Source organism: Chelonia mydas, chromosome 1 (genome assembly GCF_015237465.2).
Source record: "Chelonia mydas isolate rCheMyd1 chromosome 1, rCheMyd1.pri.v2, whole genome shotgun sequence".
Lineage (NCBI taxonomy): Eukaryota > Metazoa > Chordata > Testudines > Cheloniidae > Chelonia > Chelonia mydas.
This window is the reverse complement of record NC_057849.1, coordinates 81,771,817-81,915,995: the sequence shown is the minus strand read 5'-3', so window position 1 is coordinate 81,915,995 and position 144,179 is coordinate 81,771,817. Positions and strand designations below refer to the sequence as shown.

Genomic DNA, 144,179 nt, shown 5'->3' with positions numbered 1-144,179 from the left:
CACAAGACAAGTGCCAATCTTGATGTCTGCAGTGCTCCATAAATGGTCCCCACTGTGGTTCAGGAGATGGAGAACGGGAGGAGGAAGATTCCAACCTCGATGCTGAGGAGCATAGGGCTTTTGGGAATAAAGGCAGAGCTAGTCCTGAGGGAGCGAGTAACTTGTCTGACTCATCTGTTACCCAGAACAAGGCAGGGACCAGCCCTGATGATGGAAGCAATACCACCAGCATTGAGTATACTCATGCCAGAAGTGGTGTCGACTCCGAAGTCAACAGTGGTACCGAAGCAGCTGATGGTGCCAAAGTGGAAGGCATTGAGAGCGGCCATGGTAACAATGACGGTGCCAAAGGCAATGGTGCTGAGGAGTTTCCTGGTTCCAAGGAGGTCTCTTGCTTCCACAGTCTAGGAAAGGGGAACATCAGGGTTTGGTGCCAACAAATTTAAGGGTTCAGTGGCCTGTCCAGCCAACGGGGCTATCAATGACACAGCCCTGGACCAAGGGCGAGGTTGGGACAGAAAGGCAAATTAGTTTTGTAGCCACCTAGTATGCTGCCAGAGTGGAAACAGTCAGTGCTGGCACCTCCCTCATCAGCACTGGACGGAACAGACACCCGAGAGCCAGAACCGGAGTTGATGGTACAGGGTCTCTAACCTCGATGGGAAACGGCTCCTCCATCTCTTCAGAAAGACACCGACTCCAGAGTGCAAAGTGGCAGCGCTCTCAGAACCCAAAGGACCTCCAATCCGATGAGGGCCTGGGTGCCAAAGCAGGCCACAGGGCCTGTTCAAGCAGATGCTGCGTTAGGCAAAGGTCCCAAGGCACCTGAGTCCACTTTGTGAACAAACACTGCTCCTTGACATGGGCCTCACCAAAGCACAGCAAGCACTACATGTGGGGATCGTAGTTGGGGATTGCTCCCCCCACCCCCTGCTGACACTGGTGAGGGCATCACAGGGGAATACTTAGCTAAATATAACTAACACTAATCTAACACTAGGGGTACTACTAACTACATAAAATTAGAGAAAAAGACACTAAAATAGTGAGAAGTTATGAGGTTAAGACCACACAGAGCTCTGACTCCAAACACAGGTGGTAAGAAGGAGCGGATCAGGGTTGGGACAGCGCTGCCTCATGTAGCCAGGGGAGGGGCTATTGCCACGAGGCACAAGCACTGCCCCGCTCCAAGTACTGCTAGGCAAAATTCTGTGGCTCTGGTGTGCTGAGCATGCACACACCTAAGTGGAACACACATCTGCATCTACTCAAAGAACAGGAGGGACCAAGGCGCACCAATGTCCAAGACCCCTGCAATGGCAGAGAAATGACTAAGTGAGATATACCCAGATGGTCCTGGCAAGCAACCTGCATATCACATTGCAAAGGAAGGTGAAACCTCCCTAAGGTCACTGCCTATCTGATCATGGGGAAAATTTCTTCCACATAAGGCAATCAATTTGGTCCTGAGCATGTGAGCCAGACCCAGCCAGCCAAGCACCTGAGAGTGAGATTGCTCAGTACTACCTCAGAGCACCAGCCCACCCTGCCTGAGGTCCTATCTCTAGCCATAGCCATTCCTGATGCTTCTGAGCAAGAGAGGGGCAGGGGAGAGAAGCAGCTACCACAAACCATCCAGAATTCACTGGGGAGTGTAACAGATCTCTGACTTACTGGTGCAGCACCTCCTGCTGGTCATCTGGGAATTAGCTCAACTCCAGAGCGCCCTCTCCTGGCCAGTGTCCCTCCTAGACTCCAGTGGCCACTCATCATTGGCAAGGGGATTGGACCAGCTGCCTCTACCTAACCCTGGGCTACACCTCTGCAGTCCCCGTACCCCTTTAGGCCTTAACCCAGGCCTCAGCCTGGTTAAGCTCCTCCTGCCCTTTTCCCCAGCATTGCTCTGCTTCAGGTACCTCGCAGGCAGCTAGCCCTTCCTACTCCAGGGCTAGAGTGAGACTTCTCTGTCTCCTGGCCTTACAGCCCTTTTATCCAGGCCAGCTGTGGCCTGATTAAGCCAGCCACACCTGGGACCAGTTACCTCGCCAGCCTCCCTCAGCTGCTCTTAATCCATTTTACCTTGGAGTGGGGCACCTGCCCCACTACAGGGAGAAAAAAACATCCCTTCCTGACTCCTGCTGGTGACCAACTATGTAATTAAGGAACTAGCCAAAGCAACCTCTGAACCATTAGCAATTATCTTTGAGAACTCATGGAGGATGGGTGAGGTCTCAATGGACTGGAGAAGGGCAATGATAGTATCTAGCTTTAAAAGAAAAAGGTCGGGGGGGGGAGGAATTGTAGATCAGTCAGCCTAACTTCAATATCCAGAAAAATACCAGAACAAATTATTAAACAATCAGTCTGCAAATACCAAGAGGATAATAAGGTGATAAGAAATAGCAAAAGTGGATTTGTCAAGAATAAATCATGCGAAACCGACCTAATTTTCTTCTTTGATAGGGTAACTGACCTAGTGGATGGGGAGAAGTGGTAGATGTGATATAGCTTGACTTTAGCAAGGCTTTTGACACAGTGTCACATGAGATTCTCATTAGCAAACTGGAGAAATATGGTCTAGATGAAATTACTATGAGGTGGGTGCACAATTGTTTGCAAAACCATACTTAAAGAGTAGTTACCAATGACTGTCTGTCAAACTGGGAGGATGTACCTAGTGGGGTCCTGAAGGGGTCTGTCCTGGGTGTGGTACTATTTAATATTTTCATTAATGACTTAATTGACAGAGCAGAGTACACTTATAAAATTTGCAGACACCAAGGTAGGAGGGTTTGCAAGCACTTTGGAGGACAAGATTGGAATTCAAAATGTTCTTGGTAAACTGGATAATTGGTCTGAAATCAACAAGATGAAACTGAATAAAGACAAATGCAAAATATTTCACTTAGGCAGGAAAAAATCAAATGCACAGTATAAAATGGGAAATAACTGATTAATCATTAGTACTGCTAAAAATGGATCTAGAAGTTACAGTGGATCTCAGACTGAATATGAGTCAACATTATAATGCTGTTGCGAAAAAGGAAAATGTCCTTCAGGGACGTATTAGTAGGAGTGGTATATGTAAGATACGGGAGATAATTGTTCCACTCTACTTAGCATTGATGAGGCCTCAGCTGTAGTTCTGTGTTCAGTTTTGGTCGCCACGCTTTAAGAAAGATTTGGAAAAATTGGAGGGAATCCAGAGCAGAGCAACAAAAATGATAAGAGGGTTAGAAAACAGGACGGATGAGGAAAGGTTGAAAGAATTGGGCATGTTTAGTCTAGAAAAGAGAAGACTGAGGGGGATCATAACAGTCTTCAAATATGTTCAGAGCTGTTATAAAGAGGGTGGTGAGCAATTGTTTTCCATAACCATTAACTATAAGGATAGTTAAGCACTGAAACAGGTTACTTATAAAGATTGTGGAAACTCCATCACTGAAGGATTTTAAGATCAGGCAAACATCTGTCAGGGTTGGTTGAGGTATACTTAATTCTGCCTCAGCATGTGGGACTGGACTAGATAACCTCGTAAGGTCCTTTCCATCTCTACATTTCTATGATTCTCTGATATACAGAACTTTAAAATATTTGAGCAAACACTGTTTTATGTGTAAATATCAGAGGGTAAAGTCAGCATGCCTTTCATTCTTAAAAGGATTTTACCAATGTTAAGACTGATATGTTAATCAAAGTAGTAGATTTTCAGATGAGAGAAACATGAGCATTACTTCTTTCTCAGAGCAAAGATTTTAAAAGAAATGGAAAAATTTCTCAGAAAAAGGTCTTGGAATGATGAAGTATGTCAGAAATAATAAGACAAAAATTATGTTACACAGTTTAATGTAAAAAGGCCTTTTTACCTGTTCTGACCTTTCCAACAGAGGTGTTTAAATACTGTCAGTCAAGGAGCATTTAGAGTGGAAAACTATAGCTCATTAACATGCAAGCAAAGTGTGCAAGACAAATACAAATACCTGACCACGCCAAATTCTCCACTCATTTGCACCAGCACAAGTGCAGTGATGTATTTTGGTTTATTTTGGGAAACATTTAGGCACCTCAGCGCTCCCTACTCTGCTGTGAAGAGCATATATTGGCTTCATACCTAAAAACAATCCCTTTGATGGAGCATCTGGAGAATAAAAATGTCTGCCAGGCACTAGATGGTGCAGTAAATCTGTCCTGAATCTTTAGAAAGCTAGATTCAAGTCCTGTTTAGGCCATAATTAACAGTGAATTTGTCTACAACATAAAATCAGGGCATAACTGGGAAGAAATAGCTATCTCTGTTCAAGAGAGGCACTAGCCTGCACTAGCAGTGGTGATTCATGTCAGGAATGAATGGCAATTTAAAGAGTTGTGCGTGAGGAAGCTCACATTCTGAAAATGGGCCAATATATTTGAGTCTACCATACCCATACTTCTCCTCGCTTACAGCTGAACAAAGAGAAATGGAGGTGAAAGCAGGAGCAAAGAAATACCCAGCACAAAGATTATTTTTTTCACACCGAGATTTCCAGCTAAAATAAATAAGAGTTCATGGTTCACAAGCAATGCAGAAGCCATCAGATTGAAATGCGGGAGACGGGGAAGAGGTGCATGGCTTTTAATAGGCAATGCACTTCCTTTGGAGAACTAAAGCCTGGCACGTTAGTGGATCACGTTGCTTGAATCATCCTTTTACATCCCATTTACTTAGGGCTTGTCTACACTGGCAAGTTTCTGCGCAGTAAAGCAGCTTTTTGCGCTCAAACTGCAGTCGCATACACACTGCCAAGCCGCTTTGTGCGCAGAAACTCCTCAGTTGCAGCACTGCAAAAAAAACCACCTCGCCGAGAGTCGTAAGGCTTTTTGCACAGAGGCTCCAGCGCTCTATTGCCAGTGTAGACACTTGATCGCTTTCTGCACTGTAATTGGCCTCCAGAGCTGTCCCATAATGCCTCGAGTGACCCCTCTGCTCATTGTTTTCAACTCAGCTGCCCTGAAGACATATTCCCCTCCCCTTTCAAAGCTCCGTTTCTGACAGCCGTTGGGTGCTGTGCTGATCTGCTCTGGGACACAAAGCAAACCATTAATGTGGAATGCTTGTGCTGTTGAACACAGAGGCAGGTGTCTCTGTATATGTGTGTGTGAGAGAGAGAGATTGCTGTGCAGAGAGCCCAGGAAGGGATGCGGGGGCTGATGTTGGGGTTTCCCTCTCCCCTGCCTCAGGACTGGTTGCTTCCTGCCACCGTGTGAACTTACAAGACAGCATGCTGACATACTCTCTGTCCCCCACAACACACTGTCTCTCTCCCCCAATCCATACACACACACACACTCCCTGTCATACACTCCCCCCCCACACACACACTTCAGTTGAAAAGTAGCTGGCAATGTAGTAGGATGCCCATGGAACAATGGGTTTGGGAAACCTGCATCATGTGACACTGTGCCTGCCCCATGGGGCACTGCAAACCCTTCCCAAAGCACCCTGCAGCCAGTTGCACAGTGGGACAGCTACCACAATGCATTGCTGTCTTTGCCGTTGCAAGAGCTGCTAATGTGGATGTGCTCCAGTGTCACAAGGAGCAGCGTGGACGCGCAACAGCGGTTTAGTTGCAGCGTTTTAATAAAAGTGGTATAACTTGTGGCACAGAAACTTGCCAGTGTAGACATACCCTTAGAATTATTAAGAATGCTGAAGCGACCTAGCCAGCATAATGTTCACTAAAGGCCCAATCCGAATGCCCATTGAAATCAAAGAAAAGACTACCATTGATTTCACCGGACATAGGCTCAGGCCACAAAGTACCAATAATTTAGGAAGTATTCTATTAACCAGACAACTCCCCTGGATTCCCCTACAATAACATTTTAGAGTATTACACTAAGATGTGATACTTGATATCTTTCATGATAATAAAAAACACACCCAGAGATTCTTAGTGCTTAATTCTTACTTTGAGATACACGCTCATTTTCAAGTGAATTTAAAATGTGTTAGCCTGAAGTATCTGTGTGCAAAACACAGACTTTAAAGTATAATTTTCTAGGGATTTGGGTGAGATTAATCACTATACATTGATTTGGTCTCTGAAGAAATGTTTTTCCCCTCTCCACTACTATCTTTATCATCACACCTTGGAGCTTGTTCCTCTGTGAAACCCTCTGGCAATATTGTTCTTTCATTTCCATGACAACAGCTCCATGTCAACTTCTGAGGAAACCTGCATGTATTGTAAACAACCCTCTCTTGGCAATGGCCTGCTTTCTTATTTTATCTCCTGTTCCATCAGCTCAAAGGCTTCTCTTCAAAGGGAATTAGGTTGCAGGTGTGTACGCTTTATTTTTTTTTCACCCCTCTCCTTCACTGCTGACAAAGGTCAAGCCCCGAGATTAAAAAAATCTCTCAGCTACTGAGTGAACACATCAGTCTCCTAGAGCAAGGACCAAGTACTAAGCAAGGACTACCTGCATCTTCATTTCTGTGCATATGTTCATTTGTGGAACCACACGCTACATTTGTATATCGTATTGCAGTTAGCAGTGTGGATATGGGTTTTCTTGTTTACTTCAATGGGAGCAGGATTGGGCACAAATCACAATCAGCTCACTGTCTTGATGGGCTTTTAGATGCTACTATACAAATATAAAAAATATGATAACTCATAAAACATTTTATATTTTCAAAGCAGATAATTTCATCTCATTCCTTAGAAAATGTCAAACTCATTTCTTTGGCTTAGCTTTCCTACAGTCCTTTTCATTGTTTGAAACAAAAAGTTGCAACCAAACCAATGAATTACTTTTAACAAAAAGGAGAAAGGAGGAACACAGAAAGATATTGATATTTTATTTGTCCTAATAGGCATTTAATTCTACAGAGATGAGCAAAGTATAAAAACCCAGCTAGACAAGCAAATAGATCTTTACAAATATTAAATAAATAATCAGAGTCCAAAGTCAAAGGCACAACGCTAGGATACAACCAATCATTTCCAGCACCAGGGTTTCCATCAACTTTTATTTTAAAATTTACCTGCCGGCAAAATCTGACCGTTTTACTCTTTCATGTAACCCCACTGAAATCAATGGGACTACTTGTGTTAACAAATTGACTAGGATGTGGTTCTAATTTTTTCCTCATTAGGCCTCTGCTGTTTTGAAAACCAACAGAGACATTTAAAAATTATTATTAATGCATTAGAGAAACACAGTTTTGTAGGAGAAATACTATGAGAAGGTTTTGAATAATTACAGATAAACTCTACTTATACAAATGTATCAGGAGACATCCAAAACCTTCCAGTAACTGGAGCTTCAGCTAAATTAATTTCAGTGCTTATATGATTTTGGATTTGGAGGCAGCAAATTAATTTTAGCTAGACCAACATTTGGATAATTGGGGCTCAGATAAGAGGAAGTCACCTGTATAATCATGTTTGATCTCACACAAGTTATATTTGGGAGTCACTGTAATTTTCCCAAAGTATAGAGTCCTCAAAATGTCTCATCTTTAGCTGTGTATAGAAGTCTAGTGATTGTACCTCAATTGTAATATAGGTATGTTGGAATGTCTGTCTGATATGTGCTTCTTACTGATTGATGCAATTACATTTCTTCACCCTTAAAAAGAGACAAAGTAGGTGTTACAGCAGACTCTTTGAGAAGTTTGGGCCTCAGCTGCCCCTGTGCCAGAGCCAGCCCATCTCTACAGGTGCATCTTCACTTGCGAACGGTTTCATGTTCATTGTGCCATAGCCCCCCTATTGTTCACATATGAAGCCCTAAAGCTCATTCCTAAAGGACAGCCTAGTGCACAAAAGCTAGCACTCATGAGGGGTGTGGGTATGTTCACATCTCTGCTATGGCACGGCTCTGTTCCCGTTCTATAGTGCGGTTTGGATGGGGGCAAGGGGTGTGTACCAGGTCACAGGTATAGATAGTCCTCCAGGGCCAGTCCTACAAAGCATTAACATCTTTGCTGTCTGACCTTCACCCAAAAGGTATAACGGTCCCTGACTTCTGTCCCCCCACCTTGCCAGCAGTAATAGCCACCTGTACTGAGCACTTCAGTACAGTTTTCTGCTGAAATCTATTGCTCGGTACAGGTGATAATGGTCCAAAAGCAGCCACCCAGCCACCTGGTTGCTGGAGCTCACCCGGGGCTGAGCAATGTGTGGTTAGCGTACACTGTCTTCCATGGCTTTGCCTGGAGCAGGAACATTCACCTCTTCTGGGAGGTTTCACAGCGGCTGGAGAAAGATGGCATTTACCGGACTCTGTCCCAAAGCCGAGAGCACACCCCAGCAATACTCCCTCTTGCTCCGATGGTTCATGCATCAGCCCACCCCCCTGCACGTATATCACACCCTTGCTCTACCCCAACATGGTTCTAGAGTAACACATGGCTGTAACTCAGTGATTTTATTGAAATCCCATGAACTGCTGTAAAGCTAAATAGCAGAAGCTGCAGCAGGTTATTAACAAGCAGTCACTGTGCCCCTGGGTCTGTGAATTTCTTAGTCAGCACTGACAGTGATAGTCCCTAGGCCATGCAAACTGGCAGGGAAAGGGATGGAGGGAAGGAAGCGCGGGGGGGGGGGGCGGGGGGGCGGATTTAAAAGGATCAAGGTGGGGAAAGAACAGTTTCATGACACTCATGGTTTTGCAAAACCCCAACACCACTCCCCTTCCACCCTGTTATCTCCCCTTTTTCCTTCCCCTTAGGAAAGGGAGTCCACAGCAGTGTCTCTTCCCCTAAGGAATGGGAGTCACTACGAAGGAAGGTGGGGGTGGCTGGTGGTTTGTTTGCAGGCCTCCCTAGGTCCAGGAAGGGAAAGGGATCATTTGGCTCTCCAAAGAAAATCAGAGCAGTCCATTCTCCCTGTGACCATTTCAAATGTTTTGTGTCATTCCCAGTCCATGGTGTCTGTCCTCTCCCTGAGCTGAGCTGCTTTGCAGAAGCCAGAAGAAGCAGGGTGGGTGAAGCATCTGCCCTGACAATTACACAGACACTGTGCCATGTCCCTTAGCAGTGGAGAAGTGACTGGCTCACAGTGTTAATCTATAAAAGCGGCAAAGAGCCCTGTGGCGCCTTATAGACTAACAGACTTATTGGAGCATAAGCTTTCGTGGGGGAATACCCACTTCGTCAGATGCATGTAGTGGAAATTTCCAGAGGCAGGTATAAATATGCAAGCAAGAATCAGGCTAGAGATAACAAGGTTAGTTCTAAATGAGTGTTAATCAAAAAGTCCAGGGGAGACTATACGCTTCTGGAGACACCCTCTGTTTCCCTGTCCCTGTCAAAGCTGTTCAGTGGACACAGGGACTGGACTTTCTAGCAATGGGGGTTTAGAGGGGTGGTTGATGTTTTTTACAGTTTTCTGTTCCTCTTCCATGGGAGCTCTGTCTGCTAGCATAACAGGGTTAGGGCAGGGGCATTGTAAAATGGGACACTAGTTCATGCTAAGTTATCTTGGTGGGACAAGAAGCAACTCATCTCTCACTGCCCCCAGTGTTACCCAGGGGAACAGGCTGAGCATGGTTCCCTGCATGTGGGAAGGGCTGGGACACTAGTAAGTCCAAGGGACTTCCTTTCCCCTGATCTACCTAGCAAGGCTACACCAGCAGGGGCTTGCCCACTGGGTCCCCAGATCACTCTGGGATTGGGTTTAAGGCTGCAACTCAGTTACCTTCCCTCCTGATGTCACAGCTGCTCCTGAGACCCCAGGACTGAGCCTGAAAACTGGAAACTATGGTGAGGGAGCTTCCAAATCACCTCACCCTCTCATCCCAGTATCTTCTGCCCACTTGTAACATGTATGTTACTTATTGGGAATCAGTCTAGTAACTGGATGGAAGCACTCCACCTCACATTCAGATCTGACTCAGGGAAGAGGACCAAGTGGGCAGAAGATACTGGGATGAGAAAGTAGGGCTTTCTTTAACTCACCTGTTAAAAACAACACACTCAAAGCACCAAATCAAATAAAACAGATTTATAACTTCTCAGGACAGCCTAAAAATGGGAGAAAACTTGTTACACTAAGAAAACACAAATATACTAAGCAGTGGAAAGTTTTTAAAACATACTAAAGCAATCCTTACACTACTTCCTACATTCAGAAGAAGAGACATACTAAACTAATTACTCTCTATGGATACATACCAAAAAAATCCACCCTACTTTAAACAGTAACAGTCTCTTCTGCGGGGTGGTGAAACTTGGCTCTTTGCTTTGATAGTTCCAGAAAGGGTGTGTAATGAGGATAATCCACCAGGTCATAGCTTCACTTCGAGTTCCACACAAATCACCACGGCAGTGCCCAGACCCCTCCTTTTTTTCGTTTTTGTGCAAGCCCATTATCTTCCCCTAGATCCGTGGTTCTCAAACTTTTTTTTTCACGGACCACTTGAAAATTGCTAAGGTCTCGGCAGACCACTTAATGATCTTTCCAAAGGTGGGGGGAGGGATAGCTCAGTGATTTGAGCATTGGCCTGCTAAACTCAGGGTTGTGAGTTCAATCCTTGAGGGGGCCATTTAGGGATCTAAGGCAAATCTTGGGGATTGGTCCTGCTTTGAGCATGGGGTTGGACTAGATAACTTCCTGAGGTCCCTTCCAACCCTGATATCCTATGATTCTATGAAATGTTGTTTGTACCATTAGCTAACTATCATAGAGCGCTTTGGATAAAAGCACTATATAAAAAAAACCTTAATAATAATTAACTTTTTTGTTCTACAAATAAAAGCCCACAACTCATATTTTAATATCAGTAGTCTTACCTTTCTAATACGATGGATGTGTCCTCTCTCCCCCACCACAGCAGCCACAGAGCTGGGGCTGAAGGAGGGCTGTGTCTCCCCGGCAGCTGCAGCCCTGGAGCTGGGGAAAGTCATCTCTTTCTCTGGCCGCCACAGCCCTTCACATCCCAAATTCACATCCCCCCCACCCCCTCTTTTCACACCACTGCACCCTCCCACCTATCCCCTATGCCCCCCAAGGCCACCACCTCACCTTACATGTGTGTCTTCTCCAGGGTCCACGTACCTAATTAGTGCAGCCGCACCTGCATGGATCCACTAATTAGGTGGGTGGCCCTTCATTCTCTCATGTGTGGCCGCCCAGGCATGCACCTTAGAGGGAACTATCCACAGACCACCTGAATGGAGCTCGCGGACCACTGGTGGTCCAGGGATCACAGTTTGAGAACCTCTGCCCCAGATAATGGTCACTAGATGTTGTTCCCTGTGATGTTTGGGGACCACCAAGACCAATAACGCGTTCTGTCACCCCCTGCCTTGTAAGTTTGGCAGTCTTAATGCTATGCTGCAAGGGTTCAGTGCTCTGACACCAGTAGCCACCCTACAAGCATAAGGTCCAACCCTGGCTTCCACCAGCCTAGTTGCTTCTTGCAGGTGACTTCAACAATCCTTTCTGGCCATGAGTGCCCACAAATCCATTTCCCCGAGTTCTTAACTACCGGACACTCCTCTGGTTTGTCACCCTTCATGGTGTGAAACCTGCCCCTAATTATCAGTTCACCTTGGCACACACTCTCCATATAGTTTGCATAACAGAGACCTGCTTGGGGAAAAAATAAATAAAAAGGTTATTTAGTAGAAAAGTCATTGATTCAAAGTTGAAATAGTAAGGAAAAGCAAATCCATACAAGTCACACAGAGAATAAATGTAAAGGCACAATCTCAGGCTTTACACATCCATATTGGCTAAATTCCCTTGACTACTACAAGTTACCTATTGCCTCTGAACAGTTTCCCAGCATGCCTTCTGTCTGTGCTAGAGTGGATCCAATGCTTCACAGACAGCACGCTGCTTAGATGCTGGCCCTCAGTTTCTGGAAAGCCTTCATTTCAAATCCTTCTCATTTTAATAGAGTTTGCAGGGCTTTTTACTGACTCTCAGACTATGGTAATTCATGGTTACACAAAGCAAGGGAAACTCCCTCCTTTCCAAGACTGTTTTTTTTTTTTTTCCGTTTCAATGTCTTTCCATTAACTGTAATGGTCCATCATTGTGTCTTCCTGGGTGGAAGATGGATGGGTACTTGAAGTTGGTTTTGTGTAAACAATGAGGCTGGGCGGCGGTTCACCCGCTGTTGTGAAGTGATGCTGTAGTTGCACCACAATTACACTTGTCCACATATACACACACACATACATTCGTAACTGTCACCTGTATACATATCTCCAAATGAAACATCGAGTTCAGAACATTACAAGCTTTCATAAAAGACCTTACTTGGCATTTGTTTATCCATAATAACATTGTATATGACCAGTTGATTCAATTGCTTAATCTCTGGGGTTCAGACCCCCTGTTCTCCCTGGGGAGGTGTCTGGATCATGGTTGCCACCGTTACCCAGTAGGCTTTAGTGAATGAAGACAACTCACTTTCCAAGCTGGTGAATGCTCTGGCCTAGTACTCACCATATGGGGAGTAGTCCCCTCCCCCTGTAGTCAAGGGATGACTGAAAAGGAGCAAAAAAGGGACAAAGAAACACCCACCCTCCTCTGAGCTGCAAGCTCTCCCACCTGCTGCAAGATGGGTCTTCCGTTGACCAGGCTGTGCATGCAGTGTTGCCAACTTTCATGATTTTGTCATGAGTCTCATTTTATTTATTGTTTTTCTTAAAGCCCCAGCTCCTGGAGTCAAGTGAACATGTGATGATTTCAGCCTTCATTCTGAAAAAGGAAAAGTAAGTTTCTAGCCCACATGGCTGTGGCGAAAGCTTCAAAATGTGACCCCAGTGCACCCTAAAGGCTCAAGCAACAGAAGGCAAATAAAAAGAACACCACATCTATTATTTTTACATAATCTCATGATTTTAAAGCCAGTCTCATGATATTTGGAGCCTGACTCGTGATTTTTGAACATTTAGGCTTGGCAATACTATGAACAATTCACGCTGGTCGCAGCCTCAGGACTGGACCAGGAAAGCCTCTATAGACCCGGCTGCAGTTATCCCTCAGGACTTGCTGCCTTCTCCCTAGCCCAGGGGATTCTGGGAACTCCACCAGGCTGATGCTAATCACGGCTTCCCACACAGCTGGTCTCAGGGCAACACAGTAGGGTGAGGGGGGTGGGTCACTGAGTGGTCATCCCCTGTTCGGTCCCCTCCCGGCCTTTATGATTATGATTTGATGTCAGAGTTGTTCCTGAGGCTGTGGATGGCATTGTGTTCTGCACGGCTGAGGTTATGGGGCAAGTGATGTTGCTTTTCCACAATTTCAGCCCATGCACATTGGCGGAAGCACTCTATGTAGAAGTCCAGTCTGTTGTAAGTGAGCTGTAGCTCATGAAAGCTTATGCTCTAATAAATTTGTTAGTCTCTAAGGTGCTACAAATACTCCTTTTCTTTTTACAGATACAGACTAACACGGCTGCTACTCTGTAACAAGTTAACTGAATTGTCTTTATGGCTTTGTTAACAATGCAAGCGATAATACAGACAAAGGAAACAAAACTAAGTGAATACTGATGATGTCTGACACTGAGCAGTCTTTAATGACGCTCTCTTCCAACCCCACCAGACACTCATCACTTGAAACCATGGAAGTGTTCATGTTGTGGGAGTAATCATGCATAGCAGCTGACAGGTGCTGTGAGTACCAGTGTCAGCCCTTGGTGGGCTATCTGACTAACCTGACTACTGATGAGTATTTCACAAATAGTAAAACTCACTGCTAGGATGACAATTGCACTGGGCTATCCTTTTTAAGTGATGGCCCCTCAGCAAGCATCACTTTTGCAAACAGCGTTTCTGGAAATAACATCACCACAATGATTAGTTAGCATTGTTTGCAATGGCTACTTAATTCCTTCTGTAGTGATGTGCTCAAAATGTGAGGAGGATGAGTGTGAAAGGTAAATATCAGGATGTGCAATGAGCACTAAAGCTTCCAAACACCCATTTGTTGCTACCATTAGTTGATGCGTTTAAACCCTGTAGACTCCTGCTCTAATTATAAGAACACAAAAAAGCCTTGTAAAAACCCATTGATTATTATCCACATTTGGTGACATCCATTCTGCTTTAATGAATTTCTTATATTCAAACATGTTTTTCTCTCATACAGCACCTTTCATCCAAGGATCTCAAACCACTTTGCAAATGTTAATTAACCAATTAAACCTTTCATCACCCCTGTGAGGTAGGTAAATATTGTCATACCGGTTTCACAGAAGTGTAAACTAAGGTTGACTTATCCAAAGCCATGGAAAACTCAATAGCATAGTTGGGCATAGAATTCAGATTTTGTGATTCCCAGGCCTTTCTTATAATAAGTAGAATACACTGTACAAAAGTATGTTGTCTGGTCTTCCTTTTTTTTTTAAGTTGTATTTCACAAGCTTGAGGGTCTTTCTTTGAAAAAATCAACTATATGGTGCTTCATCATGTAAATTTCAGTGTGAACATCCTGAAAATTGAGTTTTATGAACAGATGGATCTATTTCTTATGTAAAATATAATGTTGATGAATCCTCTAAATCTGTGAGTTATGTCTTTGGTTATCTTTCAGTTACAAATGTACTAAATTATGAAGCCAAGATTTAAGTTAAGGAACATCACTTTCTCTAATCCCAGCAGTCTCTCTGTATATACAGCATACACCTAGTATTCCATTTCTAAATAGGTATTTATCCAGAGCATAGAATATCAGGGTTGGAAGGGACCTCAGGAGGTCATCTAGTCCAATCCCCTGCTCAAAGCAGGACTAATCCCCAATTTTTGCCCCAGATCCCTAAATGGCCCCCACAAGGATTGAACTCACAACCCTGGGTTTAGCAGGCCAATGCTCAAATCACTGAGCTATCCCTCCCCACGTTGGCTTATACTCACAAAGTTTCCTAAATTATGGTCTCAGTGATTGAAGTCCTCTGTTTAATCACAAATACTCATAAATATAGTATTTGCTGAGATCCTTTAGATGGAAATCAAAGGCCAAATTTTCTAAAAAGAAAGGGAAAGTCTATGAGTGAAAAATCACATGCATACTTGAGGAGCTGAATATATGCCTACAATTGTGATTTCATTTGCAAATCACAAAAATTAATGTCCAAATAAGCTGGGAATTTAATTACTTGTTAGCATGTATATTTCCAATATGTATCTGTTATTACAATAACAGTATGTAAAAAATCATATTTTGTGCTTGGGCACCTCCAGTTTCTTTTCAGGAAAATGTGGTCCCAACTCATCGAAGGCCTGACCAAAGTCCTTGTGAAGTCAAAATAAGTTTTTCCACTTACTTTAATGGCCTCAAGTACCTTGCTTCTGTGGTAGTTTCCTGTTCCATTATGTAAAATGCCTACCTTGGGCTTCAACTGAGAAGTTATGTATTTTTGCCACCTTTGCAACACTAGCTGGCATGACACTTGGCTACAAGTAACTCTTTATAAACCTGCAACAGCAGCCGCCACTCTGTTAGCTGAGAACTTGAGGCGAAGACGTGTAAAGATGTACCCAAAACACTGATAACTGCTAGAAAGTGGGGAAGATAATTTATTTACTGCAAGTTTTAAAACTGTGTTAATATCAATTTAAATCTCGAACAGTGTAACATGAAAGGAGGTGTCAATTGCAGCATCCATCTTTGTTCTGGGAACAAGCAGACAGTGAGTCTGGAATAGTGATACAGTGTCAGCCATAATCAGTGTCATTGAACTATATTCTTCATGACTTTGCTCTGCACAGGATTGTGAAAGCCATTTTCTAAGGAACACGAATTGTATGCAGAAGCTGAGGCATATTAAAGTCCTATGACATCAGATGGATTACTTTTCTGTCTCTACATTTTTAGTGAAAGTTTCCTAAATTATGGTCTCAGTGATTGAAGTCCTTGTTTAATCACAAAACAGTTATAGAAATGGCAGCAGCAGAGCAAGTTTCTCCCTACCAAACTGCCAACTTGCTTCAATCCTCGCCTTTGTCTAATGCCTGTTTTCCACTAGGGCCCAATAATGAACAGTCTCTGCTGGGAAAATTTCCCCCCAGAATTCTAAATGTTTTTTAAAACTAGTTCAGCTAAACCAATTTTAAAACCATTTGGAGCAATAATGTAGACCAGGCTCCAGGTGGTCTGAACCATTTTTATTGAGTTGTTTTTAAAACCACCATTATTATGATGATTTATTTGAACTGTAGGAGTACCTAAAGGCCAGGTCCCCGTAGTACCAGACACTGTACTGATATGTAGCAAAAAGACAGTCCCGGCCCATAGAGTTTACCATTAGTATGTTTTGAAAATAGTTCAATAAAAATGGGCCCAACCAGGTGGGGTCTGGTCTACACTAAGCGCCAGCCAATTTTTAGACTTGGCCAAAGGAAAGAAGACAGTTAATTTTCCATGTCCATTCAGTATTGGGCCTCTCTGATGAGCCTGCCAACCTGGGTTGCAGTTAGTGCCCTTCTGGATCGTGGTTTTGTGCTATGGACAGCTGACTGCTAGAAATTAGACTATCATAGAATCATGGCACTGGAAGAGATCTCAAGAGGTCATCTAGTTCAGTCCCCTGCACTCATGGCAGGACGAAATATTATCTAGACCATCCCTGACAGGTGTTTGTCTAACCTGCTCTTAAAAATCTCAGTGATGGAGATTCCACAACCTCCCTAGGCAATTTATTCCAGTGATTAACCACCCTGACAGTTAGGAAATATCATTAGCTCATTTCATGTAGGCCACTGAACAGCCAACACAATGCAAAAACATTTGGTCACTGTCCATTTCTGCTGAGGATGGTTTATTTTTTAATACATTCCATGTGAATTTGAATTGAAAGTTACCATCTTTAAGCAACAGCATTCCGCAATTGCTAACATCACATTGATTTGGGATTTAGTGCCTGTATGTTCCCCAGCCTCTTCTTTCTTCTGCAGTGTCTTCCTGCCTTCCTCTCTCACTCTCTAATCTTCTTGCCTATTGCTTTACTAACATTGCTTTTGTACACCTGTTGGCTTGCATTAATAGGCCCCTGCAAACATCGTCTGTAGAATATCCTGCCAGTACCTGCTGAGCCTTTGAAAGGATTCATTTGCTTGCTACCCAGCTGTTCTCCAGTGTGTGCTTTAGTTTGCTAATTTTATGTATACTTTATGCCACAAATGGCTTACTCTTTGTTCAGAGCCTGAAAAAAGCCAGTATAAAGAAAGTGACATAAAGTTCTACAGGTTAAGTGAATTTGATCTGATGCTATTTTAAAAGATTAAAATCATAGTCTACAATCTGAGATACAACCACAGTTTTGACAATAAAGTATGTGGTTTCTTCTAGTCTTAAAGCATGGGTAAGTGCTCATGAAAGTAAAGAATTAAATAATACTATTTAGAAAAAGATATTTTCCACACACAGCCTAGTGACACACTCCCAAGTTCCGTCCACATCCAAGCCCTGCCCACTTCAGATGCTAAAACAGGTAGTCGCTCATACCTGATTTTGCAGATTTCCATATTAAGAATACATCTGTTTCACTTCTTTACTGCATGTTCTATATGCACTGTCAACAGCTGCTCCTTGTCTCCTTTCTTCCATGCTTTGTTAAACAGTGAAATAGTTAACAATGTCAACATTTTAATTGTTATCACTAGACTTCAGAGCTAACACCCCATCAAGATGACTGAAGCAGTTCACACTTCTCTGAGCTGTCTGCACAGCCAGGAAGACATCACTGCATTGTTTTATTCTTGACAGAGAATTTGAAGATTACCTTCATAAATCACAGGGCTGGAGACTTTGTGTATTTAAATTTAAGCTTAGATTTTTCTAGCAAAAGGTGGAAATCTCCAAGTGTACTGGCAAGCTGGCCCAATTCAACCCCAACATTCTCACTCCCTCCATCCATGGTATTCTAGCCCTGGGTTTCCTTAAATAGAGACTAAAAATATTCTACATTGTGTGGAGGTGTTGCAATGTGCTTGAGAAGAAGAGTAGGCAATACAATGAGTTAGTGCATTCATCAGCAGAAATCTGACTTTTAAAAAAGTTGAAGAATACAAGTAGAAGTATGTTTGTGGTCTAAAGTTAGTTTCCATTTCTCTACATAACAAATCTTGTCGTTTTAGAAGTAATCTGCTGAAGAGGTGCTCTGGACTGAAATAGAAGCAATGTTACAATTTAAGGCTGAGATGGACTTAGACTTAAAAGGGCCACATTTTTAAAGATATTTAGGATCCTAAAAATGCAGATAGGCGCCTACTGAGATTTTCAAAAGCATCTAAGCACCTAACATCCATTAATTTCAGTATCTGAGTCATTTTTGAAAACGTGACTTATCCTTCTCAGTCACTTAGGCACTTTTGAAAATTTTACCCTTACTTCCTTTGATAAATAGTAAAATGCAATTAAAACATTTTTAAAACATTTTGAAGAATGGTTTGTGCCATTTAGGAGTTCAAGACACAGTTCTTAAAAAGAGTGGACATGCATAGTAAAGGCAAACTCCTCTGATGCAATATAAAAGCAAAATAAAAACATGACACCTCACATTAGCAAATTATGCATCAAGCAAATTATGCATCAAGTTACCACTTGCATCCTCACTGATGCAATCTTCTGATAATGATGATGATGACGTATTTTGCTTGAGTAAAATAGCAAACCAAATATGGGCCAAATTCATCCCTGTTGATAGCTAATTGATATCAGCCAAGTTATATTATGAATGAATGTGATCCATTGTTTGTGCAGCTGGCAGAGAGAGGGAGTGTGTACAGAGGGATGGGGAAGGATGGGGGAAGGGGATTTTCTAACCAGAGTGTGCAGAAGGAGCCTGAGAATAAGTTTAGACACATACTGCAACTAAAACAACAACACTAGCTTTGTCTATGGATGCTTCTAAATAAATGAAATCCAAAAGAAACATAATGAGGGAATGTTTCTCCTGGCTACTTCTCTAGTTTCTGTCAGCATTACTGCACTATAGGGCATGATCATGTGACTGTGTTTTTGAGGTACAGAACATGGGAATAACCCTTTCTAGTGACATGTTTCCAGACCATAAATTCTAGCCAAGCCAGTGGTCCAGTTTCTAGCCAGAAGTTGCCTGGCACTAATTGAAGCAAAGCAAAAAAAAAAAAAAAAAAAAAGTCCACATGACCATTTCAGATATCTTTGGTGGTTGGTTCCCAGGGAGTAGATTAAGTGTCATGCTGTTTATCCGGTTTTCTATGGTACACAAAAAGTTTTACTTACCTCCTAAAGAACAATTACCTCTAAAAGGATCTTGAGAACAATACAGGAAGCTAAGGCACAAGCATTATCTTCATGTTCTGGCCCTTGGTAATGCAGCTCAGTTGGAGCTACACTGACAGAGACTGAACACAGCTACCCCCAAACCTCTTGGTGTGGGGGCCCCCTCACATGGGAGGTCAAAGCAAACTGCCCCTCCCTTCCCCCTGACTACTCAGCCCTGACTGCAGTACAAGGTAAATTAAGAGTCTTGTCCAAGTTCTCACAGGAAGTTTGTGGCTCATCCAGGAGATGAACACATGTTACTTGTGCCCTAGTTTAGTGCCTTATGCACTAGCCCATCCTTCCCACCCCAGCTGCGAGTCTGCCCACTCCTCCCCCGGCCAGCCCACTGAATATCCACTGCTTTGTAAAGCTCTCACAGCACACAGAGAGCCCACATGGTGCCTGGGATAGGGGACTCTGCTATGAAGGTGGCTTTACCCCAACTACACAGCAGGGGCAGACCTGCACAAGGATGGTCTCTTCATGCACAGATATGTAGACCACAATGGAGACCAGCATTTTGAAGAATTTTATTTTTAAAAATACTACAGCATTCGACAGTATTGATCACAAAAACTCTAGTCCACTGTGTAAAGCTGTTGTGATTTTGGACCATCTGTGGTAAACTATATTTATTTATTTGTTTGTTTGCTTTTTAGAGGGATGGCCTCAAGAACAAGATTCTGATGCCCTTGTCCTTGGAAAAGATGAAGGGGAAAAAAAACCAGGTACATTTCCAGGGAACCTCTGAACACATCAGAGCATCTTGAAACGTGCTGGGGTGTATCTGAAAGCGCTCATCTTATTTCTTTGAGTTTGGAAAATAAAAATGCAGTGGATCATTATTCACAGAGTGTATACACCCTCTCCACCTATTCTGTCTGTCTCCACACACACACCTCCACAGTTCAAAAAAGGTAAAAAAACAAAACCCCACCAAACTTAGGAAATAGCACACAATAAGTTTGTTTATGGCCTCAATTTTATTAATAGTGGCAATCAGGGAGCTTTTATGGATATACTTTGTTCACTCCAGCCCATGCTTTGTCTGCTAAGTTGGTGGGAACCCCCGCAGGACACTCATAAATGGACAAATTTACAATCTGGCCTGTGTAAAGTGCCCACAGCAGCATCTACATCCAACTTGTCTTTGTGCTTATGCACCACCTGTGATGCTGGAGGGCATGGGGTCAGAGTAGAGGGCTTCCTCTGGCTTTCTACAGCTCAGAATCAACCAATCTTCATTTATCTACAGTTGAAGACTTGTTTTGGTTTCTGAGATCAAGACTCCACAGAATTGTTCGGATATTTTTAATTGAAAGGCAAAGTACTTCCTCCTTAGAACTTGGCCCCTGAAAGGAAAACAACAAACTAATCATTCAAAATAATTAATTCTGTCAGCAAAATCTCTGCAGTTCTTACTAATGCTAAATGAATTGATTTTGTAATCCTAATGGAAAGAAAAAAAACCTGTTGCTGTGAACATTTTCAACTGATCCATTTTCTTTAGTGTTTTGGGGTGGGGGGGGGAGGAAGGGGTTATGTCCAAAGCCAAAATCTACGAAAATACAGGATGTTTATGACATCTTTAGATACCATGAAATCAGAAACCTTAATCCTGGACTCTTGACTCAGGCAAAAGTTCCATTGAGAATTGCTTACAGAATTGGTACTTCTGGAAAGGACCTATACTAGGTCACCCATGTTCCTCCATATATAAGCAGAAAGATGCTCAGGTCATCTCCAGATTTAGTCTCAAACCACCCGTGGAGTAGGGAAACTCTGTCATTACCATTTTACAGATGGGGCACTAAGGCACAAAGAAGTCTATGGCAGAGTGAGGAGCTGAATCTAAAACTTTCGAATTTTACTCCAGAGACCTAAAAGTCATCCATCCACCTAACAGCTGGATTTGTACAATAATTCTTACGAGAATGTGCAGGAAATAAAATTGCAGTTATCAAAGTTTATAAACTCTTCACTACCAATCGCAACAACGAAATATCAGCGTCAGTACTTCCAAGAAGGAAATAGTGCGACAGGCAGCAAAGGATACACGAACCACTTCCTATAGGCTCAGGGAGCTCATGAGCATAGGCATTCAAATTATTTCAGACATGGCAAACCAAACTCAGATCTGGCAGACACAGTCACACCTCTCTCACTGCAGAAAACTGAATGGAATGGGAAATCTGTAGTGCAATATGCAGTCCTTCCCTTCTAGGTCACTAATTTGAATCGATCCCAGATCAATAGTGACTGAAAGTCATTCATATCTGGCAGCTGTTCTGTGGCTTGTGCAAAATGAGGCAGTGAACTCAGTTCATTCCCACGAGACGGCTGTCTACATCATAACCGTAACTGGCTGAGAGTTGTTGCAGAGAAGCCATGGATTGATTGCACATGGTGAATGAGCTACCATTCTCTCTCACTTGCAGATATCTGAAAAGTTATTAATCTGCTTTTATCATATTTATCAGAATGGTATTTTTAGGTTTTTTTGCATTGTCCCAAATTCATCACTGAGTGCTCTTCTAGCATTAGATAGCACTCTGTGCCTTTTGCAATGCCTCACTGCTTGCCTATAAATGGATTTTGTCTCATGCAAAACATTGACATCAGATATGAGTCCATCAGTCATGTTCAAAAGCCCATTCTTTGCACTCCCAAAGCTCTCCTTGATCTCAAAGGGAGTTTGGGGGATGCAGCAAACATAAGATCATAGTCCCCAGATCTTCAACATTCTGAACAGCCTACGCTGAATCAGCTGCATAAGGGAAGCTAAATTTGGTTAATTTGTAAAGACTGAAGTGTACCAATCTTTTAGCAGATGTTATTGTATTGCTAAGCAGGGAGTTGGGGGGAGGTTAGATTATAGTAATTTCCCCATGACCTGATCCCTGAAGAGTAAGTGAAGATGATGAAATGTAGTGTCTCTTTGTGATCCTCCCATGGGGCATGGCCTGCTGCAATGCTGATGTACGGTACACAATATACAGTATTCCCACTTCTAAAATTATCTCTGCTGCACTGCTTTGAAAAGAGCCTTCCACAAGCTACTTACCATCTCTGGCAATTTACTGAAGCCTAATCATTAACCCACCCACAAAAACTTCTAGCCTTTGTTACCATCTTCTCTTCCCTTTTTCAGGGTACACATTAACACCTGCTGAACAGAGACAATGCTAATAAATTAATAAATAATAATAATAATAATATGTATTTAATGTCACTGGTTCCCCATCAGTCACAGAACAGGTTGCTGGGGCTTTCTTCTGCCATTTTGGTAACAATACAGGTTAGCCCAGTTGCCTAAATGTATTAAAGCAGTAGTCAGAAGTGTTTATATCTTGACTGTAAAAATTTACTGAAGAGCTGAAACTTGGCACACAGGGTCTTAAACGAGGAGCAAATTTACTTTATAAACTATAAAATTCATCTCCCTCTCAAACTATTTTCATAATCAGATCATTTTAAAAACAGCATTCATTGCTTTCAAAGAGAAATTGTGTGTAGGCCATTAGCCTACAATATATCTAAATATGTTTGGGGATGGGAGGGAAGAGAATGAATCTCAAAATGACAAGAATTTCATGCAGATAAAAAAGCGCATTTTTAAACAGTTACATATAATCATTTTAATAATACAGTTTCAGGCAGACTTCTAGTTCACAGGCTGAGGGCATTTTCCTAATACCCATGTGTTTTTCTTAAAGCTCCAGTTCCTGGAATCCTGTGATAAAGTGAGAATATCAGGGTTGTTGTTGTTTTTTTTAAGTAAGTTACTGGTCTTCATGGTGTGCAGAAGAGTTTGAAATGAGATTTGAAAAGTGCACTCTAAAAGCTCAGAAACCAAAAGCCACATGAAAAGAAAACATGTATTTACTTTTTATAAATCTCAATTTTAAAGTCTATCTCATGATTTTGCAGGCCTGACTCACAATTTTTGAACCCTGGGGATTGGTGAAAGATACAACCTGACCTCAAGTCTGTGCAGGAAGGACCGCTATTGCTTAAATGGTTTTAAAAGTTTTAGGAATTACTGGGCCAAAATCTGCTCTTGGTTGTATCTGTTCAACCCCATTGACATTCGCGGTTGACAGAGAGCAGAATTTGGCCTGAATTCAGAGACAGTTTTTTAAATACAGGTTTACATGGCAAGCTGATTCAATGATTAATTTTAAAAGCATTTCCAAGATGTAAAATACTATATAAATGAAACATAATGCTATAATTACTGTGATGGTTCCTTCCATTGGGAAATAATATATGATTTGAAAAGTCTAGGGATATCCATTTACATGACAATCTGCACTCTAAAAGTCTATAAATATATGATATGATTAAGCCTGGAAGGATTAAATTTTTATCGGTAAGTGTCAGTAAACGTCGATTTCACTATACACACGCAGATGAAAGAATATTTCCCTTGATAAAAATAGAAATGTACAGACTGGCAAAGTAAGAAAAATGCTGCTTAGGAACTTATAAGAGTTTGATTTAAGGATATTTACTTTATATATTTTGACATGTGATTTGACAATTTGTGTTTTAAAGTTATAAAGCCTCAGCTTTTTGAATCTCAACTTCTACTGTCATTAAATAATTATCAGACCTCCACTATTGTCTGTGCCCCCATAATCTCGCTCAACTGAGAATTTAAATTGATAAAAAAAAAAATTTTAAAGGCTAAAACTCATAGTTTTGAGCAACTGAAAATGCACATTGATTAAAAATAAAAATATGCTTAAACATAAACCATGATATTATCTATCAAAATTATAAAAAATAAAAATTGAATTCTGCAAAGTCTAGATGTGATGAAGAATGGTTTAAAATGTTCCTCAAATATTTATTTCTATAACACTTTAAATGTGTGAGTTTCCATGAGAAATTAATGCAGAAAACCATGCACTACAATAATGTTAAAGAAAAATTCTGCTTTCCTTTACACCAGCATAAATTTGGGGTACTTCCATTGAAGTCAGTGGAATTGCTCTGGATTTATCTTGGTGTAACTGAGAGCATCATTATTATTTATTTGTATTACTGTAGCTCCTAGAAGCCCACATCCTGGGCCAGGACCCCACTGTGCAAGGCAGTATACAAATACAGAACAAAAAGATGGTCCCTGCCCCAAAGAATTTACAATCTAAATATAGTACAAGTGACAACAGATGGATAGAGACAGACGCATGGGGCAGTACAAGTAGACAATGAGACAATACGGGGCATCGCAACAGGCAGCAGTGTCTGAACGGCAGTTGCCTACATGTGGGCAGTTGTTTGTAGGCATCATGAAAAAGGAGAGTTTTAAGACACATTTTCAAGGAAGATAATGAGGTAGCTCTGTGAATGCTTGTGAAGAGCTCCTCCCAAGTGTGAAAGGCAGCCCAGGAAAAAACAAGAGATTGGCATCGTGAGGCAATCAGAGGTGAGAGCTGACATCTTGATAGTGAATGAGAGACAACAGTTCGGACAGGGACAGGTCCCGGGAAGTGAAGTAGAACGTGAAGACAAGTAATTTAAGTTTGATGAGACAGAGAAGGGAGAGCCAGTGAAGGGATGTAAACAAAGGGGTTCCCTGGTCAATGTGATGGGCTAGGAGAACGATCTTTGCCGCAAGATTCTGAATGGCTCTGAGCGGGGCAAAATTTGTAAAGGTAAAAAAAAAAAAAAAAAAGCTGTTTTCGTAATCGAGACGTAAGATGATGACAGCCTAGACGAGAAAGGTTGTATCAGAGAGACGTTACACAGAAAGAATTGGCCAGATATAGACAGAACCTCGGTGCAAAGACCTAGAGAGAGAGGTCCAAGTAAAAGATGATGACCAGGTTATGGGCCTGAGTGACAGGCAGGGTGGTGGTATTGTCCACAGTGATCGAGAAAAAAGGGAGCAGGGAGGGACTGGGGGAGAAGATTAGGAGCTCTCTTTTAGCGATGTTGAGCTGGATCTAAAAGCTAGCCATCCATGAGGGGAAGTCAGCGAGATAGGCTGAGATTTTAGTTTGGACAGTAGGAGACAGATCTGGAGAACAGAATTAGATCTGTGAGTCATCCACATGGAGATGATAGTTGAATTCACATTTGTGGATATGATCGCCCAGCATAAAGTGTAGAGGGAGAGGAGAAGGGGACCAAGGATAGAACCCTGTGGAACCCATGCAGAAAGATAGTACCTTACTCCTCAGGCAGTACCATTTATTTCAGTGGGACTATACATTGAGTAAGGTAATGCTCAGCATCAGTAAGAGTGGCAGAATCTGCCCGTTACTGCCACGAAAGCCAAATCATGTAGCCTTAAAGAGGGTAAAATTCTATCTTTCATTTTTCTTTTATCTAAATGGTGCTGATAACTTCCAGGTACTTTAATGAATGATGGAATTTCTGGGCCAGATTCTGATCTCACTCCAGATTTACACTAAGGTAGCTCCACTTCTGTTTACTGGTGTAAAATCAGAGCATCAGCCATTACAACACTACAGACCAAATTCAGAACTGGGGTGAGCATTTGCCGTTCCACTGACATTTAAAGGACTGGCACCTCCCTTCAGCATATCTGATTTGGGCCCATTACATCTTTACTTTGATTTTTGTTTAAACATATTAAATATAGCAAATGTGTAACAATTTAAGGTTAGATTTAGCTAAACTCAGTGGAAGTCTCCGGTTTCAACCAAGGGTCTACCATGCAGGATTTTTCTTCCTCATATCCTTCCAGAGAGGCTTGTTTCTCCTTTAGAAGTGAATGCATTTTGCAATTGCATGTACATAAATAAAGGACTACAGTTTTGAGCATTAGAACTTCTTTCTCAAACTTCTCTGCAATAACAGGACTTTTCAGCCAGATGCACATTTATATGTATAGTTTTTTTCTACCCTAAATAGGAAGAATATATTTTTGAGAATGCCTCATTGGTGCCCCTAATGACTTCCCCTAATGAAAGAGAGCTCCTTCTCAGTCTCTTATATATCACAAAGTGCTTCTATTGATTAAAGTTACATTTTTTTTATTCTTTGACTTTTATCCTTAGTTTTTCCCTTTAGTGAAATCCCCACTGCCTTTCTCTGCATGTAATAAATCAAGTTACTTTTTCACTGTGGACTCCATTACGGGATCACAGTGGCTATACAAACCTCACAGAGTTAAGCAAACAAAGGAATTTTTCATCTTCTCTTTCATTCAATAAAGTGCCATTTTCTGTCACCCTGCAACCTTTTGACCTGTATCCTAATGGCACTGGTCACTCAAGGGCAAAAGTTCAGCAGTAGGTTAAGTCTCTATGTGTTTGTGTTGGGGAGGGAGACAGTCTGTTCCTACTTCCTGTTGTCTCTTTCTGAACAATGTAATTGCTCTCAAAAATTCAGAGTTCACTCCTGCTGAGAGAACTCCCTCCCCTGCAATGTACGCTGTGTTATCTTCTTCCCGTTTCCCAAACCAAAGCCTTTTGTTTTTGTGGCAGCTGGACAACATTAAGCACAGTTCTGTTTTGTTGTTGTGGAGCAGTAGAAAGAAGGGATAGAGAGATACCTAGTAAGAGCACTTGAATTTGTCATTTAACACTAACTTCCTGCTTTGGGTCATTGAGGATATGTTGGGGCATTTTTGTTTGTTAAAGTTTCCTCTCTGATATCCTGTATGTCTTCTATGAGCTATTTTCTCAGGGACAGGAACCCCTTGCTCATACTGGTGAGCGCTTAGACATCCTGTCCCATTGAAGTTAACGGAATTATGTTTGTGAGTACTGGCTCACTCATGTGAGTAAGGATTTCATAATCCGGCCCTCTGCTGTTATAGTTTGCAGAGAAGTGGGCCCTAGTCCTGCAAGCACATATGTACATGATTAATTTTAAGCATATGAGTAATCCCATTGGTTTCTATAAGACTAATCATATGCTTAAACTCATGCATAAAAGTGCTTGCAGAATCAAGGCCTTAATGTTGGGGGAAAATGCTTGCTGCACAGATAAATAGGGTGGTCCAGCATTTTCTAGCCAACTTATAGTTAGTTAATAGTACTAAGGAAAAAAATACTCTTTTGCGTGCTTTAAAAATGTTGTGTGCATAAGAACTGTTATTACTAAGGCTTCAAACTGCTCAATTCATACAAAACTATTGGCTCTTGAAATGTTTGAAAGGAGAGGGAACATTGATTAAGAAGCAGAATACAAAGTAAATAAGAGGACATCTAGTATTGTGTTGTTTTTAAGTGTTGTTTCAGAAATGAGGCTTATAAAAGGGACTATTGATACGTAAAGAAGAGTGGAAGAGGGAACGAAATATACTTTTGTTATATTCTCTGTACTGCTAAGCCCAAGCATTCAAAAATCATCAGTACCCTCAGAAATCAACCAACCATCTCTAGAAGCTGATCAAACAATATTTAATAATTTATTGACACCCAAGGCAAATAATTTTTTGAAAGTCATTTTACATTACTAAAGCGGGTGAAATTCAGTAATACAAATTCCAGCCCATCAAAAACTGTTAAAATAACTAGTTATTTGTTTACAGGTGCTTATTCTTCCTTGAATCTTTTAGCAGGAAGGCTTTTCTGTATTGTACATCACCTTTGTATTTAAGGAAGGAATATTTTTTCAAATCATATTTCTAAAAATAATTTTTAGGATTCTTTACAAAAGAATCTGTGTCCAGGAATGCTCTTATAGGCTATATACTATGAGTTGGGGTGTGATTCCCAGCTCATTTACACATATTTGGCGAGCTTGATTTATTTAGTGTTAGCCTATTCGCTGAGCCAAGCAATCGCGTTCTCAGTTGCCAAGTGGAGCTCTCTGAGCCCACCACTGCATTTGGTTAGTGGGCACTCCTCAATAATGTGTATCATTGTTCGAGCTCATTGTTTGACGCTAATGATCCTCCTAGCAAACCAAACTCCGCAAGTTTAGACTTGAAGAATCCCGGTATCGCCACTTTCAGTAACCCTAAGAATGTGGAATCCCGTGGCTTCACAACCGTCAGGCCTGCACTTCGAATCAGCGTTGAGGGTTTATCAACAGCCAGGCGACACTTAATCAGCACGCTTGCCATCAGCATGCTAGCTTGGTGAGAACTAGCAGAAGTATGATTAGCAGTGTAACTTCAGTAGCACAGGGAGTACAGTTCAGTTGTGCCAGGTACTGCCCAGCAGTCTCAGGTGGGTTTGTACTCCGCATGGCTAAGCCATGCTACTAGGGTGACCAGATGTCCCCATTTTATAGGGACAGTCCCAATTTTTGGGTCTTTTTCTTAAATAGGTCCCTATTACCCCCCAACCCACTGTCCTGATTTTTCATACTTGCTGTCTGGCCACCCTACATGCTACTGCCTCTACACTACTATTTGTAGCCATGCTAGCTTGATGAGAACTACTGTGAGTATATTAGCATGAGCTGGGAATCACACACCCAGCTCACAGTGTAGGCTGTCGTCATAGCTTCTTTGCTGAGTTATCTGTTATAACCAAGCACCTTTGGTTTTACAGGTATTTTGGAAAAGGTGAATTTCCATCTCAGCAAACCTAGAAGGGACACAGATCAGAGGGCAACTGGGAAGAGTTCACACTAGGTTTTAAGCTGTAGTTATGAATAATCAGTTGCACAAATGTCACTTTCAGGCCTTGGGAAACCCATATCTCACATGCTGCAAATACTGCATTGAGGTTCTCTTCGTCTTGTGGAGAAGAAAAGCACGTGAAACACTCTTAATACTGTTGGTAATGACACTAATTTCCTTACTCACAGAGAACGAAATTCTCTACCCTGGACAAAGTGCAAGTGCAAAGCCTATGCTCTGCCTAAGTCTCACTGAAGCCCTATGCTGAGGGCATAAATGAGATGAGACTGATGTGCTGGCTTTGGACAGACTATCTGCACAAGAGTTAATTTCATTCGGGGGCAGAACCTGCACAGTATTTCAAAATGTTCCAAATCTTTTTCTGCTTAATAGATGATCCTAATCAATAGACTGTTAGGCCTCATGGCTGAGTTAATATTCAGAACTTGTGAACCCATGTCATGGAGCAAGTATACTACGTCCCGCTTTGGGGCGGGGCAGGGGTGTCGCGGCCCCATGGTTAAGTCCACCTACCAGCCTTTAGCTTCTGGGCAGTATGGCCTAATAGCCAGAGTCAATACCGTTGCCTTGGACGTCAGGGCAGTATGGCCTAACGGCCGGAGTCAGTATAATTGCCCTCTCATTTTGGCTGTATGGCCTCGTGGCCACAGTCAGTATGTTTGACTTCCTCAGCACCAATATATGGTCTAATGACCAGAGTCAATACAATCGCCTCACTCAGGCAGTATGGCCTAGTGGCCACAGTCAATATACCTGACCTCAGCATGGTTGTGCATCCTAGTGGCCAGAGTCAATACGGTTGCTGTCAAGGCTGATTCCCCACTCTGGCACTTCGAGTGCAGAAGGTGGGGGCCTGCAAGGATTCTAAAAATTAATACTGGCCACTCCAGGCTTGTATTAAACTCCCAAGGTTACAGCTTTTCTTTGACCTTGGATTGGTAGATGCTGCCACCACCCAAGTGCAGAACCCCTTTGAGGGACCAGGAAGGCTCACTTGGGAATTCCTTCCTGTGGGGTATCCTCAAGCCCTTTCACACACTCCCTCCGGGGAAGAGCTGAGAAAAGAGAGAAAAAAAGAAATCAGCTGTTGCCACCAGCTAATTAAACAACATGTGCACAAACCTCTTAAGACACAAAAATACAATTTTGTTCTTAAAAAAGGTAAAATTTATTAATTAAAGAAAAGAAAGAAAATACATCTGGGAACTTAGGCATTTGCCTGTTTAAAAAAAAAACACTACAAGGATTAAGCATCAAGAATAACTTTCTTGAGGTCCAGCTTAAAGGTTACAAGCAAAACAAAAAGCACCTGGGCTTAGCACAGTGGAATCCACAAGCCATAATGAAATAAAAGGAATAAACCTAATTGCATCTTCCTAGACATTTTCTGATCTACTTAGATATCTGGGGTTTTTAAATGTGTAGTTTCTAGGTATTATACTGACAGTTTTTTCATACCAGGCTCAAGCTCTTACAGCATAGCTCTGTCCTGTCAGCCTCTCCCTGAAGAACAACCACAGACAGACAAAAGGGGAGTCTTGTTTCAATTTTTAAAAGTTCTAGCCTTCCCACTGGCTCTCTTGGCCAGGTGCCCACTCACTTCCTTTTACCTATGCACGGCAGTGAGACTTTTTAACCCTTTACGGGTAGAGCAATTAGAGAATAGCTACTAAGAGGGATTTTATAGCTACTGGCTGGCTGGGTGTCCATAAAAGGGAGCTATCCCCTCCCTTTCATTTATCACAGTTGCCCTCCTTAGCAGGGCTATGCAGCCTAATGGTTGGAGTTGGGGAAGTGGGCCACCACCTGGGTCCCAGCCCAGGGCCCTGAAAGTAGAAAGTGAGGGATCCAGCCAAAACATGCTGACTCAAGTCCCGGTTCAATAACCAGTCCACTGTCCACTGTCAAGTTCCCCTGGGTTACTTCCTACCATTTTCTCCAATGCTGCAATTTGGACATCTTCAGGGCCTCTGGCTTCCTCAACCAGCACAGCTTCTGGTGGCTCCAGCCTCTCTTGGACTTCCACAGGTATCTGCGTCTCGGCATTTCTGGCTCCTGAGGTCTCGGGTTCCAGCTGCTCCCAGGCTGGAGCTTGTTAGGTGTGCCCTTCCTCTCCAGCAGTCCATCTAGAATGACCTGAGCTGCTCCCTTTTATACTGCAGCAACTGTTGGAGCATGCCCAGCAGGGGCGAGGGAAAGTGGTTTCCTTTGCCCAGAGTGTGGGGTTAACCCCTTCCTTTTCAGGGCAAGGCAAATACACCCAGTCACATCCCAATACACATACACTTTGAAAGAAAAGAAAACTGCAAATTCTTGGCCTTGTCCTGAACCAGTTGAAGTTAAGGAGAGTTTTGCCATTGACTTGAATGGGAGCAAGAGAGGGCCTTAAATCAGTAAAACTTCAAGGCAGGGAGACCAAACATTGAAGCCAGCAAGTTCAGTTCTACTCCAACCTTTGTGATGCTGTTTGTGTGTCTCATTCTCAGTAAATAAAACAGTGAACTAGGATCCTCTTATACTGATGCCCATTCCTGTAGACCTCATGCCTCTCAGACAAGTGAAACAGGGACTAGTATGGAGATGCTACCAAGTGTAGTGCTTACCCCTGGCATTAGCTCTATGACAGTGGTGGGCAACCTGCAGCCCATCAGGGTAATCCCCTGGCAGGCCGCAAGACAGTTTGTTTACATTGACCATCTGTAGGCACGGCCGCCTGCAGTTCCCAGTGACCACGGTTTGCTGTTCAAACTGTCTCGTGGCCTGCCAGCGGATTACCCTGACAGGCTGTGTGCAGCCTGTGGGATGCAGGTTGCCCACCACTGCTCTATGGGCTTCATCTATAATGGTGGGTTATGCATTTGTAGGATAGAGACCATCACCTCTGTATCTCAATTTCCCTTGCTGTAAAACAGGACAATAATCTTTTTCAGTTGAGTTATCTGAAAATATACTGGATTAAAGTCATCCACAGGCAAAGGTAAGTTAGTGTTAGCATCCTCCTTTAACAGACTGAGAAACCAGGGCTCAGAAAAAGGAATCAACTTATTTGAGAGGGACAGTGATCTAGCAGCCTGGAAAGTGACTTGAGATGCAGGAGACCTAGCCTTGATTCCTAAGGAAAATGCACCTTCACCTGATGGAAAATTTTGCCAGAAACCCATTAGACACCAGCTTTTTGGAGGACACATCTCTGACCCTACTCTTCCCTCTCTTTCCTATCCCTTCCCAGCTGAAGGGAGATATCTCTATGTAGGACAAGGAAATCCGTATCAAGGGGACTCCTCTGAGCTGCTAAGACCGGGGAAACATCTGGACCTTTGGTTCTCTATTGTGAAAGTAGAATGAATTATACTGAAATTATAATTCATTAAAGAAATGCTACTTGAAGGGTTTGTTGAAATATAGTTGTCAGGAAGAGAAACATTAAGGAGTGTGAGACAATGGATCCTCAAACTAATTAACTTAGAGCTCCTACTGAGCTAGGAGATTGGTAAACGATAGTATGCAAATAAGATATGTATGTATATTTGTCAGTTTCTGCTTCCTTTTGTCTCTTATGTTAAATTGGCTTTGGCTTATCTGTATAAATAAGTTAGCTTGAGCCTCAGAGAGGGGCTCACATATCTGGGTGCATTGGCAAAGCGCTTTGCTAATAAACAGAGTGGTCTGACAAATTATGTGAGTCCTGAATCTGACTTTGACACTATCTACTGACTAAAAGAAGAATATAAGGAACTTGAAGAAAGCTAAGAACTGCTAAACAGAGGATGATGCCATGGTGAGAACATTTATTCCTGTTCTTATTCTGATCTTCCTATTTTATTTTATTTTTATGTGATCTTCCTATTTTATTTATTTTCCTACTCCCATAGCTGTAAGTGCTCATTGATTCACTATTTTTCAACAAGGTTGTGAATTTTCAAGTAGTTTTTCAATGGTTTCACTATTTTCACTACCGAACCACCATTTGCTTCTAAGAACTATTGGCAACATGACACACATGTGGTTAACATATGGAACTGGTTTCTTTAACAAAAAGACCCACAGGAAATCTCTTAGAACTGCCTGTCTGTCTACATTCTGTCTCATTTGGGGGTGAAGGGGAGGATGGAGGGGGAAGTAGTTTGAAGAGGGTCAGTTGTAAATTGAATTACTAAAGCGTATGATTCAGATTGATTGTCATCAGCTATCCCTTCCAATACTGCTGATCCAGGCCAGGACTTATGCAGACCCTGTGTGGTGACAATCTGTAACATAGGTTGTGTATAGTTACAGCAGTTACTGTGGCAGCTAAAGAGTCGAGGAAAACTATAGGGTCCATCTCTGTCCCACAGACTCGATAAAGAATGTTATTTATATTTTTACATCTGTGGCCTGCCACATCTGAGCCATGAGAGATACTACAGCGACCACTATAAAAAGATCCTGATCATGGAACATAAAAAAGTGAAAATGTCCAGACCTGAAGAACAGCTCTGTGGAGCTTGAAAGCTTGTCTCTTTCACCAGCAGAAGTTAGTCCAATAAAAGACATTACCTCCTCCACCCTGTCTCTCTCATTTTCATTATTGGCAATTTGAAAGAGCAATAACTTAACTTTCATCTTTTTCTTCATCCCAAGCACCCATAAGCCAGAACTAAGTCAGTTCAGACCTGTATAATCCTTATTTTAGAGGAGAAAGGCATAACAAGAACCAACAGTTAAAGCTAGATACTTTCACGTTAGAAACAGAGCACACATTTTTACCAGTGATGGCAATTAACTATTGGGACAAACTAAAAAGGGAAAGGTTTCAGAGTAACAGCCATGTTAGTCTGTATTCACAAAAAGAAAAGGAGTACTTGTTGCACCTTAGAGACTAACCAATTTATTTGAGCATAAGCTTTCGTTAGCTACAGCTCACTTCATCGGATGCATACTGTGGAAAATACAGAAGATGTTTTTATACACACAGACCATGAAAAAATGGGTGTTTATCACTACAAAAGGTTTTCTCTCCCTCCACCCCACTCTCCTGCTGGTAATAGCTTATCTAAGGTGATCACTCTCCTTACAATGTGTATGATAATCAAGGTGGGCCATTTCCAGCACAAATCCAGGTTTTCTGGAAACCTGGTGGGGAGAAAACCTGGATTTGTGCTGGAAATGGCCCACCTTGATTATCATACACGTTGTAAGGCGAGTGATCACTTTAGATAAGCTATTACCAGCAGGAGAGTGGGGTGGGGGGAGAGAAAACCTTTTGTAGTGATAGACACCCATTTTTTCATGGTCTGTGTGTATAAAAACATCTTCTGTATTTTCCACAGTATGCATCCAATGAAGTGAGCTGTAGCTCACGAAAGCTTATGCTCAAATAAATTGGTTAGTCTCTAAGGTGCCACAAGTACTCCTTTTTTTAAAAAAAGGGAAATGTATTCTCCATCACTTGAAATCTTCAAATCAAGCCTGGATGCTTTTCTGGAAGATACTCTTTAGCCAAACACAAATGTTATTAGGCTCAATACAGGAATTAACTGGGTGAAAGTCCATGGTGAAAATATATGATCTAACAGTCCCTTCTGGCCTTAAAGTTTATGTAGCTATGTAAAACAAACTCTATATGCAGTTTCCTCTCAGGAGCCCTTCCATTACCTTTCTGTGCATATTGCTACAGCCCCTCCACTGGTTGATATTAGCGTCTGCACATCAAATCCTAGCATCTGACGTATGGAGTCATAAGGCAGCCCATAGAAAAGAGAGTACCAGTAACATGGTAGTCAGTTTCTTTCAATTTAAGCTATAATGAAATTCTAAAATAAGTCAGGTCTTGATAAGTTTAAGTATATAGCAAAGCAAACACTGGGGCCAAATTTTGCCTTCACTTGTATCCTTGCAAACCCACAGATTTCAAATAGAGGTAGAATTTATGCACAGAATCTATGCTTAGAATTATATATTTTGGTGGTGGAGATCTGTAGTCAGAACATCGCTCGCATAAATTTAATTCTAAAATTAGCCTTTTATTCTTATTTATGCAAACAATGCTTCAAAAGCTAACAATTATCAAAATCTACCTGAAACAACTCACTTGAGTGGTAGCAAACAGATGTCTTCTCAGGGTCAGGCAGAGTTTCCCATGCAATTTCCTTGCTAACAAACCAGAATCACTTAAAGCACCAATCCAGAAAAGTCACTAAAGCACATGCATGCCGTTGCCTTGCTAATAAATTTACAGAGCCCAGCCAAGTAATCTTACAGTAGTACCAATTTGCCTGGGCTCTAAATGATATGGTGGTAATGCATATTCTGTATCCAAACTGTCAGAGCAGAAATGGAGCAATCACTTGCATCCTTCCCATGCAGACAGCTGTAAACAAAGATATGTATCTATTCTCTGTTGAGTGGGACTTAGATGATGGTAATCCTGCTGTAACATAAAACCAAAACTGAATGCACTCATTGACCACACTAGACTAACTACAACAATAATGTGAATATATCTGTCCTCCACTAGTTTTCTCTCTATTGCTCAGGGTTTAATTGTGGCCCTATTTCTGGGACATATGAATGTATTATTAAAATGAGACGTGAAGCAATGGCCCTAAATATCTCAATGGAAGGAATTTACCGTGTATTACTTGTAACAGTAGCCCTGTTGTTCACTTCTACAGGAGTAGAAAGGATCATGTCTGACACAGCAATATTACAGAGTATTCACCGGAGTGGTGGAAATGCACATGCCCACAAACAAATCCAGGCATTACAGTACTTTAACATCTTTAGTGAATCTGATCAAGCTGAAGAAAGTCATTTTATAGTGTCTTTTTCATTTCAGATGAACCAGAATCATTTAAAGAACCGATCCAGAAAATCACTCAAGCACATGCATGGCTCCATTGACTTCAGTAGCAGGTTATGCGAGCTTAAAGTTGAGCACATGTTCATGTGCTTTGCTGGACTGGGTCATACTTGTTTTGTTTTTTAGAAAAGAATCTGAGATTAGTGAACAGAAATACCCCAACCCATGCAGTCAATTTACTACTTCAAGATTTGCTTCTTTCACAAGATATTTGCGACAGGAGGATTTCATTAAAGGGATGCCCAAGAGTGTCCCTGTAATTAAAGACACTCCTATTTCTATCACAGCTCCACTTCTTCCAGGCCTTATGACTCAGCCAGACAAAGTTGCTCTGGATTGAAGCTTGACATTAAAGGTCTCAGCTCAGAAATTATTATCGGTTGGGTTTTTGTTTTTCTTCTTCCCACCCCCTCCCCTCGGTCCCCTTTCACCAATGTTCTTAAATGTCTGGCAATGTTTAAGTGATAGAATTTCAAAAGTGAAAATAGAAGCTGATGAGTTTTAGTTTCTCTTTGTTTCTATTCTCATAAATAGAAAAACTGCTCCATTTGGAAAAAATAAGAGTGGGATTCTCATAATGTCCACTTTTGTATCTTAAAAATTATAACATGACAGCTACTTTTTAACAGGCCCTGACAATAATATATCATACAGAATCATTACTAATTCTTGCAGCACATTGCATATTAATATGATATGTTTTTGCTGAATATGGTACGTTATAGGTCTCTTTCAAGAATCGTAGATTAGCAAGATATGTCCAGTATAACAACTCTTGCAGAATGAATGCTATCTGACTTAACAGGTTACGAATTAAAATCACTTTTAAAAAAGGTATGTACACAGGGATTCACACTGTATATTCCAGTGGCTCTGTTTCAAACCCAGTAATAGTTTGTGGCAAACAAATTCAGTAAATACTGGCATTGTTTTCTGAATTTCCTAGGAATGTCTTCAACTTGCATTTGATTGCCTACATGTGTACAAATTGCAAATAATGTAGTTGGGTCAATGAGCCCTAAGAACATCTTTGTCTGCCTGGACTGATATACAGGTTGATCTTCCTCTCTAGAAGACCCTGAGATTCCATCACCAATTCTGATGAGCAAAAGAATGCAGCTGGCTCATACATCATGGTGTTGACTCAGAAAACTACGTTCTTGATTTCTGTAAAGATCCTTTACTTGTAAATCATTCTTCTCTTTTGGTGTTAATGAATAATCACTATGATTCCAGTAAATACATTGTTTTCTTATTGCAACACACCAGGGAACAATATTACAATCCCCAGCTCTTTAATTGCCTTTTCAACATACTTTTTATGCATTCACTTTCTGAGTGCCACACTTGGTAGTGATAATGACTTACAGTTCTACAGAGCTTTATGTACAGAAGGAGCCCTAAACACTCTAGAAATGGATTTACAAACGGAGGGCAGAATCTTGCAGTCCTTCCTCAGGCAATTGAAGTAAATTAGAGTTTTGCCCAAGTACAGACCGAGAGTCAAATCATACCAAAACATACAAGTATCCATTAATATCATCATCGTCCATTGCCCATCCAGGGATTCAGCCAAATGGGCTACTTGTCTAGCATTCCCTTCAGCTGCAATCCCAGTGGCTGTGGTTTGAGCCATCCCAGAACAGGGAGGCTTGACACAAAAGGGAAATTCCACCTCCTTTTCATAGATAGTTTTTACTCATGTGGACATACAATCCCTGTCATGCCATGCTGTTCCTCATGGCAAGCTGCTTGGCAAGCTGCATCATTGTGTTGATGACTATGGTTGAAGGTACCAACTTTCTTTCATGGATCCCCTATTTGTGGTTCTCTGATTTGCACTTTATTCCCCACATTCTGCTGGCATGTGTTAAGTATGGAACCTACATGCTCTCTCTCCCAAAATCACACCAGCTGCAGATGACTATTAACTGACTTTAACTGTCATTGGGGCACATAGGGAAAAGGCAGTCTTCTAGGTAGCAAGACTTTATATTTGGCTATGGCTTTATATTTCAGAACCAACACCTAGAATTGTACCAGGAAGCCAATAGGGAATCAGTATAGTCTTTGGAGAATTGGTGTGATATGCTCCTTGCCATTCATACCAGTAAGAAATTGGAAAACCACATTCCGCATTAGCTGAAGCTTCCCAGGGCTCTTCGAGGTTAGCCACATGGCAGTAACACTGTCTTGAGGTCACAACAGCAAGGTTAAGCGTAGCAAAGTCCACATCTGAAAGGAAAGGTCACAATGGTAATTAACCATTGAAATAATTGACCAAGGGTTGTGGTGGATTCTCCATCACTGGCAATTTTTAAATCAAGATTGGGTTTTTCTCCTCTCAAAGCTATGCTCTAGGAATTATTTTAGGGAAGTGCAATGGCCTGTGTTGTATAGGAGGTCAGACTAGATGATCACAGTGGTCCTTTCTGGCCTCAGAATCTATGAATCACTTTATTAGGTGCAGGGTCTTTTGCCCACTGAGAGCACCTGAGAATCCAGGAGTTACCAGGATTCCAAAAGCAGCCTAAATTACACCTTTAGGATCAAGAGAGAGTGACCCCACTGCATAATGGGGGCAGACATCATTCCTGCTATGCCCTCTACACACACAAAACTCAGAAAACCAGCAACATCTCCCATCTTTTCTGAACATAGAGAAATCACTTCAACCACCAGGAAGTCCAGCCACTTCTGGTGTGGAATGCAGCAACTGTCTAACTGTGCACACTAATGTTACAAAACAGTTTAGGGACAAGAAGCAAAGGCTGAGGTAGAATGTAACTTGAAACCTGGACAGGCCACAAGGGTTAGTATTTCTATCCTTGCCAAAAATGTAATGACCACAGGCGATCAAGTTATTGATCTTATATCTGATTTGAAAGATGGCACATTTAACAGTGCCACATACCAGTACGCTGGGACACTGGTTCAATATTGACAGAGAGAAGCATGCCATCTACTGAATCATGACCTGAGTCACTCACTAACTGAACCACACATTAGAAAGTTGGAACCATATGCAGCTGTGCTGGAAACCATGTATGACTATGCTAAGCTAAGTTCCGAGGAAGGGAAACTTCACAAGTTGCAGTATTTTTGTTTTGTGGTTCCTCAGAACAGGAAACACAAAGTGTACACAACTGACTATATAATCCATTTTTAGAAGAAACCACTGAGCTTGACGTGCATGGTGTTATAAAATATTTTCCATGATCTGTAATGACGATAGTGTATACAACTTACACCTGTAAATGTAAAATACAAACTTGAATTAGCTAAACATGCACCTGCAAAACTCTCACAGCTGTGAAACTCTTCTGAGGAGCTTTGAGAAAAAAAACCCGACAGTGTTGATGCTGAAACTCAAAGAGGCAGCCTTACCAAATATAGACATTACATTAAATTAACATTACATTACAAAACTCTAAGGTCTACCTTGACCCCCCCCTCACTTGCCCCCCAAAATTTTTTAAAATGATGACTATTAAGCCTCAGTAAGCACTCTTAACTCTACTCAGCTGTTGTTTATTGGCACACAGACTCTGCTGTTATCATTTATAGAATTGTTGCCACTACCTCTGCAGAAATAGTATCTCATGTTTTAAATTAACCTGCCCAAATTCTGCTTCCAGTAACACCAGTTCAAATCAAGACCCACTCAGTTTTACATTGGTGTCATCTACAACAGCTGGGCCAAATTCTGCAGAGATGTGAATGGTGGTAGAAAGTATATGCTGAGTGCAAGTTGGTTAGGAAATTATATTATAAGCTGGTTCAAGCAGGAAAGTGTTTCAAGTGACTAATGTCCTGCAGGTGGTTAAATAGCATAACTCACAACCATTCAACATCCAGTGTGTGTGTGTGTGTGTGTGTGCGTGTGCGCGCGCGTGCGTGTGAGCGCGCAAAATAAAGGTAACGTACATGTTGCAAGGACAGAAGTGCTGCGTTAAGGAAAACATTTAGCAGGAGTCTGTAAGATACTGTGAGAGGCATACTTTATTTTTACACCCTCCCCCCTTGAATTTCTATACACAACTTATGCACTGAAGGGACAGAAGTTACAATAATTTTGCCTGGCCACTAAGGCCCAAGTCCTCACAGGTATTTAGGCACCTGACGCCCATTGATTTCAGTGGGAGTTAAGTGCTTAAATAGCTTTGAGGATCTGGGCCAAAGCACCAGCTTCGTGCAAGTCACCACTGAATTTTCAACTTATCTGTGAGGTGTAACATCCACTATTGTTTACATCACCACCGAATTTGGCCTAGAGGTTTCCATAAGATTTGCAGGTGCTCACATCCTGGGCCTGACTCTCTGTTGCTCTGCACCTTGTATAAAGTGAGCATAAAATGCTATCTAATCAGAATGGCAGCATTTTACAGAAGCTTTGCCCAGGTGTAAGTGACTAAATAAGGTACAAGGCAGTGGAGAATCAGGCCTCTGATCTAAATTTTGCCCAGAGTAATAAGTAATAACATTTTCCTCCCATTCATTCAAAGTCCAGTTCTAGAAGTGGGATTATTTGCATGAGTAAAAGGGCTCTTCAAAGTGAGACAGGGTCGCAGAATTAGACCCTTTCATTTTTGGAACTACAAGTATATGAAAACAGAACCGGGGCAGTGGATATTATTTTAAGACCAAACAAACATGAGATATTATTTGACTCATAAAAGGGATAAATGTGAAACAGTTGAAATCAGATGCAATTCCACAAGGCTAGATTCTGACCATATTGACATAGGTTTAAAGTTGTGTAACTCTCTGGACTTAACTAGAGTTATTCCTGATTTACACCAATGTAACTAGGAGCAGAATCAGGCCCACACTGTTAAAGGAGATCAAAATTGGGCTCTGAGAGTATGATTTTTCACAGTACCTATTTTTACCTCTTACCTGTTATACTTTTTGAGGAGAAATCCATTTTTCACACTTCACACTGTGTGGTGGACTAACTCAGGGCCAGATTCTGATACCCCTACTCATACTGAATATCACTTTATTGCACCAGTAGTTCCACTGACCTAACTAGGGCTACTCAAGGAGTAAGGTACTCCTCATTGAGGCAGATTCCGGTCACAGCCAAAGGGAATGAGGACCAAAAGTGACTTTAAACCATCTTTGCACCACCCAGATTCTGGGCTGCTGTGGAAGCTGAAACGGCCTTCATCAACAGCTCAGTCTCTTAAGGTAGTCTCGCCATGACTGCCTATGTCTCCACCGCAGCCCAGCATCTAACCCTACAAGTGTACCCCTTCCCACCCACAGCCCAGCCCTACTCCTAGCCTTGACAAACTAGGGCCTGTGAGGGGGAGGAGATAGGATGACCTCTTCCTCCCCAATCTAGCCCCTTTAGAGGTACTCTGTTCCACTACCACACTGTGCAGGGGCCAAGGTCAGAACTGGCCATAATGTGAGTAAAGATGGTAACATCTGACCCTCCACTTGCAAAGACTATTGTCTTTGGTCAGTTTAGTTGTTTCTCCGGTAGATGTGTTCTCCTAGCAATAAAAAGGTGCTTTTGTGTATGGTGGACCACATTTTCAGCTGGTATCTAACTAGTCTCCATCAATGTTTCAAAGATAGTTTGTAAACTCATCAGGACAGAGATGGTGTGTCTTCATGTGTGTTTATACAGAGCCTAGCACAATGGGGCTCCAATCTGAACTGAAAAGGAGTACTTGCGGCACCTTAGAGACTAACCAATTTATTTGAGCATAAGCTTTCGTGAGCTACAGCTCACTTCATCGGATGCAATCTGAACTGGGGTCTTTGGCCAGTCCTGTAATATAAATATGAAATAATAAGCTTATATTTGGACACAGTATTATTTGAAAATATAACTATAGAGGATATTAAACAAGACGTTATCATGATGAATCTTCAACCCATCGAGAGAAATGACTTGCTACAAGAAAGGAACATTAATATTGGGACTCAGTGGAGAATGGAACCAGACTGCAGTAACTTTAGACCGGAGATCATTTAGAGTCTGACTTATTGATAGGCCCCAGGGCTAGCTTTTGTGAATCTGCTAGACAGGCAGATTTTTATTTGCATGAAAACAGACTTTAGGAAACCACTAAAATGTAACAGAAGAGCATGTCCATGTTTTAGTAAGTGTATATTGAGTTTATATTTGCCGCCTTATTCCAACAATCCTTTTTCTGTTTAACTGCACTGCAGTCCATACTGAAAAATAAAATATAGCATGGAAACACCTAACTTTCTCTGTCCCCTCTTTGTTTTTGGCTTTTGCAGCTGCTGTTTTCTCAGTGTTGTCTTCGGACAGTTTCCTGTTGCCACAGTCGATGGCCTGCCAACGCCTGCCTGGGCCTTTCAAGTGTCAACACTCCGAAGTTTGCTGCGATGGCCAAATGCTTGTTAATGAGATATAGCAGCTGGGTAGGGGTGAACCACTGAGATGTATAAAGGCATGCCGCTGGTGCAGGAAGCGATGCCTTTTGAATCTTTTCAGCACTCTGAAAGCATTCAAATCAAAGAGGGCATGTTGTATTCATTAATAAACCGAAGTTCCCATGCAACTATGTTAAAGCCAGTAGTTTAACTTTGTAATAGACAGGTGAATTTTTCACCAGTGTTTTAGACTGGAAGACAAAGAGCAAGAAAACAAGAGTTTATGTACTGCCAAAAGCATTACTTCCGAATCTAGCAGCCATACAGAATTGTTAAACTGGGCTAGGTATTTGCCCTTTCCCATGAATAAAAGCTTGCAAGATTCCATTTTCTTGTATTTTTTATGCTTCAGAACTCACAGCCACCTGCCTGAGCTCTCCTTTCCCTCCCGCTCCCCTGTTTCTTAATTAAAAATAAAAAACAGGATTAAAATCTAGAATGAAAAAAACCTTGTGAAAAAAAAAAGTCTGAAGACTCTACAGACAGGATTAATGACCAAAGCTGCTTGCATTCAGCCTGAGTACAGCCCATGTGATCCTCAGTCTGCATCTGTTTTGCTATGACAGTAGCAATATAGGAGGCCCCAACAGCTGGGCCAAAAACAAGCAGAAAGCAAAAATAAAAGAAACTAACATACAGTGCAAAGTTTCAAGGGCAATGCAAGCCAAAGAGGATCTTAAAGACTTTTCCAGCTTTTTTTTTTAAGAGTGAGGCAGCTGGTGAAAGATTGAATGCTAGAAAAACAGGTTTAAAACAGAAACAGTCACAGGTTCAGAGTAGCAGTCAGTGTTAGTCTGTATCCGTAAAAGAAAAGGAGTACTTGTGGCACCTTAGAGGCTAACAAATTTATTAGACCATAAGCTTTGGTGAGCTACAGCTCACTTCATCGGATGCATACAGTGGAAAATATAGTGGGGAGATTTTATATACACAGAGAACATGAAACAATGGGTGTTACCATACACACGGTAACAAGAGTGATCATGAAAGGTGAGCTATTATCAGCAGGAGAGTGGGGGGGCAAGGGGGAAGGACCTTTTGTAGTGATAATCAAGGTGGGCCATTTCCAGCAGTTGACTAAGAACAGTAGGAGGGGAAATAAACAAGGGGAAATAGTTTTACATTGTGTAATGACACACACCCACTCCCAGTCTTTATTCAAGCCTAAGTTAATTGTATCCAGTTTGCAAATTAATTCCAATTCAGCAGTCTCTCGTTGGAGTCTGTTTCTGAAGTTTTTTTGTTGAAGAATTGCCACTTTTAGGTCTGTAATCGAGTGACCAAAGAGATTGAAGTGTTCTCCGACTGGTTTTTGTATGTTATAATTCTTGACTTCTGATTTGTGTCCATTTATTCTTTTCCGTAGAGACTGTCCAGTTTGGCCAATGTACATGGCAGGGGGAGCATTGCTGGCACATGATGGCATATATCACATTGGTAGATGCGCAGATGAACGAGCATCTGATAGTGTGGCTGATGTGATTAGGCCCTATGATGGTGTCCCCTGAATAGATATGTGGACACAGTTGGGAACGGGCTCCTACTGTTCTTGTAAACTGCTGGAAATGGCCCACCTTGATTATCACTACATAAGGTCCCCCCCCCTCCCCGCACGCTCTCCTGCTGGTAATAGTTCACCTTTCCTGATCACTCTTGTTACAAGTCTGTATGGTAACACCCATTGTTTCATGTTCTCTGGGTATATAAAATCTCCCCACTATATTTTCCACTGTGTTTATCCGATGAAGTGAGCTGCAGCTCATGAAAGCTTACACTCTAATAAAATTTGTTAGTCTCTAAGGTGTGCCACAAGTACTCCTTTTCTAGTCACCATAATAACAGTGACAAAATTGCTTTGGAGACCTTATAACAAAAGAAGTGTTAGAAGCAGGAAGAAGCCACATGCCAGCCATGATTTGGTTTATCTTAATGACTTCCCTGCTTCTCCACCAAAGAATACAAGTGTCTCATAACCGTTTATACTCGCTTTCATTTGCCTTTTCTAGTAACTCGTTCCAAGGTAATTTAAGCCAAGGAACACTTTTAAGTGATATTTAGTTCTTTTCAAACAGGCTGCTGGCCTAGAATGCAGGGGTCTATCTGTATTCACTACCCTGCTGCAGATACTGTATTTGTTTTCAGAATTTAGGCATACCCATCATTAATTCCATGTGGCCCTCAAAGGGGTAAACTAATGTAACAGTCACAAAGACTACGATCAAAAGCCCACTCAAGTCGATCTGTCATTCTGTTGACTTCACTGGGTTTTGGATTAGAGCTGGTTGAACATTTTCTGACAAAACTGTTTTCCCAAGTAAAATACTTGTATCACAAAATTAAATCATTTCACAGGACTATATCAAATTCAACAAAACACTTGATGAAAAAATTATCGAAGGGTTTTGTTTTGACTTTGTTGTTTTGACTTTTATATGTAGTATAATAGTTGAAACAAAGTGTTTTGACCCTGTTGAAATTTGAAGCGCTTCAGTAAGGTGCTTTTGATATTTCTGAAATGAATTTTTTTGTCATTTTCATTTTGTGGGAAATGTTGACTCTTTAAAGGGAATTTCTAAATGTGAAATGGAAATTCTGAATTTTGAGCAGCTCTAGTTTGAACAAGGCCTGGGAATGTGCAGTTAGTTGTTGCTTACCTGGTTTCAGTTGATATTGCTCATTTCATAATGCTGGCCACCTCAGCTGCCAGCGTTTCTCTCATGACATCTATGGCATGCCCAAAAGAAGGCTGAAGAAAGGCGCACTCAGATAACCTTGGGATGAGCCTGGTATAAGAATGAAACTATAGAGAGAAGGAGGAAAAAAACATTTCCTACTAACAAAATATAAATTAAGTGAATCGAAGGCAGTCTCACAGGTATTAAAATAAACATACCATCACAAGCTTCGCCCGACTTGTCAGAACACAGCCTGGTATCATAGACAGAAGTAAGAGAAGTGTTACAAGAGCCTTGTGCTACCCATTGTGAGCTGTGTCAAAGGTCACAGAGGCCACCTGAGCCAATTGTTGTGGAGATCTTCAGTGCTTCTCTCAACCAGGCTCTCTCTACCAGTTATTTTAAAACATGATATGCTCTAGTAGTGTCTCCTCAGAAAATTCTTGTTCACTTCAAGGTACTTGGGAACTACTGCCCTGAATGTTTTATAATTAAGTGGGTAAATCAAAGAGTTACTAGTAAACCAACTCCAGGAATAGCTGGCTTCTTCTGGCATCCTAGATCCCTCCCAGTATGGCTCTGGGCAACAATCTAGAGCTGGTTGCATTAATGGAAATGCAACATTTTGTGGGAGACAAAAATATGCTAAAGTCAAGTGGAATAGTGGACAATTTTTCAAAAAGTTTGCAAAAGAAGTTTTCTACAGTTTTCCTCACCCCACTTAAAAACAGTGGGCCCAAATCCTGCCATTGATTTCCATGATGTTACACAGGCATAAGCCATAGAAGGGTTTAGCTCAGTGGCTTTGTAGCAACACTAACTAGCAAACAGTAGGCCTGATGTATGTCCATATTGCTAGCCAACCATGCACAGAACTCCCTCTCCAGTAGGAGCTGTGTAAGTAGGATCAAAGGATTGCCAAGGCATCCAGTCTCCTACTGACAGTGCAATGGTACACCACTTTACATCAGTGGTGGACAACCTGTGGCCCATGGGCTGCATGCGGCCTGTCAGGGTAATCTGCTGGCAGGCCGCCAGACAGTTTGTTTTCCCCTGCATGGCTGCCTGCAGTTCCCAATGGCTGTGGTTCGCTGTTCCCAGCCAATGGGAGCTGCGGGAAGCGGCAGCCAGCATGTTCCTGTGGCCTGTGCCGCTTCCTGCAGCTCCCATTGGCCGGGAATGGTGAACCACAGCCACTGGGAAGTGCAGGCAACCGTGCAAATGTAAACAAACTGTCTGGCGGCCCGCCAACAGGTGCAGCCCACAGGTTGCCAATCACTGCTTTACATTGTCAAAACACATCCAGACTTTAACTAATTAATGCTCACAATACCCCTGTGAAACAGGAAAGTAATTAATGTTCATTGTTAGCGACCATGACATAAACAGCCATGTTAGCTATTATAGAGCTAGAAACACAACAAATTAAGTATTTGCCAAATTGAGGACAACTGAGTTGGGAAGGGAAGAAAAAACCTTCTATTTTCAGGTTTCTAAAAACAACCTTGTAAAGGTAGGTAGTGTCCTTTGGAATGAGTTATATTTGCTATGCAATTTAATCTATTGCATCTATGTAATTACCAATAAAGTGATATTTTATAGAGCCTGATACAAACTGACACTACATGAGGAGATATGATTTGATAGATACCAATCCAACAAGCCAAATGCCTGTCAAAATCCCAAATTAAAATAAACGGTTGCATGACTCTAGCCTTGTAATGGCACACAAGTGCTCTGGTCTGTCTCATTCTGTTTGCATTTCTTTCAGTGTCTTTAATTATATTGATTCTTATAGATTCATATAAAAATTCAAACAGATATAAAATCATAACATTTTCCATAATAAAAACAACCAGGATCTGTTCCTGTGATCACATATGGATTATGTTATTGTTCTGGCAATTGCTTATTACTCGAAATACATTGTCTTTTTCTCCTTTTTCTTTTTGTGGGGGAGAGGGAGAGGTGGTGTAGTTCAGTGAAAATATTCTAAGTGACAAAGCAAATGCCCTGTGTGAGGGTTACTTAACTTTCTGACATCAGATGTGGCTTTTCCACAGTTTCCCCTTTCTGCTTGGGCAGGTTAGCACCACCACCCCCCCAGACTAAAAGGTTGATTTTCTTCTGGGGTAAACAAAAGTTCAAACTCTTTGGTCAAAGTTATCTCTCTAAGGTCTGTGTTTCCTTCTTACCTCCTTCTTGGACACAGGAGTATAACCACACTGCCTCTAGATGCTACTTCAGTGCCACAGGGGAACACAATTCACTCTTTCTACCACAGGCTCCATCCCGATATCTTGACACTGAAGCAGACTTCCACTCCACACTCAACCACCAGTGCTTCACTTTTCCACCCAGCCCCACTTTCTGTATTTGCTTGCCTCTTAGGGCTTGTCTACACTACCCGCCAGATTGGCGGGCAGCGATCGATCCAGCGGGGGGTTGATTTTTCACGTCTAGTATTGCACTGAGCACTCTCCCATCGTCTCTGGTACGCCACCAGAACAAGAAGCGCAAGCGGAGTCGATGGGAGAGTGTCAACTGTTGACTTACCACAGTGGAGACACCGCAGTAAGTAGATCTAAGTACATCGATTTCAGCTACGCTATTTACGTTGCTGAAGTTGCGTATCTTAGATCAACCCCGCACGGTAGTGTAGACAAGCCCTTAGGTTTCTTCCCTGGCCCTTTTTCCAGATTTTTACAGAACAGTGATTCCAAGGGTCCTTTCCATCACATCCACCGCTGGAGAGAATCCCAACTACTGTCTCCAAGTCTCTGAGGAGAAGGAAATGCTTTCATATCGCCACTGCTTTGTTACCAGCCTACAGTTCCCATCTTCCTTTCAGGAACAATACAAACCCCTTAATTCCTATTCTTAAAGGCTGTGACAGTAGCCAAAATGCTAGTCAAGAGCCTGTTCTTAAAGGGCTAGCTCAACCTGCTCCAAGTCGCCTTCTTGGATAAAACTTTCACTAAAATGTCTGGCTTACAAAAAGGAATGCTGGAGGGGATGACAAACTTTATGTTAGATCAGACAGCCTGACAGAGTAAATAGAAACCACTGAAGTCTCCTATCACCTAACACTGACCTGTAGCTAATCTGCATGATAATATATTGTTTGATTGCAGTACCTACTGCAATATCCTGAAGGAACAGGAAACTTGGGAACTGTTTACGGCCACCCCTACAAGGATGAAAGCTGTCATTACCTTCTGCACTGCTTTTGTGAAAAGTGTGTGGCATGGCAAAGTCTTAGAGTTTAGCTTTACAGGGAAGGTCTGTTTCCGTAAAGGAATAAATTTGGGGTGCGGGGAGGGGGGAGAGATTAGGCTTGGTTGATTGCTGTCATGATTACATTACACAGGTTGAAAGACAGTTTCGGCAATCGCTTATCATGCATGGGAAGACAGAATTGTTTGCCATCAGTGTAGGCTTCAGTTAAGTTTACTGTTCCTTATCTCTTGTTTAATGTAGTACTTCAAAGGAGTGCTCACTGCTTGTCCTGTGACTGAAGTGTGTAGAGCAATGTGATGCCATATGGTAGACTCAGGTTTGAGAGCAGTCAGGGCACTCCTACCCCTCAGGCCAGCAATCACACATTTTTACTGTGACTTTGGGTGGCATTTTAAAGCAGATTTGTTTTTAATCAGTGTACTCAAGTAAATCAGATTAATTAGTTAATCTGTCTATGTTAGTTTGAAAGAGTAAAGTTCTATGTAAGTACTAACTACTAATGATCGACCAAAGAAGAAGCATCAGGTAGATGTATTTTGGACAAGTTTTATAGCCAGCCAGGGCTTTTAGGGTTAGTGTTGGTGGCATCCCAAAGAGTGGAAAACAGAGAAAAGACATTTTACAATGGAAAATCTATGAGTTCCTGAGTCTTCAGTTTAATATCAAACAAAGATGATTAATTATTGGTGGCCGGGATTTTCAAAAACAGGAACCTAAAGTTGAGGTAACTGGAAGCCAATGAACGCTCAAAAGTTTTGAAAACCAGGCAGATGCCCAAGTATGGACTTAGGAACCTAACTTCAGATTCCTATTTTTGAAAATCTTGAGCTATTTATTTAACTTATGTCTTAGACAAGATATCAGTAGGACACAAAATTTAATAATCAGGAAGCAGTCTATGGACCTTCCAAATGTGGATGGACAATACCACCACCAAATCTGGAAACCAGACCGTCCTTTACCATAGGTAGCATTGACTGCTCAGTGATGTGATTCTGGTGTTCATGCTCCCATCAGACTAGTAACAGGGTCTGTGATTGGAGCAGATTTTTTCAGCAGGACCCAGGAAAGATGGTAGAAATCAGAACATCCAACTTGGGGCTATCAATGGGGTTATCACTGCTTATAACCTTGTTCCACTTGGCATGCAATCTGACCTTAATGATACTGTTGCATCCATCTGGACTGGCTCTTGAAGAAAAATCAAGCCACACAAGGCAAGGAGATTTCAGATAATTTGCTATACTGCTGAAAATTAATACTAGAATAATGAATATCCTGAGTCATTACCTCATTGTGGGAAAAGCTTCATTTATAGATAGCCAAGTCAGATTAGAAAAGCTATTCTTGAATACCTTTTGGATTCTGTCACTTCATTTAGTATATATTATATTTAGTATAACAGAAACCTGTTGAATAGGTAACCTAGTGGCCGGTCTGTTTATTTAAGGCCAAGTTGTGATATATCCTTACTCATACTGAATAGTACCTTATAGCATGATTAAAAGCAATGGGACCACCTATGGAGTAACGTACTATTCACTGTGAGAAAAGGTATCCTATTCTGGCCCTAAATAGGTAACTGTTTAAAAGTGCAAGAGAGCTCTTCTATTTCATTCAACATTTCTTTAGTATGTCTGAGACCATGCTCTAGTGGTTTCATTCCTTGCTTGAAGACAAGTGAATGTCTCCCATGTCCTTGAAAACCCACTGGCATCCAGTCACTTCAGTTAAAGTATGCAAATATGAGACCTCTGTACAATTAACTCATGTTTTTCTGGTTAAAAAGAGAGAGAGAATTTCAAAAGGTTAGTGTGCATGTTTAAATCACTCATGCCTGGCATAGTTCAAGATTACACTTTTTATTGAAAAAGCATTTCACTTTCAAGTATACTAGAGTATTTCAGCTATTTCAAGAGTGCTTCTTTCCACTACAGTCTAACAACTAGACATTGCTGCTACACCACCGGGGCTATTATTTAGATGAGGAAGAGCAGGACTATGAACTGGAGACTTTCTGACCTCAGAAATCATGCTTCTGCTATGACAGGCAAATAAGCAGGTCTGTTCTAACTAATGGAGCTTTCATCTTCAATTATTAGCACAATTGATTGATGATGAGCACTACCTAAATGTTAGGCTAAATTCTTCACTGACTTACACCGGAAGCCCCACTGAAAAGAATAGGGTACACGGGGTGAAAATCAGTGAAGATTCTTCCTCTTTAAAATTATTATTATTAATAATTATCAATATTTATATAACTCTGTAAACATGTGAACATAAAAGAAGACATGTTCTCTATCCCAAAAATTTATAATTTAAGTGAAACAAAGACTAGACAAGTAATTGGACATATTCAGTTAACTGACAGTATGTGCGTTATTGATAAGGAGAACAAGGTCGGAGGGATTGCTTGAAAAAAATGGGATTTAAGAATAGGTATGAAAATATGAAAAAGAGCTCTAGCCAGATGTGGACAGGGAACATGTATGAAGGGGGAGAAACAAATTAGAAAGCACAAGGGAGAAAGGGATGAAGGCATAGGCGCCGGGAGCACCCACGGAAAAAAAATGTTGGGTGCTCAGCACCCACAGGTAGCCATCTCCTCCTCCCCTCCCAGCTCCTCCCACCTGCCAGTGGCCCTGCCAATCAACTCCTCACCCCCAGCCCACAGTGATCTGCTGTTTCGCGGAGTGCAGGAGGTGCTGGAGGGAGGTGGGGAGCAGGGACGGAGCACGCTCAGTGGAGGGGGTAGAAGTGGGTGGGAAGAGACAGGGTGGAGGCAGAGCAGGGGTGGAAAGAAGAGGGGCGGGGTGGAGCAGGGATGGGAAGAGTCAGGGTGGGAGTGGGACCTTGAGGGCAGGGGTGGAGGGCAGATGGGGTTTGGGCCTAAGTGGGGGTTGAGCACCCCCAGGGAAAGGAGGAAGCCGATGTCTGTGGATGAAGGGGGCAGTCAGAAAAAAATACTGAAAGAATGCTAAAGAGAGGGAAGGAGAATACAAATATATGAGAGCACAGAACAAGGAGTCAAAATATGATGTAGTAAGAGACAGGAAGACTATGCAAGGATTCAGTGAGGAGTGTGATGAGGCTACAGCAAAGAGAAAGGAAGGTGATTTGGGGCAGATGGAGTTCAGAGAAGGAGAGGTAGAGAGAAGACACAGGAGAAAGTTACAATATTTTTTGGTTCTATTTATACACTATATAGGATCTTATACAACCCTTACCGCTGTAGTACCTGAATGCCTTCCAGTAGTGCATTAAGCAACGTGACTACACATCTGTCACATGTGGTTTGTTCTCTCACTGTTGCTCATATTAGCATGTATCCCAAATGATCTGATAAATCATATGCAATAGTCCCAGATGCTAAATGTTTCAGTTCAGGTAAACTCCCACATTTGGACACCATATAAATCTGTTATATATAGATTTAGGAAGCAGGTTAAGCTAAATTCATATTAGATAATAAAGCTGGTCAAAACTTTCACATCAAAGATCTATTTTGATGGAACATATAGTTTTTGCACAATTGAAATTTTGTAAGAAAAATTCAGTTTTTCCAAAAAATGTCTACAAGGAGAATCAAAACAAAATATTTAATTGCCATATCTGTCATACTGTGTATTAATTAAGGCCAACAAGTAACTCCAGGGCACATGTCCCTCCTGTCAGGTTAGTAATGGGATCAGGGGTTTTCACAATAAAAACTACTGAATACCCTAAACATAAGCCATGACTTTAAATAATTGAATGAACTCTGCTGTGCCCAAAGAGAAAAAGTAAATGTACTTATAAAAATAGAGAGCACAGAAATGCAGAGCACCAATGAAGTGGCTACGATTGGCAGTGCCCTTCTGTGCCATCACGTGTTTAACATGTGCAGCTCTGGGAAGAGTAGCATCAGCACTAGCCAATGGAAACTTCAACTCAGAGACTCCCTTCTTACCCCTATTTGCCAGAATTGCCAACCTCTGCAACTTCCTGAGTCAGTTTCTCCCTTAGCAGCTCCCTCCCATAGGGTAAGAAGACCCCTGCTGCCTTATTGCTCCTGGTTCTACCTATCCTGAGCCAATAGGGAGGGAGAATGAATATTTTACTCTGCATGGCTCTCTGGCTATCCACCATGGCCAATAAGGAATTAAGATGTCTTCTTATGTTCACTCCACCAGATCAGAGGGAGCACTGAAGGGGGAATGTCGGAGGTAAGGAGAGTGGCTAGCCAGATGTGAACAGTCTGTTGGTAGAGGGTGGTCAGGACAAGAGTTCAATTGGGATGTTTGGAGAGGCAATAATGAGCTGGTATGCAAAAGGGAGTGGGGAGAGAATATAGGGGCAGGAGTGGCTGTGCTGGGAGAAAGGGGTGATTAGGCCATGGAAGCTCACATATAGGGAGTAATTGCCTTGCTCCAACCACGTCTTGCATGTCCCATAGAAATGTATGGGGGAAACTCCTGAAAACAATGTTAAATGATTGCATAACAGTTTTTCCTTTCTTTCTCTCCTTTAATGAATAGAATCAACATTGTTTTCCCAACATACAGTAGAATCTCAGAGTTACTAATACCTCGGGAATGGAGGCTGTTTGTAACTCTGAAACGTTCATAACTCTGAACAAAACGTTATGGTTGCTCTTTCAAAGTTTACAACTGACCATTGACTTAATTCAGCTGTGAAACTTTACTATGCAGAAAAAAAAGCTGATTTTAACCTTCTTAATTTAAATGAAACAAGCACAGAAACAGTTTCCTTACCTGGTCAAATCTTTTTGTTTAAACTTTCCTTTTATTTTTCTAGTAGTTTACGCTTAATACTGTACTGTATTTGCGATTCTTTTTTTTCTTTTTTTTGTCTCTGCTGCTGCCTGATTGCGTACCTCCAGTTCCAAATGAGGTGTGTGGTTGCTGGTCAGTTTGTAACTCTGGTGTTCCTAACTTTGAGGTTCTACTGCATTACTGACAGAAAAACTGTGAGAACAGTAAAATGCAGGCTAATCACATTGATCAGCTTTTGAATGAATCATTGACTTTGGTCTAGACCACTATACATCATAAGAAGCTGCACAATTTAATTAGAGGAGAGGTTATAGTTTAAGGCTATACATAGTGCTATAGTATACAGTAGAACCTCAGAGTTCCCGAGGTGTTCGTAACTCTGAGGTTCTACTGTATTTGATTGACCTGTCTCTGTTCTGCAATATGGATTATCTTTGGCTGATACCATCAGTTTGGCATAAAATAACTCACAGATTGGAGTGTTCCTATTCTGTGCTATCGAATTCCCTCTTTTTTGTTTTGTTTTGTTTTATTAGTATTAGTGTCCATTATCAAGTTCCTCAGATATTTGACACTTAGCAAAGTGAAGTTGCAAATAAGTGTTCCTTTGGGTGGAAAATGTAGAGAAAGTTTTTTATTACTCAACTATATTTATTATATCACCATCCCTCTTGCTGTCTTCTGTCTGCTTTAGGTGCCAAACTGTCTGATATTTCATCTATTTTCCATTCTTCACTTTTAAAAAAGATCTCAGCTGTTCAAAGTTACTTTGTACACTCCTCAGTCCCAACACAACTGGGAAAAAATGTTCTTAGAACATTTTTAACCCAGACCCAGGATCAGTTCAGCAATCCCAGTATTCTAGACTACATTATCCTGGTGACCTTGAACTCCCTGAATCCTCTATTGATAGAGATAGCAGCATTTTACATTAATGAATGGAAACATAAGTAGCTCTAGGGAAAGGCAATGTTCAGTTCACAAGAATAACTCTTTAACTCTCAATGAAACAAACAGAAAATGTAGATTGTAATTTATTGTTTAATCTTTCTATCACAGTATCTCATGGGGCCCCCCATTAACATAATACCTGAGCACCTCACAGCAGCCCTGTAAGGTAGGGAAATCCTGTTTTATTAACCCCCGTATTTTACAGATGAGGAACTCAGGCCCAGATCTTCAACGGTATTTAGGTTCTTAACTCCCATTGACAGACCGATGCCTAAATACCTCTGAGGATCTGGAGCAGAGAGACTAAGGACCAGATTTTCAAAGGTATTTAGATACTTACTGGGATTTTCAAAAGCCCCTTAGTGCCTAGCTCCAAGTTGCACACTTCAGCACTTTAGAAAGGTCCCACTCAATGCCTATCTGTATCTTAAGGTACCTAAAGACCTTTAAAAATCTGGCCAAGTGATTTGCCCAAGGTCATACAGGAAGCTTGTGATGGAGCAGGGACTTGAAGCCAGGTCTGCTAAATCCTATGCTCACACCCTAACCACGGGACCACCTTTCTCATTCTCTGAGGATGAAATTTAGCATGAGGCCCACTTAAGCACAAAGGAGGAGCTCAACAGAGAGAGGAGAACAGTGAGTGTAGCGGAAGGGTTTCATGCAAAGGTTCCTGTGAACGCCCTATATGCCTCAAAAAGGGTAGCCACACCAGACCTGCTTAGGCTGGTGTGGAAGATGCTAGGGAAGAGGCCATCACGGAATCTGTATTTGCTCGACTCTGGTGGCCTAAAGACCCAGTGAAACTCGCATAGATGAGCTGCTTTAGTACATGTATTGTATATTCTTCTAAACTAGGAGTTAGTTCTCTACTTTTCCATATCATGACTGAAACAAATGTTTCAGGATCTATTCCCATCTAGTAACAAAGAAAGGGCAGATAATCACAACCCCTGAATTGAAAAGCCATGTGCTAACTCATGTTTTGTTGAGCTCCCAGTTTCTTCCACTCAGTTCTTGTAGTCCCAAACTGCATGATGAATTACTCTTTAAACATTAATGAATGGCTCAGTTATTAGTTCCTCGTGCATTATCTATCCTCTTCCGTGCTCCTGAAAAATCAAGCCATTTGATGAAGAATACAAAAAATTCTGTTTTGTGTCAGACATCAACATTTACAACTCCCTGTTATTTTCAGGGATTTTCCAACAACCGTTAAATCTGGCTTAGATGAAGAAAATACATTGTTGAGAACAAATTTGAATTTTCAGGAGGATGAACTAGATAACATAAGATGTCTTTTCCAGGATGCTCTGATTATGTTATGAGACAATCATAGTAACTGTATTCCTCTGTGCTGTGTAACTGAACTAATAAGCATCTTATGAATTTAGCAGATATTTCTGATTTAAGACTAAAGAGGAATCTTATGTTCTGTTTGATGGTCTTTCCCAGGAGTCAGTGTAATGGTAGTCTAATCAAGACAGCATCTCAGTTCTGTCCTGTACATCAGAAGAAAATTGCTCAACCATCCATTAGTATCAGGACTTGGAATCCAGTCTCGGAAGTGTAGCAGACTAATGAAATATTTAAGTTGCTAAAATATTTAATCCTATGAACTCCAACTTTTTTGTTTGTTTGTTGTTTTGTTAAATGCTGGCTGCTGGAGATCATGGTGTTGCTATACTCAGTGGTACTACATTGATTTATGCTAGCTGAAGATCTGTCCTTCATTGTTTTCAGTCAAACATATGACTCATTTAGGTTTTGGCTTAAGAAAGAGATTATTATGATTATTATTTTCCAAGTCAATTTAAGGAAATACATCAAGGAAGGTTCATTCTCATAGTGGAGCTTTAAACTATCAAAAAATTACTGGAAAAAAAGGTCAAAATGGAAATTTTTTTGTTTTTTCTATGACATCTTTTAGACATCTTGTAATTTAAACAAGAGAACGGTGTTTACTCCAATTTTTCATTTAAATTGCATCAAAGTGTAATACATGTGAGGCATAAATTCAGGCAGTTTAAGATCCTAAGTCTAGTTAATGGTAGCCTTATGCTAGCAAGCCTATTGTTCCTTGGACAAGCATGCATCCCAGTTTTACTGTCAGACAATAAAATGCAGCTGCAACAGACTTAAATCTGTGAAGTCTGAATTTTTTTTTGGAATGCTGTCAAATGAAATAAAATGATAAATCTATTAAACCATTTTAAGGTACTTCATCAGTCTAACAGGTAAAGCCAGAAACGATTTATGAGAATTTTTTTCCTGTTTCACAACTCTGAAAAAATACATTTATATTCTATAGCACCTGTACAAATGCAAGATAATTTTTTTTTTATGTTCTGTGACTAACTTCTGTTTGTCTTGCTTACATGAGTAATCCCTTTGAAGCCAATGGGGGTGTTTTTATGGGTAAGGCAAGTGAGATTTTGTCCACAATCTTAATTTCAGAACAGGGTTAATGCAATAGTAATCAGAGCAGCAGCCATGTTAGTCTGTATCCGCAAAAAGAAAAGGAGGACTTGTGGCACCGTAGAGACTAACAAATTTATTTGAGCATAAGCTTTTGTGAGCTACACTCACTTCATCGGATGCATGCAGTGGAAAATACAGTGGGGAGATTTTATATACACAGAGAACATGAAACAATGGGTGTTACCATACACGCTGTAAGGAGAGTGATCAGGTAAGGTGAGCTATTACCAGCAGCAGAGCGGTGGGAGGGGCGGGGGGAAGCTTACCTATTCACTCTTGTTACAGTGTGTATGATAACACCCATTGTTTCATGTTCTCTGTGTATATAAAATCTCCCCATTGTATTTTCCACTGCATGCATCTGATGAAGTGAGCTGTAGCTCACGAAAGCTTATGCTCAAATAAATTTGTTAATCTCTACGGTGCCACAAGTACTCCTTTTCTTTTTGCAATAGTAATAAATCTATTAGCAAACTCTGAGCAGAATAGCATTTGGATTTCCTATACCAAGATACATGAATCCTAATCCACATAAGAAATTGACTACAACTTCCAAAATTGCAGAATACCTGCTAGTCAGTAACCTTAGTTCCTCTTTCTCCAGCTCAGATATCTATTAAAATGTTATGTAACAGAAGAATGGAATACTGTATACCTCTTTTTTGGCAAACTACATTGAAAACAGCAATTTGTCTCAACAGGGTGGGGTGAGCTGAGCCCATGAGAAAAAGTGAGTTATTATGGAGTGTAGTTTCATTAGCTAGTTTAAAGATAGTCTCAAAATTATCATCATTTTTATAAAGAAAGACATCCGACTATGGCCATGAAACACTTCTAACCAAGTCTGGAAAGCAAAGCTCAAGCAATGAATGATCTCTATGTCATAAATCAATTCTTTGGCTGTGTACACGGGTGAGTGAAGAAAAAACATTGAATAAGCACAAGTTTTAATATTCTGACAATTATAAACAGTTCTTTGTTTTTCTTTCCTCTTAAGTGCATATGGGCGTGGGTTATGGAAGCAGAATATCCATAAAACATCTGGTGTTCAGCTTGATGCTATAATCAATGCTCTGTCTTCTTTTTTGTTATGTTGTGAAAAAATGTGTTCAAACCATTTAACTCCTTAACTAAGGAGCAAATTTCCCACTGACTTCAATGGGAGCAGGAGCAGGCCTAAGCAACAGTATTCACATTATAGAAGAAGAGTACACATCTTCTTTTTTGTCTGATTGTTTATTTGTTAATATGCTACTGGGCTGCTGCTGAGCCACAAAGCATGTATTGGTTTGAGAAAGTGCAAACTCATTCACACTGTCCCCTTTTTGCGAATACAGACTAACACGGCTGCTACTCTGAAACTGTCCCCTAATGTTAACCAATCCTGACCAGGATGGACCATACCCCATGGTGAGATAACAGTCCAGGCCCAGATTCTGAAAGGTATTAGGCACCTAAAATCCAGGGCTTAAATTCAGCCAAAGCTGTCCAGAGCACAGCTCCAGGTATATATTTTCAATCCCGCTGGAGTTTTCATAGTATGTTGGGGAAGGTAAGGGGGGATCCAGGAAATGCTCTATAAGAATTTAAGCCCTGCCTAAAGCCCATTGATTTCATTGACATTCAGGCAACTGAATACCTTTGTGGATCTGGGCCTTAGTTTCTATGCCCACTCGGTCTCTAGCATCTTTGCTGATAACATTAACAAGGGGCCAGATTTCCAAAGGAGCTCAGCACACAACAGCTCCCCTATTTTCCAATGGGATAGGAAAACTGGGAGGGATAGTTTGCCAAATGAACAATAACCCATCATGATAGTAAGAAACTGACTTTGCACTTTAAAATACCTCACTTGCTCTCACTGTACTTTTGAGAAATAAGAGCCAGATTTTCAGAAATTGCGCCCAGCAATTCCCCTGGAGAACAACTAAGCTGTTTGGCACTGAATATTTTTGAAAATCTGCCTCTATATGTGGGTGCTGAACTTTTCTGAAAATCTGGCCCAATGGTGCTGCTTTTTATTACCGGGATACCTGTCCACTGGCAAGTGGATTGAGACCAGAATCTTCATCTACTTTAGAAGACAGAACTTTCCAAGCACAGTTAAAAAGCAAGTAAGACCAAAGCTTTCACTTCACTCTCATTGATAGTAACAAATATAGTGATACCTGTGACATTCCTGAAGCCAAATGAAATGTTCTTTTAATCAAATGCCTTGTATGCAGAATCCATTTAGACAACTTATATTTAGGTTGCAAAATGGGTTAATAATACAAAAAAGTCCAAGAATATTCAACTTAATTTTCAAATCACTTCACTTTGTCCCTGTTCATTCCCCCTTAGTATTCATTCTTTGTTCAAAAGATTGAGCTTCCCTTCCCTATTAACAGAAATTGCATTTCAAAGTCACATGTGTAAATATTAATAGAAACCAACTTGTTAATTTGTAAATGCAAGTATCCACCACAGTGGAGAAGTTCTCACATACTCAACTAGCCACTCAACAATTCTATGACTATTCTGTCCAATCATAACTAAGCAACACAGCTCAAGCTTCAAATATTCACCATCAATGCATAAAGTTAAAAAGAAAAAGACACCAATCAGATAAATGCCAATAAATAAACTGGGGGAAATCACCATCTGCTCGTGGACATTCCATGAGCACAAAAGAGGCACAATTAGTTGCATTAATTACTCACTGCAAATTACACTCTCAGCTTTAAGCGATAGTAGTCAATGTTTCTGTTCTGGGTCAATTTTAGCTCATTCATTATTGAAGTCAATGGGATTTTGTCTTAGTAACAACTGAATGAGGACGGAAGGATTTAGCCTAAGTGTACCTTTGCCTTGGTACAAAAAGGGCTGGCTTGAGACTGCATAGTTCCATTTGAAACAAATTTCCTTCACTCTTCAGGGACAAATTACCATATAAGGAGCTGGGGTTTCTTCTTTTTTTCCGTCATTCCTATTTTGTTTTTCGTACTTACTGTAGTTTAAATGTATTTCTTTAATTTATTTCTTCTGTTCTTGCTTTGGCAATTTGTAGGTAAATTACTAGTTTCCTTCCATCTTTCTTCATGGGAGCCAGAGCCAGGAATGCTCCAGGTTAAGTCCAACAGGAGAATATCACTTCAGGCCCCTCAACATACCCTCTCTACCATCTACTGCACTATGTCAGGGAATGTATTACTCCTCATTTGGGATGGGGGGGTGAGTAGATACTGGCGCACCTATGGATTGTCAGTACACTGAGGTAAGAGGTTTTGCTGTGTAACCTTTAACTAATGGCACTCTTCACTTTTCTCATTTTCAGATCTCAGGAGTTTGGGAAGTGCTGAAGAAGTAGTGAATGAACTGACATTAAGTGCATTGCGGGAGGGGAGTGGCCCCTGTGCACAAGCACATGCGTGTGTGTATATACCATTGGTTTTGCTCTTTGTGTTGAGCAGGTAAATCCCTATGGGACACAAAATATGTTTATATATTTTGGAAATGTTATTGAAGTTGTATTTTTCATTCTCTCGGCACTGCAGGTAACCGGCATGCAAGTGGCTGGACAGATGGCAAACTTGGGGGGCGCATGAACTGCCTGTTGGGGGAAGATATCCCCTGGCCCCTCCCTTTCCGCTCGAGGTCCCAGCCCTCCCACCCCTCCCCCTGCAGAGCCCAGAGGCCCCCAAATGCGGCTGCTAGCCCCCCAGCCCTGGGCCGCCCCAGTGCCCCAGGTCCTGGCTGCAGACTGGAGCACACACCAGCTCCAGTCACCTGAATCCTGGCCACAGGCCAGCCTGCCCCAGCAGAAGAGCGGGAACTGGAAGCAGGCAGAAGGGAGCCTGGGGGTGGAGCATAGGCAGGGCCACAGCAGGCTGTTTGGGGAGTCTCAGCCTCCCCTGGCCTGTGATACCCGCCGCCCATGGTGACAAAGGCAATCTCCTGATCTCCCAGCGTTGTCACAGAATAATGAACAATAGCATGGTGAGATTGCACAGAAGGACAGAAGCAAAGATTGCATACTGGCAATGTACAGTGTGACACCATGGCCTGTAACAAAGCATAGCCATGATCAGAGCAAGTGCAGTCAGAACGGCGTGTGACCATGTTGTGTGGATATGAGCGGCTTGATGCTCCACTATCTTCTATCTTGCATAGTCATTCCCATGTGTGCAAAATGTATGTAAAACACATGGGGTGGGGGAGTTGAAATCCTGGCAAAACTTTTATTGACTTTGGTGGACCCAGGTTTGAATCCTGAGTGATTTGGTACTGTTTAGCTCTGGTAGATATAGAAATGATTAGGCAACATGGAAGCCTGGGTAGACTCAGCCCTGGGGTATGTTAACAGGTGTTTGCCACTCTAAACTGCACTCATGTAAACAAATGAAGCCCTTTTAATTCAGTCAATCTGAAAACTGGATAACAAGAACCCTACAGATTTTCTCACATTAGATTAGACTTTTATTTAAAAGAAGAACTCTTGTGACCACTTTTCTCTCCGTTAGCAGCATTCTGAAAAGATTTGTTTACTTATAAACACACTCCAACAACCACAGTCACTTGTACAAGATCATGTACTGATTAAATTAAAAGCCAGGCAAGCGTCTTCACATTAAAGGAAACCTTGTCGTAGCTTTGCCTCGCCTACATATTAATGAAAAAATCCTGTGTTTTGTAAATAAGCTCTCCAAAGTCTGGTGGAAAAGTGCTTTCTTCCTCATTTCATCAATAAGGTACTATGTGACTTAAAAAAAATTCCACTGCTCTAGGAAAACTTCTGTTTCCTTTTAATGTCCAGATTTAGCAAGTTTTTCAAAGCCCTTCTTATTAAGAAAAGTTGCTGCTGGGAACATGGATAAGTAGCTACAGCTATTCCAGAACATTATAAATATTCAGGCAAAGATATTTCAGAAATTATCCTCTAAGGTGGGCTTTATTGTCTCCTGGGGCCCACCTACAGCTAGGTAAGAGCCTCCCAAAGTGACATGGATGGCCCCAAATGATCATGGGTGGTTTTTAAAAAATAAATACAAAATTAGTTTCACACCTACTTAGACAGTTTAGAATTTTAATGTGCAAAGGCTGCCAGCTCTTTGCAGTGAAATAAGGCCATACATTCAAACTCCTTAAAGCCAGTCAGAAAGCAGGGCAGAGTACTACCCATTTGGCAATAGGAAGCACTCCTCAGTTCTAGACTTTATTATTAATGAACAAGGTATTACTTGGTATCATTTAGCATTCATATGAACAGGGATTGATTTAAACTAAAAAAACGCCAGGAAATTCAGAGGTAAGAAGAGTCTCTTAATTTTACTGTGCTGAGAAGCTGCAGCACATATCGGACCAGATCCTTTGTTCTGGGTGATCTGTGCTTCCCTGTAGGGTAGGATGCCCAAAGGTAGGTTTTCTGTACACCACCTTTGCAGTTCCCCAATACGGAGGCTAGTTTTGCCCTCCAGTGCAACTTAGTGTAAACAATGCTGGCTTGGTGTGGCACTCCATCCCCTTGAAGTGGCAGCTAAGCCAACTAGATATTGATAAGCCTGCTACAGCCTTGGCTAACAGAACCAGGCAATTTAGCTCAGGCAGTAGAGGCTCATACATAAAGATCTAGAAACCCTGGATTTGATACCTGCTGCTGACAACCCATCCAGGGGTGTTGCTGTTACAATAGTGTGAGGGCTGCTTTAAATTACTCTAGGCTGTTTATGGCCTCAAGGGGCAATTGTGGCAGCCAGGGACTGTTGGAGCTTAGGGACACTCTAGCAAAAAAAACCCCTTTACTTAACCATCATTTTCCAGGAAGAGGATACAAGGCTCTGGGCCAACTGAGGATCCCCACTGTGCTACCTGGGAAAAACTTTAGGAGGCCAATTAAGCTGATGATATGATTTCCTTGCACCACCAGAGAAGTATAAAGGGGCTGTAGCAAGGCTGAAGATCTGGACCATAGTAATAAAACCCTGCAGTCTTATCACATTCTTTGCAGTCACAAATAACAAATGTCATAAGACTAACTTTTTAGCAAGGGCTACATCTGAATTTCTTGGGTTTTGTAGGTCTAAGTCATCTAGATTTGTACAGTGTTTTAACAGACTATAACAATTATTTTATTGGCTTGTCACCTGGTCCTTAATACTCAAGGAATTAACTCCAGCTTTGGTCTCCTTTCCCTTTGCATTAGTAGTCAGGGTATATAATAGGAGTGGCCAAACGGTGGCTCGCGAGCCATATGTGGCTCTTTTACGATTAAAGTGACGCTCCTGGAGCCCCCCACGACCCTCCCCCCGTTCTCCACCTACCAGTCTGGGAGGGAAGCTCGAGACCTGTGCCTTGCAGCAGCTGGTTGGGGTAGGGGCTTCTGCCCAGCACGGAGGGGGGGTCTCTGGGCTTCAGCTGGAGTGCTGAAAGCCCCAGCCCCGGCATGCGTGCACCGGCTCTCGAACTTCTAAAGATTGTTGTATACGTCTCGGAGCGTCAGTAAGTTTGGCCACCCCGAGTATATAGTTTTGAAGGGCTGTATGTGGAGATGGAAAGTGGAGAATGCCTGAGGGGAGGCAGGGCTCTGCACCGAGGTGGTGAAGTAAAGGGACACCTTCCAGGGTCAGATGGTTTTGCTTATCATGACTTTTTATTAATAATTAATATTATTTGTAGCACAGTAGCACTGCTGTAGACCCCAGTCAGGGTTCAGGGCCCCATTGTGCCAGGCATTGTTTTGATTTATATGGATAAAGATTTGTTCCCCCTGAAAAAGCTTTACTGATTCAACTGCTTTATTTCTGTTGAGTCACCCCTTCAGCTTACACTGACCTATAAACCCCAAAGTGTCTGAGTTTATGAGAGCAAAGTTTTCCATAATTCTTTCATTGTCCCACATGTATTTATTTTATATTTCTAAGATTCACTCGTGTGAAGCTGTAGCCTTTGCCTTGCTGAGCCACTCGCTATAATGCTCTGCGTCTAATCTCCTTGCAATGAAGATCCTTGGTATAAAAAGGCTCCTCTGAGCATAGAGTTTGAAACATTTAAACATCCATTAAATACTCATTTAAATTATCAAGATTTTTTAAAAATAGTTTATTCCAGAAGTTTTAGCAACTTTACCAATCCTTGCCATGTAAATATCAGAGACAAAACAATAATCATTACACAGTGTGCTTTTGTTTAGAGAAACATACAGTAATATATTTTGGCATGCAGTCATGCAAGTACTCTTGCTACTGTTGTTGACAAGGCTTATAATGGAATAATTGACATTTAATAAGAGGCCAGTTCATGCCAGTAAATTCAAAGTACAGTAGGGTCATTTACATTATTCTTCATGTGTAGCAGTTACCTGATCCTCTGAAAATTAACCAAAAGTTTAGACAAGCTTGCTTATTTTTCAATTTAGATTTGAAAGAGGATATTCAAATTTGTGAACGGTGCCCATATCGTATTGGCTTACACAGTATAATACGACACAGTGTGACACAGCGCATTGTAATGTGATGCAACATGTTTCCCCTCACCCCCATACAGCAGATCCAGCAGAAATGTGGTAGATAGCAATGGAGTAAATACAAAAAAGACTTGACAAATTATTTCCAGTTCCTCCACTGCATCTTTAAATCAACTGAATTTAGGGTGACCAGATAGCAAGTGTAAAAAATCGGGATGGGAGAGTGGGGGGTAATAGGTGCCTATATAAGAAAAAGGCCACAAAATCAGGACTGTCCCTATAAAATCGGGACATCTGGTCACTCTAACTGAATTTAAAACCAACCAACCAAGGAAACCTTGATAACATCCAAATGTAACTTCAAAACTCCCTTCAGACTTGAGATTCAAGATGCCTAGAATTGTAGAGGCAGATTTCATTCTTGAGTTGTCATGTTTGAGCTCCAAAGAGAGTAAGCCCAGACTGGCAGTTACACAGGACTCTACACCAGCTTTGGGAGAACTTTTCTGCTTGCAAGAGTTAGCACCTTGACTTCTTTGAGATTTGCAACCACTTTAGCACCCGTAGCCCAAACAATGTTTAAATCTGCTTTTCACTAACAAGGTGGTATTGGGGTTTCTCTGGCCAATGTTAAAAACAATTTACTACATAAGATAGAATGCATATATGTGAACTGATTTTCAGCATGGAGTAAGTCCTGTGTACACTGGCTAGGAGCTACACAGTTCCTGCTAGATAGGAGCTAACACATTTCAGGTTTGAAATCTGTCTTTGTCTGTACAAACTTTTTCCCGAAATATTTCTCACCATTGCTAATGCAGCTCTACCAGAGTTAGCAACATTGAGAGACCTGGTGTAGATAGGACCACCAGATAGTTTTACCACTAGATCATTTAGACCTACACTGAACAGGCTTAAATGACACAGTGATTAAAATGCCAGCAGCCATTTGCAGCTCTGTCTGCACTAGAATCCCACCTCTGCTATTTTTAAAGGAGCTGTGGCAGTGTTAGCAATGATGTGAAATTTGAAGGCTAGTTTGGAAACCATAGCCTGGACGCACAAAAGGAAGAAGACATTATAATGCCGAGCATCAAAGCAACTAACTTTTAGGTGCCTAGAAAGTCATTGCACCTCACATAGCCTTAGTTAGGCACCTTGGCTCCTACACAATGAATGGGGAGAGAGAGTTGCCATCCACAAAAACCAGCATACGAGGCAGGAAGTTGCTTAAGATAGCTGATGGAAATTGCCAACCAGAGGGGTATGTCCTATGCCTGCCCCTCTCATGGAGATAGAAGCCTAAGTCCAGGCTGCAGGGAGGTGCCTACTTGTGCTAACGACTCTCAGTGTGAACCCTCTACTAGAGCTGGGCACCTACCCTGTTTTAGCAAAAAGTTGAGGGGGAACTCCCTTATCACTTTTAGCCCAAGGGTTAGGGTACTTACCTGGGATGTGGGAGACTCCCCTGTTCAAGTCCCCTCTCCACTTGAAAGAAAAGAGGGACTTGAACAGGGATTTATCACCTCTGAGGTGAGTGCTTTAGCCACTGGATTATGGGATAGCCTGAAAGGGATGCTCTCAATCTCTCCTGTTGAAGCTGTTGCACTCTGGATAAATAGTTAAAGCATCATTGGGCCAGAGCAAGAAAGAGCGAACACAAGAGAAAGTGAAAACATATGAGAGTAAATCTGTAGCCTGGTGGTTCATGCACTCACCTAGGATGTGGGAAACCCTGAATCCAGGCCTCTTGCTCCAATCTGTAGTGTTGGGTCTGGTCCAGAATGCGCAGTACACACTATACTGGTTGTGGAGATCTACAAGTTCTCTTTGCTACATAGTGCAGCAAAATTAGATTTACATACGTGAGAAAGCGTGTTTCTTTAAAGCATAGCAAGTCACTTTGTTTTAGAACAGTACTTCAGTGGTACACAGGAATAGGAAGGGAGGTTATTATTTTTGTCTTTGATAAGGACAGGTACGTACCTTTAAAGCGCTGGATCGCATGATATTAAGCTTCAGTTTTGAAAGGGAAGGTGAAGTTAATTGGCAACTCTTAAGCCAGCATGAGTAATAAAAGAGCTATGGAACAAATCCTTTGAAGGACTTTGGGATCTGTGGAAAGTTAGGGTGTAGTGAGGTAAGCTGAAAGTTTGAACTGTTGTTTTGTTTTTCTGTTTGTAAAAATGTGGGAGCAGGGTATTTATTTCCTATGATAATGCTGAATGGCTAAAAGGGAAATCTGGCTATATGAATGCAGCTGCCTGAGTTAAACATAGAGTTTCAGTCTCTGGAGAATTTCTTAAATGCTGACACACGAGGAGCCCTTCACAATCCAACTAACCTAGCAGCAGGAAACAAATGCATAAGGATGCAGAAAGACTATATTGTGTCTGATTCCACAACTGTTACTTGCCTTCTACACTTTGGACCTTATTTTCATTTAAATCCCTTGACATTACTCCAGCAAGGTAACTACAGGGCCCAGAAAGTTGTTATAAAGGTAATTTACACACTTTCACACTGCCAGAGTGATGTAAGGCATATGCTGCGGAGCTGAGGGAACATCCATGCTATGGCCCAACCATGTTTAAGCAAGTGCATGGAAAATAGGGTTGCCACCTGGATAGTTTTTGACCAGCCTGGCCAGTTTTTCTACACTCTTGACAGTTGCCAGTCATAAGAACATAAGAATGGCCATACTAGGTCAGACCAAAGGTCCATCCAGCCCAGTATCCTGTCTACCGACAGTGGCCAATGCCAGGTGCCCCAGAAGGAGTGAACCTAACAGGTAATGATCAAGTGATCTCTCTCCTGCCATCTATCTCCACCCTCTGACAAACAGAGGCTAGGGACACCATTCCTTACCCATCCTGGCTAATAGCCATTAATGGACTTAACCTCCATGAATTTATCCAGTTCTCTTTTAAACCCTGTTATAGTCCTAGCAATCACAACTTCCTCAGGCCAGGAGTTCCACAGGTTGACTGTGCGCTGAGTGAAGAAGAACTTCCTTTTATTTGTTTTAAACCTGCTACCCATTAATTTCATTTGGTGGCCCCTAGTTCTTATATTATGGGAGCAAGTAAACAACTTTTCCTTATTCACTTTCTCCACCCACTCATGTTTTTATATACCTCTATCATATCCCCTCATCCTCTTTTCCAAGCTGAAAAGTCCTAGCCTCTTTAATCTTTCCTCATATGGGACCCGTTCCAAACCCCTAATCATTTTAGTTGCCCTTTTCTGAACCTTTTCTAATGCCAATATATCTTTTTTGAGATGAGGGGACCACATCTGTACGCAGTATTCAAGTTATGGGTGTACCATTTATTCCTACCTTTGTTCCCTGTCTTTTAACCAGTTCTCAATCCATGAAAGGATCTTCTCTCTTATCCCATGACAACTTAATTTATGTAAGGCTTTGTCAAAGGCTTCCTGGAAATCTAAGTACACTAGGTCCAATGGAACCCCCTTGTCCACATGTTTGTTGACCCCCTCAAAGAACTCTAATAGATTAGTAAGACATGGTCTCCCTTTACAGAAACCATGCTTACTTTTGCGCAACAATTTATGTTCTTCTATGTCAAGAGATGTAATTTGCCAGGCTTTTTGCTGCATGTATGTGCGGCTGCATGCACAGTGATCCTGTAACTAGCGGCCACACACATCATGGCTAGGAGTGCACTGCGGCCAGCAGCTGGATCCTGCTCTGCGTGCTGCATGCCAGGCCCTCACCTGCCAGCTGCCAAAACTGCTATGGCTCCTTTTGGTGTCAGGGTCTGGCTGGGAAGCAGGACAGACCCATCACGGAAGGGTGAGGCTCGCCAGCCGGGAGAGATAAATGGAAGGAGCAGGGTGGGGGAGGCAGGGGCTTCTGGGAAGGGACAGTAAGGGGGATCCCTTGAGGACTGAAGCTTCCCATATAAGGGAAAACTGGGACTTTTCAGCTTGAAAAAGAGAAGACTAATGGGGGACCTAATAGTCTGTAAAATCATGACTGGTGTGGAGAAAGTGAATAAGGAAGTGTTATTTACTCTTGCTCATAACACAAGAACGAGGAGTCACCAAATGAAATCAATAAGCAGCAGGTTTAAAACAGACAAAAGGAAGTATTTCTTCACACAATGCACAGTCAACCTGTGGCACTCCTTGCCAGAGGACGTTGTGAAGGCCAAGACTATAACAGGGTTAAAAAAAACTAGAAAAATTCATGGAGGATAGGTCTGTCGGTGGCTATTAGCCAGGATGGGCAGGGAAGGTGTCCCTAGCCTCTCTTTGCCACAAACTGGGAATGGGCAACAGGGGATGGATCACTTGATGATTGCCTGTTCTGTTCATTCCCTCTGGGGCACTTGGCATTGGCCACTACCAGAAAACAGGATTCTGGGCTTGATGGACCTTTGGTCTGACCCAGTGTGGCTGTTTTTATGTTCTGGGAGGGCGTAGATGTAGTGGGTCATGGACCGGGGTGTCAGATTCTGGTAGGAGCAGTGGTGCCTGAGAGGGGAAGAGCAGGGTCAGCTGGGGGGGCAGGGTAGAGGCCCTAAATAGTGCTCCACAGACCCTGATGTAAGGGGCCTTAGTATAAATGGGGTTTGGGCTCTTTATCTTTGGAGGTCAACCTGACAGTTTCACAGTTCCTACAACACTGGGTGCTCCGCGGCCTCCCTCTGTGGCACTAATGTAATATATACCACATCCATCCATGATGTGAAAAAAGTGTTATGGCTGCAAAGCCAAGCCCTCAAAAGTTTGGGTTTAAAAAAAAAAAAGCTAAGATGAAGATTGTCCATGACATATATAAAGATTTCACAATGGTAGTCCTAGGCAATTACATTTGAATAGCCCTGATCTTGAAGGCATAATTAGGATGAGATACAAGCTTTAAAAAAAAAAAGATTCAGTAAAAGTTCTGTGAGGGGACAGGGGTCTGCCCAGGCAGAATCAGCTGCAAAGTTGGGGAGTTGGAGTCTGAACTGTCAGTTTTTAACATACAATGGGAATTATTGTTAATTTGCCTACGCTGACAAGCAATACAAAACCCGTGCACGTTGTATTTGTGCTTTTTACCTTGCTGTAACTCACAAAGGGGCGTTGCAATTTCTTCGAAAGAACCCTTGAAATAGCAGCGTTGCTCCTAACGAAGCATACAGAAGGCAGTTAATCATTAATTTGTCATGGTTCATAGTTGCTGTCTGGTTTGCTGTAGATAGTTTGATATAGTGCCCTCCAGTAGACTTAATGCTGTCAGTAAGAGTCACAAGCTGGATCTTTATCTAAACTATTATCACAGTCCAGACGTAGCGTTACAGCCTCTTTTTTTATAAGCCCAAGTTATGGAGTTCAGAAAGGCTTAAAACTTAATAAATACCATGGTTTTTATGGTAATGGAACAGCTGCAGTGGCAGACTCAGTCACACACACGCCCTGACTGAGACGGCCTCAATGCTGTAAACAGGTGCACCTAAAGGCTGAAGCTGGGGGTTGTTTTTTTTTATCCAGGACACTAATTTCATTGTCAGCGTCTAGCTTTACAATTAAGTATGTGTTAGGATAACGTTAAGGAATTCAGACACATCTGGTGAGCTGACATTCCAAGCTCATTTTTTGTTAGGCTGAATTTTTGAACTGAAATTGCAGTTATCATTGTGGAGTTCATATAGCAGACTACTTGTGGAAAAAAATACCTTTCTTATTTCTGGTAATAATATTCCATAGGATCTGGGGAGACTGCCATCAGAATAATAATACATTATTGAAGAATGGTGTGAGCTGGGGTGCATGGCAATAAAATAAGTAATAAACCTGTATTTTTAAATCTCAGACATAGCCTGGGGTCAGATTTATATCTGCTTTGGAGGGGTAGAGTTTAGCTACATGACAGTGCATGTGCGGTGGGGAAGACACATTTGAAAACTTTGGCCTCAGTATCTTGTCCAATATCATACAGCAAGTCAATGTAAGAACCAATATTAGAAGCAAGTTTTCTCGAGCCTTGGTTTATGCCTAATCCATTAAAACATAGTAGATGCATTTCCTGCCTCCCTCCCGCCACTATCCACCTGCCTACCTTTCTCTTGGAACTTATATTTAAGTTAAATATCAACAGTAACTAACTGCATTGCATATTCCTATCAGTTTCCCTCCTTGTGAAGCTGATGCAGTGGATTTAGTTTACGTTCGATGAGTCACACAAACCCTTTCATCTCTCCGGTCTCTTTATACCACCCCAAAGTAGGTATCAACAGGGCCAGCTTTAAATGTGCCTTTCCACTGTCACGTAGCCAAGTAGGGACAGGACATATAGCCATAATGCAGATGCTAATAACTACATAGATTCCATCTACACTACATGCTACTGGCTGCGGCATGTAGTGTATGTATACCTGTGACGTTGCAGTCTATATGATTTTATGTAAATATGCTAATGAGTATGAATATAATGTAACTGGAATATACTTCATGCAAAAGGTATCGTGTAAGGTATCATTACAAAGCTTATAATCTACTGAGTGTGGCCATCCTATTTGTATGTATGTATCATTATTTTATCTGAAACTATAAATATGAAATATAACTCTGAGGGCCTATTGTAATTATGCAAAGTGTGGACCAGTAATGGTGGTTTGGAATCTTGATGGCTCCCATCAGCCAGGACAATTGACCGTGGATGGCTCTGTTTGCTTGCAGGCCTTCCTGTGAGTCAGGCTGGGAGGAATGAAGGCTTGGGGTCTTACAGTGACATGTGACCATATCACCTGGTACTGAAATCCATCTTAAACCTGGTGCTTTTCCATTTTTGGGGGGGAGGGGGACCCAGAGATACAAAAGATTCCTGCCTTGTGCCAAAGCCATATAAGGGGGCTGCACTCATGAGAAATCCCCTAGCTAGCACCTGAGCTGGAACAAAAGCTGTACCAGGGGAAAGGATTGTGCCCAGACTAGGAAGGCATCCAGTCTGTGAAGGAAACTTATTGAAACATCTGTGAGGGTGAGATTTTATCTGTATTCAGTTTTATTACTGTATTAGGCTTAGACTTGCATGTTTTATTTTATTTTACTTGGTAATTCACTTTGTTCTGTCTGCTATTAATTGGAACCACTTAGATCCTACTTTTTGTATTTAATAAAATCACTTTTTACTTATTAATTAACCAAGAGTATTAATCCTGGGCGGGGCGGGGGGGGGGGGAGAAACAGCTGTGCATGTCTCTCTATCAGTGTTATAGAGGGCGAACAATTTATGAGTTTACCCTGCATAAGCTTTATACAGGGTAAAACAAGGATTTATTTGGGGAGATGGGCATCTGAGTGTTAGAGACAGGAACACTTCTTAAGCTGCTTTCAGTTAAGCCTGCAGCTGTTAGGGGATGTGGTTCAGACCTGGATCTGGGTTTGCAGCAGGCTAGTGGGTCTGGCTCAAGCCAAGCAGGGCACTGAAGTCCCAAGCTGCCAGGGCAAGAAAGCAGGGGCAGAAGTAGTCTCAACACATCAATTGGCAGTTCCCAAGGGGGTTTCTGTGACCCAACCCATCACAACAGCTTCACCCCGCAGTGAAAAGCAGGCTGCATCCACACTGTACTGTGTAGTGACACGTGTCAGTGAAAGGATCTGGCAGAGGGGAGGCATAGGGGAAAGGCTTCAGCAGCTCCACACTGCCGGTGTCTTTCACAGCATGTGGAGCAGGAAATGTGGAAATGTTTCCTTGATTCCAGTCTTTCCCTGCTGTGGGAAAGGGCTTCAGTAACAAAGGCTTGCCCAAGCCTTTCCATGCTGCCTCCCCCTGACAGAGTCTATGCCCACTGCTGGAGCCTTTCTCTGTGGTGGGGAAAGGCTCCAGCAGTGGGACACTACACTGCTAAAAATAACAGTGTGGACGGGGAGGCCTTGCTTGGAGAGTAGAGAGAGTGTAGGGTAGGTATTCATATACCTACCCACACCCTTCAGATGTGTCTTTACTTGCCTAAGCCATGCCTCACCAGCTATTTATCCCTCTGGCAGGAGGCAGGGGAAACCTATGTGAGTATATACTGTACATGCCACCAAAGAAACATGTAGTGTCGCCATATCCAGAGTGCTGCACCAGCCATAGGCCCAGACTCTTCCTTATAGAACAGTGACACTGAGGTGTATTACACATTGCCTCAGTAACCCTGGATAGCCTCAGTCTGGCCCCTTTCTGCCCTTAACCCTGTCTGTTCTGGTTTTCACAGCAATCAGATAAGTGTTGCTATGCTGTTTGATGGGGATGAGGTGCTCTGGGCCACTGCTCAGTATGGATTACACACTGCACGTTTTCTGAGGTTAATGAGGGCAGGGTAGTTTTTTGTGCTTCTCTCACAAAATTAAATCTGTTCAAATTCACATGCATTTTATGCTTCTTCACACTTTGGAATAAAATAAAATAAAATAAGAAAATGTATTTATTGCATGTTCTGTACTTGCTGCTGCAACTCTGTCCATATTAGTGCATTGTATTATACTGCCCCCTCCCAAATCCCTAGCCTGCATGCTGCGTGCTATCACGCACTTGGAAAGGAACACACAAAGGTTCCATTTATTAGTCGTGTTACTGAACACTACTCCTGCTTCATATTTTTTTCCATTTAACCTTTCACAACATTAAATTTCTAACTAAACTTTTCAGCTTAGACCTCTCTTTCTTGACATCATCATAGATCTGTATGTATCAAAACAAAGTTCATTTTCGTCAGCGAGACTTTTTGTTATTAACAGTAGCTCCTAGGAGCCCTGTCAAAGATCATGATCCATTATGCAAACAGGTAAAAGACAATAAAGGAGCCATAGAATGCACTGAACTGTTAAATGTATCTAGTGCTTTTGAAGAAGCTGAGGGCCAGATTCTCAGCTGGTGTAAATGTGTATAACTTTATTGATGTAAACAGAGCTACACCCATTTGCATCAGCTGAGAATCTGCCCTGAGCCTTTCGCTCCTCTTTCCTTCAAAATTAGTTATAGCAATGGGATAATCCCAATGAGGTGAAGCATGATCTTCAAATGGGGAGTCTCCAGTTATCTATCTTCCTTCATATCTCTCAGTAATTAAGGGCCTTCCTTGCCCTTATGGAAATGTCCTGTAGTATGTAATAGGGATGAAATCAATAGCGTTGTACAATAGGGATTTATAGAATTTAACAAATAATGAGCTCCTTTCTATAAATCTGTAAACCAACCAATAGTATTTAATACAGGATTGCATCCCTGCTTTAGAATTCTATAGGTTGATATACAAATTCTATAGAAGGGTTAATATTCTCTCAGCTTCTGTAGGACTTTCCCGTAAGGGTTGGATTCCTTTGTAGGAAGTAGAGTTCAAAAGAATCATGTTGTTTTGGGCTTTGTGAATATTTCAACAAGTAATGAGCTCTCACTTTCCAAAGAGGACTTTATCACCCTTCCCGTCTTTTACAATGTATTTCTTGGCTTCAACATTGGTAATTGTGACCTGACTGCTTATGGAGATGTCACACTCCATCTTGCTCTGCTTGATTTCTGGAAAAGCCATCTTTACTTGCCTCTGAAAGATTAAATCCTCCAGACATTTTCCCATAGCAGGATAAGGCATGGCCCTGGAATGTCTCAAAACTGATTTAGAGATTGTTTTAATAGAATTCCATTTACAATCTTCAATGTAAGTTGTTTTGCATAAAGCACACAGCCATTACATTGGACTGTGGGCAATAGGGTGTGATCTTCCATGTGTTTAAATCCCTAAAGTTCCACACATATTTCAAAAACTAGACCATTGAACAGTGGTCTACTGTCAGTTTTGATAAAAGTTGCAATACCACATGTGCACAATATATGATTCCAAACAGGAAGCACAGCATCCGATGGAGCGGATGAAAAAATGCCAAGAACGGATATCTGGAATATGCATCCATTACAATGAAAAAACATTTTGCCATTGGGCAATGGTTCATAGAAATCTACTGCACTTGTCTCCTTTCAGACTGATGCTCTGTAATTCAGATATCTGAATTGCTTTAGGAGTTATTTTCCCTAAAAAATCAAAGAAAAATTGACAGTGATTAACCTGTTCTTCTGCCAGTATATTAATGAATGAAAACCATATTTCCCTCTTAACACTTGTTTGATTTTCATGAGAGATTCCTGAACTTAAAAAGGGTTGGAACTTAGGTTCACTTCAGACAAGTATCCAAAACACTCATGCTTATCTCATCTTTAAGGGTCCTGTCCCTAACCATACAACCCTCTCTCCCCATACATAACTCCCCTCCTCAACAAGCCCATGCCCTCCTTCAACCTAGGCTGAAATCTAGAATGGGCAAGGCCCAGTATCCTTCTACCCTTCTCTTTCATCCAAACCACATTTCCCTAGTTTGCTGATGAGAATGTCATGTGGGACTGTGACAAAAGCCCTACTAAAATCAAGTGATATCACATCTATTGCTTCCCCTTACCCACGAGGTCACTAAACCTGTCCAAGAAAGAAATAAGGTTGGTATGGCATTGTTTGTTCTTGACAATTCCAAGTTTATTCTCTCTCTCTTTTTCCTTTCCTCCCTGCATTCCACCTACTGTCTCCCTTACTCCCACCTGTATTCCACTTCCTCTTCAATCTTCCCTTATCTAGTATTCTCTTTCTCTATCCATTCATCCATAATACCACTAAATCCTTTACACATTAATTGAACCAATGGCCACAGCACTCATGCAAGATAGGTAAAAAAGTCCCAGAAATAAGATGGGAAAGGAAAGAGGTGCCCAGCTTCAGGATTTGTAGCCTAGAAAGGCCAGCTCTGGTGGCTCTCCGAAGACTGTATTCATCCACTCCTGGGCTGGCCAGAAAGCATAGCTTTGTAGTGCTAATGGATACCTGTGTCCTGAGAAGAAGTGGTTAGGAACTGTGGCCAATCTCAGTTCCTTCCTTTATGCTATCTACTCCAGTGCATTGATGTTCCTCCACTTTACTCTTCTTTTAGCCCAATATTGCACTTCCATTGGGATGGACCAGTTGCTGACTTTGTCTGTCATTTCTGTTGATCATTGTAATTCATTCATTTTGTCACCGTGTTTCTTTATAAACTTTTCCTGGAATTTTTATATGCAAGTCGACTAGTTATATAGACACAGACGGCACTACTGTCATAAGAACATGTTCATTACATAACTATATTTCCCACTAGTAACACCAATTTGACTGTTCAGTTACATGGACAATACAGTTCTGATGGTGCCACCTTAAGTAGAATGTTACTAACTTTTCTGTTAATGAAGGATGATCCGAGGAATGGAAAACCTGTCTTATGAAAGGAGACTCAAGGAGCTTGGCTTGTTTAGCCTAACAAAAAGAAGGCTGAGGGGAGATATGATTGCTCTCTATAAATATATCAGAGGGATAAATACCAAAGACGGAGAGGAATTATTTAAGCTCAGTACCAATGTGGACACAAGAACAAATAGATATAAACTGGCCAGCAGGAAGTTTAGAGTTGAAATTAGATGAAGGTTTCTAACCATCAGAGGAGTGAAGTTCTGGAACAGCCTTCCAAGGGAAACAGTGGGGGCAAAAGACCTATCTGGCTTCAAGATTAAACTCAATCAGTTTACAGAGGAGAAGGTATGATGGGATAACATGATTTTGGCAATTAATTGGTCTTTAATTATTGATGGTAAATAGGCCCAATGGCCTGTGATGGAATGTTAGATGGGGTGGGATCTGAGTTACTACAGAGAATTCTTTCCTGGGTATCTGGCTGGTGAATCTTGCCCACATGCTCAGGGTTCAACTGATCGCCATATTTGGGGTCAGGAAGGAATTTTCCTCCAGGGCAGATTGGAAGAGGCTCTGGGGGGTTTTCACCTTCGTCTGCAGCATGGGGTACAGGTCACTTGCTGGAGGATTCTCTGCACCTTGGAATCTTTAAACCATGATTTGAGGACTTCAGTAGCTCAGACATAGGTGAGAGGTTTATTGCAGGAGTGGGTGGGTGAGATTCTGTGGCCTGCATCGTGCAGGAGGTCAGACTAGATGATCATAATGGTCCCTTCTGACCTTAATATCTATGAATCTATGAAGCCAGCATAAACCAGATCTAAATTAGAACCACTATACATGCTAGTGAAATTGCCAAAACTCTCCTACCATGATAATGAGGAGGAGTGCAGATGACCCAGCTCCCTTAAAGATCAAGGCATGAGTCACAAGTTCTGGAGTCACTGAAATGGCAGCATTATGGTGTGACCAAGAAAAAATATGAGGAAGAAAATAGCAAAATCCTCACCCGAAAGAAGATTATATTGCAGATTAATTTTACAGACAGTCATTTGAAAAAAATCCTCCAGCTTTTGTGGGAAGACTGTCTGGCTGCCAGATGAAGAGAAAAATAAGAAAGTTGAAAGTAATTAACAAGAACTACCAAAACTTACACAAAAGTTCCCGTCAATCCATGATCTCTGGTTTTTCACCCTAATTTATGAAGTCAAGCAGACTTTGCTCAGAGATTAAGCTAACAGCTCTAAATGAATACACCAGAAATGGGGAGCATTTGAAACAAACTGAACAGCTGTCTGTATCATCTAGACAATAACAAAAATTGCATTTCACAAAAGAAACACCAAAGAATGAAGTAGTTTCTAGGGCTATGACAGGAGGCTATTGGGAGCATTTCCTTTTGCAGTCAGTTGGATGCCCCAGAGCTTTCAATACACTTGCTCCAAGAAGTTTCTGGGACTGATGGGTTAAAGGTGGATTCCCTTTTGAAAAGCAAGCAACATGGTGAATGATGGGCTGAGGGTGAGGCCCAAAGTTAATATATGCAAATCGCCAAGAGGAGGGGGCAGATTTTGTTTTTAAATATAAAAGCAATTTCAGCCAAATATTACAGACATGTGACCTGCCAGCACTGGTCTTGCAAATTTTCTGCACTCTCTGCTCATTGTGTAATTTCATTTTTGTGACTAACCTCTGTTTTACTCTTATAGAGGAGGAATGGCAACCAACTCAAAAAGAGATTTCCCCTCTAACATTCAGATACACGGAGTCTGTATTCCCATATGCATTAACTCATATGGGTCATGTCATAATGATGCTTAGGTTAGTGAAAACACCTGTTCACTGTGACCTAAAATAATGCCATACAGCATTTAGTTTGCTACATAATATGGATGCATTATATGATTTTAATTAAAATGCAGCCTCACGTACTTAATGTAGCAGGTCAAAATGTGTGTTTCACCTATGCTCTAGGCATAGCTTCCTATCTGCTTCTGAGGGCAATTCACAGTATTGGTTTCAATCTATACAGCTCTATATAATTTGGAACAAGGCTATTTGAGAGATCACCATTCTCTTTGTGCTCCATCACAGCACCTGAGATCAGGGGAGTTACTTTTACTGACAATCCCTGGACTTTCGTGACTGGAGACTAGAAGGACGTCTTTCTTAATGGAGGGATACTAATGGGTCACCATTTTCCCTGTTGACTAGCCCCTAATTTCTCTGTTGCTGAGTTTTCCCATCTGAAAAATAGGCATAAAATACTTTAAGTGATTTCAGACTCTCCCTCAAATGGAAATTCTTGTCAAAGTGGTCTAGTGATAGAAGAAAAAATAATAATGAATTTACAGTAAAAATGCCAAAAGTCATCAGGCGAAGGGACACATCATTTTAATTAAAATAACTTGGGGTTTTTTTCAGTAAAAACTCTTTCAACTAATTTAATAACATTTCATTAAGAGTTTAAAATCATTTTAAAATAGCTACAGTGCTAACACACTGCCTGCTGCCAGATGCGCCCCACAGCTACACTAGTGAAGGAAGGAGGACAGCACAATTTTTTATGGGTTTCTGCTCTCTTAGCCTTCCAAAGTTTTATCTGGCCGATCTCAAGGATCTCTATAAAACTGGTTCATCTGTTGCCATCACATCCACCTAACTACTGCACACAAAAATCCCTGAGACTTGGGTTGAAATCTTAGATGCCCTTACAACGACCGATCAAGGTTTAGGCCCTGATCCTGCAAGCTCCTCCAGGTGGGCAGGCCACAGCAGCTGTAGATCCAGCAGTTCCTGCCCCAGTTTCAAACTCTAGTTGAGTTCTTAACTCCATAGAGAACAGGATCAGAACCTCAGCCATATGTTCCCAGTGACGTTAATAAGGAGACTTCATCTATCATTGATGAGAGTAGGATTAGGGCACGAGTTTGGTCTTTCTCCCTTTGCCTCTCTTTCTTCATCTCTCCATCACTTGCCCTGATAAATTGACTTCCGAAGCAATGCAGATCTGGTTAGGTAATTAAAAGGTACTTCCTAAGGTAACTTACCCTGCTCTACAGTATATTAGAACAGCTGATCAATAGACTTAACTGCTAACTGACAGACTGAACCTATAAAATAGATCTTTTCTCTCCTAAGAACTTGTTCCAAGACTGCAGGACCCAGGGTAGAAAAGAACATCTGCAACCGTTAGTGGAAACCCTAAGAATTCTTGTGAATAAACAGATTGGAAACTAAGTTGGAAATTTAAAAAAATGAAATCCAGTTGAGCTACCCAGTTTCCCTGGGAGAATTCAAGTCTAGCCAACTCAAGTATAAATACATGTGGTAGTGATCAATGTATGCTGTTTCCAGTTTACCATCAAAAACAATCATAGCTAAATTACTGTCAATGAAGTTTAGCTTTTAATGAAGAAATGTTACAATTTTCAACATGAGTTTGACTACATCTTCTTTACAATTAAAACATTAGGAAAAAGAGAGAACACACCTTTTTTTAAAGAACTTTATATACATATTTTGTCTACCTTTGCCAAATGTAACCAGAATCCTAGATAAACATTAATAAATTAAAGGTACCATTAATAGTTGTTGTTGAACAATACAGACATCTTTTAAGTTTTGGGTGAGCCAAGTATTGCACCAGTTTGCTTTTATACAGGTTAGTAGAAGTAATCGATAGCAAATCAGACTCAATTAAAAAAATATTTTCAAAAGCTAAGGTCTCTTATTCTATTGATTTTCACTTCTGCCCACACTGTTTTCTTGAATGTGCCTTCTTCATTTTAGTGGTATAATTGCTCTCTCAGCTTTTAAGTTAGCATAACCCTCTGGAGACTGTTTTCAGTTTTCTCTGATGGTTCCTACTGAATGACAAAACAAACACATTTGGGTTATATGGCTTGTAAGTTAACAGTTAGAAGTTTGCAGCTTCATGGGAAATACTTCACTCATATAAAAAGGCCAATATTATTTGGCTTGATTTAACATAGCTTTGGTACGTAGTATAAATCAGTTACAGCTGACTTACCCCTGCACATACTCCATGGGGGAGGAACACATGCATGTTATCAATTCATTATTTGTGCTGCAGTTTGTTACCACTCACGTGCAGGACAGCGACATCACTGTCTACCCTCAATCTGGGGGTATAACATTAATGCCAATAGATATCAAGCTGTTGGGAAGAAAGCAAAAGCTAGACTGTGGTTGGATTACATTTGATTGCCTAAACAGAACAGCTTTGAAAGCATGGGAAAATAAAATAAAAAAAATAGCAAAACAAAAAAACCCATAAAGCCGGCCAAGCTCCCAAACTCAAGGGGGTGGGGGGAAGCTAATGAAGAACTTTAATTAAAGTAAATGGAGAAATCTCCCCTCCTCTTTCCAAAAGGGACTTTAAAATATGCTATTTTAGCTCTCAGCAAATAGTTGGGGGAGGGGGGCGGGATTCAGAATAATTTAAAAAAATGAAATCTTCAGAAGTGTTTTCAATCCACACTTCCCTTCCTTCCCTACTAAGCTCAAGGGAGGGGAAAGCACTTTAAAGCAGAGACTGGCCCAAAAGGTTCAGCAAGATCTGGTGTTTTTCATAGATACACAGATGCACCAGGTGTTTATACAGTTCAATCGATCTTTGAAGAAATGTAATGATTGTGTGTCTGAGTTCCCCACTCCTCCTTGCTGGCTGGAATTAGACCTATTCAAGCGACTGCGCTAATGCTGCCCTCTATTGGTTGGTGAGAAAAGAGGATACAAGTCTAAATATTGGAGCTACAGAGAATCTTCCTTCACTAGCTCGGGTGACGGAGGCTTGCTTTCTTTTAAAGCAGAAAGCTGTGAGGTTTCTTTTTCATTTTACATTTTGTGGGAGTTTCTGCTAGTGGTGATGTAAATGTGTAATCGTTTGTGGCTATGGATTATTCAAGTACCGACATCTTGAATATTACTATTCCCAAAGTAGCACAGCATAGGAAACTTCTGACAGATGTTACCATGGTAGCTACTATTGGTTTCAATTATGTAAAATATTAGGGACTTATTTGCAGGCACCAAGGCATATGAGCTACATTAGGCTGCATTCATCTCTACTCTGAAGTGTCCTTTAAGGGCACAATCCAAACTCCTGCTCTTCCTTTCTACATCACTCTGTCCCTCTGAAGCAGTGGTGGGCAACCTGTGTCCCGTGGGCCGCACATGGCCCGCCAGGGTAATCTGCTGGGGGGCTGCGAGACCGTTTGTTTACATTGACCATCTGCAGGCACAGCTGCCCGCAGCTCCCAGTAGCTGGGAACGGCGAACCGCAGCCATGGGCGGCTAAGCCTGTGGACAGTCAATGTAAACAAACGGTCTCGCAGCCTGCCAGTGGATTACCCTGACGAGCCGCATGCAGCCCATGGACTGCAGGTTGCCCACCACTGCTCTGAAGCCTTGGCTTCCACAGAGACAACAAAATATGAACCAAGTTAAAATTCAATGCACTCATGAAGCATTGATCTTGTTCTCAACATTAGTTTATCTTTACAGTACCTTCAGCAGGCTGAAATATTCCATTGCAACTTCATTATAAGATCTAGTTTAAATTTTCATCCTTAATCACTATAAATCATTCTTCTCTCTCTGTCATTTTCTCAAAAGTCCCTCTTTAGTCTTCTGTTCCTTAAACTGTACATTTTACATTCTCTCAATCTTTCTTTAGAGCCCATGACATCTAATCCACTTAGTAGATGGACAGAATATATTGATTTTTTTTATATTTGGAGGTGTCAAGAACTGTGTACAGTATCCCAAGACCTCCCAGAGATGTGCAAAAAGAACAAGATTGGATTCTTTTAGCCATAAGTGTCAGTTGGGGCTGCAGCTGTGCCCAAATGTCTTTGCTGCTGCCACCCAAGGACAGAAAGGGTAGGATGGGCCCAACTATCCCTCAGTTCCTGCTTGAATACAGAATCCCAGAGGAGTAGGACACAGTAGTAGCAGAGAACAAGGGCTGGCCATGGAATCCATGTGGACAATATAACTCAAAGAGCCTCAGTTACTTAGGACAAGTAACCATTCTTTCTTCTTCAAATGACTGTCCACATGGATTCCGCTTTTGGCAACTAACAAGCAGTTTTCTGTCCTCTTGGAGGTGGGATCTTGGATTCCTGCTTAATGTCATAATGATTGCAGACAGCCCTACCAAAATGAGCTAAAGAACAGTCTTGGAAACATGAGGCCAGAACTCCACACTGCTGCCCTTCAAATTTCAGGTACAGGGACATTCTCCAAACTGGACATTCTCAGGTACAGGCTGCCTGAGCACTAGTGGAATATGGCTAGGTGGGTTAAACCTGGCTAGCTCATTCCATGTTCTTATGCACTTGAAGACCCATTTTGATAATCTATGTGAGAGTATTGCCTCACCTTAACCCTATCAGCAAGGGCCACAAACAGTCTAGGTGTGTCCCTGAATAATTTTGTTCTGTTCAAGTAATGAGACAATACTCTCACTAAATCAAGTGTGTGAAGTTTAGCTTCTCCACAGGTTGACTGAGGTGTGGGGAAGAAAACTGGGAGATTAATAAATTGGTCCATGCAGAACTCAAACAACTTAGGCCAGCAACTTGGGGTGAGGCCTGAGGGAAATCCTGTCCTATGAAACACTGCATAAGGGGGACCTATTATGAGGGCCTGAATCTGCCCTATCCTTCAGGCTGATGTACAGGCTATTAAAAAGGCAGTCTACACTGATAGATGGTGTAGGGGACAGGTTACTAAGAGCTCAAATGGGGAACCCATCAATCCTGTTAATACTGTACTGAGGTCCCAAAAAGGGAGGGGGCTCCCAAACTGGGGCATGAAAATGGTTAAGCCCTTAAGGAACTTGCTACTGTAGGCTCTGAAAGTACAGTGTGGCCCCTGGTTAGGAGAGTGATGTACACATATTGCTCCTAGATGGACCTTTTCTGGAACTTAGCGAAAGTCAAGGTTGTTTCAGAGCCAGTAATAGTCCAATATGGCTGAAACAGGTGATGTCAAGGGAGACGGCTGATGCTGAGATGCTCAAAATAAAAAACCTTTTCCATGCAGTTTTATAAGTCAGTCTAGTTGAGACTTTCCTGCTTCAGAGCAGAACGTTCTGAACTTCAGCTGAACAGCTTCTTTTGGTGGACATCATCCAGTCAGCATCCACGTTTTAGATGTAAGGATGCTTGATTTGTGATTGTAATGTGAGACTCTGACAGGCAGATCAAGCAAAGTGATCCGGGGCTGCATTGAGAAGTTCACTAGATCCAAATACCTGAACTCCCTGGTTCATGCCGGGGCTGTCATAATCATCAATGTAGCATCTTGCCTCTGTTTATTCAGGACCCTCAGTATCTTGGGGAACAGAGGGGATGGCATACCTCCGTCCTGGTGACTAAGGCATGAGAAAGGCATCTGACAGGGAGCCTGCACCACCAAGCACTCTCTGGAGCAAAACACTTGGCATTTCTTGTTCTTAACTCTAAAGGCACCACCTCCTCCACTGCTCCAGGTTGTAGAAGTTATCATGAGTCACCATCCTGATTTTGAGATGATGGATGAATTTACTGAGGTATCAAAGGTCCAGAAAGGGATGCCTACTCCCTTTTTTCTATGCAATGAAACAATAGTTGGAATAAAAACCTACTGCCACTGAACTTTAAGGGCACTTCCTCCATTGCTCCAAAGTGTAAAAGGGAGTTCACTTCTTGTTTCAACAATATCTCATGAAAGGGGTCCCTGAAAAAGCAATGGGGAAGGTGGGAAGGGACTGCAATAGGGTAGAATATCCCTTTTCGACATTTCCCAGAACCCACTGATCAGAGATGATTCAAGTCCAGGCTTCCCAGAATTAAAAGAGGTTGTTGCCAGAGGGTTGGTGGTAGAAAGGAAGGATGTCACAAGAGGTTCTGTCAGGCTCTTGACACTGTCATCAAACCTCCTGCCTGGTGGAAGACAGAGATCATGCAATAGCAGAAAATGTGGAGGGTCACCATTGCTTCTCTCTTGGCAGCTCCGAGGTTATTTGAGGCTCATAATAGTACTGGCCAGCTGCCTGGAGGAATGTTGTGGTCTCACGTGCATACTTCTTGTGGCTGAGAAACAGATCCAAAGAATGCAGAGTTGCCCTGCCATCCTTTAACAAATGGAGAGCCTCATCCATCTCAGAATTTAAAAGTTCATTGCCTTCAAAGGAAAGGACCTCATCTGTAGTTAAGACCTCCCTGGAATCCCTGAGAACGGGAGCCAGGAAGATCTTCCCATCACCACAGATGTGACTGTAGTACCCCCCCACTATATCGGACTCATCCAGCTCAGCTTGTAGGGAAGTGAGAGCTATCAGTTATCTCTTGGTCATGTTTGCTTCTAAGATCCACAGCTCCAGGGCAGCCTGTTAAGTGGATAGCACCTGAGCCCAGGACCCCAGGGCTTCCAGGGGCCACAGCTCTGGGGCAGTCAACCAGAAGCACTACCTGAGCCCGGATTCCATTCCCTTTCACAGAGAATTATGAAATTTGGAAGTGGGGGTGTTCCAATCCAAACCAGAGCACAACCAAATTTCAAAATATCAAAATCCTCCATGAAGAGGAGGACAGCTCTACAAATAAGAACCTCAGTAAGAAGACACCTTTGTGTCCTCTCATCCTTCTTGAAAATAAGGAAGCTCAAAAGATGCACAAACATTAGTAAGTAACTAGGCAATAGCTTTATTTTCTTCCTGCAGCAGATCAGCTATTGTAAGTGTATATATTTTTCTCAACACATAAGAGCACATTTATGATCTTCCAGATTATACAGAATGTGTTACACATGTATTGTAAGCCCCAATCCCACAAAAAGAGTTAAACACTTGCATAACTCAAAGGGACTCATCATGCACATAAAGTTACAGATATGCTTAAATCTAAGCTCCATAGTTCTGATGTATTACTAATATTTTTCTTTGTCTCCCCAAAAGTACTGAAAAAGCCCTCATTTTCAAATAGCCCTTTCACTACTCACCTGTTTTATCAAAAATTTGTTCATTGACTTATTCATATATATTAAGGTCAGAAGGGACGATTATGATCATCTAGTCCGACCTTCTGCACAACGCAGGCCACAGAATCTCACCCACCCACTCCTGCGAAAAACCTCTCACCTATGACTGAGCTACTGAAGTCCTCAAATCGTGGTTTAAAGACTTCAAGGAGCAGAGATTACATTCATATGTATTTTGGAGATGAAGTTTTTCTATTTTAAAGCATCTTAACTTCAGTGCATTCTCCCAGGATGTCACTATGGAAAGACACCATGAGATAACTTCTTGAACTGCCATAATAGCTGAGAGTGCTTCAGAAATGTTGTTTCTCTTTTTCTGGCAGATAATAGTTTTTATAACATTGCACCACAAAAATCTGTGTTATCATTTATTTTTTTGTATGCTGTGAAAATATCCTGCCTAAACTGAACTTGTAATTCCAGAGGATTCCTTGGTTGCTAACCACAGCATATGTTACATTTTATCTATTGATTGGGAGCATTCGTCATGCAAATTACAAATCACAACTCCTCCTCCCTTTCTTTTTCTGAGTTAGTACAAAAACACATCAGCAAAATAACTGCAGTTAAATACAATGTGATATTTAATTGAATTGGACAACAAGGTTTTTCTCTGAAAAATGGAAATATGGTCTTCTGGCTAAGGCAGTAGAATGGGAGGGGCGGGGGGCTGGGCTCTATTCCTGGCTCTCATACAGACTCCCTGTGTGACCATGGATAACTCATAAAATGACAGATTTTGCTCCTCCCCTATACTCCTCCCCTTGTCCAGGCCCCTATACACCACTGGTCACGTGCCACGGGAAGACCACAGGAGAACTCCTCCGGCACAGGGTCGGGCCATTTATGGTGGTGTGGAGGGAATGCTGGGCTGTGGCTGAGGGCTAGGAGTAGGAAAGCCAGTGGAACATGATCTATGAGATTTCTGGGCAGCAGTGTAGCCCATATACAGCTTGATGTGTCTGTCAGATATTACAGCAGTCCTATCTGCTCCATCTTAACGTGGTGGCCATTTTGACCTCATGGAGCAGCAATCTGGAGGATGCAGTGGTAGCTACCTTCACCTCCCCTATGCCTGAGCTGTACCATCTGTGCTGCCCTTCCTGGAGGCACTGTACAGGATCAGACCCAGAATCTCTCTGTGTCCCTGGATAACACTTTAATGTACCCCAGAAAGATGATGGGAGGGTAAATCTTTTTGAGATGCTCAGACAACAGGTTGGTGCCAGCCACGGAAACATCTGTAAATAAATAAAATAAATCTTTTCAAAGGTAACATTTTATAAGGGGAAAAAAACCATATTCTTTTTTCTCTGAAAAGGATATGAAGAGCTGTAGCAGGCCTAGTTCTCTAAGAACTAACTTCCACCCTCCACTGGGTCTTCACCTCCCTGCACTCAGCATCCCACTCCTCTCGTGCCCTCTCTTGTACCACCACAAGCACCCTTGTGCTGATGAGAATGGTCAGTCAGTGCTCCCCTGTGGCACACCATCTGGTTTTGCTACCCAATAACTCAACTGCGGCCCCTTTTTCACTGGTGCATTCACCTGCTAGTGCTGTGTCCAGAAGCCATTTTTAAATGAGAGACTGTGACCTAAGATTTCAAGTGCAGAGTCAAGAACACCTCTTTGTGGGAACTCTGAGGTGAATCCACATTCCCATTGTCCCCATGCGTCCCCCAAGACCATGATTATCTCCTTTAAACAACATTTAGGAACTGTTCCTGCACAATGCAGGTATGGAGTGTTGGATGTATAAAAGTCATATAGGGCCAGGTAGGAAGAGAAAAGGAATTCTATCCTGATGTGGTAGAAAACGAATAATGGGTGTGAGGAGGCAAAGTAGAGATTGGCACGAGATACAAATATAATTGAGTAATTTAGAAATGAGAACAGGAGGAAGATGGAGACTGGGAAGATGCAGAAGGCAAAGCCTGATGGAAATGGTTAGGATGCAAAGAGGAAGCAGCAAAGACTGAAGAGAAGGAGGGGTTCTCGTGAAAGACCATGGGGAAGAGTGAGAACTCAGATGAGGGAAGAAAGAAAAACTAAGGTAGAAAGAAAGGAAAAGAGAAAAGGAAATGAAAGAAATTAATTTAAAATGGTGTTTGGTAAACTGGAATGTTAGTTGAAGGTGTGCCAGCAAATGAAAGCACACAGAAATGTCTGCTTTTATGTACAGATTCACCACCCTATCTTTGAATATTCACAAAATTAGATGAGATCACCAGATGAGTAATCCTCCCTCCGCCATACATTTTAAAGAACAATATGCATAATAGTAAATTTGTGGTATTTTGAGCAGCTCACAACACTTGACTTTAATTCCCCTCAGTTTAATCACTATCTGTGTATAATATGTACACAGATGACTCTGAGATGTGGGTGAGTCTTCAGTTTGACCTTGATCCAAACTGTGGCGATAGAAAGGATGCCCCATGTAGACCCAACCATTATTTCCCCCTCCACCTTCATTTCCAGTTCACTTGCTCACTGGCCTTTATTCTTATATCTACCCCTCCTTGCCCCTGAGTTTTCACCTGCACCTGCAACACCTGCACCTGCAACAAATACAAATGCTAATCTTAGCAATTCCAAAGAACCTGTTAACTCCATGCCCTTTGGCTAGTTTGACAATGATGGGGGCTGGTTTACACTGTGGCCGTATATGGTATGAGATTTGTAGCTCTGAGCCCAGGCTTTGCATGTTAATTTATTCCTCCTAGATGTGGAGGAAGAATTATTAAAAGGGAGAAAAAAGACTTTTATTTAACCTGATATCATAAGGGAGTAGCGGAAATATTACAATTCCCTATGTCTCTAAAACACTGATCAGAAGAGAAAGTCATGACTTGTTGACCAATATGACTGAAGCTTTTCAAAACCAAAACACAGCTGCCCAAGTCCACCTCTAACAACTACCCTTTTTTTTTTTACCTGCCAGAGAACTTGCTAGTAGTCATTCTTGGAGATGACACTTGTCATATGAAACATCTTACTTTTTGTGACTCAGTTTCTCAAAAGATGCAAGTCTCTTCTATAGCAGTAAAATGAAATAAGCCGAAGAAGTTACATTTTAGTTACTATTTTTTCTTAAAAGTTCTTTCTTGACTGTCAGAGACTTTTGTCAGATTCCTGTCCTGAATGCCACTGCAACATTCAGAGACTTGGTTTCAGCCCTGAATGTAATAATGTAATCTGTGTGACATCTGCTGTTTGCATCTGCTTCTACCGCTATCACTTAACACAGCAGAAAAAAAATCTAATGCACAATCTCGTGTGTTAACAAATGGATTCTTCCAAGGCGCCCCATTGGGTTAATCCACCTGTTGTGGTTTGGCGTAAATTAAAAGATTTATTCTAACAGCTCTGTAGTGGCTTGGAATAGTTCCTCCCTTTCTGCATCGGAGGGAGGCCACTACGCCTCACTACGCCACCTAACAGCTGAGAGACAATCAACAGGGGATTGGCACTGTAAGTCAGTAGAGTCTGTAGCCAGCCTTCTGGCTGTGGTGGGCCACAAACACCATCAGGCTCAGCCCTCCGGGTGGGGCCAAGCAATACCCACCAGTCAGGCTCAAGCCCTCTGGCTAGGACAGAGCAGAGGCAATCTTTGGCTCAGCTCCCTGGCTGGGGCCAACAGCAAATAGTCTTTGGCCCAGCTCCCTAGCTAGGAATGAGCAAAGCAGTTGGTGGCCCAACTCCCTCGTGGGGGCAGACACCAAAGAAATGCAGGCCGTCTGTCCTAAGGGGGGTAGGCTGCAATCCCAGGGGTGGGGTTGGCAGGAGGAGGTAAGGGCACCCGAGTCCACCCTACTCCACCATGTCCCAGCCTAGGCCCCAACAGTGTTGGGGAATCCTGCCACTGGGTCAGCAGAGATCCTGCCAAAACACGCTGACCATGACTTCAGCAAACACAACCGGACTAATGTCTGGTTTCCCTGGGCTACTTCCTACCCCTACCTGGTCGTAGGGTTTTGCCACTCATGGGCTCTCAGGCTCTTCAGGGTACTCTGCAGTCAACAGTTCCAGCAGCTCCTCAGGGTATTCACAGGGTAGCAGCTCCTCCGAATATTCGCCGAGTGGCAGCTTCTGTATATTCCGCCAGAGGCAGGGGTTGATACAGCTCAGTCCATGTTTCAGGGGCCATAAGAACATAAGATTGTCCATACTGGGTCAGACCAAAGGTCCATCTAGCCCAAAATCCTGTTTTCCAACAGTGGCCAATGCCAGGTGCCCCAGAGGGAATGAACAGAGCAGGTAATCATTAAGTCATCCATCCTCTGTCGCCCATTCCCAGTTTCTGGTAAACAAAGGCTCTCTAGTCCCCGCTCTTGGTTGTTAAATTCTGCTGGCTCGTCTCTGTAAGATCTCCATATTTCATACTTCCCATCCCTACCACCAAATTCTGGTCCATCTGCTTGGTCATTTCTCACCTTGATTACCACCAACGTCCCTTCTCTGGTCACACTGATTCGTGCACTGTACCTCACAAGTCTATCTTCCCCATCGGCTTCTCCTACCATGTCAGCACCTTCCCCACAATTTGAACCCCTGCATTGGATTCCAGACTCTCCTCTTGTTATTACAATAGTGAGTTATGCTCCATTGCTGGGGTAACTATTTCAGAACTAGGTCAAAGAAAAGAGAGTGATATACAACCTGATTATCTTAGAAGTGTAAATGAGAGCAAAAACAGGCATACAGTTTTTAAAGACTTTGTGATGGTAGGTACTATAAGGCTGTAATTTACACCATATGTGTTGCCTTTTTAAAAAAAAATTATAAATGCAGGGAAGAAATTACTCCTTTGTCCAATATTTTCATCTGAATTTTTGAATACTGAAGTATAGGACTTCTGGTGGTCAGGAATTACTTGGCTGAATAGATATATTTGCCCTGATTTTGTCCTTTTTAACTCTAGACGTAAAAAGTGTTTAGTGAAAGTAGTCAAAAAATCCATTCTAGGGTTAATTCTTGAGAAAGTAGCACAAATGCATTAAAAGCAAGTGAGACAAACATAAATCTAAGTTTACATAACCCTACAACGCATCATAATGAAGTTTTTATTTCCATACCTCAGAGTCTACTTTAGTAAATATCTATTAAGGAAACAGGGCTATCCAAAGAACAAGTGTTCTGTACAACAAATCTGCCAAATCACACATAGCTACATTATGTTGTTACCCTATCTTAAATGATTACCTATTTGTAAGCTAGGGGGAATAGTCCCGCTATTCTGGGGAACTTTCCTGGCTTCTGCACTACCCCGGTGAAGTGGGCTAGCAAAAGGATCTGAGTCCTTGCTCCCACCTCCTTTACCCAGAGTCCTCCCTGCCCCTGAGGACTCCCCTTCCACTCTCCTGTCTGGCAGAGTCCTCGTAACCCCGACAAGGCTGGGCCCAGGATTCCTGGGGGGCTTGACCCCCAACCCTGCTGCGGTCACCTAGGACAGAGGCTAGGGTGTCCCCACTCCGAGGTACTCTCTCTGCACTGGGCACTTCTCTGACCCACTGACCATTACATACAAGTTAAAGCAAATGCAAGTTATTTAATCAACAATTAATTTTAAAAAGAATAAGGAAAAATGGGAAAGGTTAAAGGAAACACATCAACCCGCTCTGTGGCAGGGAACATCACAAACAGTGTCTCTGGAATGTCAGGGCAGTTCACAGTCTGTTCCTTGTAAGTCCCAGGCCTTCTTCTCAGGCCCTGGCTGGGCTGCAGGGATGCTGTGGGTTGGACACTTGCTCTGGTGGTGGCCACACGCTTTCAGGCTCTAAGTGGTAGGACCCTTCTTCCCAGTGTCGCCCCCCGCCCTGTTGGGGTTACGATCCAAGCCTGGCCTGCAGAGCCTCTTGGCTGAGGTATCTCCCTGTGCTGGGCCCGCTGCCCAGGATCCCCCTCGCTCTTCCCAGCTGCTCACCGCACCCAGCTCCGGACTGCTCCAGCCCCAGCTCCACCGCTCTGTCTCAGCACTGCTGCTGCTGCTGCTCTGCCTCCAGCTCCCTGGGCTGCTTCTTTGGCCCCTCTGGCTCTGGTTGCTCCAGCTCTGCTCCCAGGACAGGACTGCTCTGCAGGCTGCTTCTGTGACTCTGCTCCCAGCACTGACCTGCTTCGTGGGCTGCTTTTCTGGCCCCTCTGCCTCTGGTTGCTGCAGCTCTGCTCCCAGGGCAAGTCTGCTCTCTCTGGGCTGTGCCTCTGGCTTTGGGGCTGCAGTTCTGCTCCCAGGACAGGGTCTGCTCTCTCTGGATCTGGCACAGCTCTGCTCCCCAGCTCAGCTCAGGCCCCTGCTTTCTCCTTAGCTCGGCCCCACTCTGTCTGACCCAGGCAAGTCCAGCTCACATGGGGGATGGGACCTCCCTGGCCTCCTGGCTCCCTGATTAGCCTGCCCAGCCTGTCATTCAGGCTGACCTGGAGCATTGGCCTCTCCCCATTGTTCCTGGGGGCTGTCAGTCTCAGGGTCCTGATTCCCCATTGACCCTTCCCCCTTTTAGTACTGGGAGCTAGCCAACCAAAACACCCCCACTGAATGTTAGTAAGGGGGAACAGTCCCCTTACATATTAAAGGAATAAAGTCTTCAACCACTGCACGCCTCTTTCCCTGCTAAGGAGATTGCAATAATAATTAGCTGAGTTGATAAGAGAAAGGAGTTTGTAGTGAGGCTGAATGGCTTCTCTCTCACACAAACAAGGAGGAATCATGCCCCTGGTGGGTAGAGCCAGGCCGGGCCTGCCCCTTGCACTGGAAGCAGAGGGGAGAACAGGAAATATAAGAGGCGGAGTCTCCAGTTTAATTGAGGGAGAGCCTGGGGAGGGGTCGGATGCTGCTGCCTTGCTGCTGGCTATATGCTATAGCTAAGGTCTCAGTGGCAGTTGGAAGTAAATATCTGCATGTCAGTGGAATTCTCCCTGGTTGATCATTTCAAAGGATGGTTGATATTCTACCAGGTTTGTGTGGGCTCTATGGCACAGAACATTTTTTGATTATTGACAATTTTACTTACAACCTGTATGCAGCTGGGGTAGATATAAGATAAAAATACCAACTTTTTATCTATATTGCCCTCAACACTGCATTAACTGAACCTCAGTCTTCTCTGCAAAAGTCCCACACGTATATCATGAAGCAAGCAATCCCACTTGCTCAGACACTGAGGGAGGCCAAGGCCTGACCCTGCAATTGAATCCACATGGACAGACCCTTGCACTTGCATGAAGCCCAGTTGGCTCTGCATGGGCTGAGGGACACACCCACAAATATCCAGTTATAAGATCCAGGCTTTAGAGAGCTTTTCTATTCAGTAAAAACATGCTTTAGGATAAATAGTAAATAGACTGGTTGTTTCCATCAATTGTCAAATTATTCAAATAATTTCTCTCCCATTGTTTTCCTGCAGCAGCACTGAGCAAACAATATTAATCAGATTATTCCCAAATGTTTCTCTGTACATCTGCAAATAGTTAATTCGTGAATGAGTCTTTCCATTATTTTAGTACTTAACGTGAGCTAAACTATTCCTTCCTTAGCGGGATCTTCAGTACAGTCCTACCTGAAATCTATGCACTAGTCCAGGGTATAGTAGACATGGGTGGACTAGAACTTTCATCATTCTTTCTCTGTATTTACAAATATTATGTCACACTATTTACATGTGTATCTGAACAGCAACTCGAAGAGGTGTGTGGTGGTGTAAGTAGGCTGGTTTAGTTCCCCCTGCTTCTGCAAAACATAGCAGTTGTTTTGACTATCTCCACGGCCTATCAGTAGAAGAGAAAGAAAGCATTGATTAAAGAAATTATAAATGGGTATTTCATCTCTGTCAAACATGACATATGCTACACCTTTACTCAGTTGATATATCAGTTGAGCTGGTATAATATGCCAGTGAAAAGGGGCGGGAGGTGGAGGAGGGTGAAGCTCATTCCAGTTCCTGACATCTGGTGACACCTCATTGAAGACTAAAGATAAGAAACAAGAGACATTATTGTGAGCTTTCTTTATCCTGTATAGTCAGAAGGATGTTTACTTCCACTTACCTGGTGGCTACATATCAGGAGTTCCTCAATATCTGACCTGAAGCAAACAGACCTTTTTATGATGTTTTTGTCACCTCATTTCAGCTTTACATGCAGTCTCCATGGAGTCTGAGAAGCAGGCGGATGTGAATGGTTTTGACCAACAGGTGAGCTAAAATGACCAGGGCAGGAAGATAGCATTCCTCCTTGTATAAACATACTTTTACTGAATAACCGTAGTGGCAGAGAGAGAAGAAACGAAGACTGTGATGGAGAGGAACAACTGGTTGAAGCTGAAGTGGCTTTAACAAAGGGCATGGGAGAGACTGAGAATGAGAAGAATGCATAAAGAACTATATCATAGAGATTAAACAGCCAAGATTACTCTTGTTTTATATGACTGGGCAGACAAACAAGGGCTCTTTAAGCCGAAGGAACGTTAAGAAGCAATTTAAAATTTAATAAAAAAGGTAGAACAAACAGTAACAGCATTTATTTTAGCAGATCTCCTTCAATCTCACTACAATCTGGTTCAAAAATTCCTGACCTTCTACTGAACCAATGGAAGCAGGGTGTGCTGCCTCTGTAGAACTATCTGCGATAGGCCAAGATAAACAGAATGTACTTGGTGTGGAGACGTTGCCTCCCTGTTGTTAATTCTGATCTCTTCTTCTTCTACACCCAGCAGCAAAATCCTGGAATATATATTTCACTTTTTCCTTGCCGCTTAGAAGCTGGAGGTACTCTCCTTTAGCCCCAGATAGTCTGAAGGCCAACATTTTCTAAACTGGATGCCTGAAGTTAGGCACCTAAATCCATATTTAGGCATCTAAATACATGGTCTGATATTTCCCCCCTTCCCCCACAGATGAGCTGATCACCAGCTGCTTTTAAGCACCTTAAGCTCAGCACCTCTGAACATCAGTTCACGTACTCAAATGCCTAACTGGCTTTAGATGCCCATCTTTAGGCACCTAAGTTTGAAAATTTGGGCCTAAAGCATTTAACTGTAATTTAGTCTGGCATTGCCCATTGTGGTTGGGAGAGTTTTATTGTTTTTTCACATAATCATTAGCTAATGATAATTTCAAAGTCATACATTTTAACCATGATGTAATTCCCTGTTAATATCTCAAAACTAGACAGCTTCATTCAGCTTATTTGACACATTTTAGTGCTGCTGCAATACTTGATAAGGAGAGGGTGGGGAGGAAGAGGTGTGAGGGAATGAGCTGTGAGTGTTTGCACAATCCTTTTTTTTTTTTTCAGCTCAAGTATGTAAAAAGTGAGATAAATAGTCAAACTGCAGACATACTGTACTCAGCAGGAGCCAAAAGCTGCTCTCTGGATTGGCAGCTCCAAAAGCCATCAGCACTGGATCCTTTCAGTAATTTCCAGCTCGGAAATGTCCTTCCATTGCTTGTGACAGACATAAACCAGCTGTGCTTCAAGAAAGGGAGAACAGAGAGAAGAAGAGACAGACGGGTTGGACACAAACAGTAACAAACACTGGAACCAGCTGCAGCCTGCAGGTCACACTTCCACGTCAACAAAAAATGTTATTTAGTATTTGCCAAACACTGAAGTAATTCATCACAAGATATAAGTGGATCTATAATATCTGAAATTGCCTGTGGAAGATTAACTGAACGTATCACATTTCCAATTTGATGACTTAAATGGGAATTGAAATGGTATGCGCTTTGTAGGAAAGGCACTTATTCAATCTGTGCAGTAGCAAAATTCTCATGCTGGTCAATCTCAGCAATGTAATTTAGAAAATTCTAATGTTAGAATATTTGTATTCATAAAGAAGAGGGGGCTGTAAAATTCAATGCCAGCCTGACAGAATTCAGCTGAGTCTGATCAAATATATGCAGCTGCTACTGACTAATCTAAAGCATGTATAAGACAAAACTACCGTGGAACCACAGGGTGAAAGAGGAAGATGCTGATTATTTTAAACATGGTGGTGAATTGGTTCTGAACCACTCATTGCTGGCAGTTGCCTCTAAAAATATCTGCTTTGCTCAGGGGCATTCCTCAAATGAACATCATGGTCCAGTCCAGGGCCAATCGGGGCGGGGGGGGGGGGAGCAGCATTTGGCCTGGGCCTCAAGCTCAAAGGGGGTCTCAAATTTAGACACTTGTTAATTTTTTGGCATTTGATAAGTTTCGCAACTTATTTTTATGTGCATCCCTATCAGACCAAAATGTGACACACTCTCAGCTTAGAGCTGCAATTTTAAGCACGTAAGAGATGTGATCTGTAAAAGACATAATTTTTTTGTTAACGGATATAGATTTTGTCATATTAAAGAGTAAAATATGTTCATAAATATTAATAAAAATATGTCGGTTCTGATGGCACAAGTTTAGACCACGTGTCGTCATTTTTTATTTGTATTGTGGCTAGGGGCTTCAAAAGATAGAAGTGGCCCGGGCCCCTCTGGACCTCTAAGAGGCCCTGGTCCAGTCTATGCAAGATGGTACTTCTAAAGATAATATTGGAGCACATTACTGTAATGCCCGGGTGTTCTTTCATCATCACTGAGCCCTACTGCAACAGCATGGAAGAAAGTAAAAAACAAAACAGGACCACAAGAAAGAGAGGGGAACATACAAGAGATTTAATAAGAGAAAAAAAAAATTAAAGCATATCTCTTAGCTGAGCTGAAAAGGAGGAGAGAGATGGGCTTGAGACTCTTTGTTAGTTATATGTATTTATTATTTCTGTTTCCCAAGAGAGAAAAAGCATTAATTCTGTCCCAAAGAGTTCATAAATTAAGGGTCAGATTCTGCCTCCTTTTGAGTAGTATCTTACTTTGTATATAATCAATGGGACTAATGGCAGAATGAGGTACTATACCACCCAAATAAAGGTAGAAGAATCTGACGATAAATTAGACATAACAAGGGAGAAACAAGACAACAAGGAGGAGACGGTGGAAAAAAGATTGAGGAGATGGGAGAATTTCAACAAAACACAATTTTTAGCCAAAATCACCTGCTTGCATAGAAAATTTTGATTTTTTCATTGAATATCCAAACACCTGAAAACCAAATAGCTTTCTGTTTTTGGCTGGAAACTGAAAATCTTCAGTTCAGAAATGCTGCCACAATGCATCATAGGGGCTGTAATTTCGGTGCTTCATACCCCCATTATCCTCTATGGACTGGGTTCCCCAGCTGGACTACATCTCCCATCATCCATCACAGCCAGGGACTCCTATGATGCATGCAGTGGCTCAGCAAGAGGAGAGATTATGCTTCATCATGGGATATATAATCTGGTAGAGGAGCCCACCCTGCAGAGAAGGACATGAAATTCCCAAACTATAATTCCCACAAGGCACCACAGTATTTCCAGATCAAAATTTTTCTCTTCTAAACCAACAGTTTTCAACCAACCCTTTTTAATTTTTCATTGAAACTTTGAATTTTTCTATGAGGGGAAAAACATTTTCTGACTTTCTCCACTGTTGGCTAGTTTTATGTAGATGTTGTGGCAGAAGTGGAATATAATGAGGAACTTAAATGTGGAGGGGGAAGGAACCTTGCAAAACAGTTCAGGAAGGGTGTTCCAGCCATAAGGGGCATATGACTGGGCAGCCTGTCACTGAAGACAAGGAAAAGGTCTTGGGAGAAGAAGCCAGCGTTTGTTAACAAACTTGTTTTGTTTTTCTGTTATTTGTTAGATCCCCAGCAGCTAGTTGCAGAGAGGTGGTTTCCAGTTTTAGACGGCTAGACCTGAGAGCTGGGTTCCAATATAAATTTACCCTCAGACCAGTAAGTGGGATCTTAGGGCTTGTGGAGCAGAGTAGGCTGGACAGTGGACGAGAAGTTTAGCCATGTAGGGTATGCCTGAGCTACTCCAGTAGTGGGGAAGGGGGAAAGGCCTGGCTGTCTTTCAGATTATTATAAACCACTGAGCAATCTGACTTCAACAAGAGATAAAGTTGTTAGGCATCATACATGGTCACAAGAAGGACTGAGAGCTTTTTGATACAGTGAATATTCCTACATTACTAAATTAACACTAAAATACTACAGAAACATTTCCATAGCATCCAAAACAATAGGTCTCTGATATCGATTGGGACCTGCAGATGCTACCATAATATAATTAATAATTGGCTACTATTATGGTTGCAAAACTGGATAAATGGAGCAGTACAATTTTTGGGCTGTGTTGCTATACAATTCCTTTATTAATTCCACAGAACTACAGTTTCCTATTTTAAACATGGTGGTGAACTCGTTTTGAACGAGTTGAACTATCATTGCTGACGGTTGCCTCTAAAAGTATCTGCTTTACCCAGGGACATTCCTCAAATGAACATCATGGTCCAGTAATTATGAAAAGTATCGAAGTTATGAAGGAACAGTAAGCTAGCAAATATATACAATAGTCATTATACTATAACTAACACACATAATGGTTCTCTAATATAGTATTTCACAGGATTTTCTCAATAATCGCTGAAGAGCCAACATAGGAGTGTTGTGTAAAACCATAACTATTCCTCTAGAGAACTGGATGATTAAAAAAGGTTTTAAATAGCACAATTAAGGATTTAAAATAATGAAACATGTCAAGGTCACACGATGAAGAAAATTTACAGCATGCAGTGTTCTTTCATATGCCTCTCAATTTTTACTGGAATTGAATTGTATTAATTATGTAGGCTTCACAAAGGAATGTTCTACACATCCTAAAGAGGGAAAGAAAAGTTCAACCTCCCGTTTCTGGGAAGGGTCTTAAAGCATATGCCCATTGCTGTAGTTCCTATGCCTGACTCAGGCTAAGGGCTCACCTCCGGCCTCCGTACACTGCATTTAGTAAAACATTGCAAGGTCTGTTCCTCATCCAAGGTAAAGTATTCCTTTACCTCCTCTATGGCTTTATGTATACCTTTCCTCCCCTGCTGTTCTCTGCCCCATCCTCCTATATGACCCTTCCATTAAAAAAAAACATGTATATAGGATGTTACTCTGTCTCTCGTCTCCAAAAAGAGGTGGCAAAGGTTGCTTACATCCCAGTTTTACTTGCCACTTCTGCAGCTCATAGCCCATTTCACAAGCCCATTTTGCCTAAAAGTGACTTTTTAACTTGAACAATAGCCACTGCCCTGAAATATCACAAAACACGCAGAATGCCAGGAGGCATGAAACCTCCTGTTTAGGAAGAGAGACATTTTTCACTAAAAGTACCCGTCCTTTCAAACAGTTCTAATTTAAGTACAACAAACGCAAGCCATCCCTTTTTACAAACAGAGCTAGTGTAATGTAAAAGGGCCCCATCCTCCACCCCTCACTCAATCCTTCCTCTGGCAATTCTCCCATTCCCCAAGACCAAGAGCACTTTTACTTGAAGAAGTGAGTAATGACCTCAAGTCTGGCCTGTTTGAAAATTTGGATGATATCTTTAATTCCTTTAACTTTGTACTAGACGGCTTTCCTTCTTTCAGATAGAAAGAGATCCAATACGATAAAATACTTAAGTGTAGAAGTAAGTGCCCCTTTATGACATTAAGATCATACATTGCGACTGATCTGTGCACAGAATCCTGCTGATAGAAATGGCATGCACAGAACAAGACTAGTACAAGACACTTAGTTTCTCCCTGGACCACTGGATCTGATTCACTGCAGGAAGAGCTGATAGCCACTGAAAATGCTTTTCACAGATAAATGCAACAGAGTACATAGCTAATGGCTCAAAGGGAGGTTTCATAGGACCATTAAGGACCACGTTCAGATCCCATATCGGAGTAGCTCACTCATTTGTGGGGGGAAAAAAGTTACCCAAACCTTTGATGAATCTTGCTGTTCTGGGATGAGAACAAATTGAAAATATCTGTATAGGGGAATGAAAGGCTGTAATAGCCACCAAGTGAACTCTGATTGAACTCACAGAAAGACCTGATTTCTTTAATTCCAACTGGTAATCAAGAACAGCTGAGAGGGGGAAATGAACAGGTGAAAACTGATGCTGAGAACAGCAATGGTGAAATCCCTTCCATTTCTGAAGGTAAATATTTTAATAGAGATCTTTCTGCTGTTTAATAAGGTTTGTTTTACTTCTGATGAACAGGAATCCTCTATTCCCAAGAACCATCAAGGAGCCATGCTCAGAGTGAGAGGATGGCCATGTCAGTGTGGAGAGACAAACTGGAATCCTGGGACAGCACATGGGGAATGGGCAGGAGCTGCTTTGCTGGACAAGCAACAAGGTGAATCAGGTAAGGGTACCAGACCTGCCTCAGCCAAGTTGGTACCACTAGAATGAGCTTGGCTCTGATTTATTTGATCTTGTTCAAAACAAAATCAGTGGTGTCAGGAGGATATGCATACAGAAGGCTCCTGTCCAAGGGATGAGAAAGGCTTCTCCCAAGGACTGAGGACCCAGACCTCCTCTCAAACAGAACCCTTTGCTTTTCCTGTTGATGGCAGTTATGAAAAGGTCCATTTATGGAACCCCCCGCATCAGGAATATCTGCCTGAGGATTTAAAGGTTCAGTCCCACTTGTCCAGAGAGCTGTCCAGAGAATGGCTGCTCAGATCATAGGCCATGATATTCCGTATGCCTGGAAGTGAAGAGGCTGAAATGAGAATGTGATTGACTACATACCAGTTCCACAGCTTTACTGCTTTGGCACATAGAGAGGAGAATTTTGGCCCTCTCTTTTTAATAGATTCATAGATACTAAGGTCAGAAGGGACCATTATGATCATCTAGTCTGACCTCCTGCACAACGCAGGCCACAGAATCTCACCCACCCACTCCTGCGAAAAATCTCACCTATGTCTGAGCTATTGAAGTCCTCAAATCGTGGTTTAAAGACTTGAAGGAGCACAGAATCCTCCAGCAAGTGACCCGTGCCCCATGCTACAGAGGAAGGCGAAAAACCTCCAGGGCCTCTTCCAATCTGCCCTGGAGGAAAATTCCTTCCCGACCCCAAATATGGCCATCAGCTAAACCCTGAGCATATGGGCAAGATTCACCAACCAGATACTACGGAAAATTCTTTCCTAGGTAACTCAGATCTCACCCCATCTAACATTTATTTAGAACTTGCAGGCCATGTTGTCTGTCATGATTTTGATGGATTGTCCCTGATTAATGGAATAAAATGAATGTTGGCATTTCTGAGTGTTCACAACTATAGGAGGTCGATATGAAAGAGTGACTCTTGAGGCAGACATTTGCCTTGATTGGCTTGTGACCCCAGATGAGCTCCCTACCCCACAAATGATGCATCTAAAGACAAGTTATAGTAATTGTAGGTGCAGGCTGGGTGAAAAGAACTCCAGCACAGACTTTGGATGGATCCTAACTCCATTGAAAGAATCTAACACCTGACGGGGGACAGATATGAACTTATCTAACCCATGTTTATTTGGGATATAAACTGTTCTGAGTCAACCCAGAAGTCAGTTTAGATGTAGCCTGGTAGGTTGTGTTATGAAAGTACTAGCTGCCAAGTGACCCAGCAGCTGGAGGCAATTGCTTGCTGTAGTTTGGGGACTTATTTGAATCATGGTAATAAGATTTGTTAGTGTTGTAAATCTGTCCACAGAAAGGTAAGCTCTGGTTGTTGTGGCATCCAGAGAAGTCCCGATAAAGTCTATCTGTCGAACTAGAGTTAGAACAGACTTTTCAATATTGAGTAGAAGTCCTAAATTGTGAAATTAACAAAATAGTTAAGTCCGAAGCTGACTATGAAGAGTTCCAGGGGGATCTCATAAAATGGGATAACAGGGCAACAAAATGGCAGATGAAATTCAACATGGATAAATGCAAAGTTATGCACATTGAAAAAAATAATGCCAACTACACATACATAATGAGGGGTTCTAAGTTAGCTATTATCACTCAAGAAATATCTTGGAATCACCATGGATAATTCTCCGCAAACTTCATCTCAATGCGCAGCAGTCGTCAAAAAAGGTTAACAGAATTTTTAGGAACTATTAGGAAAGGGATAGAAAATAAGACAGAAAATATCATAATGCCACTATACAAGTTCATGGTGCACCCAGACCTTAAATACAGTATCCAGTTTTGGTCACCCCATCTCAAAATAACATAGTGGAACTAGAAAAGTTTTAGATAAGGCAACTAAGATGATGAAGGGTATGGAAGAGCTTCCATATGAGGAGAGTCTAAAAAGATTAGGGTTGTTCAGTTTGGAAAAGAGATGACTAGTGGGAGAGATGATAGAGTTCTATGAAATCAGGACTGGTGTGGAAAAAATGAATAGGGAAGTGGCAGTTATCCTTTCACACAGTAAAAAAAACCAGGGATCATTCAATTAAATTAATAGATGGCAGGTTTAATACAACAAGAAGAAGTACTTCTTCACACAATGCATAACTAACCTGTGGAACTCACTGCAGAAGAATAGCTTTTATGTCCAAAATGATTGAGCAGCTTTTGGTCTTTATCACCAGGGGTAGACATGGTGTGGTATTGTCTACAGCTATGAAACCAAACAGCTCCAGACTCTCCAAAAATACAGTCAAGTTAAATGAAGATAAACGAAAACACTAAATTTCAAAACCAGAACTTGAAGCTATAGCTACTAAGCAGAAGGCGGACACTGCCAAAAGCTCTGTCTCAGGCTGTAGAGGAGTTGAGAAGGTACTGAGGGCTGTTTGCTTGCACAGCCCTATACATCCTTGATATGGCTTATGAGGAGTAGGGTGCATGCATGGGCCAAATGGACACTGCTACCAAAAACCTCCGATCAATGGCACATGGGGGACATGCATACCTGATGTGGAGCACCCATGGGGACACTAGTCAAAAAAAGAAACAGTTCCTGCCCACAAAGACTTTATACCCTAAGGGGAAACAGCAACACAGAGCAACGACATGATATGCTCATTGTCAATGGCAGAGTGAGGAAAAGAATCAAGTTCTCTTGATTCCTAGCAATCCAACCACTAGACCATGCTGACATCAATCCCAGAAATCCACTAGGCCAGTGGCCCCCAAACTGTGGGGTGGGCCCTCATAGCGGGGCATGGAGGAACATTGGGGAGGGCGGGCGGTGGGGCCCAGGCCACACACAGCTGCGGCCCCACCCCCAGCCCCGCTCCTGGCCCCAGACCCGCCCACAGCTGCAGCCCTGGCCTCAGTCCTAGCTCCCAGCCCGGTTGCAGTTCCGGCCCCAGCCTCAGCCCCTGGCCCTGACCATGGCCCCACCCCAGCCACGGCCCTTCTCTGAGCCCCAGCTCCCAACCATGGCTCCAGAAGTGGGGGTGTGGAGAGGGGTAATGGGGAGTGTGAGGTAAAAAGTTTTGGGACCACTTCAGTAGGCCATGCTGCTTTTCTATGCATTCTATGGCATAGTCCAGTAGCTAAAGTAGCAACTGACACTTAACTCCAGAGGACAGTTTATGTCTTATTCACTTTTATTCACAATTAAAAAAACCTCAAAAACCTTTAACTACATCCATGTTTAACAGAGGGAAAAAGACAAGGTGTTCAGGCCTGTGGGAGGCCTTTCTTTCCCTGCTATGCAGGTTCAGCTAAGGGCAGGTAGGCTTCCTTGTCCCACTATATTTGTCATCTCTTAATTATTTTTTTAAAAATCCATGATTAAAACTACTGATTTCTCTCTTTAATCTAGACCACTCTTCCAATAAGCATGGAGCCTAAGCCCCGGTCAAAGCAACTGGTTTCAAAATTAGCTTAGTCATTGAATTCAATGTTTAACCCTAAATGTAGCTCTTTCCTAATTTCAAAATACTTTGCTAGTGCAATAAATATTGGTTCATCAGAATGGTCTCTATAGGGAATAATTCAGACAGATTTACTCAATAGCAGAATGGACTTTATTTAGGTCCCAATAGTCTGTTTCAAGGTTGCATACATAGTAGCCATCATTAAATAATAGTACTTCTGTAGCAGCCCCTACTCACAGCCCATATGGTTACAGTTGTCATTGATCTATTTCTGATTACTTTCTGAACAATGTCACAAAACCCTTCCAGAGTCCCCCAAAAACACTAAAAGCTTTGCTACAGCAATACACCTTAGCTTAGCCCGTTGAGAGTTCTACTACTTCGCTGTAATTTCAGCTGTTTGGTTTAGCGTGTGGGTTGGTTGCGGGGTGCTGGCCTGTGATATGCAGGTCAGACAGGATGATCTGCTGGCCCCCTTATGGCCTTAAATTCTGTTCTTCATTTTTAAGGACAGTCATTAATGACATGCAAGGTGAGTCCCAGGAGCCCTTTCTCAGAGTTAAGTTTGCGTATTAGCTCATTCAGGGCTCAGTCACAAAAGAATCACCTATTGGTGAGTTCACCACAGTACTAACAGAACCCCAGATTTAGAAATAAAGCACATTTAAAATAAAAATTTAGTTAATGTCTTCTAACCTCTATGTCTGTAATAGAGAAGGAGGATGGTCCAGTGGTTAGGTTAGTGGCCAAGGCCTGGGGTCCTGATCTGACACAAATTTCCTGTGTGAATTTGGGCAAGTCACTTCGCCCCTCTGTGTCTCAGCACCCCAGTTGTAAAACGTGGAGGACAGTATGTCCTTACCTCACAGGAGGGGTGTGAGGTTAGATACATTAAGGATGTGGGACTCTCAGAGACCATGGCACTGCTCTCCAAGCACCTAAGATGGAGCCTTGCTACTGGGCAGCAGTTAGGAAACGAGTACTATTTTTCAATGTCTCTGAGTATCGTGTTTTTAAAAATTCAGGTTCTGCTTCATATATCATCTGAGAAAGCAGTGCCAAATATTTTCTTAAAACAACCTCTCCAACCCCTCCCCCTTTTGTGTAAGTGTCCACATGCTTTTTGTTCCATGTTCTATGTTGCGGAGGGAGATCGTTGACTGTATTGTCCCTTAAAGGGACAGATCTTCCACTATTTCAAGGTTTTGAAAATTTCCCCAAAACACAAGCTGTTCTCCACCCTATGACCTGCACACTTATACCCATGTAAGCGGGGGAATAGTCCCGCTATTGTGGGGAACTTTCCTGGCTTCTGCACTACCCCGGTGAAGTGGGCTAGCAAAAGGATCTGAGTCCTTGCTCCCACCTCCTTTACCCAGAGTCCTCCCTGCCCTTGAAGACTCCCCTTCCACTCTCCTGTCTGGCAGAGTCCTCGTAACCCCAACAAGGCTGGGCCCAGGATTCCTGGGGGGCTCGACCCCCAACCCTGCTGCAGTCACCTAGGACAGGGGCTAGGGTGTCCCCACTCCGAGGTACTCTCTCTGCACTGGGCTCTTCTCTGACCCACTGACCATTACATACAAGTTAAAGCAAATGCAAGTTATTTAATCAACAATTAATTTTAAAAAGAATAAGGAAAAATGGGAAAGGTTAAAGGAAACACATCAACCCGCTCTGTGGCAGGGAACATCAAACAGTGTCTCTGGAATGTCAGGGCAGTTCACAGTCTGTTCCTTGTAAGTCCCAGGCCTTCTTCTCAGGCCCTGGCTGGGCTGCAGGGATGCTGTGGGTTGGACACTTGCTCTGGTGGTGGCCACACGCTCTCAGGCTCTAAGTGGTAGGACCCTTCTTCCCAGTGTCGCCCCCGCCCTGTCGGGGTTACAATCCAAGCCTGGCCTGCAGAGCCTCTTGGCTGAGGCGTCTCCCTATGCTGGGTCCGCTGCCCAGGGTCCCCCTCGCGCTCCCTAGCTGCTCACCGCACCCAGCTCCGGACTGCTCCAGCCCCAGCTCCGCAACTCTGTCTCAGCGCTGCTGCTGCTCTGCCTCCAGCTCCCTGGGCTGCTTCTTTGGCCCCTCTGGCTCTGGTTGCTCCAGCTCTGCTCCCAGGACAGGTCTGCTCTGCAGGCTGCTTCTGTGACTCTGCTCCCAGCACTGACCTGCTTCCTGGGCTGCTTTTCTGGCCCCTCTGCTTCTGGTTGCTGCAGCTCTGCTCCCAGGGCAAGTCTGCTCTCTCTGGGCTGTGCCTCTGGCTTTGGGGCTGCAGCTCTGCTCCCAGGACAGCGGTCTGCTCTCTCTGGATCTGGCCCAGCTCTGCTCCCCAGCTCAGCTCAGGCCCCTGCTTTCTCCTTAGCTTGGCCCCACTCTGTCTGACCCAGGCAAGTCCAGCTCACACGAAGGATGGGACCTCCCTGGCCTCCTGGCTCCCTGAGTAGCCTGCCCACCCTGTCATTCAGGCTGACCTGGAGCATTGGCCTCTCCCCATTGTTCCTGGGGGCTGTCAGTCTCAGGGTCCTGATTCCCCATCGACCCTTCCCCCTTTTTAGTACTGGGAGCTAGCAACTAAAACACCCCCACGGAGTGTTAGTAAGGGGGCAACAGTCCCCTTACACCCAAAATGTCCTGCATGTGCCCAAGGAAAGTTCTGTGTTACGATTACCATAGCAACTGCTGTCCAAGAGCTGCCTTGGTATTTGGTCTCCTGCTGCTTTTAAAATGCTTTTTCTTTTTTGCCAAAGAAAGCTTCTCTCAGTGACCTTATTTTTTAGAATATATTTTTCACTCCCCTAAAAAAAAAAAAAGAATCAAAAGTAGAGACCGCTGTGGTAATCAGCAATGTATTTGTTAGTTGTCTTTATGCTTCATTTCAGCCTTATGCATTTTAAAGCTTTTCTGGGGCAGTAGGTTGTTTGGCAGTCATGTCCTTTTCATAGACTGAGGGCCATGCTCTGCTGCATACAGCTACCATGACGTGCTAAGGATCAAATTTAGCCACCAGGCACAGTAGCAGCCCTTCCACCTCCACATGGGGCGTGACAGCAGCAGCCACTGGGAGGTGCCTTCACAGCCTCCTGGAATCTTCATTCACTCAGGTCTGGATGCAGTGCTCTCATTTACTTTATTGCCCTTGACTGTTGTTCACCGTCCATCCTGCCTCTCACCTACCACAGCAATGGCTGTGCCTCGTTCTTCCTGCCCAATGCGCTTCTGTCCTTTCTACCTCTGCCCCTTCAGTTTCCCTCCCTCTTTGGCCACTATCTTATTTCAGCCATGACTTTGCTGAGCAGCCCAAGGTGAGCAGAGGGTAGAGTGATGAGTTTGCTAAGTAGTGAATCTGTGGCTCTTCTCTCTCCTGCACTATCTATTTGGACTGCAAACTCTTCAGGGCAGGAAGAAACTTGCTTTTAAGGAGCCCATCAGACTGTTGGTACTGTACAAATAACAAACAATGATAAAAGCCACTTTCCGGATGGACAGCTGGTTTTGACGCATGGAACTACTGAGGCACCCTTACCATTTGTAATTACAGTCAATGCCTCTTAAACAAGACGCACTTATGTAGGTGTTAGGTTAAATGAAAGACATGGCCAAGAATCCACACCCTGAAATTTATTTAATAGGAATTAATTTCCACTTTATTGGGATACTTCCAAAATCTCAAACTGGATAACAGAAATGGCTGGAGAAGGATTAGCCGTTTATCACCACATAGTGTAATCTGGGGTTTAGAGCAGAGCTCAGATTCAGCTAATCAGCACTGATAAAATTTCTATCCTGAGCATTTCTGCTGGTGACTCCAAGCAGAATGAACTTTCACTCCTTAGTTTACTCATAACATAAGTGAAAAATGTTCAATATCTTGAAAAGTCAAGTGGATTGAATCAGCCCTAATAATGACAAAACCATAGCATCCTCTGCATCTGACTCTAACCAAAGTAAATGTGTGAGAGGAGCAAGCATGAGGTGAAAGATGCCCTCCCCATCTGTCACCTGCATGAAGGATCAGGCTGTTTGGACTTACGTTGAGACACAATATCAATGAACTTGGTAGGCAGCTACAGCAAGGCACAAGTAGTTTCAAACTGACAGGTAGCTGGTTATCATGTGCATAGGCAATCAAGGCTGGAACTGGAATCAATCGGGTATCACAAGCGTAACAGCAGAACTGGGTTAATGTGTTTTCACATAACATGTACAAAGACTAGTCTGATATCCATGAAAATCAAAAAGTCCATAACTGTGATGTGATCACTAGCATCAAATCCACAGCCACAGAAATCATAGAAAACACTAGGATCTAGGAAAAAAATGCTTGCCATCTGCAGGCTTATGTGAAATAAATTGAGAATTTATGTACAGATCCTACTGAATAGGGCATTACTTATTACTTAGGTCACATTACAAACACATATTTAAACATTGTACCTGCCCCAAAGAGCTTGCTATTTAAACTGAACAGGAATAAAATGAAAGTTTGAAAGAAAATGCATGGAAGTGGCAGCAGGTCCATGGAAGGCTTGATTCCACAAGGGGCCTGATTCTGATCTGATTTACACCAGCCTAAATCAGGAGTGGCTCTGCTGGGATCACTGGAGTTACAATGGTGAAAAACCTATGTGTGAGCAGAATCAGCTCACAGGTGTTCCCGTCAGTAAACTACTACTGTCACGTTGGATACTGATTAGCATCTTTGCTAATATTTTCAGCAGAGGACTCAAGAACTGAATGAATATGGAGACTGAAATACCTCCTTTCCCACACAGATTGTCCTTTCTGAAGAAGGCTGATATGCAATAGCAGAGCAGAATGATGAAGTGTTTATTGACCTTGCCAATGCTGTACCTGTTCTGTAAATAAATAGAGGAATTCAGTCATCATGGCCATCAAGCTAGTTTCTTTCCAGAGCATTACATTCACTAATTAGGCCTACATTTTATAAAGTGACTAATGATTTGGGGCACTGCCATTTTAGGGCATCTAACTGTGACACTTTAAAGGGGCAGATTTTCAGAAGGCAGGTGTTCAGCACTTTCTACAAATCAGGAAATTGTAAGGTGTCTCAAGTCTGGCACTCAAAACTTGAGGCACCCAAAATCATTAAACCCTTTTGAAAATACAGGCTTAAAATGTAAGTAGTATCCATGTAGGGCCCCATCCTGCTCCCTTTGTAATCCACTCGAGTTTTGCCATTGACAGTAGTGGAAGCAGGCCTGACTCCACAGGCACAGATACAATGGTAGAAATCTCCCCTAATAAATTAAATCTTCCTGATTCTTTGTCCTTCTCTAAAATGTTTGGAGCATGTAGAAGATTTTCAGTCCGGTCTCTGATGGCCAAAACAATTGGCAGGAAAAGCCTGAAAGCCATTACTGCAGCATTTGAACATTAGCCCTGAATGCCAGTCTCTCAGATGCTCTTGCTTTTATTGTATTTCTGGCTGTGGTAACTTTTTATCCTACATCATCAAAGTGTGGCTTAAACAACATTCACTTTGCCAGTGCCAGATATCTCACTTGCCTCTGTTCAGATTAACTTCTTTGAGAAATCCAAAACATTCTGGCACAAATGTTTACTGCTGCTTGCAAAAATGCATTTCAGCCCCTTTCTACACATTCATTCGACCTACGTTTGTGTGCTTGTCACATGACAAAAAATGGGAATCACTTTTCATTGCAATATAAATGATATTAATTGGATTTCTCTCATAATAGCCATGCTATGCAACCTAACATTAATTCAAATACTAGGCTAGATTCTCAGCTGAAACCATTCAATGCTTGGCATAGTTGAAGTGGGGAGATGGTTACAGCTACCTGATTCTGGGGGCCACTTCTATGCCAGCCCTGGCCATGGTGTAAACTAGAGCAGCCTAAGATTGGCTGTAAAGTACCACAGTTAGCTAGTAGAGGAGCAGCTGGACTATGGTAGCACTGCATTCATACCCTAACACATCTCTTGCACCAAGGGACTGCAGGAGGAGATGGCACAGACAACTAGCAGCCAGATCAGGACTCCCCATCACCCAGGGAAATCCAACGGCCTTCCATCTCCTTTCCCGTGCTTAAACGGCACAAAGAACATCATGATATTTTTCTGTTTTTTCCCTGACAGCCAACCACCCTTGATTATGTCCAATTCTTTGGCACTCCCCATCTTGGAATAGACCACTGCTAGCAATAGGCTACATGCCAAGAAAATCAAAATTCCCACAAAACACAGGTTAACGTACGCTTCTGGATTATAGAGGCTGTTGATTTTTAAAAGATGTTACTAATATACACTAATTGACTGTGTGCACAGCCAAAAATGGGCCACAGGAAATCCACCTAAAAGCCAAGTGATGCAGAATTGTTAATGTGGCTCTTCAAGCGGGATGTGCGTTGTAGGGAACAAACACAGTTAATGATCATTTTCTAGGAACAGACATCTATTAATAGTGCACACACAAAAATAGTTTTTCCACTTTGTTTAAAGAACCACTGTGGTTTCAAGTCCCTTTTTTGTCAACAGAAATAAGGGCTGTATAATGCAAAGAAACCAGCTATACAGAAAATGCTAACTGGAGATAAGAAAGGGCTTTGTTATGTACAGCTGTATTTTTAAATCTTATGCACTTATGCATTGTGTCTATTATAGTTTTAAAATTAACAATTTAGCACCACGCATACTCTTCTGTGTTGCAGTCATTACTATATTCAAAGGCAATCATGTATAAATAGTATCAATGGTTTATTTTGGGGGTTAAAGATTCCATTAATCTGATTTCCCAGTGTCTGTACAAATGTGTAAAGATAGGAAGACTAAATAAATGTTTGTTGTTTTTTTTAAAAAAAGATTGAACTATTGTATATAAATTTGCTTTCATACCACAGATGGCTGCAGTATTGGGCCTGACTCTCCTCCCAGTTAGACTGGTGTAAATCAAGAGTAGCTCTATTGAATTCAGTGGAGTTTTACCAGTGTGAAACCAATGTGAGTGAAAAGAGAATAAGGCTCTTTGTGCTTTTGATTTTGTTTAATGTAAACTAGAGGGGAGAAAATTGTTTTTAGCCTTGATCCTTTTTTCTCATACATGTCATTGGTTGAGTTTCATCCCTTGGAGAATTGGTGAATGTGGGAATACAGACTAATACAAAACACTTGGCCTGTTTTCAGTTCCTAACACATACTCCAGAGTTCATGTTATGGTTATCAGAAATAATCTATGAAAAATGAAGCTGCACACAACTGCAGATCATCAGCATGGCTTAACCTTGTCAAGTGGGGATGAAACAGGAAGTGCTTTGTGACACTGACTGGCAGAAATACAAACTGATGAAGAAAACACACTGCAGGAAAGAGGATCTCAGACAGTGAGTTAAAGCACAGGATGTTAACTAGAGCAATATTCTACCATGGCCAAGATCAGAGAAAGTTGACATACTTGTTAGATATTTCAGCAAAAGAATCAGTTCCAGCAACTTTTTTTTAACCTTTCTTACAACACAATTTACCAAAAGGTGGCAGAGGGCAACAGGGGTTGCCCTGAGTGATAACATTTTTAATTGTACAAATGCCATTCTTGATGTCATAATCCAAAGGTCAATGCAGCTGCAGGCCCTGAACAGATGTGCTCTACATCTGCTAAATAATATGGAGAAGTGGCTGTAGGATCCAGGTAAGGTTAAAAACATTGGTAGATCAATGGTGCCACTCATGTGGGTATTTGCCTCCTTCCTTTTCAACGTCTTCCATGTATTTCTATACTTCATTAAGAAACCATAGCAAAACAAACAAAAAAGCCCACATGCACAACTTATTGCTGAACAAGGGCCAATGTCCAGATGAAGTCATTGTGTGAAGAAAAATATTCCATGTCTTAAAACTAAGGGCAAAATCTTGCCCTTCTTTGCAGTGGCTGTGAAAGTGACTGGGAGCAGAATGGGCACCAATCATGCAAATGGTGCCTGAGCCTTAGCTCCAAAACACCTTTTAATTCAAACAGTTGTACTACGTCATCGTATTGTTAAAAAATGGTGAGATGTCCTGTTAACATTTAAATCCAGTTGCCAGATCTGTTTGCATAGGTCATATTTCCACATGCAAACATGAAGACGAATTTGTGGTAGGCTGGTTGGTCAAGTGGTTTTCAGCTTTTCTTGCAATTAACGCATTCTTTTTTTGAGTAAGAAGAAAAACATTTTCTTAAGAAATTTCACAACAATAGGTGCAAAGAGAAAAGTCATCTTCAGCTTTAAATAGAATACTGTTTTATTCTATGTGCTAAACCACTGTTGATACAGAGTGTCCAAAATGAGCGTTAGCGTATACTTACTCTTTTCCTGTTTGTCTGATAACTATGCTGTGAGATTTAACACAATGATAAAAGTATACTAAAATGCTGACCACAAAAATATTAGCCCCATGGTTATACTTTGTATTAAAGAATGTTTTCAGGTATTTCTTGTTTCCTAAATTGAGATCATTGTTTCAAATATCAATGTGGCTTCAGCTAGAAAGGAGTCTGTGGTCATGATACACATTGGTGCCAGTGACATAGGGAGGCGTAAAAGAGAGGTCATGGAAGCTACACTTAGATTATTAGGAGAAAGGCTTAAGTCCAGGATCTCTGGAGCCATTTCTTCTTCGATCCTTCCAGATCCCCACGCAGGATCAACTGGACAGCAGGAACTTCAGGGTCTTGGGCCTCGTCTACATTAGAAAGGGTTTGCTGATATCGCTGTACTGACAAACCCTTCTTGTGGAGACACGGCTTACCCTGGCAATTTTGTTTGTTTGCTGGTATAGCTTATTTCATTTCTCTGAATGAAACAAGTTATACTGTCAAAAGGCTTTTTTTTACTAGTATAACTGTGTCGACTCTGGGGCTCTTGGCAGTGCAGAAAGGCCGCCAGAAATAATCCCCCACAACCAACATTGTCATACCAACAAAAACCTCTAATGTAGACCTGGCACTAGTGTGTGGGTAGGAAGACATTGTAAAGAGAAGGATGGTTCTAAACATAGTGGAGCCAGGCTGCTGGTCCAGAAAACTGACAACTTTTAGGGGGAATACTAAGACTAGGACCTGGAGAAAAGCTGACAGGTGCTGAGGAGCACACAGGTCAGACAAAGACATCTGCTAGAGATGTTGATAATACAAAGCTATCTGGTAGTAAAGGGTATGATAGAAATGACAACTGAACAGAGGGAGGGAAAGACTGAGATTACAGTGGTGCATTCCAGAAAAGCAGCAGGGAGTAAAGCACAAATAGGCAAATGAGCAAAAATAAAAACTATGCATGTCTGTAACATACTGTGAGAAGCATAAAGCAAAACACCAGGGTACTAGAATGCCCAGCAATGGAAGAGAATGGTGCCATAATCAACACTTCTAAAACACAGTGGAATGGTTAAAATGAAAGTAATAGTGTACTGCATTGAAAAAGTGTCAATCAAGCCTGGATGTTTTGCTAAAAGATGCGCTCTAGCTCATTTAGAGACCATGGGCCTGGTGCAAGAACCAATTGGTGATGTTCTATGGCCTGTGTTACACAGCCAGTCAGCGGGAAGGATCATAACCACCTGAAAAATCTATGAATAACCCAGGTATAAATTATCCTGAAAGGACAGATTTGCTCATACAGATGAGGAAGTAGCCATTTACCTAAAAGATTCCACAAAATCTAATGCTTTCCCAAATTTGCCTGTCAGTTCATTCAACTTTTATTATAACATATTGCAACACCACCTAGTGTTAATTTACTTATATGAGCAACTCAGAAAATATTAGAATAAGTAAAAAAAAACCACCACTGGCGTCTTTGTGCAATATATTTATGCTCTAATACAAGATGTACAGAACCCTTCCAGTTAATTGCATGTTTGATCATCAATTTCCTGTCTTTCGCAAGTAAATACTCCCACACAGGAAACACAAATATAGTACTTTTGAGTATAGAAGATTTCAACCACTTTTAGTTTATTTTGTGGTCATTCTACATTCTAGTGTTAGTCTCTCTTCTAATAACAGGCCCTTAAACCAATCATGTTAATGAGCTTTAATGAAAGGCAATAAACAGTGCTAACAATATAAATTGAAAGTAAACACATAATACGAGATTTATAATACTGTTCACCACTCTATCAAGAGCAACAATTGATTAGATTTCTGTTTACAAATTATCAATTCCTACAGTACATGTGAGTGCATAGAACATTACCAAATTTCCAGATTTCTACAAAAGTGGCTGAGGCCTATTCCATAGTGTTCTGCAAAGCATGCTATTGAGCCAGGGTCTGATCCAACTCCAATACAATTCAATAGCAAAACTCCCATTGACTTCCGTGGTGAAGGATTGAGCTCCTGAAGCTCCTAAAGATGAGTTAGATACTTAACAAAGGCTCCCTGCCCCCTCAAAAGTGTTAGAAATTTCCTGCTTAAGCAGTTTTGTCAGAACCCATCTTAATTGGATTCAATAAAAAATGGACAATAACTTGGACACAACAGAACCTCAGATATCTAGATCTTAAGCAGGAAAATTCTATATCTATATATATGATTGGATGTTTAATTTCAGGGATTTTTGCTCACAGTAATACGGTAGAATAAAATAACATCTGGGGCAGTAAGAAATTTCCCCCTGCTTGTCACAGGTCATATTGGGAGGGATTTTGGCTTCACCGAGATCACTATGACCAGGTAGGTATAAATCAGATAATTACTATGACTGCAGAGACTAGGCACCGGGGAAGCTCAAATCTACCCATGTACTGTACGTTCCAAATCAATGTTACATAAGACTCTTCAGTCACAAACAATGAATATTGGTAATCTCAAGAGCCTGTGCAATTTGGAGCCAAGCACTGACAACATTTGAAATCAAGGACAAAAATACAGCCAGTGTCCAGATTCCAAACAAAGCATGCCACAATCACAGATGGTTGTATAGGGCTCAGTTGCAGGGCTACAGGTACGTACACACACACACACAGTTGTAGTAGCCAGGCAAGGTACTAACAAACTTCAACAGGACTTTTATTTTTTTAAGTGGAAACCTCTTTTCCAAGCTGCTGCTGCACCCTCAGTACCTCTCCCTCAGCCTCTTCAACTCCTCCCCCCTCCTTCCTGTTTCCTGTCCTTTCAGACTCCCAAACAGCCAGTGCTCCCAGTTCTAATAATAACAAGCAACATCTAAACACCACAACAATGGAATATAATCCTTTGGTTTCATGGAAATAGCAACTAATCCACTTCAACTCATTTCCTCAAATTTCTTATAAAAATATTTTACATTCTTTCTAAATGATCTATTTTATAGAGCTGGCACCAAGGAATGCTACAGTTTACACCTCAAAGGGCCTGGCTCACCAATGCATTACTCCAGTTTTATGCCATGTAACTCCACTGAATAATAAGTAACACAGTGGTGATTCAGACTTCCATTATAACCCCCATTTTCACTCACTCAGTTTTGTGAAGAATTCTCTTTTGGGGCTTAGTCTGTGACCTCTGCCCACAAGTGAATTTTTGTTTACTGCGCGTGACTTGTCCATGACTTTTACTAAAAAAACCCATGACTTAAACATAGCCCTACCCATAAGTGCATGCAGGAGTTACTGACACCCATGAAAGCCCTTCTTTGAATTAGGAGATGGGAAGGTCTGAATGGAAAGTCCAACTGAACAATCAGTTGGAAAGGGCACCTCTCGAGATACCCAGACGGTTGATGGATGGCTGTGGACCTGACCCTCAAAAGACAACAAAGGTGAGGATGAGGGAACAAATAAAGAGGATAAAGAGGGTGCTCAGGGAAAGCAGAAATAAGGGAGATCTCATCAGAAAAATGTGTTCTCATAAATTTTTCACTGTTTTGGTTCACAGGCTAGACCTGCATTTGAAACTGGCCCACTGTCAGGATTCAGATAAAAATTAACCCTACTGAATTCTTATTTTAGTAGCACCTGGTTCCAGACATCAGCCTATCTCTGCTCTTTCAACTGAACAAAAAGGATGGGGTTTTCAAGAATGCTTAGAATTGACCTGCCTTTGCTCCTCTTGAAGTCAATGGGAGCTAAACCATTCACTTCTAAAGGACCAGAATTAGGCCAAAGCCAAGTGCTTTTGAAAACCCTGCCCAAAGACTTCTATAATATTCACTTCTGATACACATCTTGCAGATACACATATTGTCACACCCAGTTATGTTTGTTCTTGCTTTCTGAAATAATGTTGCTGAATATATTATAAACAATCCATTCTAAGTACCCTGGAGCAAATTTTGGGAAAATACTTACATCAGTACTCCTAGACTAGAATCCCCTGTCAGTTCTTAACATTTAACAATACTATAAACCATCTTTGCTTTTGGAAACAGAGAATGCCAAGGAATGACCAACCAACTGAATTACACAACCGTTGCTATTCAGAAAAGCAATGTCTTGGAAAGAGAATCATAAACTAGATTGTCCTTGCTGGGATGGAATGTGCATGTGCATTTTCCCCTCAATTTTCTTTGTTTAAAATTATTCAAGAAAGATGAATATGTTGGTTGTTTTACAATATATTGGCGTGAAGGGGTTCACCAATGGTGGTGATATATAGATCTTTAAGTTTGTTTTAGTGTGCTTTGTTCAGTTTTGGAAGGAATCCTGTGGTGTTGATAGTTTTAATGATGATGAATCTTCTGGGGAGCTGTTGCAAGCCAGCAAGATAGTTTGCTCTCTGCCTTTCTCTCTCTAACAAGACTCAGTTCTTCCTGGGAACCAGGCATTGGTATCTGGCTCTGAGTTATGAAAGGGAGGATTTGCCTGCATTCCCTTTTGGGGCCACCTCTGTTCCAGGACTGTTGTATATGTGTAAATAAAAAAAACTTATGCTAAGCAAAGACCCAGACTCTGTATCCCTGATTGCTCCTTGAATGGGAAGCCAACTTGCAGGGCCTTGCTACCATTCAGCAGATGGGTGACAATATTAATAAGTTCTCTTAATGCTCTCTTTTTTCCTATTTGTGTTCTTAACTTGGGCAAAACTAGAGCTGTTTGACTCAGCCTCATATCAATGGCCACACATTTTATGTACCTACCTTTCAGAAACCTTTGAGGCTTAATTACTGCTTTTGCACTGCTTTGAAAATGTAGGATGCTATGTCACTGCTAAGTATTATAATTAGGATCTGAATTCAGTCTAACTGCAAGAGAATGAACAGTTTTGCAGGAATTCTTCACACTGAGCCACTGGTTCAACCAAGACATACAGGGTTTAAAGGGCCTGATCCCAAACCCACTGATTTGAGTGAATTGAGTTTTGGTGAATCACAGACTTAGGAAACATTTGTCCAATCTGAGGCAAGGCTCAAAGGGCAGCGCATGCCGCACTCGGGAGAGGAGGGGGAGGGTAGCAGAACTCCCCAAGAGCCCCAGAGGGATGGTGGTTGAGTCAATCAGCACACTTCTTGGGGCTCCTTCTGCCGAGTAGTTCCCTCTGCACTCCCTTAACTTAACTTACTGAAGAACTGCACCTTAAAGGAATAGTCCAGCCCTGGGGAAGGATTTGAGAGTCTGGCTCTGTGGAAATATGAGAAAGTTTAAAAAAATGGAGTCAAAATAAGGAGCAGACACAAATGTGTGATAAAAAAATATAAATAAATGTAAAATGAACAAAGAACAGATCTTCTAAGAAACTTGAAGCACAAAGAAATGAAGTCAGCAGAGTCTTTCACAGGGGAAGTCCTTCACTTCCCCAATCAGTTGGAACATGCACAGAAAGCAAAACAATTCCACAAGACCTACGTATATGGGTTTCTAATCCAGTGAAAGTAATACATGCTCTGTTTTCAAATCCAGAGTCAACAGTGTTTTCCCTTAACAGACACAGCACAGTTAAACTATTTGTCTAACACTGATAAGGTTATCACCCAGGAATTTTTTTCAGAAAGGGTCATGTTTCCTTTGCAGAATTAAAATGCATGTTTAAAAAAAAAAACAGTATGTTGAATTGGGTTCTCTCTCTTTCAACTTAATTTACAGGATACAGTGTAGATGACACTTAACATTAATATGCTGGCAGCCCTGAGGGACAACAAATGTGATGACCCTAAATTATATCAAAAATCCTATCTGCTTTGGAATCATTGGTCACTGTAAATTACCGGAAGACAACAAGGCACATTTGCAAAACTTCCTTTATTCACTGCAGTGAAATACTAGCAGAATCTGTATTAATTGCTAGGAACAGTTCTTGTTTTTCAGCCAATCTCTTACAAAACAAGATATATGGGATCAGACTTTCTGGATTGTCATAATTCTTCTAACAGCTCCAACCTCTTAGAAAGTATGTGGGAAATAAAAATTAATGAGCCATTGATCGTAAGCCAGAGGGCCCAGAGAAATAAATAAATAAAGCAGAAAGCTGATCTTCCCATTTGTTATAACTTCAGGTCAAGAATGAAATGATACCTGCCTAGAGCCAATTTTACATTTTTTGGATGCAGGAGTATACCTGTTTTTGACAGCTGCAAATGCAGGCATATGCTGAGGAGGAGAAGAGAAAGGAGACAGGAACTACAATTCCTAATTGAACCAAAGCTGATTTTACAGCAGTTGCTTTAGATGAGGGGTGTAAAGCTCATTCAGTGGAAGGAGTGGCGTTCCATTTTTAATTATGGTCAGTGGCCAGTACGCATGCAGGATTGCATAGTATCTTCAGTGCAAAGCTGAGCCCCCACTGGCAACAATGGGAGGTTTACACAAATATCAAGTGTTGAATCTGGCCTTTAACTAAATGTTCAATTTTTACTGTTTACACTGTACTTCATTGTCATATGATACCTTGCTGAGAAGATATGCTGACCAGCACTACTTCTGCCCTTTGTTCTGTTCCTTCCCCATCCTTCTTTGTCTGTTTCTGTCCAATTCTATGCAACTCAACACGGTCCCCTCTCAGTCCCCATTCAGCAGCTCCTGCCAACTGCAGTGGTCAGTGATTACTCAGTGCTTAATGTGCTTGCAAGAGATCTGCTTTACTCTGCTTCTGGTTTCAAGTTGCTGGCTGGGCATAACAAGTGCTTCACAGCGTCCTGCCCAAACTCTCAATCTGGGAAGCTCTGTCCTTAAAGGCACACTCCCGAATACCAGGCCCAGTACTCGGTTTGTCTGTCTACCTATTTCGAGTAACAGCAATCGCACTGGAATCTCAGCACTGTTATGCTATCTAGGCCTGCTATCTATCTCCCTCTGAGCATTCAAGAAGAAAGCCACTGATCCCATCTTGCCTTCTTTCTCCTTTCTGCCCCCCCCAGCCCTCCCCAAGTGACTCCTGAGGCCCTGCTGGAATCCTCCAGAGCCTGGACCTTTTCCTGGTGCAGCAGAAGTGGAGAGACCTTGTGAGGGTCCCCAAATTATTATCTCATGCGCCAGATTGGAGTGAGAGCTGCTTCACATTCTATGTGCAGGGTAGAGAGTTTCGCCTGTGGTGGACGTGAGGATAGCACACTGGGATGGGAGAGGGTGAAAGCTGAATGAGTGTGGAGAATAATTCAACCTCTCAGTGTAGGTGGAAAACACCACACACAAAAACATACCAGAGTTTTGTAACTTGCCCCAGGAGCCACATGAGAAATGATACATATGGCATTCTCTCCCACCCCACACGCATACACCTCAATGTACATTTTACCACCTGGCATAATATACAGTCCCAAAAACTACCGGAAGGAAACTCAACAAGTATTCTTTTCTTCAGAAAGGATGTGCACATTTCTTTAAGTGGAAAAAGAAAAAGGGATCTAAGTCTCTTTACACAGTTAGCTTCTGAAGGGTTAACATCAATGCTTTTTTTAAAAAAAAAAAAAAAACTAAACTAAAAGCTCTCAGCTCCCGAGATATTATCAGTCTGCTAAACATAGGTAAGACTATGAGAGAGAAAGAGAAAGGAACAGATATATATGTAAGGAAAATTAAAACTCAGCATGTTGGGTGTGGGGGGAATGTGCTTTGAAGTACAAAAGATCTATTGTTAATGTGGGACAAAACCTCCCCAGTATGGGACAGAGATAAAAAGGAGGGAGTTTCTAGCAGATCAAGGTCAACCAAGATATATGAATAACATAAATGCTATTAATCTCGTGGAGCATGAATCAGAGAATTGCAACAGGGTAGAGTTGTGTAGTGGGGTTCATGGCATGAGTGTTCTATGCCACTTTGTATTAGATAATGAATGTATTCATCACAGACTCCTACATACCATCCAAACTGGCAGAGAAGTAGCTTTAAGGAGCTTGAGAGAACAAATCAAAGAGCTGGCTCGAAAGCTTAGAAAGGTAATAGGGATGTTCAAAAACACTGCCCTATGTTTAGATATTTGCGGCTATCCATACAATCTCACTCTGCAGGAAATCGCGTGAGAAAGGAGTTCTGAGTTGGACAGCTTGAAGCTTATTATGCCTGATGCCGCCTCTGTCATTATAGCTATTTTAACAGTTAGAAAAGATGCAGAGTAATGCATGAAAAGACTGTATGCTGGAAAATGTCACTTTTTTCTTCTCATGACTAATTCAAAGTACAAAATGAACCATTGCAGAGGGCTACATCTAAACATTGCAGAGCAGCAAGAGACTGAGTCAAAACGTTCATAACCAAATGTAATACTGAAATCCCAGATACAACTAATTCCCTCCCTCTAAAGTTTCCAAGGGTTTCTCAAAGTGAACCTAGATTTGTATTCAAATCTGTATTTCAGTGCTGTGCAATTAGTGGAATAGGGCACCCTCCACAATGGGCTGCACTCCCCAGCTAGGAGTACATCCACATTTTTAAAATTAGGGTTTTTCAATCTCTAGATCTTGCAGCCTGGGCTCATCTCTAAATTATTCTTTATTATTTGTATTACAGTAGCACCTAGAGGTTATGACAGATGTGGAGCTGCTCTGAAAGTGAATACCTCATATTGACCTGGTTATAGGGCTGTTTTACTGTATGAATATATTGATTTAATTTAAGGTGGGAGGGTGGTCAAGAAAAACAAGCAAGAAAGAAATAATGGCTCAAAATAAGCCACGCTCAGCAAACACTTGAGGGATGTTAAGGGACAATACCAGGACTATTAACTTTGGAGATTTTGCCTCCTGTGCCGCTAACCTACAAAACTGGTTTGAACCAAGACATGAAGAGGGCCACACTCACAGGAAATTTTAAAAAACCATGGCAGGTTTAAAAAGGAACACTCACTCAAGGGGTAGGGGGAGGGGGAGTGTTTGGGGAAAACTAGACAGACGCAGAGACCTGACGTGGGTGACGGCAGAAGTTGGGATTGCCAAGGTTATATCGCCAACTTCAAGATAAAAAATCATGAGTTGAACGCCCCAAAATCATGAGATTAATAAAAACATGACTTTTTGGCCAAAGACTGTATTTTTATTAGTATTTTTGAACTCCTCCGTGTGCGTGGGGGGGGGGGGGGCAGGGGGTGGAGAGAGAGAGAGAGACTTATGCCACTCTCCCAAATGTATTGGGTAGGGTTATTTTGGCCCCCTGCTGAAGGAGTTCCCAACCCCGCACATCTACCCATCCCCTGCTCAGCAATTAATTCTGCCTCCATCCAACCTCTGCCTCCTCCATTTAGCCCCTCATCAATTTAGTCCTCCAGCAGCCCCAATTCAACCCCAACCCAGCACCCATCAGTTCAGCCCCCCAGCCTCCCCCTCTGCTCCTGCTGAGGTTCTTCAGCCTCCTTTAAGCCTGGAGTGGCTACAGCAGGATCCTTTCTTCTCCTCCCCAGGCTGGAGGACGCACCTCCAAGGGCTCTTTGCACCTGGCTCTGCCCCTTCCCCAGACTGGATGCTGCAGGGAGTGGGGGAAGAGCAGAATCATCTTGTCCCCATTACTCCCATGAAGGGAAGGGAAGGAGGGAGTGGAAACACCTTGAGCTGCTCGGTGTCTTTAACTCTCTCCTCCCCTCCTGTGAGAATGACTGCAGGTCGCTTGCTGAGAGGTGGGAAGTGGGGAAAGAGAGCCTGGTCTCTAAGCAGCTCTGATTGGTTGCTCAGCCCTAGGAGGCTGCTTAATGGGGCAGACAGCCATTCACTGGAGGGCTGGAGCTTCTTGGGTCATCCTAAGACTGGGCTCAGCCAAAATTATGTCATTTGTGAAAACAATATTGGAGCTGTCAGGTTATCAGCAGGGAAGGACAAGCCATTAGTTAAGACAGATGTGTTTACTGTTGTTTTAAAATCCTTTTTCTCAAAATGCTTTGTTCCTCCTGTTAAATAAACAAATACTTTGGTTTGAGAAGGCTGTCTGATCACTATACACACCACTGGCCACACTCCACAAAAGGGAAGAGATGCAGGTGCCTGCACTCAGTCCAATCTGCTGGGTAAGCAAGATTCATATACTTGAAGGATACTGTAGTCCAGGGATCGGTCTAGGAGTGAGAGAATTCCACATCAAGAGAGGTAAAGGCACGAGGCCTGACACCTGAGAGGATCTATTCAAAGAGACCACAAAGAAAACTGAGGCACAGCTGCCCTGTAACTGTGACAGAGGGCCCAACCAAGATCTGGGTACCATTGTTCTACAGAAGTCTAGCAAAAGGCACACCTTGCCTCAAATTACTCACAATCTAAATAGACAGGACAGAAAAAGAAAAAGATGAAGTGACTTGCCCATAATCAGACAGTAGGTTAGTGGCAGACCCAGGAATAAAACCCAGGTATTCTACTCCCAGGTGTCTTATCCACTGGTCCACACAACCTCTCCCCAGATGAAAAGTAAAATATTGATAATATCCTAAATATAGTCAGGTTCCACAACAATTTGAGGGCTGCAGAACGAATTATTTGTGTTCATATTTTCCTATGGCTTACGTGCAGCTTATTTCTAAATTACTCTCAATGTTTCCATACCTGTACCATAAGATGGGCCCCCAAATTAAACCTAGAGATGGTGATGCCACTATAGAAGATCTGAAAAAACAAAATCTAATGGAGGTGTGGCCTAAGGGAAAGAGGAAGGCATGATGGGAAAACACAAGTACTATGCAACATTTGATACCCTCTATGAAACCAACCATAATATACTATACTACAAGTTCGCAAATTAAGATCACCTTAAGCACTAGCTTGCCATAGGCTACCAATGTAAGCCAAGGGTGGCCCCGATAACAGTACTACCTCCCCACAGAGAAGTTAAGAATAGAAAAGACTGTTTCTTACCTCTCTGTGCTGCAAAGAACCAGTTCAACCTATTGTTATGGGCCTTTTCTGAGTTACTTCTTAGGCATAGAGTATTGGGTTAATAGGTACCTCCAAGAATGCTTCACTTAATGGTATGGAATCCTGGGGACAATGTAGGCAGAGGCTCCACAGAGTAGGCTGAAGTTCTCCTCTGTATGTTTTGACCTCAGTTTATCTTCTTTCTGGCTCATTCTGGGAAAACCTGTTTTCAGATGCAATGGAGAAAGAATATGCTTCTGAACAAAGTGGAGAAAGCACTGTAGAAAACAAGTGTGAGCAGGGAGATCTTACAGCCCTTGACACCAAACTATTAGTTGTGTCCTTGTGCCTGTCATGTGGTGAGGGAAAACTATATGGTCAAGTAGCTCTCAGTAAAACAGAAAAGAAAAGAACTCAGAAGCTCTTCAGGAGCAGGTGAAAGGAAAATATCTGTACTATCCATCTCACTAATAACTTCACATAGTTAGATTACTATTTACTGCTGGATTCCCAACATTTAGTACTCATTAAAGAAAAATGGAAAGAGTGGCCTACAGAGAGAAATACTCATCCCTGCTCTGACCCCTTTACACGAAGTAGAAGTGCCATGTTTTAATTCAAAGAGAACAGCTTTCCAGCAGAGAACAGCAGACAGCAGTTTCCAGTGATTAAGACACTGCTTTAGTAAGACTTGGGATAAAATTTTCAAAGGCACCTTCAAAAGTGTTACTCTCACATCTCAGTTACTATAACATCCATTTTTCTGGGCTTGACAAATGCAGTCTTGACCCACTTATATCCATTCAGAATAATGCTGCAAAAATCATTTTCCAAGCCCATCACTTTGACCACATCACCCCTCTCTTTGCATCCCTCCACTAGCTCCCTGTTCTCTAATGTATCAGACATAAGCTACTTTTCTTCACTTTCAAGCACGTAAGAACAGCCATACCGGGTCAGACCAAAGCTTCATCTAGCCCAGTATCCTGTCTTCCGACAGTGGCCAATGCCAGGTGCCCCACAGGGAATGAACAGAACAGGTAATCACCAAGTGATCCATCCCCTGTTCCCCATTCCCAGCTTCTGGCAAACAGAAGTTTCATGACCTAACCCCACCTTACCTATCATTTACCATTCAGTATTGAAAGGTCAGCTCCTGCCTCCAATCAGCCCATGATATCAGATTATATTATCCACTTGATACATTTTCAAATAAACACCTTCCTGCTTTCTTCTATGCTGCCCCTCACACCTGGGACAAGCTTCCCACAAAACTAACTCATTATCGTCCTTCTAAACCCTGCTTTGCCATGAAACCTACAAAAACACTGACAATGGCTAATCTGCTGGTATGCTGAGACCACATCCTACCATGCTGACCACATTTCCCATTTTTCCCCCTTGTACTACCCTGTTTGTCTATATCCATATGTTGTCTCTTATCTTATACTTAGGTTGGAAGCTCTTTGGGGCAAGGACAGCACCCAGCACAATGGAGTCCTAGTCCACAACTAAGGTATTATATGCTATGCAAATAATAATAATAAAATAGTAATATCCATTTGTAGTTCAATGTAACCAAACTATATACAGTCAGATGAGCTTCTTCACTGCTGCAAAGTCACTGCAGCTGTGGGTCAGCCATAGGACTGCTCCTACCCTGAATAATTCCATTCAGAGCTGTGCAGAGAATGGAAGTTCTCTTTTGTGAAGGATTCTGAAATTGAGATTTCAAAATTTGGGTTCATTCTGAACTGGATCAAAACCCTAACATTTCTAAGTTCTCTGTGAAAAAACATTTCAAACAAATTTTCATTTTGACTTTTTTATTTTGTGTTTTCATACAAACTTTAAAAAACTCAAAACACAGTCATTTAAAAAGAAACAATTAAAACATTCCCATTAAAAAAAATGTCAAAGTGAGACAATGTCAGAGGTTCCCCAACCCAGTTTTCTTCTGAAATGAAATTCCAGCAAAATCGTTCTGATTTAATGTAGTGTTTTGATTTTAACGGACTCAGGCATTCCAATGGAATGTGGATCCATTGAAGTTTCTCCAGTAAGCGCTACTTACAATAATAAAACTCTTCTTTCCCAACTGTAAGAAACCACAAAGACCAAACACAGTTGTGCAACAATGCAATCTCCCTCAGTCCTCTATGGAACACTCACTGCATTGGACTTGTAACTTAAGCAGCCTTTATTCAGATAGAAAAGAATTCATAAGTGAAGGCAAACTGCAGCCTATTTGTATCACTGGCGGTGGTTAGGTAACCAGCATACAGGGAGCTATAATGATGAATTCCTATAGATCTTGGTGGGCAACCTGTGGCCCATCAGGGTAATCTGCTGGTGGGCCGCCAGACAGTTTGTTTGCATTGGCATGGCCGGCCAGAGCTCCCAGTGGCTGCGGTTCGCTGTTCCCAGCCAATGGGAGCTGTGGGAAGCGGCCCACGGGTTGCCCAGCACTGCTATAAATCAGTGTTTTTCAAACCATGGGTAGCAACCCATTACTGGGTCGTGGCTTTTAAGGTGCTGGGTCACCTTGGTCTGGTCAGCACTACTGACTGGGATGTTAAAAGTCCCGTGGGCGGTGCTGCCCAGCTAAGGCAAGCTAGTGCCTACCTTTTCCGACACTGCACTGCATCCTGGAAGCGGATAGCAGGAGGTCCAGCTTTTAGGCTGGTGGGTCATGGGGCTCCACGTGCTGCCCTCGCCCCGAGCACCAGCTCCCCACTCCCATTGGCTGGCTGCCGGCCGATGGGAACTGGCGGGGTGGTGCTTGTGTGCCTCTGCCAAGAAGCCAAACCAGCTGCTGGCCACTTCAGGGGCGCAGCGTGGTCTGCGGTGCACCCCGGCTGCGCCACGGACCAGGAGCCGCTGTAAGTCCACACCCCATCCCATACCCCAACCCCTTGCCCCAGCCCAGCACCCCTCCCACACCCTGAACCCCTCACCCCAACCCTCTGCCCAAGCCCTGAGCCCCTCCCACACCCGAAACACCTCATCCCCAGCTCCGTTGGGTTGGGGGCATCAACAATTTTCTTCAACTGGGTCCCCAGAAAAAAGTTTGAAAACTACCGCTTTGTCCTATCCCCAGACAAAATATGCAGCATGTATGATTACCTACCTTATGGGTGGGTGGCATGTGTGTGCATTCATTGCAAGGAGCTCCTGGCCCTCAGACTGCATACGGGCTTTGGAGACCAGAGTGGCTGAACTGGAGGATCTAAGGGTGACAGAGATACACATAGATAAGACTTTCCGGGACACAGCAGAACGGTCCCACCCTCCACCCGCATCTGACAGCTTCTGTGCTGTTGAGGAGGATGAAAGTCTCAAGGAAGAAGAACATCAAACCGGAGCAGAGGGAAATGATCCCCTAACTGGGACCTTCCTTCCAGATGATGTCATGGTATCCTCTCACTCTAAGGATACATCTCTGGGGGAGGAAATTCCAGTTATTAGGAAGACAGGTGATAGTAATAGTAATGGTGGATTTGATCATTAGAAACAGAGATAGCTGGGTTTGCAATGACCAGGAAAACCACATGGTGACTTGCCTGCTGGGTGCAAAGGTTGCGGATATCTTGAGGCATCTAGACAGACTTATGTGTAGTGCTGGGGAGGAGCCAGAGTTGTGGTACATGTAGGTTTATTAGGAACTGGGAAACCTTTTGGGAAAGGGGGAGCCTATATAGGAAGGATGGGCTCCACTTACACCAACTGGATTGCTGGCACATAAAATTAAAACAGTCATAGAGCAGTTTTTAAATGAAGGGCTGGAGGAAAGCTGACAGGAGCAGAAGAGCACATGGTTCCGACAGAAACATCCCTTAGGGGAGAATCTATTAATGGAGTTTCTCTATATCCTAGTAAGGAGGAAAGGATGGAAGATGATAAAATACAGGTAGGATCTGTTGAGAAACAGTCAAATGAAAGAGTCCCATTCAGTTACATCACATAATGTCAAACAACTAAAAAATGACATTTTTAAGTGCGAAAATACAAATGGTTGAAGTCTAAATACTAAGATGGGTGAACTAGAGTGCCTCGTATTAAATGAGCATATTCATATGTAAGCAGAGTCAGAATGAGCTCTACCCTGACATCTGGTGGTGAGCTGTGGAAAAGGACTTCAAGGGCTGATCTCGTTTGCATGAGCGCACCCACCCCGCCTAGCATGATGGGATTGCTTGCCAAAATGGTCACTTTGGCTGCTGTGGGATCCGCAGTCTCTTTCTTATTGGGGCAGGAGTAATAAAGTGTTATCCTGGTTATGTGAATCAAGGACAGTAGAACTGGATCTGGCATTTTATGACAGGGGGACTTGCCCTCAACGAAGTAGCACTTGGTAGGCAAGGGACATGGGTTCTAGAACCCAGTGAGTTGAGAGAGGTTGGGGACAGGTATGTGTATCTGGTGGTGTTTAGGGCCCCTCTCCACTGTGTAATATCAGAGCTAATTTTGATTCCATTAGGAGTCTGGTTACAGGCTGCTGAGCTGAATTCACTTTGGGCCAATGTTGCACCAGTACTGAGACTCCCCTACTATAAGCTGAAGTCACTGAGTGCTGTTAAGTAGTGAGGGGGCCTGAAGATATATTGGTGAGCGGCTACCGGGATGTCTGCTGGAGATGAGCGGCTCTTGTGATGGCTGGTAGAGCGGAGCAGCTCGCGACGAAGGCTTCAGCAGACCCTTGTGGAAAGGCTGGGCATTCAGCCGTCAACACAAGCAGTGGAGCACGTAAGGTGCCCCCATACCTCCCCCCTTTTCCACCCAGGCTGGGAGGTAAACACTGCAGATGAACTTTTGAACTCTGGGGCTGTGCTGGACTTTTGGGACTTTGTGTGACTTCTGGGTTGCTGGATTCAAGAACCAAAGGGAAAGGATACAGCCCAATCTGTTTGGGGGTGGGTCTTCTGATTCATGGTTTGTGTTTATGAACCCTAGTTGTGGCGTTTCCCTAACATAATGCCGCACTGTTTCCCTCCTTTATTAAAAGGGTTTTTTTGCTACACTCAGATTCTGTGCTTGTGAAAGGGGAAGTATTGCCTCTTAGAGGCGCCCAGGGGGGTGGTATGTAATTGTCCCAGGTCACTGGGTGGGGGCTCGAGCCTGTTTTGCGTTGTGTTATTGAAACAGAACCCCTAGATACTGAACCTGGCTGCCAACTCTGACGGGCAGAAGGGTTACACATATAATAAGCATCACAGAAACTTGATGGAAAGAAGATAATCAATGGGACACAGTAATACCAGGTACAAAATATATCGGAAGGACAGAATGGGATGTACTGGTGGGGGTGTGGCACTATATGTGAAAGAAAGCGTACTCAACTGAAGTAAAAATCTTAAATAAACCAAGCTGCACCATAGAATATCTATGTGTAGTAATTCCATGCTTGAATAATAAGAATATAGCAGTAGGGATATACTACCACCCACCTGACCAGGATGGTGATAGTGACTGTGAAATGCTCAGGGAGATTAGAGAGGCTATAAAAATAAATAAAAATAATAATAATGGGGGATTTTAACTCTCCACATACTGACTGGGTATGTCACCCCAGGACAGGATGCAGAGACAAAGTTTCTTGACACCTTAAATGACAGCTTCTTGGAGTAGCTAGTCCTGGAACCACAAGAGGAGATGCAATTCTTGATTTAGTCCCAAGTGGAGCGTACGATCTGGTCCAAGAGGTGAATACCACTTGGTAATAGCGATCATAACATAATAAAATTTAACATCCCTGCGGGGGACGGGACACCAAAGCAGCCCACCACGGTAACATTTAATTTCAGAAAGGGGAACTATACAAAAATGAGGGAGTTAGTTAAACAGAAATTAAAAGGTGCAGTGCCAAAAAGTGAAATCCCTACAAGCTACATGGAAACTTTTTAAAGGCACCACAGCAGAGACTCAATTTAAATGTATACACCAAATTAAAAAAACATAGTAAGAGAACCAAAAAAGTGCCATCATGGCTAAACAACAAAGTAAAAGAAGCAGTTACAGGCAAAAAGGCATCCTTTAAAAAGTGGAAGTTAAATCCTAGTGAGGAAAATAGAAAGGAGCATAAACTCTAGCAAGTGAAGTGTAAAAATATAATTTTGAAGGTCAAAAAAGAATTTGAAGAACTACTCAAAGACTCAAAAAGTAACAGATTTTTTTTTAAAGTACATCAGAACCAGGAAGCCTGCTACACAACCAGTGCAATGGACAACTGAGATGCTAAAGGAGCCCTCAAGGACAATACGGCCATTATGGAGAAACTAAATGAATTCTTTGCATCAGTCTTCATGCCTGAACATGTGAGGGAGATTTCCAAACCTGAGCCACTCTTTTTAGGTGACAAATCTGAGGAACTGTCCCAGATTGAGGTGTCATTAGAGGAAGTTTTGGAACAAACTGATAAATTAAAGAGTAATAAGTCACCAGGACCAGATGGTATTTACCCTAGAATTCTAAAGGAACTCAGATTTGAATTTGCAGAACTAATTATTGTGGTATCATTTAAATCAGCTTCTGTACCAGCTGACTGGAGGATAGCTAATGTAATGCCAATTTTTAAAAAAGGCTCTGGAAGTGATCCCGGCAATTACAGGCTGGTAAACCTAACTTAAGTACCAGTCAAATTGGTTGAAACTATAATAAAGAACAGAATTATCAGACACATATAGATTAACATGATTGTTGGGGAAGAGTCAACATGGTTTTTGTAAAGGGAAATCATGCCTCACCAAACTACTAGAATTCTTTGAAGAGGTCAACAAGCATGTGGACAAGGGGGATCCAGTGGATATAGTGTACTTAGATTTTCAGAAAGCTTTTGACAAGGTCCCTCACCAAAGGCTCTTAAGCAAAGTTAGCTGTCATGGGATAAGAGGGAAGGTCCTCCCATGGATCAATAACTGGTTAAAAGATAGGAAACAAAGGGTAGGAATTAATGGTCAGTTTTCAAAACGGAGAGAGGTAAATAGTGATGTCCTCCAGGAATCTGTACTGGGACCAGTACGGTTCAGCGTATTCATAAATGATCTGGAAAAAGGGGTAAAACAGTGAGATAGTAAAATTTGCAGTAGCAAAAAAATACTCAATAGTTAAGTCCAAAGCAGACTGTGAAGAGTTACAAAGGGATCTCACAAAACAGGGTGAGTGGGCAACAAAATGGCAGATGAATTCAGTGTTGATAAATGCAAAGTAATGCACACTGGAAAACATAATCCCAACTATACATATAAAATGATGGGGTCTAAATTAGCGGTTACCACTCAAGAAAGATATTGGAGTCACTGTGGATAGCTCTCTGAAAACATCCACTCAATGTGCTATGAATCCTTGCCCAAATATATTTGTATGTCAATCTAAATAGACAAAATGGACACAAAGGGTGTGGGAAGGGGTCAAATGTACAAGCAGAGTGTTCAATGTGATGGCAGCAAACATATTTGTTCCACAATTTCTAGGTTGGGGTGAGGAGGCTAGTTAGGAAGGGATATGCTAAATGAAAAGAATAGAGAGGGGAGGGGGCTGAGCAGGGCAGGGCAGTGCAGAAAAGGGCAAAGGGGCAGGTGTGGAGTAAAGCTGAGAAGACATTGTGGCACAGAAGGGGGGCTAGAGCAAAACAGTCAATCAGCAAAAGGCAGAGAGGGTCCAGTCAAAACTGTAGAAAGTGCTCAGACTGTCGGAGGTCTCTTCTTTGGCTGCATCTGGTGCTACTGGCTGGGTCATTGCTGAAGTTTTCCTCCAAGACCACATGGCTGAGGGAGGGGAGGCACCACCTGAGTCCTACTTTCCTCAGATCATGGAAGATCATCATGTCTGCATGGTAAATTTTGATCTCCATCTTTAGACAAATATTATGCTTCATCCATGCTCGTTTCTTTTGTCTGATGAAAGAAAGACTTTTTAGCATAAACAACCAACTTCCTGGCCCGTTGTTACATGACTGGATAATTTGTTCCTGAGAAGTTCAGATACTACACTATAGAGAGCCAAGTAAAATTGTAGATTAGACAGATACACACTGGAATCATGAGTAAGTTTGTTTATAGTAATATTAAGTCCACTGGTGCTGGTTGGTGCAACATTTCAGTCTTCTTCTCCAAGTCCGCATCATTTTGTTGAGGCTTCAAAGTGGTGTATGCTTACTTAACTTGTGGCAGATGTAGACCAAATGAGAGCCCAGTTGTTGGCAAACAGGAGTTATACTCAAGGCTTTGTGCATTCCATGAGTCCCCAGAATTCACCCTTTGCTGCAGAACTATGCTCCAGAACCTCAGATTACATTGAAACAACATTATTTTTCTAGCCTTTCTGGTGCCAGAGATAAGCTTGAAAACATGAACTTGGTGCAAAAGTGCTGCAGTGATGTCTGCCCGTATCTGCAGACAGCCTAAAACAATAGCTCTTAGACATATGAACTGTTCCACTCAGCTCCTTCAGGGTCACATTGGGTCTGTGATTCTACAACCACGACACTTGGCATTTTTCCAAGACCTCAAGGAATTCACCAGTTTGCTGCAGCCCAGTTCACAATATTTAATTTTCAATCTCCCTTTCTCATGGAGAAATGCCTGAAGCTGCCTCTCACTCTCCGGCTTTCCCCACAAGGGATTACACTGTGTGCTCCCCGCATTGTTCCATGGAGCCAGGCAGTAGGGGTCTGGGGAACCAAAGCTAGTCTCGTCTCCAGTTCGTAACCAGTGCGTGGAGGAAGCCAGAAGTGTAGGCTGGCCTGCTGAGGTCCAGGATGCTGGGAAGATGAGCTGCTGAAGCCAACTACAAGCTCCCGGACATGAAGGGAAAAGAGCATCTGAGCTGTTCTGTCTGGACAACATCACTGCTCCCTCCTGGGGAGTCAGAGCCACTGGAGAATGGGGGGCAGCTGGCGGGGGGGGGGGGGGGTGGCGGGGAACCATCCACAATAGAAAGCATTGTTGCAAAAAGTCATCAAGGAATTTTACGTCCCATGAGTGTTTTCAGCTATAAGCCATAGCTGTGAATGCTTCTGTGGGAGGGAGGATGATTACAAAAAGTAGGTCAAGGTGATGAACTAATGTTGTTGTATAATTTAGGAGTTCCTGCAGCGGAACGTGGTCCCATCATGTCATACAGTGCACACGCCCCTGCTCATGGTAAGTTTTGCTCTGACTTTTTGAGCCTGGAAAGTTGCCATCAGTTCTCACTTGATAAAAAGCCTCATTTTACCTTTTCCATTTATTATAAGCTGTTTTCAAGTTACATTGGCTCAAAATACGGACAGGGAGCAACAGTTAATTTCTCCAGCCAGCTAATGCTAACAACATACGGAAGAAGGGTCTGCCGGGCCAGCTCTATAAACCTAGCTCTGTCCCCTCAGTTTTCTCACTGAACCTCCGTTCTATTACCTCATGTTCCTGCAGAGAACTTCACAAAGGCTTTTGACAGCAAAGCTCCAGAAGACCTTACCGGAGTCCAAATACATGCACACAGCAGGACAGAAAGGGACTGAAAAGGCTGAGTCTCTCCCCCTCTAATCCCCAGATGATTGATAAACCGCGTCTTGTTTTGCAGTTTCATATGAACATTTATAAAGTTGTTGAGGTTTTCTTTATTTTGTTTTTTGTTTTTTATTTGTGGGTGCAGAATTTCTTGTTCATGGAAGTAAGGGACTATTGGTACTGGCTAGAGCCAGAAACGCTGTGGGGAGGTATTGTGCAAGCTTCCTCACAGCTCTGCCAATTGACCTCAATTCTTGACCTGCAAAATCTCAGCTATTCATGACCGGTGCCAAATTATGCAGTGGTTTTGAGAGGCACACAACTAAACCAGCAAACTCTTTCTGACATGTGACCGAACTACTATTTGAACTCAAGTTTCAAGGTGACAGCTACGCAAACCCCAGCATTACATAGTGACCAAAACGTTGGCGTTTTGGGGCCAAACTTTCAAAAACAATCTAATTTTGTCTCTGAAGTCAACTGCTGAAGGAATATTCAGACACAATCAACTGTGCGTGCAAATCATCATTTCATACGCCCAGAGTAAATATTTTTATATCGTATTTACTGAACTGCTGATGTACACACAGGGCTGCTGACTGGAGGAAACTAGATACTAAGACAGTGTCTCAGTGGATATTTAAAGCAGGCACTTTACTCTCAATTGTGTAAGTAGAACCTCAAGGCAAGTCTGGATGTCTTCTTCCCTATTTCCCGCCCAGGGTATCAAAGGACTTAATTGCAAGTACTTGTGCAGTGATGCTCTTCTTGCAATATTTGCTGGAGTGCCATAGTATATGTTGGCTGTTCCATAAGAAACTACTTCTACCATGTTTTCCTATGTAGCCTGCAGCCAGAGCAACTCAACTATTTTTTAAAAGTCACTTTTTATCCATTAGTCTAATCTTTTTTTTTTTTTAATTTATGGTCCACAATACCCATTTAAGCAATTAATATAGTACACCTGAAGAATGTAAGTGTACAGTAAACAGTACCACAGGTAAAGAGCCTTTTCTTTGTTCGGACAAAGTAAAAAAAGTTTCCTATGTTTGCAGCAAGAAAAAGAAAGACGCTGTTTTTAAACATTGTTATCCCTATCAAGATGAACACTAGTGCTTTCCTTTTAAAGAACACATTCCAGCTCCAAATCCATTGCTCTTTTAGTTCCAGGAGTCATTCCATCTTTTTTTAAAAAAAGGAATCGAGCACTGAAAGAAAACACTGTACTCTATGAATGCTGCTTTATCGTTATATCAACAATTGCACAGGGCCTAGCATTTAGCAAGAGCAATTTACTTTTAGCCTAAAAACTTCCACATAGACCGAAGCAGACAGCACACACAACATCAGGATCAATACAATGTGCCTAATTTGCTGCACAGTGAGAGCAAAGTGCAGAAATGCTGTGGACAGCTGTTGTCAGCACTATATTTCATTGCTGTTAAGTTTACTTTATGCTATTCCTGCCTTGGTCATGTTCCAGCCAGAGGGGAAAGAGAGGAAAGGGAGGTTACAAAACAAAAGGCATTAGAAGTTCCATATCAACTCTTATTTGCCAATCCGGAAAAGAGTTTCGCAAATAGGTCACTCATTAAAAGTTTATATAGCTGAATTCAGGAAGGCCACCTCTAAGCTGAACAACCGTAAAGAAAAAAGGGTTTTATTGAGCCTTCTGGGTGGGCACAACCATCAGGCAGAATCCAAAGCTTACATAAAACATTACCTTTCAGATACTTATCTAGCCACTCAGTAAGCATTCAGTTATTATTTACCCTTATGCAAACAACTCAGTAATCATTTTTGTTCCTCTTTAGGGAAACCTTAAGTAGTAAAACTTGGCTACAATATTAAACAAGTCACCTTCATGCTGCTTCTTACCAATAAGGTAATATTATCAAGCAACCTGAAAAACAAAGGAATGACCCTAACAAATTAGGCCCCAATCCTACAAACGCTTACCCTTGTGCTTAACTCTGTGCACACACTGACATCAGTAGAACTACTTGCCCGTATAAAGCTAAGCATGCGTGTAAGTGTTTGCAGGATGGGGGCCTTAGAATTTGTGAAACTAGCTAGATAGTCTCACAGTGGAATTTGAAAACAATCAAAACACAAGTTATTCTCCAAACTCCCCAAAACAAAGGCCCAAGTATTAGTGTTGCCCCATTGACTTCAATGGGGCTATGACAAATTTACACCACCTAAAGTTCTACACCAAGAATACGGGTTAGAAATTGAGGCTACAGAAAAAGATTTGGGGCCTGATGATAAATTAAACGAGAATGCCTGTCAATCTAGACTGCACAATGTGCATCTCCTGCTACCTGACTTGCATTTTGCAACCTTAATGGTTTTGAAGGTTTTAAAATATTCTATAATCCTGGATCCCATACCATACTGACCTTTGTGGAGTACTGCTTGACATCTCTCCATACTTTATTACAGTACTAGTAATTTCGGTCTTCATTCTCCTTAAGCTTGTTCTCATTTCATGTAAAAGATTAAAATGTTCAGATTTAGTCATTAAAATACACAAAAGAATCTGAAGAAATACCTTAAAGAAATCTCTCTTTTATTAGTGCAGGTTGTATTCAACTTGATACTGAATTGGCTCCCAGTAGCTCACAGAGACAGGTTTAAGAGTTTTATTATTACCTATTTAATGCATGTATGGCCTTGCTCCAGGATTACCTGCCTGAACTTGCAATTGAGTAAATTCACAGAATAAATTTACAATAAGTAGACAAGGGTCTAAAAAACGTCCCCCAGAACACATCCAAAAACTAGTTTCACTCGTAACAAACAGAACATCTCATACCTTCCTAAACCTTGTCCATACACTGTTTGCTAATATTTCCAGAGCAATCCTTTTTCACTGGGATTCAGCAATCCCTATATGACAAGCTGAACATTAGGACTCATCACTGGCAGAGCCCTTGCCCTTTTTTTGCAGTGAGATTAATTCAGGAATCTAAGGGACCTGCAGCATCTCAAGGACTTGAATCATTTTAGATCTTAAATTTATCCAGCAAGTGATCAACTGGTAAATTAATATATTACAAATAGGGCTGTCAAGTAATCACAGTTAACTCATGTGATTAACTCAAAAAAATTAACTGCGATTAAAAAAATTAATTGTGATTAATTGCACTATTAAACAACAGAACACCCATTGAAATTTATTAAATATTTTTGGATGTTTTTCTACATTTTCAAATATATTGATTTCTATTCCAACACAGAGTACAAAGTGTACAGTGCTCGCTTTATGTTATTTTTTATTACAAATATTTGCACTGTAAAAATGATAAAAGAAATAGTATTATTCAATTCACCTCATACAAGTACTGTAGTGCAATCTCTTTATCGTGAAAGTGTAACTTAAAAATGTAATTTTTTTTTGTTACATAACTACACTCAAAAACAAAACAATGTAAAACTTTAGAGCCTGCAAGTCCACTCAGTCCTGCTTCTTGTTCAGCCAATTGCTAAGAGAAGCAAGTTTGTTTACATTTACGGGAGATACTGCTGCCTGCTTCTTATTTACGTCACCTGAAAGTGAAAACAGGAGATCACATGACACTTTTGCAGCCAGCATTGCAAGGTATTTATGTGCCAGATATGCTAAATATTCGTATACCCCTTCATGCTTCGACCACCATTCCAGAGGACGCTTCCATGCTGATGATGCACGTTAATTAAAGCTATGACTGAACTCCTTGGGGGAGAACTATATGTCTTCTGTTCTGTTTTACCCACATTCTGCCATATATTTCATGTTATAGCAATCTCAGATGATGACCCAGTGTTCCTTTTAAGAACACTTTCACAGCAGATTTGACAAAAACGTAAAGAAAGTACCAATGTGAGATTTCTAAAAATAGCCACAGCACTCGAACAAAGGTTTAAGAATCTGAAGTGCTGTCCAAAATCTGAGAGGGAGGAGGTGTGGAGCACGCTTTCAGAAATCTTAAAAGAGCAACACTCAGATGCGGAAACTACAAAACCCGAACCACCAAAAAAGAAAATCAACCTTCTGCTGGTGGCATCTGACTCAGATGATGAAAATGAACATGCGTCAGTCCGCAGTCCTTTGGATTGTTATCAAGCAGAACCAGTTATCACCATCGACTTATGTCCTCTGGAATGGTTGTCGAAGCATGAAGGGACATATGAACCTTTAGCGCATCTGGCACGTAAATATCTTCCATTGCCAGCTACAACAATGCCATGCGAACACCTGTTCTCACTTTCAGGTGACATTGTAAACAAGAAGCAGGCACCATTATCTCCTGCAAATTGTAACCAAACTTGTTTGTCTAAGCGATTAGCTGAAGTAGGACTGAGTGGATTTGCAGGCTCTAAAGTTTTACATTGTTTTATTTTTGAATGCAGTTATTTTTTGTACATAATTCTAAATTTGTAAGTTCAACTTTCATGATAACGAGATTGCACTACAGTATTTGTATTAGGTGAATTGAAATATACTATTTCTTTTGTTTTTTAGAGTGCAAATATTTGTAATAAAAATAAATATAAAGTGAGCACTCTACACTTTGAAATCAAATATATTTTAAAATATGTAGAAAACATCCACAAATATTTAAATAAATGGTATTCTATTATTGTTAAACAGTGTGATTAATCGCACGATTAATTTTTTAAACTGCTTGAGAGCCCTAATTACAAATACCGTCCAAAAATTGGGTAGGAGTCTTATGAGACGGCAAATTCTTAGTGGAATCTGAGCATCAGAGTAGTTATCAGTGGTTCACAGTCAAGCTAGTAAATGCTAGTAAATAAGCACAACTATGACATAGTTGGCATCATGGAGACTTGGTGGGATAATACACATAACTGGAATACTGGTATAGAAGGGTACAGCTTGCTCAGGAAGGACAGGCAGGGGGAAAAAAGGGAGGTGGTGTTGCCTTATATATTAAAAACATATACACTTGGACTGAGGTTGAGACCCTGCTCCTGAGCCAGCAGCAGCACACAGGCCCTGCTGTTCCCCAACCCCAGCTTAGAGTCAGCGATGATGAGGAACATGGGCAGGAGGAGGGGTCAGCCTCCATCTGCCCCCCCCCACCGCCCACACACCCAGAGGAGGCAGGATCCCAGTCTGGAGCAGCTTGGCTAGGGGGTGGGGGGCAGGGGAGGAGGAGGTGGGAGCCCAGCAACCTGGCATGCAATTAATGCTCATTAAAAAAATGCTTTAATTTGTTTTGAGTTAATCGCCTGTGTTAACAGTGATTGGCAACCCTAATAAAAACTGAAAATGAAGGCTCTTAGCTACAATTCTGTTTCACTGAAACTATATTGCAACCGTCAAAGTTTATGATACCAAGAGTAACATACCTAAATACTGATTTAAAATACAGTATAGGTTTACGAGGTGACCTACTGTGTAAGCAAGAGAGCTTTGGCACCTCTACCCCAATATAGAGAGAAATTATACATTTTTATAGTTTCTCTAGTTCATAGAATACTTGATTTTTCTGTTGATATCATTTCCAAACAACAACCACATTAATTTTGAGTTCTTTGATTCTATTCTGCAGTTACTATCTCCTTCTGAGCCAAAATTTTCTATGCTTTGGGACAGGAAGTGGGCTTGTTTTAGTGCAATCCCCAGATCTTCACATTGAAATCAGGAAACATTTTGTGGTTGGGGTGCCCTGGAATTCAGATTCATATTTTCCAAGGCCAGAAGGGACCACTGTGATAATCTACTCTGACTTTTGTAGAACATAGGTCACAGAACTTCCCCAAAATAATTCCTAGAGCAGATCTTGTAGAAAAACCATCTAATCTTGATTTGAAAATTGCAAATGATGGAGAATCCACCATGACTAGAGCCTTACCAAATTCACGGTGCATCTTGGTCAAATTCATGGTCATAGGATTTTTAAAAACTGTAAATTTCATGATTTCAGATATTTAAACCTGAAATTTCATGGTGTTGTAACTGTAGGGGTCTTGACCCAAAAGACGGTTCGGGGAAAAGGGGGGGGTCGCAAGATGATTGTCACCTTTACTTGTGCACTCCCTTCAGAGCTAGGCCCTTAGCCAGCAGCCGCTGCTCTCTGGCCACCCAGCTCTGAGGGCAGTGCAGAAGTAATGGTGGCAATACTGTAACGTCCCTACCCCTTGCAACTCCCGTTTGGGATGGGACCCCCACTTCGAGAAACGCTGGTCTCCCTCATTAAATCTGTATAGTTTAGGGTAAAAGTACACAGAAAACCCGATTTCACAGTCCATGCCATGAATTTGGCGGGGCCCTAACCATGACCCTTGGTAAGTTTTTCCAATTGTTAATTACTTTATTAAAAATGTACACCTTATTTCCAGCCTGAATTTGTCTAGATTCAGCTTCCACCCATTGGATCCTGTTATACCTTTCTCTACTAGATGGAATAGCACATTATTAATTATTTGTTCCCCATATAGGTATTTTACTGATTAATCAAGTCAACCCCTTATCCTTGTCTCTGTTAAGCTAAATAGCTTCATGAGCCTATCAAGATGAGGCAGGTTTTCTAAAGTCTAGAATGGTAGATACGCACTGAGTCACTTTAACTGGAGTTTAATCTTAACTGCTTAAGACCTTGGAGCGTGCTTGAATTTAGAGAAGTGACTATGTAAAAGACACCTTCCTGCTCAAGAAATCTGTTCTTTGTGTGTATTCAGAGTTATATTAGGGTCTTTGTGACAAAAGTTTGTCTTTTGTGTTGCTTTCTTTTTTTAAAACAGCACCTTTTTACTCTATGGTGCAGTCAGCACAGCTAAAGGTGAGATAGCTGGGTTCTATTTCTTCTTCCGCATTGTCAAAAGAATTAGGGATGCTAGGTATCATCTCATAAGACACTCTCAGATTTGGCAGACCTGTCACACATGCCTACATTTTAGGGATTCCACCCACTCAACCTGTCCCTTAACAAGAGCTCTCTCGAGGAACAAAAAGTAATTAAAAGAGTTTCTCAACAATTGAGAATGATGCAGAATTGTTAGTTCCTATTGCAGGCCAGAATTCTTCCCTCAGTTACAAAATTATCAGTATAGTTCTTTGGACTATAACAGGTTGTACAGGCGTTAACTGTGGGAAGAATTTGAACACAACTGAGCTGTACAAGTGTAACTGGGAGCATACATTGACCAGCAGAACCTTTATTACTAATGATGACGTGCAAGATAAGAACTCAAGTTGCAGAACTAATGGCCTGTGATGGGATGTTAGATGGGGTGGGATCTGAGTTACCCAGGAAGGAATTTTCTGTAGTATCTGGCTGGTGAATCTTGCCCATATGCTCAGGGTTTAGCTGATGGCCATATTTGGGGTCGGGAAGGAATTTTCCTCCAGGGCAGATTGGAAGAGGGCCTGGAAGTTTTTTTGCCTTCCTCTGTAGCACGGGTCACTTGCTGGAGGATTCTCTGCTCCTTGAAGTCTTTAAACCACGATTTGAGGACTTCAATAGTTCAGACATAGGTTAGAGGTTTTTCGCAGGAGTGGGTGGATGAAATTCTGTGGTCTGCGTTGTGCAGGAGGTCAGACTAGATGATCATAATGGTCCCTTCTGACCTTAATATCTATGAAACTCAGGTGGGTTTTGCAGGGCTGGCAACTCTAGAAAAAAAGCTCTTTTTTAATGCATCATTGAGCAAATATGATTTTTAAAAATCACTGAGACTCATAATATGGACACCCCTCCCCACCCCCCCCGGGCATCTTTACATTCACATTTCAAAGAACAGCCACGTTTTAAAACATTTAAGTAACATCACTTCAGGAGTAAAGGTGTAAATTCACCCTTCAGTATTTCTTCCCTGAAAAACCTCAGGGAAATTAAATGCAAAAAAATTAAGTTAATGCAGAGTAGACAAGCACTCAAACGTCAGGAAATTCATAAAATTGACGTATCTACTGCAACATTATCTCAACCAAATCACACATTAGTTGAATTCCCATAGAGCCCGGAGCCCCAGTCATGGACCAGGACCCTGTTATGCTAGGCCAGGAGTGGCCAACCTGTGGCTCCGGAGCCACATGCGGCTCCTTATATTGGCACAGACTCCAGGGCTAGAGCTACAGGCGCTAACCTTCCAATGTGTCGGGGGATGCTCACTGCTCAAACCCTGGCTCTGCCACAGGTCCTGCCCCCACTTCACCCCTTCCCGCCCCCTTCCCTGAGCCTGCCAGGCCCTTGCTCCTCCCCCTCCCCGGAGCCTCCTGCATGCCACAAAACAGCTGATTGGGAGGTGTGGGGAGGCGCTGATGGGCAGGGCTGCTGGTGGGTGGGAGGTGCTTGAAGCAGGGGTGGGTGGAGCTAATGGGAGGGGCTGCTGACGTATTACTGTGGCTCTTTGGCAACGTACGTTGGTAAATTCTGGCTCAGGTTGGCCACCCCTGTGCTAGGCACTGTACAAACACAGAACAAATAAATGGTTCCTGCTCCGAATGTTCAAAAAAAAAAAAAAAAGCCTAGTCAGGTCCCCCCGAATCATAAAATTTTTAAAAGTAAAATAAAAAAAATTGGGGAGGGAGGAGGAAAAGTGGGGCATTCGTCTTCTGCTTTTTAAGCCTCTAGAGTTCATGTTTCCATGCTTCTCTTGACAACTATGACTGGACTAGAAACATAAAAATAAACAAACAAACCTGAGATTCTCATGTAACCACAGACTCCGGAAATTGAGACGAAAATCACCAGGTATTGTGATACTTGTGACAGTCATAAGAAATGGCAACACTACTTAATGTAAACCTAATACTGCAAAAGTTGAAAAGGAGGACTATGGTATAATTGGCAGATTTTCTAGCTGAATATAGCACTGCAAATTACATTGCAACTGGCGGGGCTGGGAGAGGCCTGAGGCCCTGGTACAGCAACATAGTTCCCCCTGGTCAAGCTAACAACTGACTGAGGCCTGGCCTACATCTAAAACTTTTGCCATCGTAGCTATGTTGGTTGGGGGGAAGAAAAAGAATCACACCCTACCCACACCTATGTGAACAAAAGCTCTGGGTTAGAGAGATTATACTGGCAGAGTCCTTTTGCTACTATTTCATTCAGGAGCCAGCGCGACCTATACCAGCAAAACAGTGCTTTTGGCACTACAAGCTGGGTTTTCACTAGGAAAGTTTGCTAATATAGTTATACTTGTGTATCTATCCTAGCAGAGGCAACGTGTAGGGGAACATGTAGGAGCATGTGCGCCCCAGATTTGCTGCTTGGTTTGTACTGAGCATGCTCAGTAACACTGCTGAAGCCGGCTGCCTTCACTCTGCTGCCCCACTATCTGCAGGCCTGGGTTGTCTCTGTAACCAGCAAACGCTTTCTAGAGTATACAAAGCCTCAGAGTATTACTGGGCAACAAATGGGAGGCCTCCCTCAGCGTCCAGAATGCAGGGAAGGTTGTTTCATAGCTGCTGGGCTCCGGCAAGTCAAAATTGCTAGTTATTTATTTTGCATACTTCTCTGGTACAAAATAGTGGAAAATAAACTAAACAGCAACTAATCAGGTTTGCAATACCCTAACACAGTGGTCCCCAACCTTTCTGTAGGAATAGCATATTCCTATTCCCAGAAGACTGTGGCAGGCGCCAGACACCCCGCCGCTGAAATGCCGGTGAGAAGCAGCAGCGGTAAGAAACATCGCTGCCGAAATCCCGCCGACAAAAGGCAACACTTCTCGGCGGCATTGCAGCAGGTGGTTCACCGGCGGTGGCACTCGGCAGCCGCCTTTCCGCGGCACGGTGTCCTGCAGGCGCACACAACTGCTCCAGCAGGAGCCACTGCGCCCGCGGGTACCACGTTGGGGACCCTGCCCTAACATATCCAGGATGTGTAATGTGGCAAACTTAACACTACATGAGAAACAATGTGCCAAATTCAGACCCGATATAATTCCGCCAGGTCTGAATTTGGTCCCTTAAGTGAGTTTCCTGAACACCTATACTTGGATTCCTCAACCATGGCATTATGTTAGCATTACAAAAGTATGTATTAAATGAAAAAGTAAGTCCAAATGTTATGGACTTCGTTAAACAATGTTACAGTGCTGAGCACCAGCCTTAGAAACATGGATAGATACTTTGAATGGATGCTCTAACCAGCAAATTTGAACACTTGACTCTCCAGCATGTTAACGGCATGAGTGACACCACTTCAAAAATGTAGGGAAATAGAAAGTTACCTAGCTAGTAAAAGACAGTTACCTTTTCCTTAACTGGTGTTCTTTGAGATGTGTTGCTCATGTCAATTGCACAATAGGTGTGCGTGCTCGCCACTTGCACCAGTGCTTGAAGTTTTTCTCCTAGCAGTACCCGTGGGGGTGGGGGGAAAGGGGGTGAAGTGCCCGCCGCAACCCCCAGAGTGGCTCCTGCCTGGCATGGTATAAGGGGAACTACGCGCTCCCCCGACCCTCAGTTCCTTCTTGCCAGACAACTCCGACAGAGGGGAAGGAGGGTGGTGATTCCAAGCTATATCTGTTGGAGGTGGGTAGGAGTTCACAAGTTCCCAGGACAGAGGGCATTCCTGCTGAACCCGGCGTCATCCCTGGTTTTGGAGACGATTGCATAGTGCAAGGTGAACATGTGAACCAAAGACCACATGGCAGCCCTACAAATGTCCTGGATCGGGACGTGGGCCACGGAGGCAGGCAACGAGGTCTGCGGCCAAGTCGAGTGTGTCCTCACAATGGGTGGCAGGGGGACACCCGCCAGCTCATAACAGGAATGGATACATGAAATGATCCAATTGGAAAGCAACTGAGTGGAAATCGGCTGGGCCCAGCGCGCTCAGCTAAGGCGATGAACAGTTGCGAGGACTTTCTGAACGGCTTGGTCCACTCAAGGTAGAAAGCCAGAGCCCGCTGCACATCGAGCATGTGGAGACGGCACTCCTCACTGGATGCGTGAGGCTTGGGGCAGAGGACTGGTAGAAAAATGTCCTGAGCCATGTGGTAGGCGGAGATCACCTTCAGGAGGAAAGTGGGGCATGGGTGGAGCTGGACCTTGTCTTTATGAAAGACCGTGTACGGCAGCTCAGAGCCCTGAGCTCTAAAACTCGCCTGGCTGACATGATTGCAACCAGGAAGAGCACCTTCCATGAGAGGAGAGACCAGGAGCACGTGGCCAGTGGTTCAAACGGGGGCCCCATGAGAAGAACCAACACCAGGTTTAGGTCCCACTGCAGGACCGCAGGTCTAGCATACGGAAAAAGACAGTCCAAACCCTTAAGGAACCAGCCAGTCATAGCATGGGAAAATACTGTGTGCCCTTGCACCAGCGGATGAAAGGCAGATATGGCTGCCAGGTACACCTTGACTGATGAGGGCACCAGGCCCTGGGCCCTTAGGTGGAAGAGGTAATCAAGGATAAGCTGGATCGGGGTGGTCACCGGAGAGACACCCTGGTCTGCCACCCACTTAGAAAACCGGGACCACTTCACCAAATAAGCACGGAGAGTGGAGGGCCGTCTACTTGTGAGGAGGGCACGCTGAACCTGCTCTGAGCACGTCCTTTCCTCTCCACCTAACCACTGAGCAGCCACGCCACGAGGTGAAGAGCCACCAGGTTGGGGTGGAAGAGGCAGCCCTGGTCCTGAGAGAGCAGGGCAGCAACGGCCACGGCGGAGCTACCCCCAGGCCCGTGAGGGTCCTAAACCAATGCTACCTGGGCCACACCGGGGCAATGAGGAGGACCCGGGCCTTGTCCGTCTTTAACTTCTCCAGGACCCTGCTGATTACAGGGAACAGGGGAAAGGCATAGAGAAGCTGGCCAGACCAGGACAAGAAAAAGGCATCAGATAGCACCCCTCCTGAGCCCCCCTCCCCGGAGCAGAACCGGGCCATCGCCGGTTCGGTCGAGTCACGCACAGGTCCACCTGGGGAGTTCCCCACCTTCAGAAGAGCTGGTGGGCCACTTCCAGGTGGAAGGACCACTCGTGTTGCGAAGAAAAGTCCCTGGTCAAGCGATCCGCCCGGTAGTTGGAAGGCTATACAGAAGTCCCACAGCCTGAGGGCTTCGTGGCAGAGGATCAGGCCCCACCTTGCCTGTTGATATAGAACATTGAGGCCGTATTGTCTGTGAGGACCCTGACTACCTTGTCCTCCAGGTGCAAGTGGAAGGCCATACACATCAGCTGCACCACCCTGAGCTCCTTGACGTTTATATGTAAGGTCAGGTCTTGGGTCTGAAAGTTCCTCACATGGGCCCCCCAACCCATGTATGACGCATCAGTCACCAGCTCAAACGACAGGGCCCTGTCCCTTAATGGGACCCCTTGGAGCAGGTTGTTTGGGGCGGACCACCACCGTAAGGAGGTGATCACAGAGTCCAGCATGGTGAGGACCTTGTCCATCTTGTCTGTAGCCTGGGAGAACTTCGAGACCAACCAGAGCTGGAGGGGCTTCATGGCGTAATGGACCATGTATGTGCACGCCGACATGTGACCTAAGAGTTGTAGGCAAACCCTGGGTGTTGTCACTGGGAACCTTGTGACCGAGTCAATGAGACCTTTCAGGGTCTCAAATCTGTCTGGCAGGAGAGAGGCCCTGGCCAACACTGCGTCCAGGAGTGCCCCGATAAACTCTATGCGTTGGACGGGGACTAACATGGACTTGGTGTTGTTTACCAACAGGCCCAAGGCGGTGCAAGTGGACAGGAGGAGCGCCACATGATCCCTCACCTGCAACCGGTAGGTGTCCTTGACAAGCCAATTGTCCAGATAGGGAAATATCTGGATCCCCTGCCCGCCGTCTGAGGTAGGCCACGACCACCAACATGCATTTTATAAACACCCTGGGGGCAGTGGACAGACCAAATGGGAGGATCGTGAATTGTTAATGATTCTGTCCCACCACGAAACTGAGGAAGCACCTGTGCCCCTCGAATATGTGTATGTGGAAGTACGCATCCTGTAGATCGAGGGCAGCATACCAGTCCCTGGGATCCAGAGAGGGGATGATGGAAGCCAGAGAGACCATGCGGAACTTGAGCTTCACCATGTACTGGTTCAGACCTCGGAGGTCCAGGATGGGCCTGAGCCCCCCTTTGGCCTTTGGGATAAGGAAATAACAGGAGTAATACCCCTTGCCCATAAACTCCTCGGGCACCGCCTCTATCGCTCCTAGACCTAGGAGCCGCCCCACCTCCTGCTCGAGCAGAGCTTCGTACGCAGGGTCTCCCAAGGGGGATGGGGGCAGGGGGTGGTTGGGCGTAGAGGAAGTAAACTGGAGGGTGTAACTCTGGGAGACAGTGTTGAGGACCCACTGGTTGGAGGTTAGCCGCGACCATTCCGGAAGGAAAGCACACAACCAGTTGGAGAAGGGAAGCTTTATTGGGGGGTGGACCCCTGATAAGGACTGGTGAGGTGCCCCCGAGCGTCCCCGCCTGCTTGGCCTTGGAGGACCCAAGCTGGAGAGCAGGCTGAGATTGCCTTGGAGTGCGTCTCTTATAGTCCCACTGCTTCTTATGGGCGGCCTTGTACTTCAGAAGGGCAGCTTGGGCGGGAGTCTGCTGCGGCTTGAACTTAGAGGCCCAGAGTCTAGAGGATTGTGCAGGAGTCTTTAATGCGATGCAGCCTTGTATCTGTTTCCTCCGCAAACAGAGCTTTCCCGTCAAATGGGAGATCCTGCATGGAAGACTGCGCCTCGTTGGACAGCCTAGAGAGCACGAGCCATGACGCCCGTCTCACGGACACCACAGAGGCCATGGATCGTGTGGCTGTGTCCGCAGCATCTGAGGTTGCGTGCAGGGGCGCCCTAGCAGCCGCTGCCCCTTTCTCCACTAGCACCTTGAACTCCTTCCTATTGCGCTC

General features: G+C 42.5%; 1 long non-coding RNA gene across 3 annotated transcripts; it reads right to left on the bottom strand.

Moving 5' to 3' along the window:
• Nucleotides 1-78,631: 78,631 nt before the first annotated feature.
• LOC119565837 lies at nt 78,632-133,519 on the bottom strand. 3 transcript variants are annotated; one of them, XR_006287157.1, is made up of 5 exons: nt 132,762-133,517; nt 124,005-124,103; nt 120,965-121,097; nt 91,526-93,436; nt 78,632-78,790 (listed from the first exon to the last, which is right to left on the bottom strand). It is a non-coding gene; the product is annotated as an uncharacterized LOC119565837 (long non-coding RNA). The 3 variants fall into 3 exon arrangements; XR_006287154.1 differs by lacking the exon at nt 78,632-78,790 and having other exon boundaries at nt 90,413-93,436; nt 132,762-133,519; XR_006287156.1 differs by lacking the exon at nt 78,632-78,790 and having other exon boundaries at nt 90,413-93,431; nt 132,762-133,519.
• Nucleotides 133,520-144,179: the final 10,660 nt, after the last annotated feature.